This window comes from Haliotis cracherodii, unplaced genomic scaffold (genome assembly GCF_022045235.1).
Source record: "Haliotis cracherodii isolate W230 unplaced genomic scaffold, xgHalCrac1.p SCAF_10, whole genome shotgun sequence".
NCBI lineage: Eukaryota > Metazoa > Mollusca > Gastropoda > Lepetellida > Haliotidae > Haliotis > Haliotis cracherodii.
In genome coordinates, this window is record NW_027266265.1 from 5,373,688 (window position 1) to 5,495,905 (window position 122,218).

Here is a 122,218-nt window from a genome sequence, read left to right on the forward strand (position 1 = left end):
GTTTTGATAAATATGTTCTACCTATCATTGAATAGTACTATCAAGGCTAGTTCTAGGTAAATCCTGTATAAAGAGTTTAAAAATCTCCTGAAACCAGAAAAATACCTTTCCATTATTACTGAAATAAAGTATCGAAATGTTGTGATAAGGCTTAGAGCCGGGCTACTGAGACTTAAGGTAAACGAAGGTAGATGGGCCGATATTGATTTACGATTACGGCTTTGCCCCATGTGTGAATCAAGGATAGAGAATGAATATCATTTTACTCTAGAATGTGAACATTACAACGATATTAGACAACAGTTACTGTATTTACCAACAACTTTTTGTCATAATCCAAATATGCACAAATTTAAAACGCTGCTGCCATCCTCATGTAAACAATTACTTACGACACTATGTATTACAGCTATGAAAGAAGACGTAATGATGAAAAGCCTGTAAATCTGTCAATCTTTACCTGACATTAACTTTTTTTCATGTACCACACTATTTTAAATGTATGTATTGTATATGGGCCAGTGGCCTTAGCACAAATAAAAGACTTCCAATATTTTAATATATTTTTCAAACAAGTAAAGTTTGGTATTTAATATTGTAGTAAATGTATGGAATCAAGTCACAAAAACGCAACTGCAACAGAAAAGCATGCATTCCATGCAAAAGTTGACTTTTATGCAAGCCCCATGCATTTCAATAACCAGGAATGGGTATTAAAACATGTGCGTTAACGGGATTCCTTATGCATTGTTTACCATGTAACCACTCAGAAAAACAACAAATTACGTCCATCTGTTTTTGAATTTTTTGAATGCCGTTATGCTATACTTAGTTTTAAAACAATTCTGTCATGCTTTACTAGTTGTATTGTCGTCCTTTGGTGACAGGTTTTATGTCGACGCAATGTACAATTTTAATGAATCGCTCATTCATTGCCAATGTATATCGTTATTTAGCACATGCTATTTTTATGTTTTCATCATCGATATAGTCATTGTTTGACTCATAAATTTATTTTAATGTACTTCCATGGAAATATATTCCATATATCATATTTTATTCCACCCACATCCCATGATATGCTTCAGTCAATTAGTACCATTTGCATAAAAACCATGATGACAAAAAAAAGTTTGTGACTTTTGGCGTATGTTGCATAGTTAATACTTGCACGGGGATCAAATAGATATTCAACAACCTTTAATAATGAATTAAACAGAAGCGCGTAACTGGTATTACACTTAATTGTGAAAGCATTGAATCTATATGAATATATGAAATGACAAATGTATTAATATACTGAACCGCACAAGAAACGTCACCCCAAGTAACATTGCATGAAAGGTTGTCATTTAAATATCTGGGTAATTTTTGTCAAAATTTCTAAAATTGAACATTACCTTGTCCGGAAAAATGAAATTTAATGAATAAAAAACAAAGCAGATGACAATAAAACCGATCGCCCAAACGCATCACGGCAACAGCAATGGTAACCCGATGCACGTGAGTTCCGTGCAAATTGAAATGCACATGAGTTCCCCATTTCTTGCCCTATACACGTGGTTGACGTCGAAGGCGCCGATCCATCTCATCCCACATGTGCTCGATTGGTGAGAGATCAGTGGAGCGAGCCGGCCAGGGGATGACATTCACGTTGTTCTGTTGAAGAGAATCTTGAACAAGTCGAGCAATATGAGGCCGGGCGTTGTCATGTTGAAAGGTAATGCCTGGGCAATGACGACGCAAAAACGGTAGAACAACAGGGCCGATGATCTCGTCGCGGTAGCGCTGTCCATTGAGATTTCCCTCTACCACTATCAAACGGGTCCTCTTGCTGTAATCCCACCCCATACCATAACGCTGCCGCCCCCGAACCGATCTTCTTCCATGACACAATGATTGATGTAACGTTCACCTCGACGTTGGTACACTCGAATCCGTCCACCGCTGTGGCTGAGGTGAAAACGAGACTCGTCAGTGATAAGAACTTGTCCTCACTGCATGGCGGTCCAGCTTTGACGCTGTCTGCACAACTGTAGACGTCCTTGACAGTGGTTTCCTGTCAAAATGGGACGTCTGGCGGGTCTTCTGGCGACAATCCCTGTACATCTGAGGCGACGAGGTACGGTTTGAGAAGATATTCGTCGAAGGCCAGGGATGCTTCTCGCAGTCACTGTTGCTGACTGGAATCGATTTCGTATGTGTGTTGTTCGAATCCAGTTGTCTTGTCGATTATTGGTTACGCGTGGCCTGCCACTCCGAGGATGTTCTCTGACTGCATCCGTCTGTTGCCAACGTTGCCATAAACACCAAATGGTGTTTCTGTGGGCGTTAAATTGTCTTGCAACATCACGTTGACTAGATCCTGCTTCAAGCATACCAATGGCTTGCAGGCGCTCTTTTTGGGACATGCGTGGCATTTCGTAATGTTGAATAATTGACGTAATTTTGTTGTTTTTCTGAGTGGTTGTTGTCAGTGCGATGCTAAACAATGCATATGGAATCCCGTTAACGCACATGTTTTAATACCCATTCTTGGTTAGTGAAATGCATGGGGCTTGCATAAAAGTCAACTTTTGCATGGAATGCATGCTTTTCTGTTGCAGTTGCGTTTTTGTGACTTGATTCCATATATGTACTACAATATTGAAAACCAAACTTTACTTGTTTGAAAAATACACTAATTAAAATATTGGTGTCACAGGAACTTTTATTGTTGAGTATATCAAACATTAGAAACATTTGGAGAGCTGGAAAAATATTTAATAGAGCTGTTAAGTCATTTAAAAAAAAATTACACCTTGACGTATAACATGATGTATTTAAACAGTATATACAGCCAATTTTAAGTTTGGATCAGTAATTAAGTAGGATAGGCTGCTGCTTATCGCCAAAACAGTATGCAGAAAGTATGAGGTGAGTATTTTCGTCCTACACCGGCTATCACAACTTTTTTGTAGAAGGAAACAGACCGATATATGTTACCAGAGAACATATACCGATATTGATTCTTGTATTGCTTGCAATTAAAGAAATCATGTTTGTTTCGTTTATCTTCGTCATAAAACAATATATATATATATATATATAACTGGTCGTATGACTAAATAAAGACATTATGTTGAAGGAAATTTCTTCTCGATATTTCCTTCAATTTCTTCCGCCCTCTAATTGTTATGTGACCAGAGTACATAGACTCGGGACTCTCCTTTGTCACTTTAACACGACATAAATCTTTATGTTGTGATCTGTTGTTGTTGTGTTCTATTATTGTAAACAGATTACTTGTCACAACACTCCGAACTGAATGTGTCTAATCGTTGGATACCTGGGTCTAGATCGATCCATATGGTAGTGTACCAAAATACTACATTGTATTCACCACGGCTATGTCCTTACCTTAAAAGCTTTACTATCACGTCTAGCAAAATGAGAATGAGTCCTGTTCCATTTAGTTATCAAAGTTTCCCTTACATTTTAGATACTGCATGTGCCACACATTGTTCTGTTTATGTCATTTTGGATATATATTGCCTTCTCATATAAGCTATATGCTGTACTTGTATCCAATTTAGATCAACAATATCAAGAGAAGCAATATAAAATGTTACAACTTTCCCCCACAATGATGTTATCAAGCACAAAAGCAAACAAACGATGAATGAAAACCTATCTGCATGTACATAATAGTTTAGCAAGTCTAGACGTCTTCAGTTAAGTCATACAATCTCCTTGCTTCTGTCATACCTAAAAGAGATCTTCCATTTTACTTTCTTTTCAAAGACATTTCAATTCAAGTCGACGCCATGCATAGAAATTACTGTGCCTGAAAAACCAGGCAGATGTGGTGACCCATATGAGGCAACCATTGGCTGGCGTAACATGAAACGATGAACGTTCGCTCACATTTTGCCAGTATCTGACTATCTGGCCAAGGTCAAATATAGAATAAATGATATTTGGGGTAAGAGGCAGTGCCTTGCAACCAAGGTCGACAGTTTTGTTGCCAGTCCATAATGTTTGAGTTGATTTAATGAACTGCAAAATATTTATAAAACAGAAAATATAGCTACGGGTATCGAAGCTGGCTCAAGTTATGATGTTGTAACTCAAGCAGAAACCTAAATCCATGCATTTTTCAAAACCAAAAATGGGAAAGTTGGTGAAAACATTAATTCTGTTCTGAATTTGATCAATTCTGGATTGTTGGATCACCGAGCATTTGAATATAAGTGTCTTACATAACTACATACAGATCAGACCCGTGAAAATTCCGGGGTAGAATAGGTCTTCAAAAACCCATGCTTGCCGTAAAAGGTGACTATGCTTGTCGTAAAAGACGACTAACGGGATCGGGTGGTCAGGCTCGCTGACTTGGTTGATGCATGTCATCGATCCAAAGTGCGTGGATCGATGCTCATGATATTAATCACTGGATTGTCTGGTCCAGACTCGATTATTTACAGACCGCCGTCATATAGCTGGAATATTGCTGAGTGCGGCATTAAACAACAAACCAACTAACCAACCAACGAACCAACCAACGAACCAACCAACATACAGATCAGGAAAATAGAATGTACATTAGTGAAAACACCATAGTTATTAGTGTAGTCCTAATTTGTATCCATTTCATAAACACTTTGAATGTGATTAAGATGTGGGCTTTATTATCAATTCGATATTTCACATGTTCGTTTTGATAAACAGTGATCATCTTAAATCAGAAACAATGGTCCGTTTGGGCGCTGGGCAAGTTTGAGAAGTATCCATCAAAACGAAGAGCATTTAAACCTGCGCCTTCCAGCCAGTTGAATGGACATTGTTAAGTATGGTTACACCATTTGCCACCATCACAATTGCAAGGTTGCGAACGCACTTCCGCCACTACGGCAGCCGTTATCAACAGGTGCTGATGGAATTCTTTCTGGAAGCTGGAATTCGATATACTAGATACGCGTTATTAGTGCAAGGCCGTTGTTAACTTTTTTTACCCCCACCCTCCCCCACCCCTACCACCCCCGGCTGGCTGCGGCACTGTAGTGCTTATTAATAAGGATACGATTAAGATTCCGCAATGTGTGATTCTGCAAATATGTCCAAACTAAGAGCAAATGAAATGAGGCATATTAAATATATGTAAATGTTAATGAACATGCATCCACATTGCTATTAGTGATGTGTCGACAGTGAAATATAAGGTGCACACTCGAGAGTGTGAGTGTTGGCTTCATATCAGCTTAAACATCGACCAGTGATGATATAGGGGCATAATTCTAACCAATGGGAAGAATTACTACTTGTCTTGGTGTTTCAAAGTTAGTGTCAATCAGGCAATCTAGCAACTATTTATGTGTACCGGGATAGTACTCTTTTCAGTTTTCACTAGTTGGCCACATCCAATAGAAATTGTAATTAAACAAAATTTCCGAACCACCTATTCGAAAGAAAATGCAAAATTAAATACAGAAAATAATTTCACTTTGAAATTATTCTGAGAGATAGTTATGCAGATGGTGGTAAATCAAAATGCTTTAAATAAATTTCATACCTTGGAAAGTTTTGTATATTATGTCATCGGTTATCAGACAAGTCTTGTAACACATTCTGGTCTATTCAGAACAGCTGCCCTGTAACGACACAGACTATGCAACTTTATTTATTTTGTTGTTTACGAGAAACTTTTGAATAATGAACACTTTCATTGAATTGGCCGTGTCATTTATCAGTGATGGCAGCCACCAAGTCCACAGAGAGGGACGGTGTTCAACCCAATGACATCACAGAGTTGGTGAATGTCAATCCCACTGAGAACGACCATGATGAAATACCAGAGGATCACCATACAACACGTGGCCAGTGGTCGTCTCAAGTGGACTATCTTATGTCTATGATTGGCTACTGTGTGGGATTTGGTAATCTGTGGAGATTTCCGTACCTCTGCAACAGGAATGGTGGGGGTAAATATGCAGCGATATAGTTACAAAACCATTGTGTTTACCTGAGTGTTCGTTGAAATGGAGAGGATTACGGACAAATAGCTGCATTGTATTCAGAATCAGCAGAGCTATCATAGACTGGACTGATGGAAGCTAAATTCTAAATTAAGTCTTATAATGTAACGTCTCAATACCTTTGAAAAAACCCATTAAAGCATAAATGACATCTGTCAATTTCATAATGATTATGGCACTCTTGAGATCTTTCATCACTGCCTTAAATGCGTGTAAGAAAAAGCCTCCAAACAAAATGCCTAAAGAATATAGAAGTGATCTGTGAGAAATCCATGTATCTTGTGTCTCTGGTTTTTAACAGGTGCCTTCCTAATTCCATTCGTAATACTCCTCGTGTCAACAACATTGCCGTTGATATACCTGGAAGCATATCTGGGACAGTTCTCTGGAAAAGGAACCTTCAAGGTGTGGAATTTTTGTCCTCTCCTCAAAGGTAGGCCAATATTTTATTATCTTTGATTAAGGATTAGCATCCTTCAGTGATGATGACGATCAAACGAAAGTCTAGATTGTTAAATTTTGAATTGTTTTGATACTTTGGCAAAAGGATAAAAGGAATTCAGTTTGAAAAGTGTTACCCAAACGTATATACGTATATATATGGTGCATGTTGATGATAGCACCATATGTTTAGAAGGTACAAATAGCAAGCTGAGAGAGGAGAGAGGTGTTGGAATAGTGGTGATGGCGGTTTGCAGGTCCATAATGCAAGTGTTGCTGCCCTCTTGACATTGCCATACTACTGCGGGACTTGGGCGCTGTATCAGCGAACATACACTGTCAAGGCGATTACACATGCTGCAGGAATTCCATTCTTCTGATCCCAGCGCAGAATGACCTTGTCTCGTCAGCTTTGACGAACTTGATGTATGTCGTCTCGAACTGTGCGATAGTGGCAACAATGTGATTAGTAAACTGGACTGTTCAACAACGAGAAAAGGTTGAATTCGTACCATCCTGGCGGTCGTATGCGGGTGTATTGAGAGTTGAAGGATTGTTTGTTTTGATTGTTTGTTGTTTAACGCCGCACTCAGCAATATTCCAGCATTATGAAAGCGGTCTGAAAATATTCGAGTCAATCATTCAGACAATCCAGTGATTGATAACATGAGCATTGATCCACGCAATTGGGATACGATGACATGCATCAACCAAGTCAGCGAGCCTGACCACCTGACCCCGTTAGTCGCCTCTTAATACACGCATACTCACTCCTTACGGCAAGCATGGGTTGCTGAAGACCTATTCTACTCCGGGTCTTCACGGGTCCGTGAAGGATTGGGTCTAGTATGCGTCCAAGAGGTTATCCCTTTGGGGGGCAGTAGCGTCATGGTGTGGGGTGGAGTCTCATCATTTGAAGACATTAAACTAAGTTTAATACTGTCAATGCATTTATATGTATCCTCTTAACGATCAACAAGATTGACAGGCTTTCGGTTGACATCATATTACAATGACTGAATTAAGTTGACCCAACCTCATTATGCAGTTGTTGCGTATAGTACTGCCAGTGGATTTGTATATACTTTCATTGAAACTATTGACAGGTATTGGCATTGGGATCCTGATACAATTGGTTCTTTGCCTACCCTATTATCAAATCCTTCTGGCCTGGCCTATCTACTACATGGTGAGGTCCTGCTCCAGTGTCCTGCCCTGGACAACCTGTGGTAACTGGTGGAACACAGAGCTGTGTGTTGAGGACATCTCTGTTTTCAAGTCTTCTTTCACACACTCTTCTGGATTCAAGAACTCAACTGATGTGGGCAACAGTAATGGCACTGTCAATAACATTAAAGACTTATGGAGGAACAAGACTTTGGCTCACTCTGCTGTCGAGGAATTCTATCAGTAAGTGGCCAGTTGTGTACATGCTTCAGATTAATATGTTGGCCAGACCAGTGCCTCTTTTAATAATAAATATTCATCTCATTCAAAAGCATCGCACCACAAAATTTGAAGTGTATTTGCAAGTTCTTTCTCAATGTAGACATCTTAAATGGTACACTTTGTGTTGACACATCATCTGCCTGTAGGATTTGTAGCCAACGTAACTTGCCAGCCTTGTGGGTGCGTTTTTTTCAAGCCGTATGCATGCGAGAGGGTTTCTATAGAGAAACTTTTGTTTGATGACAGAAAGTTCATTCGTCTTCACTGCTATTAATTTTGCATGAAAGTTCTTCTAATTTGAAAGTCTGTCTTTGGAACATTTGTAACTGAAATGCCGGAGCACACTTTCACAGAAAATCAGAGATGGTAAACAAGACTGGCATGTCGTGTTCGGCTATTGCCACTGTATTTTACATTAATCCTACTGTAATCAGTCGAATCAATAGAAAACACACATGTGCACATGTGCGGGACTTGCCGACATCATGACGTCTACGGAAGACCGGTGCCAGAGAGGAGAGGGACCTTTTATGCCAGACAAAATGGCTGCCAACTCCAAATTGAACTGTTCGTCATCATCACTGGCATACCTACAACAGAGTGTCCCTTAGCACTATTAGACGTCGGGTTTATGCAGCAGGATTAAGGACCAGAAGACTATTAAGACGTCTTCTCCTCTCACCCTACTCAACGCGGGGTCGTTCAGCCTGATGTCAGGCTCGAGAACACTCGAACTTGACGTCATGGAGGAGATTCATTCGTCTGACGAGAGTCGTTTTTTGTTGCACCACACTGATTGGTAGGACTCGTGTCTGGAGGCAAAGAAAAGCATTTATCATCAGCGCAACATCCAGGAAACAGTGGGATCTGGTAGCTCAGTGATTGAACAGGGATTTTGCTCTTTTGATTGTAAACTTCATTGGGTGACAGTTGACTGACCATGTTCAGAACAACGCCACTGTAACTCTGCCTTGGCCTTCTCGAGGCCAAGACCTGAATCCAATCGAGCATCTATGGCATGATTTGGGGCCTATGGTTAGAACCAGGGGCCCTCCAGTACAGAACATCCAAGAATTGACACACGCATTGCATCAAGGATGGCATCACAACCCTCAGTTGTAATCGGGATTTTGAGCATGGGGAGCGTCTTGCGGTAGCTGCACCAGATACTGACTTTTAACTTTAACTGTGACATGGGTACAACGTCACTAATTAAGAAACGTACGTGTTGATCTGCCCATCTGATTTCTGACACTGACGATTCTTATTCTGCCTCCATTTGTTCCTGCTTGCGAATAAAATGTTCATATTTCCTATTATTCATAATATCTTATTTGACTTTCAGTAACAGCTTTTTTGCTTTTGTTTCGCTTTCCAGCTTCTCCTTACTCGTCTCTGTTCTGATTATCAAAATATACTTGGTGGTGCGATACTTTTTATTTTTGGTCAGTTTACCACATGTACAATACAGATGTACAGTTCTAGTTTGTATGGATATATAAACAAAGTATTTTCACTACATCACCACATGTTGCCAGAAGATGATAATATATATTCAACGACTGCACAGAATGTTTGTCTGTTTGCATTACAGTTTTGTCATTTCAGTTAATGTTATGTACATATGTCGGGGTTAGAATAAGACCCCAACAACCAGGTGGTCAGACTCGGTCACTTGACTGATTGGGTCATCATAACCTGACGATGTAGATCGTTGCTTATAATATCAATCACCTCATAGGTTGGTTTCTCTTAAAACCACAGAAGCACTTATCGTGTATATTGCAAGACACACGTAGACATAGTTAACCATTAAATCTTTACGTCACATAATTCAGTGTGAAACCAACAAACAAAAAAGTAATGGAATACAATCGACAATTGTGCTTAAAAATTAACTAGGTATACGTATCAATAAAAATTACGGTATGTAATTAGAGTGGCGCTGCACAATATAATGTCAGTACAATGGCAATGGTACGGTGGCCCATACCCGCCACTGGTGAGATCATTTTTCACTTTATGCCTCTATATTTTATCTCACCAGTGGAAGTATCTGGCGGCCGCCAGATAAAATATAGAGACACACCGTGAAAAATGATCTCACCAGTGGCGGGTATGGGCCACCGTACAATGGCAAATTCAATGGAAGCACAAAATACCATAGCAGTGGAATAGGCAAACAAGTCAGTGATAATAATATTAGCCTAGCAGCAACAGTGGGCAAGCTTCCAAAATAGGTCTTGGCTTGAATTCCAGGGTGAAAACAATTATCTTCAACCATCCGCTGGTCATGATGTGAGATGAAACCTCAGATGGTAGAGGCAGGCTCGTGTCCCCTCATATACGTAAAATACCTTCTAGAAGGTTCTGTACTGTGCTGGATTAGTCTTCCACATCACTGCTTACATTACATAGTACTGAATTCTTGACAACAAACCATTATTAAACCACAATGACCAGTGAAGATTCCCGGGGTAGAATAGGTCTTCAGCAACCCATAACTGCCGTAAAAGGCAACTATGCTTGTCGTAAAAGGCGACTAACGGGATCGGGTGGTCAGGCTCGCTGACTTGGTTGATACATGTCATCGATCCCAATTGCGTGTATCGATGCTCATGATATCAATCACTGGATTGTCTGGTCCAGATTCGATTATTTTACAGACCGCCGTCATATAGCCGGACTATTTCTGAGTGCGGTGTTAAACAACAAACAATGCAATGCACTTATACTGAATTTCATCAGAAACAATATGATACAATTACAACATCGTTAAACAGTACATGACACTGCCATACATGTATAATAATATTGTGTAACCTTCTCTTACTTGCATGTCAGTAACTTCCTATTTGGACAGTGCGTGTGTCCATAAAAGTGGTTACATTTAATGCATTAATAACTGCAAAAACTTGACAGTCCTAAATTTCATCTCTTGTTTTGTGAAAGATGCCACTATCATTTCCCCTCTGTTTCAGGTACAACGTCCTGAGAATTTCAGATGGAATACACGAAGTTGGCTCAATTCAGTGGCATATTCTTGGGTGTTTGTTTGCTTCGTACATTATTATTTTTCTCTGTCTTTGCCGTGGAGTAAAAGCTACAGGGAAGGTGAGGTTATGTGACACTCATGGTAACTCTTAAAAAAGGACAAACATTTCCTCGCCTCAGTGGATTTTAGTTAATGTGTGCATTTGTAGGTTTTCCAAATAACCTTAATCACTTTGTGATCGAAAACCAACAGTATCCCTGAATGGAAATCATACATTCACCCCATATCACCTCACCCTTTTGTTGAACATGAGGAAGGTTGCCTCCATTTTTGTCAGTGGGCCCAGCAATGATAAACGTTGGTGCAATCGATATCTATTTTTTGGAAAGACTACGGCAAACATTTGCACACTAAAGAACAAGAACAATTATATAACTTTGTCTGCATATTAACTCTTATCTTTTACAAGTAGTCTTTGTGTCTGCACAGTCACTCTTATCTTTTACAGGTGGTGCATGTGTATGCACAGTCACTCTTATCTTTTACAGGTAGTGTATGTGTCTGCACAGTCACTCTTATCCTTTACAGGTGGTGCATGTGTATGCACAGTCACACGTATCTTTTACAGGTAGTGCACGTGTCTACACAGTCACTGTTATCTTTTACAAGTAGTGTATGTGTATGCACAGTCACTCTTATCCTTTACAGGTGGTGCATGTGTATGCACAGTCACTCGTATCTTTTACAGGTAGTGTATGTGTCTGCACAGTCACTCTTATCTTTTACAAGTAGTGAATGTGTCTGCACAGTCATTCTTATCTTTTACAAGTAGTGAATGTGTATGCACAGTCATTCTTATCTTTTACAAGTAGTGTATGTGTCTGCACAGTCACTCTTATCTTTTACAAGTAGTGAATGTGTCTGCACAGTCACTCTTATCTTTTACAAGTAGTTCATGTGTCTGCACAGTCATTCTTATCTTTTACAGGTGGTGTATGTGTCTGCACAGTCAATCTTATCTTTTACAAGTAGTGAATGTGTCTGCACAGTCACTCTTATCTTTTACAAGTAGTGAATGTGTCTGCACAGTCATTCTTATCTTTTACAAGTAGTGAATTTGTCTGCAAAGTCATTCTTATCTTTCACAAGTAGTGAATGAGTCTGCACAGTCATTCTTATCTTTTACAAGTAGTGAATGTGTCTGCACAGTCATTCTGATCTTTTACAGGAAGTGTATGTGTCTGCACAGTCACTCTTATCTTTTACAAGTAGTGTATGTGTTTGCACAGTCATTCTTATCTTTTACAAGTGGTGAATGTGTCTGCACAGTCATTCTTATATTTTACAAGTAGTGTATGTGTCTGCACAGTCACTCTTATCTTTTACAAGTAGTGAATTTGTCTGCACAGTCATTCTTATCTTTTACAAGTAGTGAATGTGTCTGCACAGTCATTCTGATCTTTTACAGGTAGTGTATGTATCTGCACAGTCATTCTTATCTTTTACAAGTAGTGAATGTGTCTGCACAGTCATTCTTATATTTTACAAGTAGTGAATTTGTCTGCACAGTCACTCTTATCTTTTACAAGTAGTGAATGTGTCTGCACAGTCATTCTTATATTTTACAAGTAGTGAATGTGTCTGCACAGTCACTCTTATCTTTTACAAGTAGTGAATTTGTCTGCAAAGTCATTCTTATCTTTTACAAGTAGTTAATGTGTCTGCACAGTCATTCTTATCTTTTACAAGTAGTGTATGTGTCTGCACAGTCATTCTTATCTTTTACAAGTAGTGAATGTGTCTGCACAGTCACTGTTATCTTTTACAAGACGTGTATGTGTCTGCACAGTCATTCTTATCTTTTACAAGTAGTGAATGTGTCTGCACAGTCATTCTTATCTTTTACAAGTAGTGAATTTGTCTGCACAGTCATTCTTATCTTTTACAAGTAGTTAATGTGTCTGCACAGTCACTCTTATCTTTTACAAGTAGTCTTTGTGTCTGCACAGTCACTCTTATCTTTTACAGGTGGTGCATGTGTATGCACAGTCACTCTTATCTTTTACAGGTAGTGTATGTGTATGCACAGTCACTCTTATCCTTTACAGGTGGTGCATGTGTATGCACAGTCACTCGTATCTTGTACAGGTAGTGCACGTGTCTACACAGTCACTGTTATCTTTTACAAGTAGTGTATGTGTATGCACAGTCACTCTTATCCTTTACAGGTGGTGCATGTGTATGCACATTCACTCGTATCTTTTACAGGTAGTGCACGTGTCTACACAGTCACTGTTATCTTTTACAGGTAGTTCACGTGTCTGCACAGTCACTCTTATCTTTTACAGGTAGTGTATGTGTCTGCACAGTCACTCTTATCTTTTACAAGTAGTGAATGTGTCTGCACAGTCATTCTTATCTTTTACAAGTAGTGAATGTGTCTGCACAGTCATTCTTATCTTTTACAGGTAGTGTATGTGTCTGCACAGTCACTCTTATCTTTTACAAGTAGTGAATGTGTCTGCACAGTCATTCTTATCCTTTACAAGTGGTGAATGTGTCTGCACAGTCATTTTTATCTTTTACAGGTAGTTAATGTGTCTGCACAGTCACTCTTATCTTTTACAGGTAGTGAATGTGTCTGCACAGTCATTCTTATCTTTTACAGGTGGTGTATGTGTCTGCACAGTCACTCTTATCTTTTACAAGTAGTGAATGTGTCTGCACAGTCACTCTTATCTTTTACAAGTAGTGAATGTGTCTGCACAGTCATTCTTATCTTTTACAAGTAGTGAATTTGTCTGCACAGTCATTCTTATCTTTTACAAGTAGTGAATGTGTCTGCACAGTCATTCTTATCTTTTACAAGTAGTGTATGTGTCTGCACAGTCATTCTTATCTTTTACAGGTAGTTTATGTGTCTGCACAGTCACTCTTATCTTTTACAAGTAGTGTATGTGTCTGCACAGTCATTCTTATCTTTTACAAGTAGTGAATTTGTCTGCACAGTCATTCTTATCTTTTACAAGTAGTGAATTTGTCTGCACAGTCATTCTTATCTTTTACAAGTAGTGAATGTGTCTGCACAGTCATTCTTATCTTTTACAGGTGGTGTATGTGTCTGCACAGTCACTCTTATCTTTTACAAGTAGTGAATGTGTCTGCACAGTCACTCTTATCTTTTACAAGTAGTGAATGTGTCTGCACAGTCATTCTTATCTTTTACAAGTAGTGAATTTGTCTGCACAGTCATTCTTATCTTTTACAAGTAGTGAATGTGTCTGCACAGTCATTCTTATCTTTTACAAGTAGTGTATGTGTCTGCACAGTCATTCTTATCTTTTACAGGTAGTTTATGTGTCTGCACAGTCACTCTTATCTTTTACAAGTAGTGTATGTGTCTGCACAGTCATTCTTATCTTTTACAAGTAGTGAATGTGTCTGCACAGTCATGCTTATATTTTACAGGTAGTGTATGTGTCTGCACAGTCACTCTTATCTTTTACAAGTAGTGAATTTGTCTGCACAGTCATTCTTATCTTTTACAAATAGAGAAGGGGGGCTGCACAGTCATTCTTATCTTTTACAAGTAGTGAATGTGTCTGCACAGTCATTCTTATCTTTTACAAGTAGTGAATGTGTCTGCACAGTCACTCTTATCATTTACAAGTAGTGAATTTGTCTGCACAGTCATTCTTATCTTTTACAAGTAGTTAATGTGTCTGCACAGTCATTCTTATCTTTTACAAGTAGTGTATGTGTCTGCACAGTCATTCTTATCTTTTACAAGTAGTGTATGTGTCTGCACAGTCACTCTTATCTTTTACAAGTAGTGAATTTGTCTGCACAGTCATTCTTATCTTTTACAAGTAGTGAATGTGTCTGCACAGTCATTCTTATCTTTTACAAATAGAGAAGGGGGGCTGCACAGTCACTCTTATCATTTACAAGTAGTGAATTTGTCTGCACAGTCATTCTTATCTTTTACAAGTAGTGAAAGTGTCTGCACAGTCATTCTTATCTTTTACAAGTAGTGAATGTGTCTGCACAGTCATTCTTATATTTTACAAGTAGTGAATGTGTCTGCACAGTCACTCTTATCTTTTACAAGTAGTGAATGCGTCTGCACAGTCAATCTTATATTTTACAAGTAGTGAATGTGTCTGCACAGTCACTCTTATCTTTTACAAGTAGTGAATTTGTCTGCACAGTCATTCTTATCTTTTACAAGTAGTTAATGTGTCTGCACAGTCATTCTTATCTTTTACAAGTAGTGTATGTGTCTGCACAGTCATTCTTATCTTTTACAAGTAGTGAATGTGTATGCACAGTCACTCTTATCTTTTACAAGTAGTGAATGTGTCTGCACAGTCATTCTTATCTTTTACAAGTAGTGAATGTGTCTGCACAGTCACTCTTATCTTTTACAAGTAGTGAATTTGTCTGCACAGTCATTCTTATCTTTTACAAGTAGTTAATATGTCTGCACAGTCATTCTTATCTTTTACAAGTAGTGTATGTGTCTGCACAGTCATTCTTATCTTTTACAAGTAGTGAATGTGTCTGCACAGTCATTCTTATATTTTACAAGTAGTTAATGAGTCTGCACAGTCATTCTTATCCTTTACAAGTAGTGTATGTGTCTGCACAGTCATTCTTATCTTTTACAAGTAGTGAATGTGTCTGCACAGTCACTCTTATCTTTTACAAGTAGTGAATGTGTCTGCACAGTCATTCTTATCTTTTACAAGTAGTGAATGTGTCTGCACAGTCATTCTTATCTTTTACAAGTAGTGAATTTGTCTGCACAGTCATTCTTATCTTTTACAAGTTGTTAATGTGTCTGCACAGTCATTCTTATCTTTTACAATTAGTGTATGTGTCTGCACAGTCATTCTTATCTTTTACAAGTAGTGAATGTGTCTGCACAGTCATTCTTATCTTTTACAAGTAGTTAATGAGTCTGCACAGTCATTCTTATCCTTTACAAGTAGTGTATGTGTCTGCACAGTCATTCTTATCTTTTACAAGTAGTGAATGTGTCTGCACAGTCATTCTTATCTTTTACAAGTAGTGAATGTGTCTGCACAGTCACTCTTATCGTTTACAAGTAGTGAATTTGTCTGCACAGTCATTCTTATCTTTTACAAGTAGTGAATGTGTCTGCACAGTCATTCTTATCCTTTACAGGTAGTGTATGTGTCTGCACAGTCATTCTTATCTTTTACAAGTAGTGAATGTGTCTGCACAGTCATTCTTATCTTTTACAAGTAGTGAATTTGTCTGCACAGTCATTCTTATCTTTTACAAGTAGTTAATGTGTCTGCACAGTCATTCTTATCTTTTACAAGTAGTGTATGTGTCTGCACAGTCATTCTTATCTTTTACAAGTAGTGAATGTGTCTGCACAGTCACTCTTATCTTTTACAAGTAGTGAATGTGTCTGCACAGTCATTCTTATCTTTTACAAGTAGTGAATGTGTCTGCACAGTCATTCTTATCTTTTACAAGTAGTGTATGTGTCTGCACAGTCATTCTTATCTTTTACAAGTAGTGAATGTGTCTGCACAGTCATTCTTATCTTTTACAGGTAGTTAATGTGTCTGCACAGTCATTCTTATCCTTTACAAGTAGTGAATGTGTCTGCACAGTCATTCTTATCTTTTACAGGTAGTGTATGTGTCTGCACAGTCACTCTTATCTTTTAAAAGTAGTGAATTTGTCTGCACAGTCACTCTGATCTTTTACAGATAGTGTATGTGTCTGCACAGTCACTCTGATCTTTTACAGATAGTGTATGTGTCTGCACACTCACTCTTATCTTTTACAGATAGTGTATGTGACAGCATTGTTGCCCTACATTCTACTGACAGCAATCATCATCAGGGCAAGCATGTTACCTGGTGCTGTTGATGGCATGTTATATTACATGAGTCCCGATTTTAGCAAACTCCTTGAAATCCAGGTATGTATATCATGTTTGAGCTTACTGTTTGATTTGGCAATCTAGAAGTAGTCGAGTAAATGAGAAAACACAACTTTAGGGATAACTACATCTGGTTTATTGTATTTAGCCACGTTTCAATGTAGATTCTCACACTGTTATGAAGCTAGGGTAAACTGATCATGATAAATCAGTTATATGAACGTACCGCACAACGTGGACATGGGAGCTGATGGGAGCTGATGGTGATAGTTCAACAACTTGCACCTGCCAAGACTCATCATACTAGTACCCTAATCCCATCAAAGCTTACATCAATCTAGATTAATTATTCCCAACAAAACAGACGCAACAGAATTTCACCTAATATGGCACAAGAGGCAAAACCAAACTATTGTGATTTTGTAAATATCCTCAACACAGGTCTGGTTAGAAGCTTGCATCCAGGTGTTTTACAGTCTTGGCCCAGGCTGGGGTATAATCATGACAGCATCCAGCTACAACAAGTTTAATGAACCGACATTGAGGTAATGTATACACCAGAAAAAGCATATCCTGTATTCATAAGTATCTTTTCGTATTAAATACTGAAGCCGATTTCAATGACCTTAAGATATCGTTAGACCTGTGGAGATCCAGGGTAGAATAGGTCTTCAGCAACCCATGCTTGCTGTAAAAAGCGACTATGCTTTTAGTAAGAGGCGACTGACAGGATCGGGTGGTCAGGCTCGCTGACTTGGTTGATGCATGTCATCGAATCCCAATTGCGTGGATCGATGCTCATGATATCAATCACTGGATTATTTACAGACCGCCGTCATATAGCTGAAATATTTATGAGTGCGGCGTAAAACAACAAACAAACAATAAGATATCTTTATACAATGGAAATGACTAGTTTAATAGCCTTTCGATTTCTTTTGCTGCATCAGTTGACATGCGGTGTTTTAGGTGAAAAGAAGACGTCATACGCATCTTTCCCGTTGAAGAATGGTATTTTCGGACAGATGACAAGGGATGGGTTCACAATCTTTTTGTTTACTTAGTTGTATATATACTACTCAAAAGAAGTTAAAGAACACCCAATTCTTTCATATTACTATAGTTCATCTCACATGCCAAGACAGATTAACTATAGTAATATGAAAGAATCGGGTGTTCTTTGACTTCTTTTGAGTAGTATATTTAAAATCTAATTCTATTTCACAATATCTTTACTCCTATGCATAACACACGTTATTAATCTCGTTAATTATTCATACATCGTGTTATTTTGATTTATTCTGATCTATATTGAAATCATGTTGTATTTGGAGAACATACAATGGAAAAGCAAAGGACAAGCAAGTCTGACATTCGTTTCAAGTTTTGGTACAAAAGACAGACGTAATGGTGTCAGATCACATAATTATAGAGCGAACTGTCAGTTTAAGAGGTGAAGGTGGTTGTTACACTGGCATTGCAGAACTTTTACAAAGACATACAAAACGTCAAAGAGAGATAACCTTCGTAGTGAAAAACGTCAGTCTCCTCCGTAGCGAGCATGACCGCCTTGGGCTAACATCCAGGGGTACAACGTCGCCTCGTCAAGTTACCAAATGTCTGAAAGAATGCATTTGGCAGGTGGTTCCACTCCGATGCTTATCGCTGTTCCCATTCTGCAAGTGTGTTTTTTGTCCAATTTTATCATAAACATGTTCAGTTTGAGCCATATCCGGGGAGAGAGATGAATCTTGATGCTGATCTTAGCCAGATACGCCATACATTTATCTCACATATGGACGTCGACAGTGGAATTGGGCAGCATGTCGACGTCGTCGAATAGTGTCTGCTCCCTGAACTAAAGCTGCTTGTCTTCTTGGTGCTTGTGTTCTCTTCCTGAGTGACCATTATAGAGCTATATTGTGCCAGTGTTTTAAGTCAGGGTCGGCAAGAACGTGGTCCATCAGCAACATATCCTGTTTGCTGGTGATGTTGTGCAATCCTGAGATGACATCTTAATTGTCTCGCTACAGCAGTGTTATAATTACCGGCCAGCAACATTCCAAGGGCCCTTCCTATTTTGCACAGACGACAGTCTTTGCATCGTTGACTTCAAATGTAGACCTCCTAGTGTGAATATTGAACCGGTGTGTGACATCAACCTTTATAAACGATACCTTAGGAGTGAAAATGTATGCGCTTTTACCTCGGATAATGAAAACAGATGCAATGTTATGGTTTCGGTTCATTGTGGTTATCTTTATATTTGTGTGCATTGGCTCATATGTCATCATTTCAGTATTTTCCAATCACTATTTGGAATGGTTACACTTATAAAAAAAATAAAGGTGGAACTTGCGTTTCTTTGCTGTTTCGTATAAGCGTGGTCATATAGTTGTCAACTCTATTTTCAGGGACAGCATCATGTTATGCCTAACGTCAGAAGGCACAAGCATTTTTGCAGGATTTGTCACCTTCTCTGTCCTTGGCGTTATGGCCAAAAGATTCGGTGTCCCAATTTCGGAGGTTGTATCATCAGGTACAATCAGTTTTGGATAAACATGTCCATTGACTTGTTAAAACTATTTTAATATGCCTCGGGTTGTAAGCAAATACTGTAAGTAAGGAGCCATTTGATTTGAGTTGCGGGGGTGTCACTGGGATTTTATCGAAAACAATAATTGACCCTTTCAATTCTAGGAATTGTTTTAAAAAGAAATGGGGGACACGAGTGACCCAGTCGTCTATTCGCTGCGATTCGTTGTGCAGAGTTGCGTCGCATGGGCACGCCAGAAACCTATGATTGTGGGTTCGAATCCCGGTTCGCTCCGATTATGTTTAAAGGTTTGTCAGCACCATACCCGTGCTAGTGGGTTTCACCGAACTGTTAAACGTCTAAGACCTGCATCACTTCGAGCTTTCCTCCCACATTAAGCTGACACGCCGCGATATAACAGTAATACTGTTAAAAGCGGCGTTAAACCCAACTCACTCACTCACTCTCGAAAAAAATAATAATGCAGCTACACACTTTATGGGAGAATCATTTAGTTTTGTAATTGCAGCAAGTACTATTGATAATACTTCTGAGTCAAATCTCTTCTTTTAATATGTCAGTGTGGTATTTGAAACAGCACAATATTACTTGTTTGAAATGGTAATTGTACAGCATTAGTAATTCACCGTTTAACAATAATGTGTCATGTTGCAATATCTGAGCTGTTTCCCGTCGAGTACTGGCATTTGTTCTTCAAGTCGCAGTTGTACATTGTACACTTGTTACAATGACCAGCACCGACCTATTTGAATGGTGATTTAACACGATTTTATGTAACTATTAGTGACAAATTCGTATGATGTTTAAAGTAAAACTGAGAGAAAGGGCAAAATTAATGTCTTCCACGATCCAATCAAACACTCCTGTGGAGACCCTGGCTCCAAAAGGTACAGAGCACTCTACTGCTTGTCGTAAGAGGTATCAAAACTGGATTTAGTTGTAAGGCTTGTGTCCATGTTGCTTATAATATCAACCAATGGAAGTTACACTGCAATTAAACTTAATCAGCACTTGATTAATACATTTGAAAAGCGCTTCCGAAAAACCTTGAAAATGTGGAACTTTTTCAATGTTATCTCCATATTCCATGTCTGTTCCATCACATCAAATTGTATTCTTGCTTAAGGCCTCAGTAAAGCTTTAACATGTTTTAAAGTAGACATGTAGAAGGCGTTTCTAAATCTGACCCAACATGTTTTTCAGGTAAACAATTGGCTAGCCTTTGCATGTGTTTGTGATCCATGGACACATGTTCATGATATGGTCAGAAGCTTAGAAATGTCTCTGATTTTAGTAGGCATTCTTTAACAGAATTAATAGGGTTGTGACACGTGTAATTATATTTTGCCAACTCATTTCTTGGCGCAGGTCTTGATGGTAGTAGAAGATATAGAAAGTCATTTGAACAATATCTGAATGTGTACAGTAAAACTGAAATTTGGTTGTTCTGATTGATGTTTTATCTTACAGTGATAGGAAAGACACATTATCGTTTTGTTCATGCAGCATGGAGAAAACAATGTGGAAATAATATGCATGTAAATATATCTTCTTCTCTATCTATCTCTGTCTATCCTATATAGGTCCAGGACTATTGTTTGTTGCCTACCCAGAAGCCCTTTCCTACCTCCCACTGCCGCAGATGTGGTCGTTTCTCTTTTTTCTGATGCTACTAACTGTTGGTCTAGACTCCCAGGTGAGTAAGAAGTCGTATATGTCAGGACACTGTTGCACAATGAGTTCGACGCAGTTCCCTCATTTGACTTATACCACATATTTCACTGTTGCTTCAGGCGAGCACTGAGTTTGTTGCACCTGACATCGTCACTCTGTTACAGTGATTCATAGTCACAATTGTTCAATTGACTGCATTCAGCAGATATCGTGTCGCATTTAATTAATTTATGGTTTAATTACTGTAGCTAACAGTCCCACAATTGTATTAACATGAACATGAAATTCAAAGTACTGATTCTTGTACATTTTGGGGATGAGTCACGTCCGGGATTTGAAACCACTCTGTCCAATTTAGGCACCTAATCGCCAGCACACAATGTCAGCCATATAACCCACTCATCCACAGAGGCTTCCACAAAACTGAATGTCTGACAACTGGTAGTCTAGATCACGTACTTTGTGTACCCCTCTGACAACGTGGCTGCCGAATAGGTGCAGTGTGGGTTCGAATCCCGGACGTGACTCATCCCCAAAATGTACGAGAATCTGTACTTTATCTCAAACAGGGCATTTGTTATATATGAAATTTAAAAGTCATTGTTTTCATAACTGTCCACCTCATCTTGTCGGTGACCGTCATTTGTATTAATTGTTATTTCAGTTCTTATATGCGGAAATCGTGTCTACTGCTATGCTAGATCAATTTCCAAAGACGCTTGGGCCTAAAAGAGTATTTGTTACTTCAGCTATATGTTTGGTGGCATTTCTGCTTGGTATTATCATATGCACACAGGTAAATATTAAAAGTCAACGCCAGAGAATAATCAGTATCCATTATCCGCTGAAACAGATTCCATTTGGCAAAATAGCCGTGAACATAAATCGTGCCCTGTTGTCAGCAGCCGCCACGCCTACAATTTGCATAATAAACCAAGCATCTGTTTGTTGGCTGATGCCGCACAGCAGTCCTCCTGCCAAGCGACAGCGGTCTGTAAGCAAACAATGCAATCAAATGATGGACCAGAAACGTCAGTGAGACGATTGCGCATTTACTGATTTTGGAATGTTAATTTTGGATTACCGATTACATTTGCTGTGTACAAGTTCAGATAAAGGTTTAAGAAATGTTTCGTTTTGCAGCAAAGTAGAGGAGACGAGGAAGTAGAATGTCTTGTCCCAAACAGTTTGTCTGTTGTTGAAGCAGCATAATTGATAACAAATCACAGTTAGAAATGGGAGTTATCCCTGGAGAGTATTAATCAAACGTACATTGACTAAGGTTATCTGCTGACATGCTACATTACACGACTCGACTTTTTGTTGATTCTAAAAAGTCATCCGAAGGTGTGCATTTCACTTTGCTTTGCACAGTATTTCAATGTTATCACCTTTGCCAACACTATGTACTAGTCTGAGATCTTGCACATAACATGACTAAGAATTATTTTCTTGTGATAAAAGAATATTGTTAAATACTCAAGGCCCTGACAACATATCCATATACGAGTCGAGATTACACCGTAAGACTAAGTGATTTTATTGTAGATAAAAGTAATTAGAGACCACTGCGTGACTTCAGGTCTTGAATGTTTTAAGCCTGATTAAGCAAATTTTGACCGAGTGGCGTATGAAGAGCTTTTCGATCTTGGTAGAAAGGCCGCAAATGTTTTGAAATGTTGTCATTAAAAGACTGGAGCTTCTGGAATATTCATCAACTCAAAGGAAAAGTTGACAATTGGAACGTTGTTATTCATCTTGTCATACAGTCTTATGGAGAAATGATTGTCACTTTGACATAAAAAGTTGTTGAACACAAGCTATCCCTGCCCATACTTTCAGGGTGGTCCGTACATCATGCAACTCCTGGACTGGTACCTAGCGGCTCTTTCGGTGTTCCTCTTCTGTATTCTGGAGTGTGTGGCTGCTGTCTGGTTCTACGGTAAGGACTCGATGAATGCGCAAAACGTTTTACTAGTATGTAACTGTTATCGACATTGACAGCGTAGCATATATATATATGCTTGGTGATAAAAAAAACCTGACAGTAAATATTAGTTATCTGTTGCAACCGTAATATATTGATATGCCTACGTTAACATGCAATTTTATGCAAGTGCTTCTACAGCTTTTCAATTTGCGCATCTTAATGCATTCAGGTATCAAGCAGCTAAGTGATGATATCAACACGATGTCTGGACGTCATTTGCCTGTATTGCTGAAAGTTATGTTGGGATTCATCACTCCTGGAATACTTGTTGTGAGTGTAGCCTGTAGATGCACCAACAGTATGAACTGTGCAGACCATATGTCATATAAGATAACCTCGTAAAGCGATGGATGGACGAGAAGAACCTTGGTGCAGTGAAAGTGGTTTTGTGCGGCTTTTAGCAGTTTTTGCAAATATTTATTAAATTAAGTAAATTTAGTACTGTTCCTTCATACGAATAATACGAATTTCCTTTGCATGTAGATAGATATTTCCAAGTCTTTGAGTTATATATACTGACCTTTTCAAGTGCTTCGGGTTTTAATGTACCCAACTTGTTTCATGTTTTAATCATGAAAATAACCCTTTCAATAGGTTTATCATGCCCAAATTGCACCCCAAAATGGCCTCATATGTTTATGTGGCATGTAGAGTTCAAATGATATGCCGATCACAACTTTTCGTCGTAAACCCTATGCTGATCTTTGTTCTGAGGAGACGTGTTTGTATTGATGTGTTTTGTTTTCTTGACACAAATTGTGTTCCTAATGACGATTGTACAATACCAGTCCCCCACCTACGGGAAGTACACCTACCCTGGAGAGGCAACCGTGGTCGGCTGGGTGATTGCCTTGCTGCCAGTGATTCCTATTCCGATTATGATGATAATAGAACTGAGAAAACAGCGAGGATCAACTCTGCAACAGGTAAGGCAACAGATGGATGACAAGAACAGCTGTCAAGACGTCAAGGACAAGGTGACTGGTCATCTTCTGACTCGTTTGTGCTCCTCGCAGTACACGCTGTTTTAACCCTGGTGTATTGTATGGGTCATTAATATTATTTTTAGTATTATATATATTTGGTATTTGGTCGAAAATGATCATGTATGCACCATCTATTCCATGAGATCCTAAACTATACCTGTGCATCAACAAATACCCAATCACGTTTCCAATTGCTACAATATAGATACCTAAATATGGACCTGTACAAATAAATACTTTGGAAAAATGATGTAACTGCATAAAATGACCTACATTACCAATCAATTAATGAGTAAAGTGTATGCATGTAAATAAAAGCATCAACACTCTTTCCATGTCCATAAGAAATCTCTGTCAAAAAAAGAGCCGATTGTACGATTCCTACTATATCATGAGTGTGTGTTTATGAATCACCATACAATAGCGATGATGCCATGTGTTCGCGAAAAGGAGAGCGGATCTTGCCCTTCCTGTGGCACTCGTAACAAACACATGCAAAAGCAAGTCAACTGTTCACCTGAAATAGCATGGCAAAATGTGGTACAAGTCAAAATAGGAAATTGCATCGAACATCATTTTTGTCACTGATGCATCAAATTTGGTAATGTCCTCTGAACCAGCATGTTTTGAAAGCTTCTTCATAATTGTCTTTACCAAATAATTCACATTAGAAACACACAGGTATATGAATGAGTTTCATGTTGTTATTTTTGTCAATGAACCAGTCGATTCTCCTGTTTGAATATTTACACTCATTTCATTCTGTTCCAGAAACTGATGCTGTCTCTTCAGCCCAACATGGAATGGAGTCCAGCCAAAGTCTCCCTCGCATCGAAATATAGAGACAGTCTTATTCGTAACCGACGAACGTTTTCAGGAAATCTCAGCTACATTTTCAAATCTGAAACAAATAATACCAACTAGATGATGTTATTTCGCGTCGCAATGATGGTTTTTTGTTTGTTTTTTGTTTATTCTCCAGATACTTGCCACGGTTTTACAATTAACTCTTACAGACTCACATGACCAGAGGTATAGGGCTGGGTGTGATTATAACATTACTTAGAATAATAAGTAACAAAAAACAGTTAATTTATCAATTAATAAGTCTATTTTTTAAATAAAATTTAAATTCTCCTTACGTTTGCTTTGTCGCATTATTTGTATAATATCCTTGAGTTCTTTTACAAAAAATTACAGGCTTTTTGAAAGAAAAACTGCATTTTCATCTAATAAGTCTCTTTCAAATGTAACACCAGATTGTTTCCATTCACGATCATAAACACTTTTTGTATTGACAATTTTTCGAAATAATACCATTAAAAAGATCAACATCTTGACAATTTTATACTTCTTTCCAATATTCCAAGATTTTTCTATAAAATAATAGCAACTTCACCTTCAAACTCGAAATTGTGTACTTACAATGTAACAGAAATTTTAAAGAATCTAACTTATCAAAGTTCCCTTTCTCTTTCTTAAAATATCTAATCAGCAATACTGTCTTAACGGATGTATTCATCAATTCTAAATCCAAAGCTTTTATACCCCCTGTTTCATATGCCCCTAATAACTTTACTCGGTCAACTTTCTCAGTTTTACTTTTCCAAATAAATTTAAATAACTTCCTTTTCAACAATTTCAAATACGATATTTTGACAGATATAGCATCTATATATATATAGACATTCCTTCAGCTTTACTGATAAGAGATCCATCATATATCGTCAAATTCCTATTAAGCCACTGATCAAATCTTTTTTCATGATTTTCTAAGGTATGTTTGTCATAATTAAGATCATTCTGATCAACAATAATTCCTAAATATTTAATTATATCTTGATATTTTTTAATATTCAAAGGTGGACTAAAGTCCTTATTACAACAAGTAACAGACATATAAACAGATTTATAGAGATTTTACTTTAACCCGGTATAAAAAGTCTGGTTTTCATAAAGTTTTAGAGTACTAGAGTAGAGTCTAACCGACTTCTGGGATTTAACAGTTGCCACCGAATCATCCGCAAACAACACTCCTTTGACCCTTGAACAAGTAACTACTGCACAAAATAAATGTTATTGGAGACAAAGGGCATCCCTGCTTTGTCTTCTATCTACTATTTATGAAATTTCTGGTAGTTCGCCCATTAGTAATAACACGACAATTTGTATTTGTAAAGCAAAGTCTAACTAACTCTATAAACTGTATAGGAAAAAGGAACATCTCCAGGGTAGCATACAAAAAAAAAGTTCAATTGAGTCAAATGCTTTCTCAAAATCTAAATACATTACGTAGCTTTCTTCTTCGTAAAAAATCCATTTACAATCTTATAGTTTCATGTATAATTCTACCTTCCATGAATCCCTGATTGCGATTCATGTTCAAGCTCTTCTTGTAAGGTGTTTAACTCGAATTGTCAACAATTTGGCAAATATCTCATAATCTACATTTAATAGGTAATGTAATACGTCTGAAAGCTTGATACTAGGTCAGGATCCTTTCCTTTTGTCACCAAACTGTTACGATTCCACGCCTTTGGGACGGGGAGAGTTCGACAATTTCTAAAGCCATAAATTACCCTTTTACATAGTATTTCTTAATATCATTTCGGGATCGGGTGGTCGGGCTCGCTGACTTGGTTGACGCATGTCATCGTATTCCAATTGCGTGAATCGATGCTCATGATGTCCAGACTCGAATATTTACAGACCGCCGTCATATAGCCTGAATATTGCTGAGTGCGGCGTTAAACAACAAACAAATTATATCATTCCAGAAGTAGCGAAAAAACTCCACAGTCAGCCGATCACTGTCTGGTTCTTATTCAATCTCATTTGTTCGAGCGCTTTCTTCAATTCTTGTTCTGTAATCGCTGCTTCCAGTTTAGAAGTGTCAAAATCTATATCATCTATATTTGTTCAGATTGACACGAGAGAAGTGAATATCGCTTCTTTCGAAGCCTTGGAGTTTTAATATAAATGACTATATTATGTAAAAAGTAAATTGAGAATCCTATTTTCACTGGTCATCTTCTTTCCTCAGTTTCCTGATTATTTTGCTTCCCTGTCTTGACTTTTCTAGATTACAGAAATATTTATTATTCTTTTCTCCTAGTTCAGTCCAATTGAGTGAGCCTTGACCTTATTCTTGCGCCGTCCGCTCTATCCTTATATATGTCTTCTAACTCTTTCTTTAATTTATTGCTTTCATCCTCCTTATCTTTATGAAAAATATCAGTAAGTTGGTCCTCTGGAATTACAATTTTCTTTATTAATGTTCTTTCTTTCTGCAGACGTTTTTTTCTGTTTATCCGTGGAGTACTCTATAGTAATGTTCATGACACGGAACTTTATCCAATCCCATATCACAAGATCATTTGAGAGTTCACTTTTAATGTCACTTTGTAGAAACTGTTGACTCTTTTCCACATATTCAGAATCACAGGGAAGGCAATTGTTGAATTTCCAGAAAATTTTGTGTGTTTTCTGTTTACAGTCAATTCTATTTGAATCATCCTATGATCTGTTTTCAAACTTGTTATTATGTCAACAGACTTCACGATATTTATCAAACATCTTGAAATCAGGAAAAAGTCAATGCGAGACTGAGTACAGAGTGTAACTTCGTTTGTTTGGGTGCTCATATCTCCAAATATCAATCAAATCCTATGTCTGGATTAAATCATGTAATTTGGAGCTAATTCTTGTATTAACATTCTTGCCTAGTCTATCAAAAGGGGGATAAAGCATTGATTTAAATCACCACCTAAATCAATGTCTTCAATATTTGGAATAGAGACAAAATATTTATATATACTTGTGAAAGGTATTTCTCTCTGTGTGTACTCATTTTGGGCATATAAATTAGCTATTTGTTGTTTAACACCATTTTGATCTATCAACAAGTACAGAAAGCGTCCCTGTTCATCACTAGCTGCCTCTAGAATCTTAATAATCACTTAGTTTAGTTAACATTTTCGAGGCTTCTCTCTAAAATCAGTTACTGTCAAACCAAAACAGCCAATTACTATGAAAAACATTCACCTGGATACTAACAAAAAATACACTGATACACTAACAGTAACAGCGTTCAGATTGTTTTAATTTCACCAAAATTATTACGTTTAAAAAACACTGTAGAATTAAAGCATGATTGAAACACACTTTTCAAAGGTAAAATACTGAACGAAGCGTCAATACAATCCCTCAATCTCGCTTCATTGTTCATGTTGAGTCGATCCTCAGGAAACTGGATTCTTTTCCCCTACCTGATTGTCTTCGGTTATTACTGGTCGAAGTTTCATTTTTATTTCAAAGTCTTCTTTTATCAAATCATCTTTTACATATTTTGAGAGGTTTCTGTTCTTATTTTCTGTAAACACTCAACACGTTGTTACGATGCATTCTAAACAGAAACTTTGCGATGATGAGTCTTGATTAGTCCCTATGTGCTTGGCCGCGCAACCTATGGCTGATTTCAAGTGTTGGTTTGTCCCTTATTTCAAGGTCTTGTTCAATCAAGTTTTGGCTTTGCTGAAAACAAGATTGAATTACTCAAAACAAACCAACCAATGAAGTTTTGAATAATGACACTTGTGTCTTCATCTTTGTTTTCAGCAAAGCCAAGAAATATCAGGTTAAACTGCCTTGCGTTGGAGTACCTCTCGCTCGCCTTCACTCGTTTTTGTGCTGTCCTGTGCTGTCAAGATTGTCTAGCCGGCTCGAAGTAACCTTTGTTTTCAGTTCTGACATACTTGTATGAACGAATTCCAGCGAACGCTGTAGATTTTCAATTTCACCTGAAAGTTCTTTTTTGGACTGTAATATACCTTCATAAAGGTTTTGAAAGGTGTCATATCTTGCGTTTCACAGTCACCCATGTCAAGCTTTGCGGCCGTTTCGTTTTCGGCCATGTTAGATTTCACTGTGTCGATTGGGGCTGTTGTTAGGCTGAGCGCAGAATGACGATTACCTACACGATAGGCAGACTCTGCACCGAATGACGTCTACCTACTTGACCACGTGATACCACGTTATATTCTCTCTGTTGCTATTCAGATATGTGTGTGTGTGTGTGTGTGTGTGTGTGTGTGTGTGTGTGTGTGTGTGTGTGTGTGTGATATCTATGTTGTCAATTGCTGTACATATTGATGTATCTGGTCTACATGATCAGTTGTTTTACACCTTGATGTGAATGATCTGTATGGTCTCTTTGCTATTCATATTGCTGAAAGTGGTCTACATGGTCTGTTGCTATTTATATTAAAGTGTGTGATCTGTATGGTCGCTTGTATACATATTGATGTGTTTTGTCCAAATGGTCAGTTGATATGTAGATTGAGGCGTATGGTCTGTTGCTAGGCAGATTTGTGTGAATGGTCTATATGGTCTGTTGTTTTGCAGATTGAGGCGTATGGTCTATTGATAGGCAGATTTATGTGAATGGTCTGTTGCTAGGCAGATATATGTGAATGGTCTATATGGTCTGTTGTTATGCAGATTGATGCGTATGGTCTGTTGCTATGCCGCCAGTTGGACATGACCTTTTGAAATATTCAGGCAAAATGCAGTTTCAACTGATAACGACTTTCTAAACAAAGTCGGTCAGATTAAGAAGACAATGGCTCAGCTTGTGGTACAAAGCAGAACAGTTTATCTGTTTGTTAATACACATGACAAGATATTGATGAAGACCGTATATATTCTCTCCTTTAACGTATCAGCTTCAGGTCGACTAGATTATCTCCATCAGCGTATCAGCTTCAGGTCGAATAGATTATTTCTATCAGCGTATCAGCCTAGGGTCGAATTGATTATCTCCATCAACGTATCAGCCTCAGGTCGAATAGATTATCTCCATCAACCTATCAGCTTCAGATCGACCACATTATCTCCACCAACCTATCAGCTTCAGGTCGAAGACATTATCTCCATCAAACTATCAGCTTCAGGTCGACCACATTGTCTCCATCAAACTATCAGCTTCAGGTCGACCACATTATCTCCATCAACCTATCAGCTTCAGGTCGACTAGATTATCTCCACCAACCTATCAGCTTCAGGTCGACGACATTATCTCCATCAACTATCAGCTTCAGGTCGACTAGATTATCTCCATCAACGTATCAGCATCAGGTCGACTAGATTATCTCCATCAACCTATCAGTTTCAGGTCGACTAGATTATCTCCATCAAACTATCAGCTTCAGGTAGACTAGATTATTTCCATCAGCGTATCAACCTCAGGTCGAATAGATTATCTCCATCAACGTATCAGCTTCAGGACGAATAGATTATCTCCATCAATGTATCAGCCTCAGGTCGAATAGATCATCTCCATCAACCTATCAGCTTCAGGACGAATAGATTATTTCCATCAGCGTATCAGCTTCAGGTCGACAAGATTATCTCCATCAACGTATCAGCCTCAGGTCGAATAGATTTTCTCCATCAACCTATCAGCTTCAGATCGACCACATTATCTCCATCAACCTATCAGCTTCAGGTCGACCACATTATCACCATCAACCTATCAGCTTCAGGTCGACAAGATTATCTCCTCCAACCTATCAGCTTCAGGTCATCTATATTATCTCCATCAACGTATCAGCGTAAGGTCGACTAGATTATCTGCATCAAAGTATCAGCTTCTGAGTCGACCACATTATCTCCATCAAACTATCAACTTCAGGTCGACCACATTATCTCCATCAACCTATCAGCTTCAGGTCGACCACATTATCTCTATCAACCTATCAGCTTCAGGTCGACGACATTATCTCCACCAACCTATCAGCTTCAGGTCGACTAGATTATCTCCATCAACCTATCAGCTTCAGGTCGACGACATTATCTCCACCAACCTATCAGCTTCAGGTCGACGACATTATCTCCATCAACCGATCAGCTTCAGGTCGACTAGATTATCTCCACCAACCTATCAGCTTCAGGTCGACGACATTTTCTCCATCAACCTATCAGCGTCAGGTCGACTAGATTATCTCCATCAACCTATCAGCTCCAGGTCGATCACATTATCTCCGTCAACCTATCAGCTTCAGGTCGACTAGATTATCTCCATTAACCTATCAGTTTCAGGTCGACTAGATTATCTCCATCTACGCATCAGCGTCAGGTCGACTAGATTATCTCCATCAACGTATCAGCTCCAGATCGACAACATTATCTCCATCAACGTATCAGCTTCAGGTCGACTACATTATCTCCATCAACGTATCAGCGTCAGGTCGACTAGATTATCTCCATTAACGTTTTAACTTCAGATCGACCACATTATCTCCATCAATGTATCAGCTTCAGGTCGACTAGATTATCTCCGTCAACGTATCAGCTTCAGGTCGACTAGATTATCTCCATCAACGTATCAGCTTCAGGTCGACCACATTATCTCCATCAACCTATCAGCTTCAGGTCGTCCATGTTATCTCCATCAACATATCAGCATCAGGTCGACTAGATTATCTCCATCAACCTATCAGCATCAGGTCGACTGGATTATCTCCATCAATGTATCAGCGTCAGGTCGACTAGATTATCTCCATCAACGTATCAGCTTCAGGTCCAAAAGATTATCTGCATCATCCTATCAGCTTTCGTATCGTCCATATCATCTCAATCAACGTATCAACGTATCAACGTATTAGCTTCAGGTCGTCCATATTAGTATGTGTGTTGTCCTCATCTCTGTGTCCATGCTCAGAGAAGGATTTGTGTCGAAAATTAGAATTCTCTGTCCATACGGCTGTTGTAGTATTAGCATCAACAGACACCTTCCAGTTCTGTTATAAAGCGTCAACGCCATGGAATACCCAGTCTTTATTATGTGACGGAACAGACTCCATTGGGCGTAAAGGCAAAACAGCGGTAAAACGGTATAGCGTAAAGGGTCAGCATGTCCTGCCCAACCGGTAGCACCCGCCACTCGCATGATTTGCATACAAAAATATGTTGCCTGACACAACACAGCTTCCTCCTGCCATGCGCCGGCAGCATGTAAACAGACCAGACATCAAGTAAAGGACCAGAAATCCAGTCCAACGATACCGCATTTACTGATTTTATTGAAACTAAAACCGATATGTTAACGACCATAAGTACAATGGTGGCCAATGATTAACAACATGATAGTAACATGATAAAATCGTGATTCGAGGCACAATACCCAGCTCAGTCAGGTGAACACAGCTGAGAACAATGAGTTAGGGCCGACATGTTAACGATCATAAGTACGATGGTGGCCAATGATTAACAACATGATTAGTAACATGATACAATCGGGATTCGAACCACAACACCCAGCTCAGTCTAGTCACAGCAGAGAACAATGAGTTACGGCCCCGATATGCCAAACTTAATCCATTAACAAGGATTTGAGTCCCCCACACTCACGTTTAATATGGCTATTAATCAAGATGCTGAAGTATTGATATGCATCAGCACATGGTCTACGAGACGCACTGACAGTGTCCATGCCAACGCACATGTACTAGGCAAAGTTGTACACATGTACGTGTTTGTCCCGAACAGCAATATAGAAGTGTTCCTCGTCGGAACACAGACCAAAGCAGTTGTCTTTCGACTCGTCTGGCATAGCTGTTTTCATGACAACCTCCCCTTTCTCTGTCAGCTGAACCAGTGTATGAACTTTATCATCTACAAAGGAGATATGCCCGGAAGTGGTCACTGTCACACCCCCGGGCCTGTCTCTGCTTGTGGCCTCGGTGTGGGAATACACAAACACAACGGCTCCATAGGGAGTCATGCAGAACAGAGACTTGGATCCGGAATCCGACACAAGAATGTTGCCGTCTGTGGTTGAACACAGAAAGTCCGGTTCCTGGAGAAGGTCCTGACCTATGTCCTCAGCCTGAATTGACCTAAGCACGTGGCCATCAAGGTCCAGGATATCCACACACGATGAATAATCCGCACCAGCGACAAGCGTTGAAGAGTCCAAGGCAGTGAGACCCCAGTACATCACCCTCGTGTGTATAGTGGCCTGCTGGTCAAGCTCGGGGGACACCTTAAACACCACAATCGTCCTTGACCCAGGGACGGTCACCGCTAATTTGTTGCGTGTCACTTTGGCCAGTTGCCAAGGAAAACTGGTGAGCTTGAGAATGCTGTAACTGTCGCTGTCGTGTCGCGTAAAGAAGGACTTGACGCTGGAGTTGTTGTAGTCGGAGACAACTATTGTCCTGATGTCCGAGACAGTTAGCGTTGTGACATCAAAGGGGTCAGACGGGTTAGTGTCCTCTGGTGTGCTGATGTCCAGCGTCCTGTACGGCGTGAGAGAGACCATGTCTATGGTGTCAGCGCAACTACGTGTGGCGTTGAACGTGGCTCCCCGGGACTACAAATGTATGCTATCAGTGTCCCAGTGTGTTGACTGATAACGTTATGCAAGCTGAAAAGATAGTGTTTATATAACTGTTGTTTACTCCAGTTAAATGTTTACTGTTTGTCTAGACATATTTGTGTTTGGCTTCTGTTGGTGCTAATCATGATACAGTACACTAGAGCGGAAATGGCTCAATCTAAACTTGCTGGTTTATTACACTGACATTTGTCATCAGAGTGAGTGAGTGAGTTTGGTTTAACTCCGCTTTTAACAGTATTACAGTTATATCGCCGCGTGTCAGATAAATGTGGGAGGAAAGCCCGAAGTGATGCTGGTCTCAGACCTTTACCACTTCGAAGAAATTCACGAGCACAGGTATGGTGCTGACAAACCTAGAAACATAATCGGGCCGAACTGGATTCGGTTTCTGGTGTGCCCAAGGGACGCAACTCTGCATAGCGAATCGCGGCGCCTTAGACGACTGGACCACCCGTGCCCCATTGTGATCAGACGATTGTGTTCGTGCAAATCAGTACTTACCCCTGATCTATAGCTTTTGCTTTAAAGATGAGATGTCCAGATTCACAAGATGACTATTTTGTTTGACCGGCTCCGTGGTAGAGCGTCCGCCCGGAGAGCGGGAGGTCCGGGGTCTGATCCCCGGCCGCGTCATACCAAAAGACGTTAACAGATGGTACTTGTTGTTTACATGTCTGGCGCTCGGCATTAAGGGTCTTAAGCAAGGACTGGTCGGCTCGGAGTCAGTATACTTTGTCTGAGTGGGGCAGTCATGTTAAATTGCGGCATAGTATCTCAGTGGGCTGGCACTTTAAATCGGCATCAGTCAGGACTAGTACAAGCAGACACACACACACACACACACACACACACACACACACACACACACACACACACACAATAATCTTGGACGCGACGTTAAACCGCATTAACCTTCACCTATTTTGTTTGTTGTTTAACACTGCAACCAGCAATATGAAGGCGGTATGTAAATAAGTCGAGTCTGGGCCAGTGCTGAATCCAGTGCTGACGTTAGGAGCATCGATCTATGTTACGACGGAATGCAATGAAGCAAGTCACCAAGCTTGACGCCACGATCCACTTAATCGCCTCTAACGACCACCAAGGGTTGCTGGGAACATTCTTACCCGTACTCCATGTTACAAGCTGCACTGATATCGTCAATGACCGTCTTGTGTCACGTATCCCTGTGAGGATTCCTATGAATAATAGGTCTCAGATGCCTGTATTGTCGTGGGAGTTGTCTACACCGTATGGCCTGGCTGATTGCAGTGCCGTGCCCAGATGATGTTTATCGCTGATCATGCTGTCATACACGGGTTTGCCTGGCCCAGATAACTAACATACTGTCCCAATATCGCTCGGATATTGCAGGCGTCAGCCATCATTGACTCACTCACCGTTGTACACGATGTGCATGGCAGTCAGAAACAGTCACATGTTAATCAGTGTCAGATATGATCAGTAAGCTAACATGAAGTGTAGTTTTTTTTCTGGAGCGTAATGTATCTATTTAAAATACAGCACCGTTTATCTAAAATGAGTGTATGCCCATGCGCTTAAGCACATCGTTCAATGGAGAATGAGTGATGTTGTCTGCCTACATCGCCTGGCCCTGACACACCGGTGGTGGCCAGGGTGAACATCAAGCCATGATGTCATTACCGTTTGTTTAAGATGGATATACCTGGTAATTTACAGTCCTACATTGAGAGGTATTCCTGATAATGTACAACCCTACTAGTGTGGGGTATGCCTAGCAATATATATACAACACTACGTTGTGAGTTATTCCTACGTTGTGATGTGTTCCTAATGCTGTACAGTATCATGTTGTGAGGTATTCCTAGCGATGTACAACTCCACGTTGTGAGGTATTCCTAGCGATGTACAACTCCACGTTGTGAGGTATTCCTAGCGATGTACAACTCCACGTTGTGAGATATTCCTATCGATGTATATCTCCACGTTGTGAGGTATTTCTAGCGATGGACAACTCCACGTTGTGAGGTATTTCTAGCGATGGACAACTCCACGTTGTGAGGTATTCTTAGCGATGTACAACTCCACGTTGTGAGGTATTCTTAGCGATGTACAACTCCACGTTGTGAGGTATTCCTAGCAATGTACAACCCCACGTTGTGAGGTATTCCTAGCAATGTACAACACCACGTTGTGAGGTATTCCTAGCGATGTACAACTCCACGTTGTGAGGTATTCCTAGCGATGTACAACTCCACGTTGTGAGATATTCCTATCGATGTACATCTCCACGTTGTGAGGTATTCCTAGCGATGTACAACTCCACGTTGTGAGGTATTCCTAGCGATGTACATCTCCACGTTGTGAGGTATTCCTAGCGATGTACAACTCCACGTTGTGAGGTATTCCTAGCGATGTACATCTCCACGTTCTGAGGTATTTCTAGCGATGGACAACTCCACGTTGTGAGGTATTCCTAGCAATGTACAACACCACGTTGTGAGGTATTCCTAGCGATGTACAACTCCACGTTGTGAGGTATTCCTAGCGATGTACAACTCCACATTGTGAGATATTCCTAGCGATGTACAACTCCACGTTGTGAGATATTCCTATCGATGTACATCTCCACGTTGTGAGGTATTTCTAGCGATGGACAACTCCACGTTGTGAGGTATTCTTAGCGATGCACAACCCCACGTTGTGAGGTATTCATAGCGATGTACATCTCCACGTTGTGAGGTATTTCTAGCGATGGACAACTCCACGTTGTGAGGTATTCTTAGCGATGCACAAACCCACGTTGTGAGGTATTCATAGCGATGTACAACCCCACGTTGTGAGGTATTCATAGCGATGTACAACTCCACGTTGTGAGGTATTCTTAGTGATGTACAACTCCACGTTGTGAGGTATTCCTAGTGATGTACAACTCCACGTTGTGAGGTATCCCTAGCGATGTACAACTCCACATTGTGAGGTATTCCTTGCGATGTACGATCTTTCGTTGCGATAGCTAGATATTCTTAATTTCCCCCATAATATCAATATTACATTTATATGAAAAACATACATTTTAGAAAAGAGCATACATGTAACTATTTAGGTTTACATCATACAATAGTGTCCAAATGGAAAGGAAATACTGGTATACATGAACATTTTCGGAGAATACTCTCCCAACATCGAATTTAGGGGCTAATCATTAACATCAGGTTTGACCAGATATTATAATCTAAAACATCTATACAATTTTCAGGTATACTTCCAAGGAGGAAAGAAAAAATTCATCCTACATCCACATTTTAGCAAAATATCATCGTGAAGAACGTCACAAGTTCTTTTAAATAAAGAGTTTCTGTCTTCTAGTTTGCGCTGACATGACATAAAAAACATGTTTTATAATATCGTGAGCAACTGTCCCGCATAGACATTCCTCTCATTCTTTAGGCTGTTATATGGCAGACTGGGTGTATTTTATTGTTTGAAAGTGATTGTAACTGTGTCACATTGTTTCTGTTGACATTCGGTAGACGTTCATTACATTAATATTGTGTTTGGAGAGTGATCAGTCGTCAGAAAGTCACTATAATTAGATGTTAGTGTGGTGTGTAAACCTCCGGTTCGTCATACCGCGGATGGTGATAGTATGTTATAGAAACATACGGAAATTTCAGTAATGTTCTTGTGCTGCTAGTGTGGTGAGGATACTGTATAGAAACTTCCAGCACCTTGTTAGGCTGAATAATAGTGAGACAAGAGCGTGTTTATGTCTTTCTCACACATTTTGTCTCTCACGTATTTCATCGCTTTGGAACCAGCTTTCACGTGAGGATCGATCATCATCCCTGATTCCCTGCCTTATCCATCTTGGAAGCTTGACCACTGTCGCTGCTGGGTGAATATGTATCATTATCACTGACTTTTGCTATCACCACTGTATTTTCGTATTTGATACTGACCACTGCCATCATATTATTTATTGCCATTGAATATTGTGCAACCACTCTATTGTGTACTGCCATTGTAATTGCTATGCAGTAAATTGTATTGATTTGTAAACCTAGTATTTTTGTGTAATACATTTCTTTGAGTGTATACCACTTGTTGGTTGTTTGTTGGTTTCACACAAGATTCTTTTACGTACAAATTTCTGGGTTAATATAAAGTTTCAATTTGAAAATCGACACGTAACAAGGCATTGCACCTAACCTTATCATTCTGGCAATATAAGTGAAGTTGTGTGGTCCCTCTAGAGCAAGTGTCCATAATATGTGCTCTCGTCCCGATCTTATTGTTAAATATCTAGAGAGAGATCATCTTGTCTGTAGTACATTTACTTATTGCATGTTTCCCCATCAACGTAAAACAGCATATGTAATCATCACTTTCGTTCACCATAGTGTATTTAGAAACAATCCGCAACATGTTAAAAATTGGTGATTTCATATCTAACTCTTGAATACCAATGTTTCTTTACCCAAGACGGACTGGAAACATGTGTTTAAAACTGGATATTAAGTCAGCTTTACATAGTTCACAAGGATTAAAAGGATTGTCCGTCTATATAACCCTGTTGGGATGTTATCTCAATTGTATCTCTCACAGATAGGGGCTGTCGGGTAGCCTAGTTGTTAATGCGTTCGCTCGTCACGCCGAAGACCAGGGTTCGATTCCCGACATGGGTACAATGTGTGAAGCCCATTCCTGGTGTCCCCCGCCGTGATATTGCTGGAATATTGCTAAAAGCGGCGTTAAACCATACTCACTCACTCACTCACTCTCTCGCAGATACATTGGTGTACCCTTATCAAAGAGCTGGATTTTCTTGAAGAAAAAACACTGGACAATTTCAGGCATTTCATATTCTTTATGGGACAGTTTTCCCTATAGAGTACATCCGTTTTGACCAAAAGATAAGATCACTCAATTCAAAATACGAACAGCTGCCTGACGATTCAAATCGCTGAAGTAGAGACCAGAGTCATGGTTTATATTTATCAATTTGTGATGCTTTTTACAAACAATGTTTGTTCACTCCGCAGAATACTTTGTAGTACTGATAGAGACTTCAGCATAAACAGTAGCTTTACAGGACGATTAGTTTCTCTAAGATACAGGTGAACAGATATCCGTAGAAATGTACAGCCCTACATATAGAGGTATTTATAGCGGCATATTACTGCAGACGGAGAAGTTTGTTTGTTTGTTGTTTAACGCCGCACTCAGCATTATTCCAGCTCTATGACGGCGGTCTGTAAATAGTCGAGTGTGGACCAGATAATCAGGTGATTGACATCATGAACATCGATCTCGGCAATCGGGATACGATGACATGCAGCAACCAAGTCAGCGAGCCTGACCACCCAACCCTGTTAGTCGCCTCTTAAGACAAGCATAGTCGCCTGTTACGGCAAGCATGGGTTGCTGAAGATATATTCTACCCCTTAACCTTCACGGGTCACACGGTGAGGGAGAGGCATTCCTACGTTCAGTTAATCCTGACGATGTGCGTCCCTATGTGGAGAGACATTCATAGCGACGTACGCCGGTATGAGGCATTCCTAGCGATGTACAACCCTACGTTGAGCGGTATTCCAAGCGATGCAAGTCCAAAGCTATGAGATATTCTAAGCGATGTACAACCCAACATGATGGGTATCAAGCCTATTCCCCCACGGCCAATTTTGTACGTGTTTTCTATGCACCATGATACGTTAGCCGGAGTAATCATGATATTTTCATCTGTGTTCCATGGAATCCTGCCCTGCGTGTGTGTATGTATATCTAACTTGAGATAAGATGATATTTGACGGCTATCACGTAAGGATAGATACTTTATCTTGTTTCACCAGCTAATCTGCAGTTGAGTCGAGATCTCAGTGTACATAGGCCATAGGCAAGCCTTTTCAAGTGATTGGTGCATTTTAATCCTGGCCAAGACCAGTCCAGTGTTCGGTGTGACGTTAGTCGAGTTTAACATAAATATCCCAATCAGACACAGTATACTGACTCCGAGCCGACCAGTCCTCGTTTTAGCCCCTCCATGCCGAGCGCCAGACAGGGTAAGTATTAACAAGTATTAACGTCTTTCGGTATGACGCGGCCGGGAATCGAACCCCGGACCTTCCGCTCTACCACTAGACCACGGAGGCGGTCTGAAAACATAGTGACCAGTATCCGACGAAACGGTTTCTATTGGGCGTAAAAGAAAAATAGCTTTGAAAATAAAATGAACTGATCACTGAAAAATCAGGTGTTCGCGAAAATGGTAAGCATGTCCTGCCCCACCGGTAGCACCCGCCATTCACACAAAGAATGTATTTGTTGCCTGACGCCGCACAGCAGTACTCCTGCCATGCGAGGGCGTTCTCTCAGCATCAAGTGATGGACCAGAAATCAAGTCACATGATAGCGCATTTACTGATTTTGTTGAACGTAAAAACGGCATATTAGACATGTACAGTGCTTGGTGTATATACACATGGAAATTAGTTAAGCAACACCCGTATATTCTCAGACCGGGCAACTTTAATGAACAAGTGCAAGAAATATGTAAAGGATTTCCATACCTAATAATGTTTTAGTGACAAGAAAGGGTTGAGGAGGAACATAGCCAAGATTACCATGAATCAATGTGTTTTTTCAGATGTTTCAGATTTGGAAAATGACTTAATTTCATCCAAAAAAATTACGAATGTCCCTTTTGTTGCACAGACTAAACTGTCAGTACCATGCACACTTCTTGTTCACGAAATTGAAGTGAGTGAGTGAGTGAGTTGGGTGTAACGCCGCTTTTAACAGTATTCCAGTTATATCGTGAGTACTAGTGATGCAGGTCTCGGACGTTTACCACTTCGGTGAAATCCACGAGCACGGGTATGGTGATGACAAACCTAGAAACATAATTGGGGCGAACCGGGATTCGAACCAACAATCATAGATTTCTGGCGTGCCCAAGGGACGCAACTCTGCACAGCGAATCGCGGCGCCTTAGGCGATTGAAGAACAATGTCCATATATTGACTTTCCATCAGTATCTGGTGTAACCTCCCCGAACCCGAACAACTGCTTCAAGACGCCTCCTCATTCTTTGGATCAATCTCTGGATTTGATTCTGAGGAATTTTCCATGTGTATATATACCCTGGCCTAGACTAGTCATGTGCTTGGTTTCCTTAGGCGCTGGCCAAGGCTAGTAAAATGCTTGGTGTGTATAGGCCGTCCCGGAGAAGTACCACCCGACACTGACGTACAGACATGTATGACATCAAAGATTGTTTGCGGTCTTTCAGACTGGGTTTTACGTGTGCACATAGTTGATAGCATCCTTTGTATAAAAGGGTTGAACACAAAATCATATGTAAACATAATTATGTTAAAATTGTTTGGGTCAGAATATTCACGTTATCTATGAAATCATAACGGCGTGTGCCGAGAATAGAAGGATGCAACCTTGTTTCCACAGCAACCTTCTCAGATGAAACAGATTATCTTTAGAGAGGCAATTTGTAATAAATTGAATATAATTCACACAATGATTATAAAACTATTTATTAAATAAAAAATGGTTTAAATAAATATGAGTGAGTGATTGCGGTTAAAGGCCGCTAAAGAATTTAATTATATTATAAGCGTATGAGTGAGTGAGTGAGTGAGTGAGTGAGTTGGGTTTAACGCCGCTTTCAACCGTATTCCAGTTGTATCACGGCGTGTCAGCTTAATGTGGGAGGAAAGCCCGAAGTGATGCAGGTCTCAGACGTTTACCACTTCGGTGAAACCCACGAGCACGGGTATGGTGCTGACAAACCTAGAAACATAATCGGGGCGAACCGGAATTCGAACCCACAATCATAGGTTTCTGGCGTGTCGAAGGAACGCAACTCTGCACAGCTAATCGCGGGGCCTTAGACGACTGGGCCACCCGTGCCCCCTATAAGCGTATGAGCTTAATGTAGCAGAAACCTACAGGTGCAGCGGGCTTTATACCTTTCTTACTATGGTGACAGGCAGACAGCATGGAACCCACGTATTAAGTATTGAAGTCACGTTCAGACAACTGGGGACCCATGTGATAAGTAAAGATGACAAGCAGAAGCTAGGATATATCACGTGTTAAGTATTGATTACAGGCAGACAGGAACCCATGTGTTAAGTATTGACTACAGGCAGACAGATGGAAACCACGTGTTAAGTATTGATTACAAGCAGACAGGAACCCACGTGTTAAGTATTGATTACAGACACACAGCTGGGAACCCACGTCTAGGAACCCACGTGTTAAGTATTGATTACAGGCAGACAGGAGCCCACGTGTTAAGTATTGATTACAGGCAGGCAACTGGGAACCCACGTCGAGGAACCCATGTGTTAAGTATTGATTACAGGCAGGCAACTGGGAACCCACGTCGAGGAACCCATGTGTTAAGTATTGATTACAGGCAGACAGGAACCCACGTCGAGGAACCCATGTGTTAAGTATTGATTACAGGCAGGCAACTGGGAACCCACGTCAAGGAACCCATGTGTTAAGTATTGATTACAGGCAGACAGGAACCCACGTCGAGGAACCCACGTGTTAAGTATTGATTACAGGCAGGCAACTGGGAACCCACGTCGAGGAACCCACGTGTTAAGTATTGATTACAGGCAGGCAACTGGGAACCCACGTGTAGGAACCCACATATTAAGTATTGATTACAGGCAGGCAACTGGGAACCCACGTCGAGGAACCCACGTGTTAAGTATTGTTTACAGGCAGACAGGAACCCACGTCTAGGAACCCACGTGTTAAGTATTGATTACAGGCAGGCAACTGGGAACCCACGTCTAGGAACCCACGTGTTAAGTATTGATTACAGGCAGGCAACTGGGAACCCACGTCGAGGAACCCATGTGTTAAGTATTGTTTACAGGCACAGGAACCCACGTCGAGGAACCCACGTGTTAAGTATTGATTACAGGCAGGCAACTGGGAACCCACGTCGAGGAACCCATGTGTTAAGTATTGATTACAGGCAGACAGCTCGGAACCTACGTTTTGGAACCCACGTGTTAAGTATTGATTACAGGCAGACAGGAACCCACGTCGAGGAACCCAAGTGTTAAGTATTGATTACAGGCAGGCAACTGGGAACCCACGTCTAGGAACCCACGTGTTAAGTATTGATTACAGGCAGGCAACTGGGAACCCACGTCTAGGACCCCACGTGTTAAGTATTGATCACAGGCAGACAGGAACCCACGTCTAGGACCCCAAGTGTTAAGTATTGATTACAGGCAGACAAAAGCCCACGTGTTAAGTATTGATTACAGGCAGGCAACTGGGAACCCACGTCTAGGACCCCACGTGTTGAGTATTGATCACAGGCAGACAGGAACCCACGTCTAGGACCCCACGTGTTAAGTATTGATTACAGGCAGACAGGAACCCACGTGTAAAGTATTGATTACAGGCAGACATGAACCCACGTGTTAAGTATTGATCACAGGCAGACAGGAATCCACGTGTTAAGTATTGATTACAGGCAGACAGGAATCCACGTGTTAAGTATTGATTACAGGCAGACAGCTGGGAACCCACTCATGATGGCAATACCAGCTAGATGGCTCGCGATACCGCCGGACGCCAAACCGCTTGACGACTGTATAATATGCTATCGCGAAACCATTGCACATCTTTCTTTTGAACCAACTCTTCTCGCTACAAGCTCGGTACATTTGTCCATGAAACACTTGGTCACACATCTCCCTGCTAACTTTGTATCTGTACCCCTGAAATGAATTAACATATGAGTGAGAGAGTGAAAAGAGAGAGTGAAAAGGTATTTCAGTTATATCACGGAGTAAACCTTTTCCCGGAAGAGAATGTGAACGACGCCTTATAAAGTATAATATGAATAGAGTTTGTGTAAAAAAACGGTAAAGATTGTTTAATAGTACAAAATATAATCGTATTAAGTCGGTAAGTCTCACGTTAAGAGCGAAAACCTAAGAAATTACAAATGCGCATGTTCAAATGACTATTAGTTCTCTGGGATTTAGTTGACTGAGATAAGTTGAAGGAATATTACATTTGTATGTTTGTAAAAGATCTTATAATTAACAAATTAATGTAAGATTAAAAAATAACGTGTGTTGTGTACACAATTCCCCTCTTGCCCACACTGGATTGATCATGAATACACATCATAGGTCCTTCTTCCTTATTTTTGTTTAACACCACACTTAATATTTCAGCTATATGGCGGCGATCTGTAAATAATCGAGTCTGGATCAGACAATCCAGTGATTGACATCATGAGCAAGATCTAGGCAAATTGGATTACATCCAAGTACACTCGATCCAGTTAGTCCCCTCTTACGACAAGCATCAGTCACAGAAGGCCAGTTCTACCCCGGACCTTCATCGTCATATAGGTGGGATGTTGCTGAGTAGAAAATGATGTAATTTGAGTCTCCTCATCAAATACCGCCTCAATTAAGATAACCCCTTCAATGCAAATATGAAGTCAAAAGGAAGTATACCGATTTGTGTTTTACATGTAATTGAAAATTGAATTATATCTAACCATCCTACAACAGTTTGTACAAAGTGATTTGTGGCTGGGTCAGTTTGTGTAAAAAATAATTATTTCAATGAGGACTTGGGTAAGAAATGGATTTACAACCACTTGGCCCCTACCATGATTGAAATGTGGTAAACTTGTGCCGAAAAAATGATCAAATTTGTGTATTTTCACAGATAAGATATCTAAGCTACCCATCAGCAGTTGTATAACGCGAATTATTTTGTTTTTAATTTTCAAGAGTTTTAAATCACATTATGTTTGACAAAAAAGAATGTAGAATAATTATTGGAGTGTTGTCTAAGGGCCAGTACAGTTCATTTTTATACTTAAGGTATCTTCTAGTGAAAAACAAACTTACGATAAAATCAACCGAGAGGTGTAGTTTCTTTCCTCCTCGGTTTATTTCTTTTTGCACACAGTCATCATTTGAAAAAGAATAATTAAATGGTCACATTTGAATTGCTATTTCTTGATAAGATGTGATGTAATGCCCGAAACGTGAAATATATCATTTTTTGGGATGGATAATAAGCTAACATGGACAACACATACTGAGATCCTACTGTGAAAGAAACAAACTGTCACTCACGCATCTGTAGCACATGTCATGTCGATTGCAGGCTGGCGTGAACGTCGTCTTGAAGAAGAACGGAAGTTTGAACGGCGTGCTGCAACCATTGACGTCATACCTAGCGCACGTGTCACTTGACGTCACCGTCACTACCCATAACGCAACGCTCAGTCCTTGAATCAATTGCATATGTCCTGAAATGGTAGCAAAGAAAATTATACAAGATGTAATAGTTTACAGTTTCCGGACTAATGTCGGTTTTATAGTGCTAGCCCTCTGAGACACCATGCCGCAGTTTAACGTGGATATGTATCCTGACGCTGAGTAGGGTAACAACAAATTAAACAATAACCATTTTTCAACGTCTTTTGGTATGACGCTGCCGTGATTCGAACCACCGACCTTACGCTCTCCAATATGACATCAAAGTCTGGAGTCTTAGTGAACATGTGTAATCTGTAGAGGAATCTATAGGACAGTGAAAGCGATGAACATCCAACGTTAAACACACACATACACACGCACTCACACACGCACGCACGTACACGTACACACACACACACACACGCATGCAAGCACAGACACACACACACGCTCACACATAGACTTACACACGCACACACACACACAGACTTACACACGCACATGCAAACACGCACGCACGAACTCACACATGCACTCACGCACACACGCATGCGAGCACACAGACACACACACACGCTCACAGATACAGACTTACACACGCACACACGTCCATGCACGCACACAGACACAACACACGTACACACACTCTCACAAAGACTTACAAACACAAACACAGACACAAACACACACACACACTCACTCACACAGACACACACAGACAGACAGACAGACACACACATACACACACACACACACACCATGAAGATGCCGGATTCCAGATCCCCAGCACCCTATCGGCTCACCAATGTACAGGCCGCCGCCGAATACTGCTGTGTACGACGCCAAACAACAATCAAACACGGGTAAATGGTGAATGAGGAAACTACGCGGCTGTAACAGTGATGCAATAAACAGCCATGTCATTAAATAGATGTGAAACTACCGTTCACAACTGCCAAATGTCACATACAACCACTTACAAGCTGGATCGGGAAGTGGACACTGAAACTATCAGCTCACCAAGGCAGACATAGGAAGACATGTATTACACACAAATTACTCCATTTTTCTAACACTGCTATACTGACACGCGTTTAACGCTGATTCTAAGCTGTAAGAATAATGTCAGTCTCTGAATTAAATGTCACCGTATGATACTTAGCATAATAAGTGACTACACGGACACCACCACTACAAAGGACAAAGGGGAATTATGTTATTATTTTTGAATAATTGTTTTGAAATCCTATCTAGTCTTAAAGGCGGGCTGCGCTCCACGATCTCAAGCCTGATTGTCGTCTAAGTATGGGGATTGAAAAAGGGACCTGTGTCAAACAATGACATTGTCTCTGTGTTACGGGACTAATCGCAACTGCTAGATTGAGACATGTAACAAATAACGAAGGCTTTGACTGACTGTAATCAAACGTGCTAGGGCAGCCACTCGGCCACTTCATGGTATCCCTTTAAAACAGTTCCTATACAACACTTTATGGGTGTTATTATTTACAGACCGCCGTCATATAGCTGGAATATTGCTGAGCGCGGCGTTAAACAACAAACAAACAAGCATCCTTATGTTTGGTTATATTTGTTACAAGAAGTGTCAACAAACAGAGTAAATGACATATCCTGCAATCTATAAGCAAAAATGTATCGGGACGGGGCATACCTATAAACCCCGTTAGCTATCTCGGGCACTCTGCGGCCTCGCTTTACGGAAAACAGTTTGGTGCCTACGCCTGTATTTAACCTAAGCCACAGATTCATTTCCTGGGAAGAACATGAAAATCATGAAACGTACAGAGTACTCATTTGAATTAGTAACCATTACCCTCACCCCTTTAACATTTATGAATAAATGCTGACACTTATACAAACGTATTTATAACATATATTTAAACACGCTACAGCCCTACCCCGCATCCTGTGTCCGGCGTCGTCTCGCTGTGTACTTGGTCACGTGTCCTTTAGACCAGCGTCCATTCTCATGTCGATGTCAAAGTTGACACACGTCATTGTCTCTAGTTCCGCACAGCACGTGTACAAAAACACCTCTCAAGTTCAGCAGGTGACACGTGTACATTCGCCTGGTAGTGCAACATTGGTTGAGAGACGGGCCCAGGGATATCCGTTCCAGCGTAAACACGGAGCCTGGCGTTTGGGAAAGCGCATTACGTCCCGACTGTGAGAGAGGCACGATACTGACATGGTCTGTACAGTTACCTCCCCTGTCTGTCGACGTGTGTGTTCGGTTAGATAGCGGCAGTACCAATAGGATACCAGAGGAGTGGCAGTACCAATATGAGAAATACTAGAGGAGCGGCAGCACCAATATGAGAAATACCAGAGGAGTTGCAGTACCAATGTGAGAAATACTAGAGGAGTGGCAGTACCAGTGTTAGAAATACCAGAGGAGTGGCAGTACCAGTGTTAGAAATACCAGAGGAGTGGCAGTACCGATATGAGAAATACCAGAGGAGTGGCAGTACAAATATGAGAAATACCAGAGGAGTGGCAGTACAAATATGAGAAATACCAGAGGAGTGGCAGTAGAAATATAAGAAATACCAGAGGAACGGCAGCACCAGTATGAGATATGCTGAAGGAGTGGCAGTACAAGTGTGAGAAATACTGAAGGAGCGGCAGCACCAATGTGAGAAATACTGAAGGAGTAGCAGCACCAATGTGAGAAATACTGAAGGAGTAGCAGCCCCAATGTGAGAAATACCAGAGGAGTGGCAGTACCAATGTGAGAAATACTGAAGGAGTAGCAGCACCAATGTGAGAAATACTAAAGGAGTAGCAGCCCCAATGTGAGAAATACTGGAGTAGCAGCACCAATGTGAGAAATACTACAATAGAAAGTATGTTTCACTGAATGTATGATGTGCCCCATACCCCCGACACATGTCCTGTCAGTCTGTTGAGGGTCCGCAGGGAATTGTCACCTCAAAACGTTTGCAATAATGATGACCCTCTCTTGCCACAAACATCAAGGGTTGTCCTGACCTCGCGATGCATGGTTCAACAGACAACCTGTAGGCAAAAACAAGCTTGGCCCCCCGATGAAAACATGGTCAGTCAGGACGATATCACCACCGACAAGCGGCTGATGAACCGAAGTGCCAAGAAACGCATGATCGAATCCTTGTCAAGCAAGGGTGTCCCTGCATACCAAATAGCACAATTATCTTGACATTAAAATATCCAGCCCCTTAATTTGTGTTCACGAATCACTGAAGACCCGCATCAGCAAATATATATCCTACAAAAAATAAGGGAACTGATGAAATGATAGTATAGGTGTTATGTACATAAATGTTGGTAAAATTATTTTCGGGTTTGAAGATCAATATCGTGTGTGTCCACCATGTTGGGTGATACATGCACGATGCCTTGATGGCATACTGTTGTGTAACTTGCCTATGGGGGCGGTCGGGTAGCCTAGTGGTTAAAGCGTTCGCTCGTCACGCCGGGTTCGATTCCCGACATGGGTACAATGTGTGACGCCCATTTACAGTGTCCCCCGCCGTGATATTGCTGGAATAGTGCTAAAAGCGGCGTAAAACCATACTCACTCACTCACTCACTCACTTACTTGCCTATGGTTGCCCTTGGTATTGTCCGCCATTCTGCCTAAAGAGCTAGCCCAAGCGGGGCCACGTTGGCGGTGTGTGGGCCTCTGGTGTAAACTCTCCGCCCGAGAACATATACTTTATTGGGGACTATGTCTTCTATATGTTAGGGGACTAAGTGGGCGAGTCAAATGGCCGGATGTCTTCTCGGCGGAGATAACCGCTGTCCTGGCCTGGGCGAATAAAGTTCTGTTCTGAAAAGTGATTTGAGGTGAAATAGGGTTTAACAGTGTTAATACAGTTATACTACGACGTGCACACTAGATATTTATTAAATAATATCCATTTTCAATGCATTTTAACGTTTAGAACCTTCTTAAGCTGTCTTGTCATAGCCTTTGCCATGCGGTTTTTTTCGCGCATGCGTAGAACGGACAATTGTCTACCAGGGTAAAGAAACGTTCGACAGAAATATATCATGTCAGTTTCTTTGAAGACGTTTTTTAAGCGGACATGTCCAACAATCAAGTTTAAGATGTGAGCTTGTGTGGGGTACGTCTCAAATTCGGCGGTATTCCTTTTGAAACACCAATTCTACCCTCTATGGATATGTGGGATTCATCGATGGCATTCAGCTACTAACTGACTCGTACATAAGACGATGCATCAGGTAGTGTGTGTGTGTGTGTGTGTGTGTGTGTGTGTGTGTGTGTGTGTGTGTGTGTGTGTGTGTGTGTGTGTGTGTTTACGTGTGTGTGTGTGTGTGTGTTTGTGAGTGAGTGTGTGTGTGTACGTGTGTGAGTGTGTACGTGCGTGCGTGCGTGCGTGTGTGTGTGCGCTTGTGTGTACGTGTGTGTGTGTGTGTGTTTGTGGTAGGGGAACAATTAGTGAGTCATGATCAATATGTGTTGTTGAAAGTCGCATTCAGACATCCGTCACTTCTGTTTTCCTTCGAAATTTATAATTCAGCCATTTCTGGTGTCCCCCTCGATGATTGTGCTGGAATATTGCTCAGGCGACGTTAAACCAAACTCACTCACTCGTTTTGCGGCTAACGGACCAGCAGTGTGGACCCGGTCAGATTTTAAGTGCGCTTCATCTGTACGAGTAAGCTCCCTTGCGTCGCTCCTTTTCCGCCCTTCTCGTCCAATAGGAGAAAGTCGGTAAGCGACAATGTGTACTAAGCCACCTATAAGTTTGGGCAGTTTCGACTCATGCGGGACACTGAGCTCTATGCAAATGTGAAGGAATTCAACTCAACTAAATTTCAATAAACGGGGAAATAAACACTCGGACATTTAACTCTGTAATAGATAAACATATTACATTCAATCACATGCCATTCATAAGTTAACACTTAGACGTCTAACGTAGCTTACCCCCATTCAAGCCGACTGCTACAGGTACCAACTGTGTCCCATGGCAACGGCACTAAGCATTTATGCTATTTATAGCGCATTCTCCCAGAGTCACCTTGCAGCAAGGATAAGTTTAGGTATCAGCGTGAATTCTTCAGCCAGTTGGTTCCGCGCACATGTTTACGGTCAAGGTCGAAATTCTGTAGTCACTACACAGTGAGAAACCATGGTTGTACTAGCATACCTTATGTCACATGACAAAATGGAGGCTGTCTGTGTTTGACAGGTACGACTCATATCGTTATGGCACCGTCCTGCACGGGGAGTTTGAAGTGTGAAGATTAAAGGAGGTAGGTATTTGTGTTTCTATATAGACCTGTCAACGCTAGAATGTGACACGTGACACGTGACACTTTTTGAACATAGTACAGACTGTCCCCGCTTCAACAATCTGTCCCAAACTCGTAACACTACAGCAACGCGCCTTTTAACGGAGTACTATTTATCGACAACGAAAAGGTAACACTGTTCTTATAGTATTAATGCACAATTTTGAGGAGGTCATCGTTGACGTGGAAGATGTTTTACTCAACATTGTGGCAAGGTCATCGGAACCTTCCCCATACAAAGTATTATTAAGTTACATATGATTATATATTCGATTACATGAAGGTGAGCTGAATATCTATGGTCACTTATACTTTGGTTTTGGAACAGGTATGAGTGACCTACCTGTAGGTGAATATTTACCTATGAGAACTGTAACGCGCAGGTGTATATATCTGTGGTAGAGAACGGTATAACACGGCCGTTTACAGGTGTACATATCTGCAGTTGGGAACTGTATAACACGGCCGTTTACAGGTGTACATATCTGCAGCAGAGAACTGTATAATTTGGCTGTCTACAAGTGTATATATCTGCAGTTGAGAACTGTATAACACGGCCGTCTACAGGTGTATATATCTGCAGTTGAGAACGGTATATCTTGGCTGTCTACGGGTGTATATATCTGCAGTTGAGAACGGTATGACTTTGCTGTCTACAAGTGTATCTATCTGCAGCAGAGAACTGTATAACATGGCCGTCTACATGTCTTTATGTCTGCAGCAGAGAACTGTATAACACGGCCGTCTACATGTCTTTATATCTGCAGTTGAGAACTGTATAACTTGGCCGTCTACAAGTGTATATATCTGCAAGTGAGAACTGTATAACACGGCCGTCTACAGGTGTATATATCTGCAGTTGAGAACGGTATAACTTGGCTGTCTACAAGTGTATATATCTGCAGCAGAGAACTGTATAATTTGGCTGTCTACAAGTGTATATATCTGCAGTTGAAAACTGTATAACACGGCCGTCTACAGGTGTATATATCTGCAGTTGAGAACGGTATATCTTGGCTGTCTACAAGTGTATATATCTGCAGTTGAGAACGGTATAACTTGGCTGTCTACAAGTGTATCTATCTGCAGCAGAGAACTGTATAACATGGCCGTCTACATGTCTTTATGTCTGCAGCAGAGAACTGTATAACACGGCCGTCTACATGTCTTTATATCTGCAGTTGAGAACTGTATAACTTGGCCGTCTACAAGTGTATATATCTGCAGTTGAGAACGGTATAACTTGGCCGTCTACAAGTGTATATATCTGCAAGTGAGAACTGTATAACACGGCCGTCTACAGGTGTATATATCTGCAGTTGAGAACGGTATAACTTGGCTGTCTACAAGTGTATATATCTGCAGCTGAGAACGGTATAACTTGGCTGTCTACAAGTGTATATATCTGCAGTTGAGAACGGTATAACTTGGCTGTCTACAGGTGTATATATCTGTAGTTGAGAACGGTATAACACGGCCGTCTACTGGTGTATATATCTGCAGTTGAGAACGGTATAACACGGCCGTCTACAAGTGTATATATCTGCAGTTGAGAACGGTATAACACGGCCGTCTACTGGTGTATATATCTGCAGTTGAGAACGGTATAACTTGGCCGTCTACAGGTGTACATATCTGCAGCAGAGAACTGTATAACACGGCCGTCTACATGTCTTTATATCTGCAGTTGAGAACTGTATAACGTGGCTGTCTACAAGTGTATATATTTGCAGTTGAGAACTGTATAACACGGCCGTCTACTGGTGTATTTATCTGCAGTTGAGAACGGTATAACTTGGCTGTCTACAAGTGTATATATGTGCAGTTGAGAACAGTATAACACGGCCGTCTGCAGGTGTATATATTTTCAGTTGAGAACTGTATAACTTGGCTGTCTACAAGTGTATATATCTGCAGTTGAGAACGGTATAACTTGGCTGTCTACAGGTGTATACTAGTATATCTGCAGTTGAGAACGGTATTACTTGGCTGTCTACAAGTATATATTTCTGCAGTGGAGAACGGTATATTTTGGCTGTCTACAGGTGTATATATATCTGCAGTTGAAAACGGTATAACACGGATGTCTGCAGGGGTATATACTAGTAGCTACAGGTGAGTGTTATAACACGCCAGTCTACAAGTGTTCATATCTACAGGTGTGTTTTAACATGCCAGTCTACAGGTGTATATATATCTACAGGTGAGGGTTATAACACGGCCGTCTACAGGTGTATTTATCTACAGGTGAGTGTTATAACATGCCAGTCTACAGGTGCATTTATCTACAAGTGAGTGTTATAACACGCCAGTCTTCGGGTGTATTTATCTACAGGTGACTGTTAACACACCAGTCTACGTGTTTATCTATCTACAGGAGAGTGTTATAACTCGCTAGTCTACAGGTGTATATATCTACAAGTGAGTCTTATAACATGCCAGTCTACAGGTGTATTTATCTACAGGTGAGTGTTATAACACGCCAGTCTAAGGTGTATATATCTACAGATGAGTGTTATAACACGCCAGTCTACAGGTATATATATCTACAGGTGAGTGTTATAACACGCTAGTCTACATACTGGCATGTGAATCATTCTAATATATATCATGTTTCTCATCACGTCAACTGTACATGCATTTTTACCAAGGTCACAGCGACTGGACCTGTTGTTTATCTACAAGTGAGTCTTATAACACGCCAGTCGTCAGGTGTAGTTATCTACAGGTTTATAACACGCCGCTCTAAGGTGTATACATCTACAGGTGAATATTATAACACGCCAGTATACAGGTATATATATCTACGGGTGAGTGTTATAACACGCTAGTCTACATACTGGCATGTGAATCATTCTCATACTATATCATGTTTCTCATCACGTCAACTGTATATGCATTGTTACCAAGGTTACTTAGTTTTTCCCGCACAGCGACTGGACTTATTTTATCAAAGTCAGGTGCTGTGTGTGAGGCGTGTTAACGACAACAAGCACTACTGGCCCACACAGCTGTGCTTATCAATGACCTTGTCGTGATCATCAGGGACCACTTATCCTTGGTGGTAGTTGATATACTCTGCCTCCTGTTGCAGATGTTGATATGATGGTATTTGTGCACAGGTGCACATGGTACTTTCAGCTATGTCTTCCTTCATTAATGATAAATACACACGTCCGTTGATACACACGTCCGTTAATACACACGTCCGTTAGCACATAATGTTTCAGTTTTACGTATTTCTGTTGTACAGTTTACATACATTCAGTGAAACATACTTTCTGTTCTACATACATTCAGTGAAACATACCCTCTGTTGTACATACATTCAGTGAAACATACAACCCATTGTACATACATTCAGTGAAACATACTTTCTGTTCTACATATATTCAGTGAAACATACCCTCTGTTGTACATACATTCAGTGAAACATACCCTCTGTTGTACATACATTCAGTGAAACATACAACCCATTGTACATACATTCAGTGAAACATACCCTCTGTTGTACATACATTCAGTGAAACATACCCTCTGTTTTACATACATTCAGTGAAACATACAACCCATTGTACATACATTCAGTGAAACATACTTTCTGTTCTACATATATTCAGTGAAACATACCCTCTGTTGTACATACATTCAGTGAAACATACAACCCATTGTACATACATTCAGTGAAACATTCTTTCTGTTCTACATATATTCAGTGAAACATACCCTCTGTTGTACATACATTCAGTGAAACATACTTTCTGTTGTACATACATTCAGTGAAACATACCCTCTGTTGTACATACATTCAGTGAAACATACTTTCTGTTGTACATATATTCAGTGAAACATACCCTCTGTTGTACATACATTCAGTGAAACACACAATCTATTGTACATACATTCAGTGAAACATACTTTCTGTTGTACATACATTCAGTGAAACATACTTTGTGTTGTACATACATTCAGTGAAACATACCTTCTATTGTACATACATTCAGTGAAACATTCTTTCTATTGTACATACATTCAGTGAAACATACTTTCTATTGTACATACATTCAGTGAAACATACTTTCTGTTCTACATACATTCAGTGAAACATACTTTCTGTTGTACATACATTCAGTGAAACATACCTTCTATTGTACATACATTCACTGAAACATACTTTCTGTTGTACATACATTCAGTGAAACATACCTTATATTGTACATACATTCAGTGAAACATACCCTCTGTTGTACATACATTCAGTGAAACATACAACCCATTGTACATACATTCAGTGAAACATACCCTCTCTTGTACATACATTCAGTGAAACATGCCTTATATTGTACATACATTCAGTGAAACATACTTTCTGTTGTACATACATTCAGTGAAACATACCTTCTATTGTACATACATTCAGTGAAACATACTTTCTGTTGTACATACATTCAGTGAAACATACTTTCTGTTCTACATACATTCACTGAAACATACTTTCTGTTGTACATACATTCAGTGAAACATACCTTATATTGTACATACATTCACTGGAACATACCTTCTATTGTACATACATTCAGTGAAACATACCTTCTATTGTACATACATTCAGTGAAACATACTTTCTGTTGTACATACATTCAGTGAAACATACTTTCTGTTGTACATACATTCAGTGAAACATACCTTCTATTGTACATACATTCACTGGAACATACCTTCTATTGTACATACATTCAGTGAAACATACCTTCTATTGTACATACATTCAGTGAAACATGCCCTCTGTTAACGAAATGGCGTACAGTCTAATTATGGAAATGATTAAGGGAAACACTGGATGAGGTAGACGGCAACTTAGTTGTAAGAGTAAAAGACATTTTACATCCTTTTGATACATATTTACATATTAATATTTACGTTGTGAACACAAGCCTTGGTGAACTACAAGTACCACGATAGAGAGTCAGGATTGTACCTGTGACGGTCTGATCGACCCCACCTGCCTCCACGTACCTCATCGTGTTCTTGATGATTTAGTAGCAGATGACTTACACGTAGATGATGCAAGAAACTGAAACTGAAAACACCGAAATAAACATATCGCTGGCCAGTCAAATGTGCATTCACACTGTCGTGTATGATACCGCCCTACATCATGACACTGCCGCGCCCATTTTGATCATGGTCATAAATTGTTACCCTGGCATACCGCTCGCCGCTACGTCGCCAACATCGTTTTCTGCCAATCTTTTTCACCTATGGTAAGGTGTTAGGATCACACCCGCTACAGAAAAACTTGATTTTAGGCGGGCTACATAGAGCCGGTTTTTTAACGTTAGATGCTGAAATCCGCCTTCCTGTTAATGTACGGAATTCTCTATTGATAACAGGAGACGATTTGAATCTATTGCGTAGTGCAATTAATGGAATGAGACGATCTTGTTTAGGTGTCGTTTTTTAGGCCTCCCACTCCTACGTCTCATGTACACCTTACCCGTTTGACGGTACTTGTCTCACAGTTAAGAAATTATACTTTCGGATTTGCTAAACATTCTGGCAACTTGGGAGATGGACGTCCCTCCTCCGTACCCACAATTCCCCATTTTGCCTTTTCATTGAGGTACTGTCCTGTATGCAGGTTTAAGCATGTGTTCTTGGCTCAAATGAATTAGTGATTATAAGTTCCCCAAAAGGCGCACACACTTTGGCTTCTGTGTGCATCACGTGCTGTTGAATGTTACGTTACTATGCGACGCCTTGGTATTGTAAATGTTCAACCCAACGATAACTGTGTTCAAATTAGCACTTCCCTTATTTTTGTCCACAGTATATATAGGTCATATTTTGTCAAGCTCGGGCCTGGCAGGTCAAATGATACCGTCAGCCACAAATACATGTAATACAGTCCCCATCCTCCACATCCTCGCATTCTCGTGATGTTGTTTTGACAAGAGAGACATCATCAACTATAATACATGCTTGTTTGCCGGTCCGACACACGGCGGTTCATTCCCCATTCACATAAACAATATGCCACTTCCTCTACCAGCAAGAATTCAAAATGTGCAAAGCGGCGTGGCATAATTCTGGATTCTGAATCCGAATAAATAACTACATGTTGCTTCATATTCTATATACTTCCACCATCCAGTTGCGGCTCAATGGTAAAGTTTTGGAACATTAACAACGTTTTCAACATTGAGCCGCCGTAACGTTACGTTAACACGTGATCCACGTCATTTGACGTTCTCGCCCTCACCGATGTTGACTTATAAAGTTGCTAATTTGCATTTGTTAAAAGTTGATGAATTAAACGCAACCACACGTATCTTACTATTTGCATGTTGTAAAAGGAAAAGTAATACAGATATACTAAATTTTAATGGAAATTTTACGCGGTCCGATGTGTCATTTTTACTGTTGCGAAGGGATACATTTCTTTGGGTTACAGCCGTAAGAAATTTCGATGCTGGCTAGGGATCAGATCTAGCAGTAATCTTTGCAGTAAACCCCCGACCTTTCGCTCTCCCGGCGGACATTCTGCCACTAGACCACGGAGGCGGTCGTATACGTCTGAGGCCTGTTTTTCTTCCATGTTTAACTGACACGCCGTGATCTCACTCACTCACTCACTCACTCACTCAACCACCAACCCACCCACCCACTCACTCACTCACTCACTCAAACACCCACCCGCCCACTCACTCACTCACTCACTCACTCATGGGGAATCCCCGAGTTGAACATTTCTTTGCTGTCCCCCCTGCTTACAACAATATAGGACAATAAATAACATTAAAATTTTCTTTTTCCACACAAGGTTTCATTCAAACACTTATTTACATACTTGTAATCACATTCACCCCCCCCCCCCCCCCCCCCGGACGTCACACGGACATGGATCTATATACGTGGCCCCGTTCAATCCTCACTTCCAAGTCGAATAAAAATGCAACATACCTGTGGGATCTATCGCGCACTCAAACACACTTAATTCTGTTCGATTCTGTGGAAATTCCCTGTTTTGTGATATCCACTGTCATTTTAAGCAAAACAAATTTACTGAAAACGGCCTCTGACAATTAGGAACATCGTAAGTCTCGCTATGTTTGACACATTACTTTACCATTTACAGCGTTATTGAGCGCATGTTTTCTAATCCAAATATCGGAGAATTGATTTTCAAAAATAGCATATTAGTGTTCACGGGTATCTACTCAATTCACCAATGATCATTCTGAAATGGCGCCGATAAACCTAAAATCATTTAGAATGTTTGGGAAAATACATAAACACAAACGCCAAAGTGTACTTTCCGCCATAGTGGACAACGTTTACAAAATCACGTTTCACGTATATCTATGCCGGATATGAGACCACTATTAGATCAAATATTTTTTTAAACTCAGCTGCGATACATGCATCCTGTACTCCTCATACATTTTAGAATCAAATGATGCCACCTATACAAACTGTCTAGGTGAACTCAAGCGAAATATATCAGGTGTGAAAACGAACGCTGTGCTCGGAAAACAGTACTTGTTCGAAATGTAAACAAAGGAAAATTCAGATTTTACACTGCGTAGCATTTTCTCCAGTTTTGAGATTAACATTCATCTATTTGTTGCATATTATGGCTAAATATTTTTAGAAGATGCATGGGAAGAGAACTGTAGCTAGAATTAGAAAATTAGATATAGACACATTACAATAATTTGGTAAATTCAACAGAAATCGTCAAAGTTTCCGTCCTGCGTGACGCCATGACTGACGCAATAACACCAAAGCGACAACGGTATTTATCGTCATTTCTGACTCTTTCTCTTGGTTACACTGAAAAACATATACAATACAAATTAATAAATACAATGAAAAACAATACAACGATTTCAGAATGTTTCTGATTACTTACATGGCTCATTTATGTTTGTACGAACCGTGAATCTCCTCGTAAAATCCCGAATACGGATGTCAGTAGACGCGCCATTTTGTAAAAGTCGATCACTGTCAACGTCAACATCTAACGTCAACATATGTTTACATATTTGGCGATTTCTTTAAGGTGAATGTCGGTGAAAAAAGAAAGTATTTTATGTAAAATTAATAAATGTTTGTTATTGATGGAATTGGAACTACTTTGTCTTGGGTAAGTGTGAAGATTATTCTCGCAAATGGGTCACTGCAATCAATGTAACCGGTAATATGCGTAAAATGTGCGTCACAGTAAAATTGCCAAAATACTTCTTAATACGTATTTATCAAAAATGAATTTCACATTGTGTTGGTTTATTGGAGTATGAACGCTTGGAACTGTGCAAGTTATAATTAATAAATATATAGTTATATAATATAATAATTGTGTGTGAACGCCGGAGCGTGCACGGTTCAAAGCGTTCATACTACATTACACCACCGCAGTATGAAATACATTTCTGAAATAAACTCCAGCTACAAAGTACGTGTGACTGCAATCCTGCTAAACAACCCAACTTCATGTCGGCGGTCTTTCGGAACAACAGTTCAATTCAAGAGTTCAAGAAATACGTCAGTCAGTAGTTGTATTCAGCAGCAAATGAGTCGTCTCATACGATATGACCTTTCCTTTCGGATACTTCTTGGTGAGATTTACAGCAATAGTTGTTCAAGTTAGTACGTTGTGACTAAGCGCAGCTGTTCGACTGTTTGAGCTCACCATATGTATACAGAATTCAATGATGATTCATAGAACCCTGTAAGAAGAACAGAAATAAATGTATGCAGGCCTCAGGCTGACGAACACGCTGTATGCAACCTACGCTATACACTAACGCAGGCAATGGTATTGAAACGAAATAAGGTTTCTCTTATATGGTGGAATACTATAGGCTTCGTCACTTGAAATAGAATCACGAAATATCGCGATGAACAATTAACGAAGCGTATGAATTTCTTTCTTTCAGTTCGTACTTGTAACATACGTACGTTGAATAAGCGTATAAACCACTAAAATTTAGTGCAACGTTTAGATGTTTAAAATGATCAATCCGTTGTAAATCATTTCCATCGGAATGGTGAAACTTATACTGCTAAATGTGTTATTAATATTGTGGTAACGTATGTTGTCAAGAATGTTGTGAGATACACTATCATAATGCATTTGTCTATAGTTAGGCTACTCACCATGGATAAAGGTAATAAACCCTCATGAGAACACATGGGAGGCAAATCAATAATTGTCTGTAAGCATAAAATGAAACATGAATAAAACATAAATCTGTATTTCGGTACAATGGCTACAATGTCATCTAAAACACGTTATCAAATCTGTTGTCATGGTATTTCTTCTTTCTGGACTTGGTCATGCCTGTTTCTTGGAGTTGAAAAATCATACTTTCAGCGTAGACTTGCTCATGCTTCAATATACTCAGGAACTTGTAGAGATTCGGGTGGGGGTAACCTATGTGGGTATTCCGCGGGTGGTACCATCTTTCCACATGGTGGGTCGTTCTTGGTCCGGTGGTGTTGAAATGGTAGAAGCATGCCCTGGGGGAAAGGACCGTCCACCCACTGCTCAGGGGAAGATGGGAGTGGTGGCAGAGCCTGGGCTCTCTCCTTGTAGAGAGCTGACTTGGCAGAATGGAACCGGCGGATTGTACTTGCGTGTTGCCGCTGTCCATACTTGGTTCCGCAAATGTGCCTAATAATGTAACCTAGTGGCAAAACACATTAGATGTTCATAAATTTACTATTCTTTTATTTTAGTACAGCTTTATTGCCAATAATAATTAAACATAAATAAACGTATAGTGATTAAGGTGGTGTCGCCATATTCGAAAAAACACACAGTTTCATAATTTTTAATAAAACATCATCCTTACCAGAAACCTCTTCCTGATATTCTTGCAACTGGAATCAGTTCTCTAGCACGCTTCCTCAAGTTGTAAAAGAAGACCCTAATGTCTACTTTTGACTGGTCTGCTTGGTGGTTGTGGAGTTTCTTAAACTTAACTGGAGTGTCATTCTTCGTGGGCAGAGTAGCTGGACACCCAGTGGTATGATGTGGACATTTCCAGTATGTCGCGTCCTTGAGGCTGTTGCATACTGATAGTCAGTATGAACCAATGTTCTATCACACTCAGTGTGAGGACAAAAGTACACATGAACTCGAGCGTTTGCCTTAATGGTTATGACCTACACATGGTTACTTGATCTTAATATACCTAGCTATGATTCTTTGCTCACTTCAACAGATACAGTTGTTTAACGAAATATGCACTAGCGAGTGAGTGAGTGAGTGAGTATGGTTTTACGCCGCTTTTAGCAATATTCCAGCAATATCACGGCGGGGGACACTAGAAACGGGTTCACACATTGTACCCATAACGGGAATCGAACCCGAGTCTTCGGCGTGACGAGCGAACACTTTAACCACTAGGCTACCCGACCGCCCCGAAATATGCACTAACTACACAACTTGTTTGGTAATCCAATCTCTTCTAGGTGGTAGGTGTTCGCTCAACATCCAACTGTCATATGCTAACTTCAGCTTCAAAGCTCTTGAGCTAACTAGCATTCACCTGTCAGGAACCGACTATAATCCCCAGCCCTAATCCCCTTAAACCTCCCGAATTTCTTTGAGCCAACAGGGAAAACCCCGCTGGAGGGTGTACGCGCAGGAAGTCAAAATCTGTTGCTTAGTGCGTGCGAATCAAGGGCAGATAAGTTTGTAGCCGCTCGTAGTCACCTGACTGCCGATCCTTGTTACCACGTGATCAAAACTCGATGCTTTTTATCGCTGGTAAAATGGATATTTCTTGAAAAGCGCGCTTTGCAATGTTTGTCATAACTATAAATAGTTTTCCTTATCACCTGATTGGCTTATTTGGCTTCGTATAGCCACACCTCCAGCTGTCGACATTAATTATTCACGGCGATATTTCGTATTCTGTTATAGTGCTATATGTAGTGCGCTATAGTGCGAATATATAGACGATTCAAAACCATCAACCATTTCAGTTACATACGATCACATCATGAATATTCACGCCTCGTTTAATAGCAACATGTCACCGAGTCAATAGCGATATAAATAGGCAGTTTATATTGCGCATATTTCCACATCACTCAGGGGCATGCTAAAATCGCTATTATTACCCTGGTCACTGGATCAGTGTACTCTCAAAAATCATTCTGAACTCCTTGGGGAGCATACAACCCAAACTACCTGTTAGGCGCTAGAGGGTTAACCACGGGCACCCATTAAGAGTTGGGTGAACAGAGGCACATTTTGAACAAACACCAACAATGACAATACACTTATACAAATGTGAGGTATTCAGCCTGGGTGTGCGACGAGACTGACAACCACCATGACCACTACATATAATAGGGCTTTACACATAACCAACGTGCGAAGTCGAACGGTCTCACGTACGAAGCTTTAACAACTAAGCTTCCCCACCGGCCCAAATATGGTATGAGCAGTGAATGAAAATAGTTTCCATACCCATGAGTGAATTACACTGTACACCACTGCTCTGTGTATTGCAGACTTTCGAGGGTCGGGTTAGTGAGTGAAATGTGTTTTAGGCCGCGTTAAACTGTATTTCCGAATCATGTGACAGCTTAGTGAGTGAGTGAGTTGGGTTTATCGCCGCCTTTAACAGTATTCTAGTTATATCACGGCGTGTCAGCTTAATGTGGGAGGAAAGCCCGAATTGATGCAGGTCTCAGACGTTTACCGCTTTGGTGAAACCCACAAGCACGGTATGGTGCTGACAAACCAAGAAACATAATTGGGGCGAACAGGGATTCGAACCCACAATCAAATGTCTCTGGCGTGCCCAAGGGACGCAACTCTTCACAGCGAATCGCGGCGCCTTAGACGACTGGGCCACCCGTGCCCCCTGTGACAGCTTTATGTTGGTTGAAGCCTGAACTGAACGCTTCACTGAACCAAATCATGAGTAGAGTGTGTTTTGGAATTTGCTGGTGTTGACTGTCTTTATAGCATCAGTCACATCTGTATCAGCACCAGTACATACATATATTCACAAACACAGGTGTGACTAAAATAAATAATTACTTCTTAACTCAATTTGCATTTATTTATAACCAGGCTCATTTACAGTTGCTGTAGTCAACGATGAAGGTGACAGTTGTAGGGGCTGGCGTTGTTGGCCTCTCCACCGCCATCAACATACTGGAGACTGTCCCTGCCGTTGACCTCACCGTCATCGCCGAAAAGTTTGACGACGATACCACCAGCAGTGGGGCTGGAGGTCACTTCCGACCAAACATCAACCACATCGATGGCGTACCAAAGGCTAAACTCAAGTACGTGTTGGCTGATGAGAATACTGATATTAATTACAATCGATATTTATCATTTAGCATCTCATACATTAAAGCAATGGTGATTAATTATAGTATTCACATAAGATTATAATGTACATATTTGGTGAGAGTGATGATGATAATAAATAGGAATATTAAACATATTTGACAAAATGAAATAACAGTCCATATTCAACACAAATGTACAGGAATTAAACATGTGTCAGCCATCGCTTTATCAGTCTGGCCATGTTGGTAGTACTCAAGTGTGTTGTGGGTGTAGCAATACAGGTCACCTCCGAGCTGTGTGCTGGGTGTACATGTATAGGTCACCTCCGAGCTGTGTGTTGTGTGTACATGTATAGGTCACCTCCGAGCTGTGTGTTGTGTGTGTACATGTATAGGTCACCTCCGAGCTGTGTGTTGTGTGCGTACTTGTATAGGTCACCTCCGAGCTATGTGTTGTGTGTGTACTTGTATAGGTCACCTCCGAGCTGTGTGTTGTGTGTGTCCATGTATAGGTCACCTCCGAGCTGTGTGCTAGGTGTACATGTATAGGTCACCTCCGAGCTGTGTGTTGTGTGTGTACTTGTATAGGTCACCTCCGAGCTGTGTGTTGTGTGTGTACATGTATAGGTCACCTCCGAGCTATGTGTTGTGTGTGTACTTGTATAGGTCACCTCCGAGCTATGTGTTGTGTGTGTACATGTATAGGTCACCTCCGAGCTATGTGTTGTGTGTGTACTTGTATAGGTCACCTCCGAGCTGTGTGTTGTGGATGTACATGTATAGGTCACCTCCCAGCTGTGTGCTGGGTGTACTTGTATAGGTCACCTCCGAGCTGTGTGCTGGGTGTACTTGTATAGGTCACCTCCGAGCTATGTGCTGGGTGTACATGTATAGGTCACCTCCGAGCTATGTGTTGTGTGTGTACATATAGGTCACCTCCGAGCTGTGTGTTGTGTGCGTACTTGTATAGGTCACCTCCGAGCTGTGTGTTGTGTGTGTACATATAGGTCACCTCCGAGCTGTGTGTTGTGTGCGTACTTGTATAGGTCACCTCCGAGCTGTGTGTTGTGTGTGTACTTGTATAGGTCACCTCCGAGCTGTGTGTTGTGTGTGTACATGTATAGGTCACCTCCCAGCTGTGTGTTGGGTGTGTACTTGTATAGGTCACCTCCGAGCTGTGTGTTGTGTGTGTACATGTATAGGTCACCTCCGAGCTGTGTGTTGTGTGTGTACATGTATAGGTCACCTCCCAGCTGTGTGTTGGGTGTGTACTTGTATAGGTCACCTCCGAGCTATGTGTTGTGTGTGTACTTGTATAGGTCACCTCCGAGCTGTGTGTTGTGTGTGTACATGTATAGATCACCTCCGAGCTATGTGTTGTGTGTGTACATGTATAGGTCACCTCCGAGCTGTGTGTTGTGGATGTACATGTATAGATCACCTCCGAGCTGTGTGCTGGGTGTGTACATGTATAGGTCACCTCCGAGCTATGTGTTGTGTGTGTCCATGTATAGGTCACCTGCGAGCTGTGTGTTGTGGATGTACATGTATAGGTCACCTCCGAGCTGTGTGCTGGGTGTGTACATGTATAGGTCACCTCCGAGCTGTGTGTTGTGTGTGTACATGTATAGGTCACCTCCGAGCTGTGTGTTGTGTGTGTACTTGTATAGGTCACCTCCGAGCTATGTGTTGTGTGTGTACACGTATAGGTCACCTCCGAGCTATGTGTTGTGTGCGTACTTGTATAGGTCACCTCCGAGCTGTGTGTTGTGTGTGTACATGTATAGGTCACCTCCGAGCTGTGTGTTGGGTGTGTACTTGTATAGGTCACCTCCGAGCTGTGTGTTGGGTGTGTACTTGTATAGGTCACCTCCGAGCTGAGTGTTGTGGGTGTACTTGTATAGGTCACCTCCTAGCTGAGTGTTGTGGGTGTACTTGTATAGGTCACCTCCGAGCTGTGTGTTGTGTGCGTACTTGTATAGGTCACCTCCGAGCTGTGTGTTGTGTGCGTACTTGTATAGGTCACCTCCGAGCTGTGTGCTGGGTGTACTTGTATAGGTCACCTCCGAGCTGTGTGTTGTGTGCGTACTTGTATAGGTCACCTCCGAGCTGTGTGTTGTGTGTGTACATGTATAGGTCACCTCCGAGCTGTGTGTTGGGTGTGTACTTGTATAGGTCACCTCCGAGCTGTGTGTTGGGTGTGTACTTGTATAGGTCACCTCCGAGCTGAGTGTTGTGGGTGTACTTGTATAGGTCACCTCCTAGCTGAGTGTTGTGGGTGTACTTGTATAGGTCACCTCCGAGCTGTGTGTTGTGTGCGTACTTGTATAGGTCACCTCCGAGCTGTGTGTTGTGTGCGTACTTGTATAGGTCACCTCCGAGCTGTGTGCTGGGTGTACTTGTATAGGTCACCTCCGAGTTGTGTGTTGTGGGTGTACACGTAGAGATCACCTCCGAGCTGTGTGTTGTGTGCGTACTTGTATAGGTCACCTCCGAGCTATGTGTTGTGGGTGTACATGTATAGGTCACCTCCGAGCTGTGTGTTGTGTGTGTACTTGTATAGGTCACCTCCGAGTTGTGTGTTGTGGGTGTACACGTAGAGATCACCTCCGAGCTGTGTGTTGTGTGTGTACACGTAGAGATCACCTCCGAGTTGTGTGTTGTGTGTGCACACGTAGAGATCAACTCCGAGTTGTGTGTTGTGTGTGTACACGTTGAGATCACCTCCGAGCTGTGTGTTGTGTGTGCACACGTAGAGATCAACTCCGAGTTGTGTGTTGTGTGTGTACATGTAGAGATCACCTCCGAGTTGTGTGTTGTGTGTGCACACGTAGAGATCAACTCTGAGTTGTGTGTTGTGGGTGTACACGTAGAGATCACCTCCGAGTTGTGTGTTGTGTGTGTACACGTAGAGATCAACTCCGAGTTGTGTGTTGTGTGTGTACATGTAGAGATCACCTCCGAGCTGTGTGTTGTGTGTGTACACGTAGAGATCACCTTCGGTCTGGTGTATTGTGTTTGTTGACATGGTTTGGTGTATTGTGTGTTTGTTGTTATGGTCTTGTGTATTGTGCATGTTTGTAGACATGGTCTGGTGTATTGTCGTTTGTTGACATGGCCTGGTGTATTGTGTGTTTGTTGACATGGTCTGGTGTATTGTTTGTAGACATGGTCTGATGTATTGTGTGGTTTTGACACGGTCTGATGTATTGTGTGTTTGTTGACATGGTCTGGTGTAGTGTGTTTGTAGTCATTGTCTAGTGTATTGTGTGTTTCTTGACATTGTCTGTTGTATTGTTTGTAGACGCTGGGCAATGGACTCCAGAGACCATTTCTTCTCACTGGCTGCGTCAGGGGCGTCAGGGGAGTCCGGTACCCGCTTCGTCTCCGGCTACCTTCTTCTGGACACACCCGAAGTGCGACTTTGAGATCAGAATGTAGCAAAAGTGTAACAAAAGTGACGGGCAATAGAAAGTATACACCCATGTTTGTAGGTGGCTAAATCATGAGACAAACAAGACATAGTTATTCGATGGCGATGCATCGATACGGGTATCACATTTGTGATTTGGACCTAACGGTGTAGTGGTTCGGCGACTGTTTTCAGCCAAGTAACGTTTTGATAACCTTTGTAGGTTTCATGTGAATCCAATTTTCAAGAGGGTTTCTTTCTTTTTCCCAGCAGGTTAAGTATACGTAATTTACAGGCGTGATCACGTTTGTGATTTCTGAAGTTTTAATTCCTTGTAACCGGGGTCCTTTTTCTTGGTCTTCGCAATCAGGAGACACCACAGCAGGAATACTACAACTTGGTTCAAAGTTGAGATGAGTTGTATTCAAACGGTTTTAATATAGTAAAACAGATACCACACAAACGTGCTGGCAGCAATCTGAGTTACCTAGGAGCGCAAGTGTCCCCGCATGACGATTTTCCACCTCGTTTTATCCTTCAAACTTTTCTGCGTCATTCTAATGATAAATTAATATGATGTCACGAGGTTGACCAGCACGTGAGTCCGTTCTGGTTCTCATGCTTTAAAACTATTTATCATTATGTAGTTAAACAGCTTCTTAGTGACTTATCCGAGGTTTTGACCTCGTACTCTAAGGTTAATCCCATCTATTAAGTCCTTGATATATTTTCTAACTTACAACTACGGGGGTCGGACTGGTTCCCTCCTTGTACATTTCGTTAATCGTTAATCTTATCTAATATATTCTCTTAAATCACCTTGGCTGTTTCGTGACAACCCTAGCTCTCTACTTGACTCCGAGATTTCATATTCCTCCCCGTACCATTCACGACCATGTTTACATTCACGACCTTGTTTACATTCACGACCATGTTTACATTCACGACCATTTTTACATTCACGACCATGTTTAAATTCACGACCATGTTTACATTAACGTCCATGTTTACATTCACGACCATGTTTACATTCACGACCATGTTTTCATTCACGACCATGTTTACATTCACGACCATGTTTACATTCACGACCATGTTTACATTCACATCCATGTTTACATTCACGACCCTGTTTACATTAACAACCATGTTTACATTCACGACCTTGTTTACATTCACGACCATGTTTACATTCACGACCATGTTTACATTCACATACATGTTTACATTCACGACCCTGTTAACATCATTCACATCCATGTTTACATTCACGACCATGTTAACATCATTCACGACCATGTTTACATTCGCGACCATGTTTTCATTAACGAACATGTTTACATTCACGACCTTGTTTACATTCACGACCATGTTTACATTCACGACCATGTTTACATTCACGACCATGTTTACATTCACGACCATGTTTAAATTCACGACCATGTTTACATTCACGACCATGTTAACATTCACGACCTTGTTTACATTCACGACCATGTTTACATTCACGACCATGTTTACATTAACGACCATGTTTACATTCACGACCATGTTTACATTCACGACCTTGTTTACATTCACGACCATGTTTACATTCACGACCATGTTTACATTCACGACCTTTTTTACATTCACGACCTTGTTTAAATTCACGACCATGTTTACATTAACGTCCATGTTTACATTCACGACCATGTTTACATTAACGACCATGTTTACATTCACGACCATGTTTACATTCACGACCATGTTTACATTCACGACCATGTTTACATTCACATCCATGTTTACATTCACGACCATGTTTACATTCACGACCATGTTTACATTCACATCCATGTTTACATTCACGACCATGTTTTCATTCACGACCATGTTTACATTCACGACCATGTTTACATTCACGACCATGTTTACATTCACATCCATGTTTACATTCACGACCATGTTAACATCATTCACATCCATGTTTACAATCACGACCATGTTAACATCATTCACGACCATGTTTACATTCACGACCATGTTTACATTAACGAACATGTTTACATTCACGACCATGTTTACATTCACGATGCATATGTCCAGTTCCCCGTTGTCACACTCCAGTACCTGTTGCGTGTTTCAGGAGGGGGTTCTGGAGGATATAGTGCTGCACTTTCGACGACTCTCCCAGCAGGAAATGTCTAGCTTAAAGTTCAATCAACGGTAATATAGATTGATTGCATGTGCAGGTACAAAAACCCGTGTTTTAATACAAGAGCTTATCAACATGTCCATCTGTTGAAACTTTTGGCATTCACTCAGACAATTGTGCATGTATCTGTATTAAAATTGAAACGCGACCCTGTGGAATGTGGAATAAGATATCATATTGTTTTCCGCTTAGAATGATTAAAGCTATAGTGTCTCATGTTCACTGAAATCCAATCCAATTTTAAACATGTCCATGGCGGCCATATTGAAAATATATTTTTAGTTCTTTAAGCAGCCATTTCTACATGTATCATTATACAATTTGATATACAACAAGTGTGTACAATGCGGAATAACATACAACACGTTTGTAGTATAAACTGTCGGGCAAAAGAAAGTATACACTCGTAAATTTGATTTTATCCTAAAAATTATAAACGTTATCCAAACGTTAGTAGGCTGAAAAAGTCGCCGGAACACGGCAAACTTCAGCTTCAAAACACAAGTATGATACGAGTATCAAATACATCATCGAATGACAGGTTCCTGTGTGTATACTTTCTTTTGACCGGCAGTTTATTTTAATTTCTAAACGACCTGTGACCTTCACCAATCCATTTTAATGTTAATGCATTGTCTACATCTTCTTTGAAACTACAAGGCTTGTGGAGCTGAACCTTGTTTTAATTGAAATATTGAACTATGGTGTTTCTAAGATGTGTTCACAGGATTCCAATCTGATTTAATAAATGGCCCGACGGCCGCCATGTTGAAATTGTAATCTCTGCCCATTACTCATTCATTCATTCATTTATCATTTTTAAATTGAATTTACATTGAAATTGATATTGCGATACAGCAAGTACGTGGTATGCAGAAAAACATTTAATGTTTGTGTTGGCATATTTAGATTTAGTTCAGTCTTTCATGATTAACACTCACTCAGGCCCATTTTTCTAGGGTTTGTCGCATTTTTAATTTAACATCCCCCTGCAACTACAAGGAACTATGGTGTCCAGGGAATTATGTACCTATTTTTAGCATGTCCACCATTATGTCTTCATAATTCAAGCGATTTTCAGATATTTGTGGATAACATTTTAGATGATTTAACACGAGGAGTTGTAGTTTCACCTGGTTGACGTACGAGTACATCACAGTCGCGGTTGACCCAGTCGTTTCAGGAACCACGATGAGTTAGGCGTTCTAGGATGCCATAGTCCTGGGTTCGAGTTCCAGTTCTTCCTGATTATGACTCTTGATTGTTCAGCGTGATCGTTGGTTTTGCTAAAGTGATAATCGTCTTAATTAAGCACCAATTCACCCATATTAACATGACACGTCGTTATATAACTGAAATATTGTTAAAAGCAGCTATATACCAATTCATTCATTTACTCACATAATTATACGCCATATAACTATTATAGATGCTTTAATGAGAGCGGGTGAGTGAATGAGTTGGATTTAACGCGGCTTTTAACATAATTCCAGTTATATCACGGCGTGTCAGCTTAACTTGGGCGTAAAGCCCGAAGAGATACAGGTCTCAGACGTTTACCACTTTAGAGAAACCCACAAGCATTGGTATGGCGCTGACAAACCTAGAAACATAATCGAAGTGACCCGGGTCTCGCACCCACAATCATAGGTTTCTGGCGTGCCAAAGGGACGCAACTCTGCAGATCGAATTGCGGCGCCGTAGACAACTATTCGAACCGTGCGCCAGGTGCTTGTAGTGAGTGAGTGAGTATGGTTTTACGCCGCTTTTAGCAATATTCCAGCAATATCATGGCGGGGGACACCAGATATGGGCTTCACACATTGTACCCATGTCGGAAATCGAACCCGGGTCTTCGGCGTGACGAGCGAACGCTTTTACCACTCGGTTACCCGACCGCCCCTCCAGGTCCCTGTAAAGACAACCTGGCAGTTTAAAGTAGACATCAATGAATATCATTACCATTGTAGTTATGTTATTTAGTCTTGAAAGAATAATGATGGTAATATTGTTGTTTCAGTTACGGCTATGTTTATACGACTGTCATCACAGAAATGAAAAAGTACCTCAAGTGGCTTGCCGCAAGGTAAATTATGAAAACTTACTTCATGTCTTTATTTCTCCAAAGAAGCCACCACAGGCGGTACAAGAGCAAATAACAAAGTAGAACATTATTATTCATTTGCATGAAATAAAAGTGAGTGAGTGAGTTGGGTTTAACCTCGCTTTAAACAGTTTTCCAGTTATATCGCCGCGTGTCAGCTTAATGTGGGAGGAAAGCCCGAAGTGATGCAGGTCTCAGACGTTTACTATTTCGGTGAAACCCACGAGCACCGGTTTGGGGCTGACAAACCTAGAAACATAATCGGGGCGAACAGGGATTCGAACCCACAATCAAATGTCTCTGGCGTGCCCAAGGGACGCAACTCTGCACAGCGAATCGCTCATGACATAAGAATGGCAACTATAATTTGTGAGTTTGTAACTTATTGAATATTTTGCTGACACATTTTGAAAAAGACATTTTCATTCTTTAAGAATTGTAAGTACAAAATAGGCGTTTATATGTTTGGCAATTTTAAATACTTTTGTGGTATATACAATAATTTATAATAATGGAATGCTTCGCAGCGAAACGTATTACGAAACTCGTCCGCAACGGCGGGAGAGTCACGTAAAATACACAATCTGTTTTCTCTGGCACTGCCAGTCAAGCGACCTGTCTAAACTGGGAGGTTATGGTTTGTTGTGATATTTTATTAAACAAAGAATTAGATGTGAGCCTGCATCCTTTGTGTGGAAGGGATCAAGACTTCAGTACCACTCACCTTTAGGTTTCACAAAAATATATCTTAAAATTACCCATAATGATGTGATAATTATCCAATATATACTCTTAAAAAAAATAAAGAAACGCAAAACCAGATTTGTGTGACGTAGGAAAATAGATTAATACGAGGAACCGTACAAGGTATTGAGCCAAAAAGTTGTGGAGAGACCAGTTACCGGTACATAGGAAAAGTCCAAGAAGAAGGTCAGCTATCATCAATAACGCGTATTTGTCCCCCGTTGAAATCGATAGCGGCCTGACATCTTCTGCCCATAGAAGAGACGAGTATGCGAATCACATCCTGGGGGATGGTAGCCCACTCTGCCTGCAACGCAAAAGCCAACTGTTGCAACGTCCGGGGTCCGTCTATCCAATTCATCCCACAGGTACTCTATCGGGTTCAAATCCGGGGATCTGGAGGGCCAGAGGAGAAGAACAACCTTGTTGTTGTGTAGACATGCTCTTGTAATCCGTGCTGTATGCGGTCGAGCGTTGTCCTGCTGGAATACACCCCAGCCGTTGGCTGCAACTGGGAGGACGATTGGTAGGAGATTTTTGTTGATGTATCATTGAGCCGTAAGACTGGCCTTGATATGGATCAACCCTGGATATGGATCAAACCTGTCCTAACTTGATGAGAGATAGCCGCACACATCATAACGCTGCCCCCACCAAACCTGTCCACTTCCTGTACGCAGTTTCCGGCATAACGTTCTCTCCGACGACTGTAGGCACGTGCTCTTCCATCCCCTCGACGGAGGAGGAGAAATCTTAATTCGTCGCTGAACCAGACATCTCTCCATCTCAGTTGAAGCCATACCCTGTGTTGACGACACCGATGCAATCGGTCTTTGCTCTTAAACAGTTTCGTGCGGTCTGGTCGGGGATTCTACGCAGTCCGGGTATTTGGGATGCGGTTGAGGTGGCTGTTGTCGTTCTTTCACGTAGGTGGCGCATTCGGATGTAGCGATCTTGGGCGGTGGTGGTTACTCTTCGTCGTGTTGACCCATGCTGTTGAAATCGATCCCATAGCTTTGGGATGGTGCTGGGCGCTAGATTGATAAACCCTGGCTACAGCTGATCGGGATTCCCCTGCCTGCAAGCGGCCTATGACGTTGTTTCTTTGCATTTCTGTTAACCTTGGCATGTTGTTGAACTGTCACTGTTCGATTAACGCAGATGCCAGGCAATAAAAAACCCTGCAGTTTAATACCGTTCATAGTGCTATTAAGGCGCTAGGTGCGTTTTCCCGAATCGTACGTGTCCCCCGACTAATGGTTTGCAAGTCCTTGTTGTGATCATTTTGATCCAGACAATTTGTCACTGACACAATAACACATTAAACCTCTTTATTTTGCACCTCTTGGTCCGCTAATTTTGCTTTTATGGTAAAAAATATCCGTATTGCGTTGCTTTTTTTAAGAGTATATGCACATATACAATTTGTTATTCTCTATGCTGAGATGTCAGTTGAAGCGATATGGCGTCGTATATGCTTACCCTCTTTGCAAACGCCTGGTGTCATAACTAATTTTTAGTGACCCATTCATATAATTTCCACGCTATTTTGCATTTTACGCCAAATGGAATCTTTTTCGGAGGATTACTGGTTATTTTCCGGTGTTGACGTTATATGTTTAAGTTAATATATACGTTTTTCATCGTTTGTTGTCTTGAATTGTCTGTGAGCGAATTACACAATAACCTTCTCGAAACTCACAGGGACGGACTATCTGTCCCTCCAAATGAAGCGTGCAAGTCTTACACCAAAGGTTCACGGCCTACATATCCCTGGGACCAGATCGGTGGTGTAATGGTAGAGCGTTCGCCCGGAGAGCGGAAGGTCCTTGGTTCCATACCAAAAGACGTTATAAGATTACATTAAGGGGCTAAAACAAGGACTGGTCGGCTCGGAATCTATACTGTGTCTGAATTGGGTATTTATTTTAAACTGCGGCATGGTATCTCAGTGGGCTAGCACTGTAAAATCGGCATTAGTCCGGACTATTCCAAGAACACATACACACGCACGCACGCACGCACGCACGCACGCACGCACACACCTGCATGAACGTTGCTATATAAATGTTATAATCTTGGGCGCGACGCTAAAGCCATTTTAACTCAACTTAGGAGCGGTAGGGTGGCCTAGCGGTTAAAGCGTTCGCTCGTCACGCCGAAGACCCGGGTTCGATTCCCGACATGGGTACAATGTGTGAAGCCCATTTCTGGTGTCCCCCCCTCCGCTGGAATATTGCTAAAAGCGGCGTAAAACCATACTCATTCTCTCACTCAACTCACCTTACATATTCCTTGAGAGATAATACGTAGGTCCTCGTAACTCGTTGGCTATTCTCTAAATAATCATCAATACTTTTAAACTTTGTTGTTGTTTACATTTGGTATTTACTGTATTCCATAAATTTGAAATAATTCAGATCACCATGATGCTGTTTTCGTCTTATATTCTAGGATTGTTGATAAAGGAGGAAAAATACAGAGACGAAAACTTTCTTCCCTGCAAGAAGTAAGAAACTTTGTACTTATTATTCCAACTTGACAAAGGCATTGTTTTATCAAAGGAACCTATATTGATGCATCAATATATTAGCGTTATGTCCCTCAGTTGTCAGGATCTGCTTTTCGTGGGAGTCCAAGATTTCCCCGGATTATGACCCTGGTCTTGCTCCACTACCCGCGGCTTTACCTTCGTATACCTGTAATATAACCACCTTATTAGCTTTGGCACCCTGTGTTATAATTGTAATACTTCTACCGCACTAACTTTGACACCCTGTGTTATATTTATAACTGTAATATTTCTACCTCACTAGCTTTGACACCCTGTGTTATAACTGTAATATTTCTACCTCACTAACTTTGACACACCCTGTTATACCTGTACTATTTCTACCCCACTAACTTTGACACCCTGTGTTATAACTGTAATAATTCTACCTCACTAACTTTGACACACCCTGTTACAACTGTAATATTTCTACCCCACTAACTTTGACACCGTGTGTTATAACTGTAATATTTCTACCTCACTAACTTTGACACCCTGTGTTATAACTGTAATATTTCTACCTCACTAACTTCGACACCGTGTGTTATAACTGTAATATTTCTACCCCACTAACTTTGACATCTTGTGTTATAACTGTAATATTTCTACCCCAATAACTTTGACATCTTGTGTTATAACTGTAATATTTCTACCTCACCAACTTTGACACCCTGTGTTATAACTGTAATATTCTTCCCGCCTAACTTTGACACGCTATGTTATAACTATAATATTTTTACCCCACTAACTTTGCCACCCTTTGTTATAACTGTAATATTTCTACCACATTAACTTTGACATCCTGTGTTATAACTGTAATATTTCTACCTCACTAACTTTGACACACCCTGTTATACCTGTAATATTTCTACTCCACTAACTTTGACACTCTGTGTTATAACTGTAATATTTCTACCTCACTGACCTTGACACCGTGTGTTATAACTGTAATATTTCTACCTCACTAACTTTGACAGACCATGTTACAACTGTAATATTTCTACCTCACCAACTTTGACATTCTGTGTTGTAACTGTAATATTTCTACCTCACCAACTTTGACATCTTGTGTTGTAACTGTAATATTTCTACCTCACCAACTTTGACATCCTGTGTTGTAACTGTAATATTTCTACCCCATTACCTTTGACACACCATGTGACAACTGTAATATTTCTACCTCACTAACTTTGACACGGTATTATAACTGTAAAACGACTTCATTCACCGAGTGATACGCTGTGCATACATATGGTCGACCGTTGTGGGTCACGTTCAACTATAAATGAGAATATATGCCACAAATAGGATAAATTGCATTGTAATATGTGTATGAGATTTCTGAAAATATCACATTTGCGGCAAATTGATTCAGAAATACAGATGCATTTGACACGTACCGCCGTAAATACCAGTACGTTAAGCTTGGACAGTTGTATGCTGAGGACATAAACCTCCAGTTTCAGGTGATATATGATACAGTCATACGAATAATTAATTCACCGTTATAGGATGGGCTGTACAGCCTGTACGGACTGTACAACTGAATTACTTGCGCTTTTCCAATAGGTATGCATATAAGATGTACTGACCTTAATGTTTGACGAGCCGACAGTTACACCCAAACCCACATAACTTGACCTGCTATCCAGAAGCGAATCCAGTATTTTTATAATTGTAAAAAATATGTGTATGTATGTGTGTGTATATGAGTGTGTATGTGTGTATACGTGTGTGTATGTGTGTTATAGTGTGTGCATGTGTGCGCGCGTACATTCGTGTTTGTGTGTGGGTGTATATGTGGGTGTGAGAGGGAGGAGGTGTGTGTGTGTGTGTGTGTGTGTTCTACTTTGTTCCGATATTCCAATGTGTTGCTGTGTGATCAAAGTGTTGCTGTGTGTTCAATGTGTTGCTGTGTGATCAAAGTGTTGCTGTATGATCAAAGTGTTGCTGTGTGATCAATGTGTTGCTGTGTGATCAATGTGTTGCTGTGTGATCAAAGTGTTGCTGTGTGATCAATGTGTTGCTGTGTGATCAAAGTGTTGCTGTGTGATCAATGTGTTGGTGTGTGATCAATGTGTTGCTGTGTGATCAATGTGTTGCTGCTGTGTGATCAATGTGTTGCTGTGTGATCAATGTGTTGCTGTGTGATCAATGTGTTGCTGTGTGATCAATGTGTTGCTGTGTGATCAATGTGTTGCTGTGTGATCAAAGTGTTGCTGTATGATCAAAGTGTTGCTGTGTGATCAATATGTTGCTGTGTGATCAATGTGTTGCTGTGTGATCAAAGTGTTGCTGTGTGATCAATGTGTTGCTGTGTGATCAATGTGTTGCTGTGTGATCAAAGTGTTGCTGTGTGATCAATGTGTTGCTGTGTGATCAAAGTGTTGCTGTGTGATCAATGTGTTGCTGTGTGATCAATGTGTTGCTGTGTGATCAATGTGTTGCTGCGTGATCAAAGTGTTGCTGTATGATCAAAGTGTTGCTGTGTGATCAATGTGTTGCTGTGTGATCAATGTGTTGCTGTGTGATCAATGTGTTGCTGTGTGATCAGTGTGTTGCTGTGTGTGATCAAAGTGTTGCTGTATGATCAAAGTGTTGCTGTGTGATCAATGTGTTGCTGTGTGATCAATGTGTTGCTGTGTGATCAAAGTGTTGCTGTGTGATCAATGTGTTGCTGTGTGATCAAAGTGTTGCTGTGTGATCAATGTGTTGCTGTGTGATCAATGTGTTGCTGTGTGATCAAAGTGTTGCTGTGTGATCAATGTGTTGCTGTGTGATCAAAGTGTTGCTGTGTGATCAAAGTGTTGCTGTGTGATCAATGTGTTGCTGTGTGTGATCAAAGTGTTGCTGTGTGACAATAACCAACACAAACAAATGTAAAATAGATTCTAATAAATATTTACAAATTGTTACAATTTCTCGCTGCATGTTTTGAATAAACATATCGTTTACATAAGTAAATAACACTGGCATTACATCCATCTAATAAACATTCATCACGATAAACTGTCGCATATTTGGTTAGATATACCAACCGTACAACTACATTGATTTAACTGTAAAGTACATATTGTAAGTAACTGTAGGAATACATGAATACTTACAACAGTTACATGATACACAGGATAAATCATACATGTAATGCATGTGTTATTATCTTACACTCCAGATTGGCAACACTCCACTTTTTTTGCCCATGACACATGTGCAAGTGGATAAATAAACATATTTTCAAGCGAACTGTGAGTTCATCTACAGCTTAAAATAACAACTGGGGTTACTGACAACTGCGATATCTGACAACTGGCGTACCTGAGAACTGCGGTTTCTAACAACTGTGGTATCTGAAAGCTGCGATATCAGACAACTGCTGTATCTGACAATTGGGGTATCTGACAATTGGGGTATCTGACAACTGCTGTATATGGCAACTGGGGTACCTGACAACCAAGAAACCATTCCTATTTTCCTATATGTGTTCAATATGTTGCTGTGCCTTCAATGTGTCGCTATGTCTTAAATGTGTCGCTATGTCTTCAATGTGTCAGTATGTCTTCAATGTGTCGCTATGTCTTGAGTGTGTCGCTATGTGTTCAATGTGTCGCTTTGTCTTCAATGTGTCGCTATGTCTTAAATGTGTCGCTATGTCTTCAATGTGTCAGTATGTCTTCAATGTGTCGGTATGTCTTGAGTGTGTCGCTATGTCTTCAGTGTGTCGCTATGTCTTCAATGTGTCGCTATGTCTTCAATGTGTCGCTATGTCTTCAATGTGTCGCTATGTCTTCAATGTGTCGCTGTGTCTTCAATGTGTCGCTATGTCTTCAATGTGTCGCTATGTCTTCAATGTGTCGCTATGTCTTCAATGTGTCGCTATGTCTTCAATGTGTCGCTATGTCTTCAATGTGTCGCTATGTCTTCAATGTGTCGCCATGTCTTCAATGTGCTACAATGCATTCAATGTATGTCGAGGTTTGTTGTATATTTCAGTTGTGTGGGGTCTGTGACGTCGTGATTAATTGCTGTGGTCTCGGTGCCAGGCAACTGGTTGGTGACACTAACATCCGGGCAGTCAGGGGCCAACTGGTGAAGGTTGTACATCTCGTGGTTCAGACATAATCCCATGCATATCTCACCTCTGTCTCCTGAATGAGTTGACATACTCTTGAAACAGGAGAATTTTTGAAACAGTGAATTATTTTCATTTGTTGTCAGTTTGTGTCCTCGTTTATTTGGCTATCTGTCAGTACATGAACAACATTTCTGTATCGTGTGACCTAGTGGTCTTTCAACAAACGCTTGTGTTGTGAAATCACAATAAGCTGTACGGTTGAATTCTTTCAGGACGTTGTCCATACCTTCAGCCCAGCTTAGGGGCGGTCGGATAGCCTAGTGGTGAAAGCGTTGGCTCGTCACGCCGAAGACCTGGGTTCGAGTCCCGACATGGGTACAATGTGTGAAGCCCATTTATGGTGTCCCCCGCCGTGATATTGCTGGAATATTGCTAAAAGCGGCGTAAAACCATACTCACTCACTCACTCAGCGCAGCTTGTACGGTCCAGGGGCCACTTGCACAAAGCGATCTTAGCGCTAAGTCTATCGTAAGCCTATGTTAGAGTATGGGAGTTACAATTATCTCAGCGCTAAGATAGCTTTGTGCAGGTGGGCCCAGATCCCAGGTCCATTCATGAAGGGCTGAAGTAATGTAGCTGCAATATTGGTGACTTGCATAAATACCACACTCACTCACTAACTCACTAACTCAAAATGGGTCACGAGCGATGCACTACAGTTACAGCTGATCGTGTCCCTTACCAGGTTCGAGCCCCCTGGGTCAACATGTTCTACACATCAGAGACGAGGGATGGAGTGAGCACGTACGTCTACCCACAGTGAGTATGCTACTGACACGTACTTCTACCTACAATATGTTACTGACACGTAAGTCTACCCACCATGAGTTTTACTGACACGTACGCCTACCCATCATGAGTTTTACTCACACGTACGCCTACCCATCATGAGTTTTACTCACACGTACGCCTACCCATCATGAGTTTTACTCACACGTACGCCTACCCACAATGAGTTTTACTGACACGTACGCCTACCCATCATGAGTTTTACTGACACGTACGCCTACCCATCATGAGTTTTACTGGCACGTACGTCTACCCACAATGAGTTTTACTGACACGTACGCCTACCCATCATGAGTTTTACTGACACGTACGCCTACCCATCATGAGTTTTACTGGCACGTACGTCTACCCATCATGAGTTTTACTGACACGTACGCCTACCCATCATGAGTTTTACTGACACGTATGCCTACCCATCATGAGTTTTACTGGCACGTACGTCTACCCACCATGAGTTTCACTGACACGTACGTCTAGCCCTTGTTACTGACATATGCGTCTACCCACAGTGTAAGTGACACGTACGTCTACCCATAGTGTTACTGACACGAACGTCTACCCATAGTGTTACTGACACGTACGTCTACCCACAGTGTTACTGACATATACGTCTACTCACAGTGTTACTGACACGTACGTCTACCCACAGTGTTACTGACACGTACGTCTACCCACAGTGTTACTGACACGTACGTCTACCCACAGTGTTACTGACACATACGTCTACTCACATTGTTACTGACACGTACGTCTACACACAGTGTTACTGACACATACGTCTACCCACAGTGTTACTGACACATACGTCTACTCACATTGTTACTGACACGTACGTCTACACACATTGTTACTGACACGTACGTCTACACACAGAATGCTACTGACACATACATCTACCCACAGAATGCTACTGACACGTATGTCTACCCACAGCGTTACTGACACGTACATGTTACATGTACTTTGGGGGCAATGAAACATGTTACATGTACTTTGGGGGCCATGAAACATGTTACATGTACTTCCGGGGCCATGAAACATGTTACATGTACTTTGGGGGCAATGAAAACATGTTACATGTACTTTGGGGGCCATGAAAAGATGCTACATGTACTTTGGGGGCCATGAAAACATGTTACATGTACTTTGGGGGCCATGAAAAGATGCTACATGTACTTTGGGGGCAATGAAAACATGTTACATGTACTTTGGGGGCCATGAAACATGTTACATGTACTTCCGGGGCCATGAAACATGTTACATGTACTTTAGGGGCAATGAAACATGTTACATGTACTTTGGGGGCAATGAAACATGTTACATGTACTTTGGGGGCCATGAAACATGTTACATGTACTTTGGGGCCATGAAAACATGTTACATGTACTTTGGGGGCAATGAAAACATGTTACATGTACTTTGGGGGCAATGAAAACATGTTACATGTACTTTGGGGGCAATGAAACATGTTACATGTACTTTGGGGGCAATGAAACATGTTACATGTACTTTGGGGGCCATGAAACATGTTACATGTACTTTGGGGCCATGAAAACATGTTACATGTACTTTGGGGGCAATGAAAACATGTTACATGTACTTTGGGGGCAATGAAAACATGTTACATGTACTTTGGGGGCCATGAAAAGATGCTACATGTACTTTGGGGGCCATGAAAACATGTTACATGTACTTTGGGGGCCATGAAAAGATGCTACATGTACTTCCGGGGCCATGAAAACATGTTACATGTACTTTGGGGGCCATGAAACATGTTACATGTACTTCTGGGGCCATGAAACATGTTACATGTACTTTGGGGGCAATGAAACATGTTACATGTACTTTGGGGGCCATGAAACATGTTACATGTACTTTGGGGGCCATGAAACATGTTACATGTACTTTGGGGCCATGAAAACATGTTACATGTACTTTGGGGGCAATGAAAACATGTTACATGTACTTTGGGGGCAATGAAAACATGTTACATGTACTTTGGGGGCCATGAAAACATGTAACATGTACTTCCGGGGCCATGAAAACATGTTACATGTACTTTGGGGGCCATGAAAACATGTTACATGTACTTTGGGGGCAATGAAAACATGTTACATGTACTTTGGGGGCAATGAAAACATGTTACATGTACTTTGGGGGCCATGAAAACATGTAACATGTACTTCCGGGGCCATGAAAACATGTTACATGTACTTTGGGGGCCATGAAAACATGTTACATGTACTTCCGGGGCCATGAAAACATGCTAAGAAAACGGAATAAGTGTCGGCGAAATGTATGATACAGGCCTTGGGTGTTATTCTTTTGCTGTTGCGTGTTGTGAATGTGGCGAGTCATCCTCCTCTGGTAAAAGAGAGATAACTCTTTATTTACTTCCTGTAGGACACCCCCTAAAATATGATTGCAGCTCTAATATCGTTAACCTTGGTGGGAGCAGACAAGTTGGAAACACGAGTCTAGAACCAGATCTCCATCTTGCCGAAGACATCATTAGGCGAACAAAACATCTCGTACCTGCCTTGCAGGTAAGCGATTAGACATTGAAGGGAGGCAACTCTGTTGCTACTATTGACACATTCTAAATCCGTTTGTGTGGAAGCCTCAGTGGCTGAGTGGGTGAGGTCAACTGTATGTGCTGGCGATTAAGTGCCTTACTCTCGGAGTATTGATTCCAATCCCGGATGCGACTCCTACCATTTAAGTACCAGACTTGTATTTTACTAAGACCACATTTGTATACGGATTGTCTATTCATTACTGAAGCTACTGTTACTGTCCCTGTTTGTGCTGATACTACTGGTAGTAACTTTGTTCTGCATCCAACAATCAGTGCTGCTATATTACTAATTCTTCTTCCATTGTTAACGACAATGTTTTTTCAAACATTTCATCAAATGCATATTTTCGTATTTGTTTTCTAGTTCGCAACAGGTTAATCTTTGTATAATTATGTAAGAGGTTTTTGTTTCAGGGTGCAACTGTCGTGGAGCACTGGGTTGGTCTTCGTCCCACACGGACTCCGATACGGATTGAACAGGAAGTACTCCATGGAAATGGTGCAGACATAATGGTACGTAGCTCACCTTCCTCGCTTGTCCATCCGATCAGGTCGCAAACATTTTCTTTTCTGATATATAACCTCCGAAACCAGATGAGGACCAGTTGCATGGAAGATTGAAGATTTAAGTTCCGCGTCTACATCACTAAGATTAAAATTATGTCCGTCCTTATATTAACCACTTCCACATTGCCACATGGTGTTACCATAATTTGGGCACCGCCTCCGTGGTCTAGTGGTAGAGCGTCCGTCCGGAGAGCGGAAGTTTCGGGGCTCGAACCCCGGCCGCGTCTTACAAAAAGACGTTAAAAGATAGTCCGTGTTGTTACCCTGTCTGGCGCTCGGCATTAAGAGGCTAAAACAAGGACTGGTCGGCTCGGAGTCAGTATACTGTGTCTGAGTGGGGTATTCATGTTAAACTGCGGCATGGCTTCTCAGTGAGCTAGCACTATAAACCGGCATCAGTCCGGACTAGTACAAGCAGCCACACATACACACACGTACATGCACGTCGCTATATAAGTGCAATACTCTTGGACGCGACGTTAAACCGAATTTCACCTCACCTAACCTCATCGGTCGGGATTAACTACAATAATGACTTATGGAGGGATTAACTACTATAATGCCGTATGGAGGGATTAACTACTATGATGCCGTATGGAGGGATTAACCCCTTGAAACGTTCCATTGAGAAAAGATTCATTCGTCCACTGATTTCCGATTCCGGGCAAGACAACTGTTATATATCATACGATTGCAGGTGGTACATAACTACGGCCATGGTGCCCAGGGAATCACGCTCAGCTGGGGCACCGCCCTGGAGGCCACGGAGATCGTGAGAAGATGGGCACAATCCCGCCGTCAGTGTAAACTCTGAACGAACAATCAATCCAGTATATCGTCAACAACTTGCCAACATAATCATGTTCTTGTTTAATTCATGTTTTTTTGACCATCAGCATACGTATCTTTGACAAGTATTGATTTGCATTGAGTATATCCGTCGAAGCTTCTTGCACTGAAACATTGTCTCTATGCGCTCAGTGATTGAATTGTAAGGCTTAGAATTAATTAATAATAAGACTTCTTGCGTGCGTTTGTGGACTGTTTCAAACGCACCAGTACATCGCATTTGTTTTGTCGCTGTTTTTGCAACTGTTGTGTCTGTGTTTCTGTGTGAATGTTGGGCAGTAGTATACATTTTTGGCATTTAAGGAATACCTATCATTTCAAAATTAAATATTATCCATACATTTTGCAAATGTGAAACATTGGGTGCAGCTCGGTATACATATTTGTTCTTCAAGTAATCCTATTAGGAATGTTCTGAGATATACCATATACTGATAACTGTGAATGAACTGGATAAATGAACTGATAATTTCAACAAAACTACTTGCATTGACTTCAAGTGAAAACCAAACTTTTATCTTTCATATTTCAAGATATAATATTTGTATTCAATACAAGCGACAAAACCCTTTCCTAATGCACAATAATATCTGTTTTTTCATGAATTAGGTGCCGATATTTGATATTCTAGGGGCGGGGGTAGGCCAGCGATTCTGTATTCAGGCCAGGTTGTTTTTTAATAATGTGTTTGCTTTAATTAAGACGATGAGCCAAACTACAAAATACATTTCAAACATGTATGATGCATAATTGTTATTTTCAATAATTTTCGGAGACAATTTTTTTTTCGATAAACGATCATATATACGGAGGCCAATAAAACAAAACAAAACATGAAGCTGTTTTGTAGTGAAAATCCGTAAAAAAATATTTTTTAATTAATATATTTTGCCTGACCATGGGATTTTGTAATACCGTGTAGTCTCTGCCATGACCACTGAAAAACAATATTTCTTTCCATGACACCTGACAATCATCTTGAAATTGTCCGCCTTTTTGCAATTATTTTTCATAATCATACCTTGATAAGGACTCGGTTCAAGGCATACATGACCCACCAGCGCGCACCCTGACGTTCTCTATGTCATGTTGTATTTACTCTTTGTTTCATCTACGTCATATCCATGTTATATATCACATATCTGTTGAAGGATATTTTATGTATTTAAGTTAACGGACACCGGTGTTAACTGGCATTGGATTATATATCAAGGTATACTTAATCCTCGAGGATTTGGAGGATATTGATATCATAATTGTTTATGCAATAAACGTTTCATATATATATTACAATACCTTCGTGTAATATTTGCCGGATTATATATCTCCAACATTGCTGGTACGGTGCTTGGAATTCACTCTCCTCCGTGATCGATATGTTTGTATTGTCTTCGGCAACCCATGCTTGACGTAAAAGGCGACTGTGCCTGTCGTAAGAGGCGACTAACGGGATCGGGTGATCAGGCTCGTCATCGTATCCCAGTTGCGTGGATCGATGCTCAGACTGGATTGTCTGGTCCAGACTCGATTATTTACAGACTGCCGTCACATAGCTAGAACATTGCTGAGTACCACGTTAAACAACAAACAAATAAATATGTTGTTATTACAAGTTATTTAACCATTATGATAACGTTACACTATTGTTGTTGCAGTTGATTCTGAGCCGGGAGTTCACAAACTATTTTCAACGTGCATTTTAACAAGTCCTGAAAACCAGGTTATTCCAACTCCAAAAATATAACTTTGACGTTTGTAATGCTTGTATTTTAAATAGATGTTATTCCATCTTCACTGTATGTTGTACGAAGATGTATAGATGTATTCTCAAGTCACAAGTACATGCTAACGTTTCGAAAAGTTCATACAGATTCAACAAAATATATTTTTCTGTTAGGAGATAGAACAATTATCTAAAATATTTACAGAAATCTTGAGTTCCAGATTGTCCCAAACACCATTTCAAGTTTGGAACCATACTTTAGATATATATTTGTTGTCTGTATGTCGCAAAACTTGCAAGAAAGGAGAAATATTGCTTTTCTATTTTCAAATGTATCTTTATTGATAAATATTTGAGCAAAATAAACATCAACAACTTCATTTAGTGCTGAGCAAAATAAGCTTTGTGGATTGTCCTGTGATTTCAGATCAAAAGGATTATAGTATAATGTTATACTGCTTATTATCTTAGCACCATTCCAGCAAACAGTATCAAATGAATGTCATTAACAGAGCCCCATTCCCGGGACCGACTACAACTTAATGTCATTATCTTAGCACCGGGACCGACTATAGCTAAATGTCATTATCTTACCACTGGGACAGACTATAGCTAAATGTCCTAATCTTAGCACCATTCCCAGGACCGACTATAGCTAAATTTCATTATCTTAGCACCATTCAAGGAACCGGCTTCAACTAAATGTCATTATCTTACCACCATTCCAGGAACCAGTTACAACTAAATGTCATTCTCTTAGCACCATTCCAGGAACCAGTTAAAACTAAATTTCATTTTCTCAGCACCATTCCCTGGACTGACTATAGCTAAATGTCTTTAGCATAGCACCATTCCAGGAACCAGTTACAATTAAATGTCAATATCTTAGCACCATTCCAGGAACCAGTTGCAACTAAATGTCAATACTTAGCACCATTCCAGAAACCAGTTACAACTAAATGTCAATATCTTAGCACCATTCCAGGAACCAGTTGCAACTAAATGTCAATACTTAGCACCATTCCAGGAACCAGTTACAACTTAATGTCAATATCTTAGCACCATTCCAGCAACCAGTTACAACTTAATGTCAATATCTTAGCACCATTCTAGGAACCAGTTATAACTGAATGTCAATATCTTAGCACCATTCCAGCAACCAGTTACAACTAAATGTCAATATCTTAGCACCATTCCAGCAACCAGTTACAACTAAATGTCAATATCTTAGCACCATTCCAGCAACCAGTTACAACTTAATGTCAATATCTTAGCACCATTCCAGGAACCAGTTACAACTAAATGTCAATATCTTAGCACCATTCCAGGAACCAGTTAGAACTTAATGTCAATATCTTAGCACCATTCCAGCAACCAGTTACAACTAAATGTCAATATCTTAGCACCATTCCAGGAACCAGTTACAACTAAATGTCAATATCTTAGCACCATTCCAGCAACCAGTTACAACTAAATGTCAATATCTTAGCACCATTCCAGGAACCAGTTACAACTAAATGTCAATATCTTAGCACCATTCCAGGAACCAGTTACAACTAAATGTCAATATCTTAGCACCATTCCAGCAACCAGTTACAACTAAATGTCAATATCTTAGCACCATTCCAGGAACCAGTTACCACTAACGGACACATTGTGGACGGATGGAGAAGGGCTCAGTGAAGGAAGTTTTATATGTCAAACTGTACAGGTCATCTGTAAACTGTACATCATCTGTACCAAGGTCTGTTGATGAGGAGGGAGTATGATAATTTACATGCAGAAGATTGATTCTCAGATGCTCCGGACGGTTGGTTGTTTGACAATCCAATCTTTTTTTAAATTTGGAATAACTGGTGTCGCTTAAAAACACCCTAGCAATCCACAGTAGTGTCGTATGTCAATGACATTAAGACACATCCTCAACGATGTTGCTGACAGTCATGGTATATCCTAATACTGAATATTGAAGGAGCAAACAGATGTATGAGAAATGTGTTAACAGAATCTGCACTTGATACTGAATCCCCAAGTGACAAGTCAGGGAATGAAAGGGATGGATAAGCTACCCCGGAACAAGATAAAAAACAACAACAAAACACCAGTGTCTTTTAGTTGATCTCGAGAAATACTGGTGAAAGTCACATTGAAATGAAGAAGCTTACTACAAAACTTGATGATTTCAAAATAGTAATTAATTAACAAGAGACAGTTTTCCAATCTCGATCTTTGTAAGACTGAATTTAACCGCTGAAAAAGTGTTCATCAGACCGATCAAGGAATTTGTGTCACAAATTAAGAACAGATTGGATGATATTATAAAATACCTGCACGTTTTGGTCACATTTGGAGGAAGTTACGTACTGATACGAAGGACAGAATACGAACAATTATTATGAAGGAAGACTGTGCACACTGAAAAAATACTGATGTATTAGTTTGTGCTTCTAGCACTGTTCTAAGTACCATATCTCCAAAAGAAAATTATAGTGGTGTTTCACAACCATACTCTTCTATCTCCAAAACGAACTTGAAAGTGTCTGTATTCAGATAGAAATGCTCAATTCCAACAAGAAATAGCTGAACACTTTCCTCATTTGACTATTTTACAATTGTACATTTTCAGTGATAGTAAATGAAGAGTAATATCGTTGCAAACTATCAAAATATACTGACATTTTGCATCACTTATTATCCATCTTTTCAATTTGAAAATGTTCTATCTCCCGATCACGTGATAAAAGGAATTATTTTCATCGGATACGCAATTGGAACAACCTGGAACTTAGATTTAGTTTTAGATTTGGAGATAACACAACGCTGTTAAGATTAAATCTAATTTCTCTTCACAATAATGACTTGAAACTTCATCAGGACATAGAACAAAGTCTCCTGAGTGATTCAAAACCTTAACTCAATTGTGACCAAAAGTGGAGATAGAACAAGCTGGGTCCCAGGGCACGAAGTAAAACTACTTTGCCAAATTATAGAGAAAAAGTATATCCCAGAGGAAATAGAAACCGCGCTCCATACAAAGTGGTGTAAATGCTATGTGACTGAAAATAACAACACAATCAATGGTTTGTCATCACAATTTCATTGACAAAAACCCATACCTTGTAACAGGAGACCTACACTGAAGATAGGGTTGTGTACCAACTCAATTAACAATGTCAATGGAATTGATACCAAACTGCCACATTAACAGCGTGGACAATTTCAGAATTAGTAATATTGCAGCACTGATGGTTGGAAGCAGAACAAAGTTACTACCAGTAGTATCATTCCAACAGTGACAGTTACGGTAGCTTCAGTAATGAAGAGACACTGCCTTTAAAAAAGTGGTCAAATATGACACACGTTACTTTTGGGTTTAAACTTTCTTAGTAAAGTACAAGTCTAGTACTTTAGTACTTTAATGGTAGGAGTCGCAACAGAGTTGCCTCTTTTCCATGTCTAATCGCTTACCTGCAATTCAGGTTCGGGTTGTTATGTTCGCCTAATGATGTCTTCGGCAAGATGGAGATCTGGTTCTAAACTCGTGTTTCCAACTTGTCTGCTCCCGCCAAGGTTCACGATATTAGAGCTGCAACCATATTTTAGGGGGTGTCCTACAGGAAGTAAATAAAGAGTTTTCCTCTCTTTTACCACGGGAGGATGACTCGCCACATTCAAAACACGCAACAGCAAAATACTAACAGCTTAGGCCTGTATCATACATTTCGCCGACACTTATTCCATTTTTCGTAACATGTTTTCATTGCCCCCAAAGTACATGTAACATGTTTTCATTGCCCCCAAAGTACATGTAACATGTTTTCATTGCCCCAAAGTACATGTAACATGTTTTCATGGCCCCCAAAGTACATGTAACATGTTTTCATGGCCCCCAAAGTACATGTAACATGTTTTCATGGCCCCGGAAGTACATGTAACATGATTTCATTGCCCCCAAAGTACATGTAACATGTTTTCATTGCCCCCAAAGTACATGTAACATGTTTTCATTGCCCCCAAAGTACATGTAACATGTTTTCATTGCCCCCAAAGTACATGTAACATGTTTTCATTGCCCCAAAGTACATGTAACATGTTTTCATGGCCCCCAAAGTACATGTAACATGTTTTCATGGCCCCCAAAGTACATGTAACATGTTTTCATGGCCCCGGAAGTACATGTAACATGATTTCATTGCCCCCAAAGTACATGTAACATGTTTTCATTGCCCCCAAAGTACATGTAACATGTTTTCATTGCCCCCAAAGTACATGTAACATGTTTTCATTGCCCCCAAAGTACATGTAACATGTTTTCATTGCCCCCAAAGTACATGTAACATGTTTTCATGGCCCCCCAAGTACATGTAACATGTTTTCATTGCCCCCCAAGTACGTGTAACATGTTTTCATTGCCCCCAAAGTACATGTAACATGTTTTCATGGCCCCCAGAGTACATGTAACAGGTTTTCTTTGCCCCCAAAGTACATGTAACATGTTTTCATGGCCCCCAAAGTACATGTAACATGTCTTCATGGCCCCCAAAGTACATGTAACATGTTTTCATGGCCCCCAAAGTACATGTAACACGTTTTCCTAACTCCCCTCCCTGTAATAAATGACCAATCCCAAAATAATGGACCTACCCGTGAAGATCCGGGATAGAATAGGTTTTCAGCAACCCATGCTTGCCATAAAAGGCGACTATGCTGATCGTAAAAGGCACTGGATTGTCTGGTCCAGACTCCATTATTTAGAGACCGCCGTCAAAAAGCTGGAATATTGCTGAGTGCGGCGTTACAACAAACCAACCAATATTTACACCTACACCAATCAACCCCACTGTGGAATACGTACGTGTCAATACCACTGTGGGTAGACGTACAGATGTCCCTGTCTAAGATGTCATCTTGATGTTATACCACAGATGTCCCTGTCTTAGATGTCATCTTGATGTTATACCACAGGTGTTTCTGTCTAAGATGTCATCATGATGTTATACCACAGGTGTCCCTGTCTAAGATGTCGTCATGATGTTATACCACAAACGTCCCTGTCTAAGATGTCATCTTGGTGTTATACCACAGGTGTCCCTGTCTAAGATGGCATCATGATGTTATACCACAGATGTCCCTGTCTAAGATGTCATCATGATGTTATACCACAGATGTCTCTGTCTAAGATTTCATCATGATCTTATACCACAGATGTCCCTGTCTACGATGTCATCATGATGTTATACCACAGATGTCCCTGTCTAAGATGTCATCTTGATGTTATACCACAGGCGTCCCTGTCTAAGATGTCATCATAATGTTATACCACAGGTGTCCCTGTCTAAGATGTCATCATTATGTTATACCATAGGTGTCCCTGTCTACGATGTCATCTTGATGTTATACCACAGGCGTCCCTGTCTAAGATGTCATCATGATGTTATACCATAGGTGTCCCTGTCTACGATGTCATCATGATGTTATACCACAGGTGTCCCTGTCTAAGGTCCCATCACACTGTCGCGACTATACAATATACAGCTTGTGAATACTCCCGAGATTGTTCTTGTTTTGATGTCAGCGGGTTGCCAACGACGGATACTGTTAAATATTCAACACACCCTCCAACAGCTAGCCTCAAGAGTACCTGACTTTGACGTCAGGCGGCTTTTGCTTTGTTCCTCTGAGAAGGGCAAAGAGGTCCTCATCGATCAGGTGATTTCATTCCAAACTGCAAAATACAACCAGTAACCAAGGCACATACTCTAAACAGACATCATGGTGTTATTTGTTCTTAAGATTTATCTCATGATGGTGGAATATTTCCATGTGATATGTGGTAAGTAGTTCCTTGATGATCATGATGATTTGTATAGTGGGATTTTATAATTTGCATTGACGAGTTTGCTTTTCTGTTTGCATTTTGTGTATAACGTTAAACAGCATATTCGGCCGTGATTTTTATCATTGTGCCGTCACAATGCAATCCCTCTGTAGTTTTGTTTTCGTGCGTATACTTGTGCGCATGATCTAGGGCTATGACGGCTGCATAAATATCATTTTATCAAATACTATCGAATATGTCAATCATATAAAATTGATCTCTGACTGAGTATTCCTGAATAGCAGGGAGTTTGACAATCACCATGACATATTATCCATTATCATCATCCTTGTTGTAACGCATAAACGCCTTGTTCGGGTTTTGTTCAACGTGTGTATAAACAGTGACTCTGAAACATCGAATATCTAGTGGTGAACGGGATTTTGGTTGAGACAACCATGCTTTGAGTCAGCGCTTTCAATTCTTATGAACCCACATAAGAGCTATCAAACTATGGACCAGATACACACCTTACATAGAAACACACAAATTACAAACACAGACACAATCTCCATAAAGTTTGCATCATAAGAACCCGTCACAATTGTAATGAATATTCATATCTCCTTGTCTTTTAGACGTAAAACGCTGTCGTTTTAATATTGGCTAAAACTGTGCACAATCGCCAGAGACTGAAGGGGTGGTGTAAATCCTGCTGGGTCCATGTTGGTAGCAAATGCATTGTAAGTCTCCCAGCACGAGGATCTAGCTTGAGTGACTGGCGATCTATAGCTGATGGATAAATTGATCCGTCACGTTAAGTCTTCACTCACTCACTCACTCACTCACTCACTCACTCACTCACTCACTCACTCAATGGAACCAAACACAGTATCATGCCGATAGTTGATAATAGCAGATAATCGAGATGGATTATTCTCAGGTGTTGGCGTTTTATATTGTTAAACGTGAGGAAATATTATTCAATTTTACGCGTAATTTCTGGAACAGATAAATTATTCCACGAAAATCCACACACACAACGCTGTAACTTTGAAGATTATCATGGCTATCTTTATAACCCCACTCCCAAAATTTCCAATGCAATAATAATTTAAATACAAACAAATATTTCCTTTGAAAATATACTTTTCTCTGCCAGTGTATAACAAACTAGTCGGGAAAAGCCGTTCGTGTACAGCTTACAGTGTCTATAGTCTTTTCACATCACAATCACCTGACCCGTGAAGAGCCGGGATAGAATAGGTCTTCAGCAAGCACAGGCGACAATGCTTGTCATAAGAAGCGACTAACGGGATCGGGTGGTCAAGCTCACTGACTTGGTTGATACATGTCATCGTATCCCAATTTCGTGGATCGATGCTCATGATGTCAATCACTGTATTGCCTGGTCCAGGCTCGAATATTTACAGACCGCCGTCATAAAGCTTGAATATTGCTGAGTGCGGCGTTAAACAACAAACAAACAAATAAACAAACACAATCACCTCCCACAAACAGCCTTTGATTTTTTGCTGTACTCCAAAAATATAGTTCACTTATCGTAATTACACGAATTCCTAGTTTGCGGGGAAGAGGATAGGTTGACGTGCATCATCACGCTTATCTTGTGTGTAAATGTTCTCTGCGATCTGTCAGCTTGTGGCGGAACGTGGACGACATTCCGAGGCTCCATGACGTCACCTGGGTACCCCAGTGTCTACTCCAGCGGCTCGACGTGCTGGTACCACGTGACGCCGCCCTCTACCGGACAGAAGATTCAGCTTAAGTACGACCACATGGCGATCTCCTACTATGATCGCTTGGAGGTAACTAGACGTGTGGTCTATTGTCATGTTTTTAGACTTGTTTTATTTGTTCCATTTTAAAGGCGTTGGTCGGGGTACTTTGTGATTGGTCCGGTTCCGATGGGTTAGAGTTGGTTGGGATAAAGTAGTGTCGGGTGGGGTTGTCTGTGATGGGGGCCGGTTGCAGTAGGTTAGGGTTGGTTGGGTGAGTGAGTGAGTGAGTGAGTGAGTGAGTGAGTTGAGTTTAACGCCACTTTTAACAGTATTCCAGTTATATCGGTTGTGGTATGCTAGGGTTCGTTGAGATCAGGTGTTGTGGGGTGGGGTTGTCTGTGATAAGGTCGGTTGCGGTATGCTAGGGTTGGTTGGGATCATGTGTTGTGGGGTGGGGTTGTCTGTGATGGGGCTGGTTCCGATGGGTTAGGGTTGGTTGGGATAAGGTATTGTAGGTAAGAGATCGGACGCAGTTGGTCAAATTCTACAAGGTAAAGTTTTTCCGAGTGATATTTTACATACAGACATCTCTATTCGGATAAAAATATATCCGTGTCATGATAATGTATTGTCAACAAACCTAGTCGACGATGTGTTCACCTGCGAACTTTGTGCCCTGTGTAACACGTTCTGTGCAATGAAACTTGCAATGCTGTTTACGACGATGACTCTGTGTGGTCGCCTGACTGTTTCTGGTCGTCATTGATGTCGGCTTTATATCAAAAGCAAGGGTGGCCAAGCTGTTTCGTTCCTTGGACTTGCCAGAAACATATGATTGTGGGTTCAAATCCCAGGCTCGAGCTAGTTATATTTTGATGTTTGACAGGACCAGAACTGGGTTGTCTTGATTGGCAAAATCAAAACACAAGGATTAAGGTTTCATAATTTATCGTTATCGTTCAATAACGGTCACATCTTTCCTCCCACATCGAGCTTGACACTGCGTGATATAACTAAAATACTGTTCAAAGCAATTTCTCGTACTTTCAGGTGAAGAATTCCTCGCAAGACGTGGTGTCGCGACAGAGCGGAACTCGAAGCTACAGCGTTGTCCCTGCGTCGACCAGTTACGTGGCCAGCCTGACCAGAGGTAGCCAATATGTACACTATGGGTTCAAGGCGTCATGGGTCGGTGAGTCAAGACACAGCTGTCTGTACCTTGGCCTCAGCTGCAATGGTATCACTCGTTGTGGGTTCGAATCGATTTATTCCTATAATAATACCCCCTGACCTTTTCGCGAACACCTGGTATCGTCTCTATTTGATAGTGATTCATAAACACATACTTACGATCTGGTCGGGATCGTACAATGGCGTCAGAATACAGCAGAAGAATATGGAGAAGTTTATTTTTTTAAAGAGCCAAGCGTCGTGTATTCATTGCGATTTACAGACATGTAGCATGGGGTACAACAGCCGGCCGTATACGCTTTTTGAGAAATACATACCTAAAAATCCAGCACAGTAAAAATGTTGAAATATGCACATGCCGCTGTTGGGCAAATAAAGATTACTACAAATTCTAATCAAAAAAATTCAAAAAGAACATATTTCAGCTAAATTACTACACATAGTGGTCAATGAACAGCTGGGAGATCATATAGTCTCATTCGTGACCAACTCGTATTATTCAGGGATCAGCCGAACAGCGAATCGTGCCCCCTCATTCGTGACCAACTCGTATTATTCCGTCACCAGCCGAACAGCGACTCGTGCCCCCTCATTCGCGGCCAACTCGTATTATTCCGGGACCAGCTGAACAGCGACTCTTGCCCCCTCATTCATGACCAACTCGTATTATTCCGGGACCAGCCGAACAGCGACTCTTGCCCCCTCATTCGTGACCAACTCGTATCATTCCGGGATCAGCCGAACAGCGACTCGTGCCCTCATTCATGACCAACTCGTATTATTCCGGGATCAGCCGAACAGCGACTCGTGCCCCCTCATTCGCGGCCAACTCGTATTATTCCGGGACCAGCTGAACAGCGACTCTTGCCCCCTCATTCATGACCAACTCGTATTATTCCGGGACCAGCCGAACAGCGACTCGTGCCCCCTCATTCGTGACCAACTCGTATCATTCCGGGATCAGCCGAACAATGACTCGTGCCCTCATTCGCGGCCAACTCGTATTATTCCGGGACCAGCTGAACAGCGACTCTTGCCCCCTCATTCATGACCAACTCGTATTATTCCGGGACCAGCCGAACAGCGACTCGTGCCCCCTCATTCGTGACCAACTCGTATCATTCCGGGACCAACTCGTATCATTCCGGGACCAGCCAAACAGCGACTCGTGCTCCCTCATTCGTGACCAACTCGTATCATTCCGGGACCAGCCAAACAGCGACTCGTGTCCCCTCATTCGTGACCAACTCGTACTATTCCGGGACCAGCCGAACAGCGATTCGTGTCCCCTCATTCGTGACCAACTCATATTATTCCGGGACCAGCCGAACAGCGACTCGTGCCTCCTCATTCGTGACCAACTCGTATTATTCCGGGACCAGCCGAACAGCGACTCGTGCCCCCTCATTCGTGACCAACTTGTATCATTCCGGGATGAGCCGAACAGCGACTCGTACCCCCTCATTCGTGACCAACTCGTATTTTTCCGGGACCAGCCGAACAGCTACTCGTGCCTCCTCATTCGTGACCAACTCGTATTATTCCGGGACCAGCCGAACTGACTCGTGCCTCTTCATTCGTGACCAACTCGTATTTTTCCGGGACCAGCCGAACAGCGACTCGTGCCCCCTCATTCGTGACCAACTCGTATTTTTCCGGGACCAGCCGAACAGCGACTCTTGCCCCCTCATTCATGACCAACTCGTATTATTCCGGGACCAGCCGAACAGCGACTCGTGCCTCCTCATTCGTGACCAACTCGTATCATTCCGGGATCAGCCGAACAGTGACTCGTGCCCTCATTCGCGGCCAACTCGTATTATTCCGGGATCAGCCGAACAGCGCCTCGTGCCCCCTCATTCGCGGCCAACTCGTATTATTCCGGGACCAGCTGAACAGCGACTCTTGCCCCCTCATTCATGACCAACTCGTATTATTCCGGGACCAGCCGAACAGCGACTCGTGCCCCCTCATTCGTGACCAACTCGTATCATTCCGGGACCAACTCGTATCATTCCGGGACCAGCCAAACAGCGACTCGTGCTCCCTCATTCGTGACCAACTCGTATCATTCCGGGACCAGCCAAACAGCGACTCGTGTCCCCTCATTCGTGACCAACTCGTATTATTCCGGGACCAGCCGAACAGCGACTCGTGCCTCCTCATTCGTGACCAACTCGTATTATTCCGGGACCAGCCAAACAGCGACTCGTGCCCCCTCATTCGTGACCAACTCGTATCATTCCGGGACCAACTCGTATCATTCCGGGACCAGCCAAACAGCGACTCGTGCTCCCTCATTCGTGACCAACTCGTATCATTCCGGGACCAGCCAAACAGCGACTCGTGTCCCCTCATTCGTGACCAACTCGTATTATTCCGGGACCAGCCAAACAGCGACTCGTGTCCCCTCATTCGTGACCAACTCGTATTATTCCGGGACCAGCCGAACAGCGACTCGTGCCCCCTCATTCATGACCAACTCGTATTTTTCCGCGACCAGCCGAACAGCGACTCGTGTCCCCTCATTCGTGACCAACTCGTATCATTCCGGGACCAGCCGAACAGCGACTCGTGCCCCCTCATTCATGACCAACTCGTATTTTTCCGCGACCAGCCGAACAGCGACTCGTGCCCCCTCATTCGTGACCAACTCGTATTATTCCGGGACCAGCTGAACAGCGACTCTTGCCCCCTCATTCATGACCAACTCGTATCATTCCGGGATCAGCCGAACAATGACTCGTGCCCTCATTGCGGCCAACTCGTATTATTCCGGGATCAGCCGAACAGCGACTCGTGCCCCCTCATTCGCGGCCAACTCGTATTATTCCGGGACCAGCTGAACAGCGACTCTTGCCCCCTCATTCATGACCAACTCGTATTATTCCGGGACCAGCCGAACAGCGACTCGTGCCCCCTCATTCGTGACCAACTCGTATCATTCCGGGATCAGCCAAACAGCGACTCGTGCTCCCTCATTCGTGACCAACTCGTATCATTCCGGGACCAGCCAAACAGCGACTCGTGTCCCCTCATTCGTGACCAACTCGTATCATTCCGGGACCAGCCGAACAGCGATTCGTGCCCCCTCATTCGTGACCAACTCATATTATTGCAGGACCAGCCGAACAGCGACTCGTGCCTCCTCATTCGTGACCAACTCGTATTATTCCGGGACCAGCCGAACAGCGACTCGTGCCCCCTCATTCGTGACCAACTCGTATCATTCCGGGATGAGCCGAACAGCGACTCGTACCCCCTCATTCGTGACCAACTCGTATTTTTCCGGGACCAGCCGAACAGCTACTCGTGCCCCCTCATTCGTGACCAACTCGTATTTTTCCGCGACCAGCCGAACAGCGACTCGTGCCTCCTCATTCGTGACCAACTCGTATCATTCCGGGACCAACTCGTATCATTCTGGGACCAGCCGAACAGCGACTCGTGCCCCCTCATTCGTGACCAACTCGTATTATTCCGGGGCCAGCCGAATAGCCATTCGTGCTCCTCTCGTGGCCATTTTTGCGACTGGGCACACGGGGCATAGCAAAATAAAATGTCAACTCGGTTCCCCATGTATCGTATATATTCCACATGCTATGGAAAACACATCGAAACTTACAGTATCATACAGTAGGATTGAACACATTTAACAGTATCTTGGGTATATTTTTAAAGGCAAGACATGTGTAAAATCAAACATTATTCCTGAGTGATTCTGTGACCGAAGTACTTAAAGGCCTTCTGATTGGTTTGTCGTAATTTTCGCACATAACATTCATCGATTTAGGGTACGAGTCCTCTTGCAGGTTACGGAAAGGGGCGAGTAGTGACGAATGATACAGTCTGTGTACTGTGTCGTGACGAGATACAAAAAAGGCTGCCTACAGGTACTTCCAGAATAATTATTAATCTTCTATTGTTTTTGCACAGAGTGTGGTGGGGACTGGACGAGCGACTCTGGTAGTTTTAGCTCACCTTACTACCCCGCCAACTACCACAAAAGGGCTCATTGCATCTACACGATCAACCCGAGCAGCGGCAGCGCAATCCTCCTGACTATCAACACCCTCAACTTAGCTGACAACGACGTCCTACAGGTAAATGTCGACACCCTCAACTTTGCTGACAAAGACGTCCTTCAGGTAAATGTCGACACCCTCAACTTTGCTGACAAAGACGTCCTGCAGGTAAAGGTAGACACCCTCAACTTAGCCGACAACGACGTCCTACAGGTAAAAGTAGACACCCTTAACTTAGCCGACAACGACGTCCTACAGGTAAATGTCGACACTCTCAACTTTGCTGACAAAGACGTCCTACAGGTAAAGGTAGACACCCTTAACTTAGCCGACAAAGACGTCCTACAGGTAAATGTAGACACCCTCAACATAGCTGACAACGACGTCCTACAGGTAAATACCGACAGCCTCAACTTTGCTGACAAAGACGTCTTACAGATAAATGTCGACACCCTCAACTTTGCTGACAAAGACGTCCTACAGGTAAATGTTGACACCCTCAACTTAGCTGACAACGACGTCCTACAGGTAAATGTAGACACCTTCAACATAGCTGACAACGACGTCCTACAGGTAAAGGTAGACACCCTCAACTTAGCCGACAACGACGTCCTACAGGTAAAAGTAGACACCCTTAACTTAGCCGACAACGACGTCCTACAGGTAAATGTCGACACTCTCAACTTTGCTGACAAAGACGTCCTACAGGTAAATGTTGACACCCTCAACTTAGCTGACAACGACGTCCTACAGGTAAATGTAGACACCTTCAACATAGCTGACAACGACGTCCTACAGGTAAAGGTCGACACCCTCAACTTAGCCGACAACGACGTCCTACAGAAAAAAGGGGGCACCCTCAACTTAGCTGACAACGACGTCCTACAGGTAAATGTCGACACTCTCAACTTAGCCGACAACGACGTCCTACAGGTAAATGTCGACACGCTCAACTTAGCCGACGACATCCTACAGGTTAGTTTATTTGTTGTTTAACGCCGCACTCAGCAATATTCCAGTATATGTCGGCGGTCTGTAAATAATCGAGTATGGAACAGACAATACAGTAAATGACATCAGGATCATCGATACGATACGACTCGAAGTCTATTTCTTCAGCGCCATTTCCGTCTACGTAGTCGCTCATAGCGTCTCACACAGGGTCATAGACACATCTAAAGAGATAAGTCTTTAGTTTTGTCTTGAAAGCTTCCAGAGTTGGAGATTGCCAAATTTCCACTGGAAGGGAATTCCAGAGCACAGTTGCAGTGTGAGCAAAAGTTCTGTTGCCGAATGCTTTGAGTGAGACCATGGGGACACTGAACTGGAGTTAATGTGCTGATCTGAGATCTCGTGCTGGCTGATGTAGGGTAAGAAGTTCACTCAGATAGGAAGGTGCTGTACTATAGTAGCACTGGTATGCAATGCACACGACTTTGTATTCAATCCTAGATCTTATTGAAAGCCAGTGTAATGATTTTGATAAAGGAGTGACATGTGCACGCTTATTTCGTCTACATATCAATCTGGCAGCAGCATTCTGCACACGTTGCAATTTGCTACATAGATCCTGTTTGATATTAATAAGCAGACTGTTAGCTTAGTCCAACCTGGATAGGATAAGTGATCTCACGGGCTGATGTGCCGCATCGTATGTCAACATGGGTCTTATCTGACTGATATTTCGAATGTGGAAGTAGCAACTTTTGCAGATATTGTTTACTTGACAATCCATGGTCAGGTTTTGGTCAGTGATGACTCCGAGGTCCTTGACAGTCAAAGAAAAGGGGATATCAACTCCATCAACAGTCAAGAATGATTCGGACATTGATGCAACAGATCGCCTACTCCCAATGAGTATGACCTCGGTCTTATCAGGGTTGTGCTTCAGACGATTCTGTGTCATCCATGTCTGGATCGCAGATGTGCACATTCGCAATTCTGCTATCAGCTGTGCTGAGTCCCCAGGTGTGAAGACTTTCATGAGCTGATTATCATCAGCATAACCATGACGACTAGTGTAAAAAGTGTCTGTAACTTTGCCTAACTGAGATATATAAATCACAAACAACAGAGGTCCCAATACAGAACCCTGGGAGACTCCATAACAAAGGATTGAATCTTCAGATGACACGTCATCAATCGAAACAGCCTGCTTTCTGTTACACACGTATGATGTAAACCAACACGTGCAACATCTGTTATACCAAGATTAGACTCAAGACGACGTAGTAGCCTGCTATGGTCTATGGTGTCAAATGCCGCTGATAAATCAAGAAGGTCAAGAAGTCCTACCTTGCCCTTATCAGCAGCTGCCAAAGACAAGTTTCTGTTGAGTGAGCTGGCCTGTAAGCCGATTGGAACTTATCATATAAGCCATACTGTTCCATATAATCTGTAAGCCTGACTTTCACAGCTTTTTCCAGGATTTTGGACATGAACGACAAATTACTCACATGTCTATAGTTCAAGAGAAGGTTAGGGTCCAAAGTCTTCTTCTTCAAGAGTGGGCGAACTAGGGCCCTTCTATATCGTTCGGGTACCTCTCCAGACTCCAGACTGAGGTACACAATCCTAGTTATTATTGGAAGTAAGATATCGATGTAATCCAAAACGAATTTGGTAGGGACAGGATCAACTCCTTGACAGTATGTTGACTTTGAAGATTGGATGATCTTTAATGCCTCAGCTTCACTGTATCCTTCCAGTTGACTGAGGCCGTGAGGCAATTGGTTGCTCAAGGAAACGGATTCATCGTCATCATCATCTGCCATGTCGTCCAGATAGGATCGAATGTCCTCAATCTTCTTAACAAAGAAGTCGTTGAAACTACTTACTAGACTTACTGTGCTATTGTCTCTGCCCAACAATGAGAACATAAAGTCATATAGAGCCTTATTTGACTTAGCGGACTCTACCCTTTCAAGGCAGTATTCAGACTTGAGCTTCCGTAACAGTTCGGATACAGAATTGCATTTAGCTCTGAAGATCTGTCTATCTATCTCGAGCCTCGTTATCCGCCATTTCCTCTCAGCTTTCCTCCGTGCATTTTTGGCTAGGGTGATCTCCTCTGAATACCATGGCGCTACTTTACGACAAGCATGGGTTGCTGAAGACCTATTCTACCCCGGATCTTAACGGGTCTCCCACAGGTAAATGAATTGACTGATTTGATTCCTCTGTATATGTGTGTAATAGCATATGTGCCAGCATTTGCTTACCTTTCTGACTTGCCTTGCCTTTGCATGTGTTTGTGACGGGTGCCACCGGTGGGACAGGATACGCTCACCTTTTCGCGAACACCTACCTATTTGATAGTGATTCATTAACACATGCTCATGGTATCCTACAATAGAGATGTTGTGTTGCTTGTATTTGAAATAAAACATATTACTATGTCTCGAACCCAGCTTGATGTTTCTTTCGACCTTCCCCCAGTGACCCATAGAGTCAGTGATTCAGGGGCAAACTGTGCCGCTGGTCAGAGTTTAATTACTTTTTTCAGGTGACAGATGGTGCTGGAAACTCTCTGGCCAACCTGACAGCAAGTGCAGCGTTCTATCGCTTCGGACCCTCCTCCTCCTTCACGGCAGAATTCCAGGCGGATAATGGCGCCACCAGCACCGGGTTCCATGCAACATGGCAAAGTAAGATCCATAGAGGATATTGGACGTTTATAGACAAACAAAAATCTTCTCTCATCGACATGATAAAGTTTATACCATCCCGAGTGGAGTTTGAGAATCAGATCACTTGAAATACACGATTTAACCGAAAAAACTTTGGTGCCAATGGCAACTGACATTTATGATTACATAGAAACCACGAGTGTCATTGCGCCAGACTAAAAGTAGTTCGGGCAAAAGTGTTATTATAGTCGCGTGCAAATATATAATCTTTGTTAATATTTCATGCCTAACTACATGATAATCAGTTTCACCATTCTTGCATACCTGGACCTTGGTGGTAGTTAATAACTACATGCATCACTGTTGTCATGTTCCAGCCACGGCCCCTGTTGTCAACAACTATGACCTTGCTCTCCACACTACTGGCTGCGCAGTGGCCAGGACATTCTACGAAGTCTCCTCGGTTGGTCTGACGGGACACTCGGTTTCCATTCGGAAGACGTCGGCAAGCGCCGAGTGTCTGTACGCCTGTCTCCTGTCAACTGACTGTTCTCACTATACCTCCACGGGGGATATCTGTACCCACCTCACACCAGGGAGCAACGGGCAACCTCTCCCGCCTACAGTTATGAAAAAGGTGTGAAGTGCATATGCCTAGAACGTAATTACACACCACCCATACTTTCCTGACTGAGACCCGGTTGAAAATGCGTCCGAGTATCTAATGATGTCTACTCATGAATAAACAGGTTTGAATTGAAACAATGATATTTACTCTAAATTGGTGGCATTTTGAAGAAAGACGTTATATTCGTCAAAAACAAAGTGGAAGTTACTATTCACACCAGTCTGTATCAACGGGGGTTGGCGGGGTAGTCTTGTGGTTAAAGCGTTCGATCGTCATGCCGAAAACCCAGGTTCGATTCCCTACAGGGTACAATGTGTGAAGCTCATTTCTGGTGTCACCGGCCGCGATATTTCTGGAATACTGCTAAAAGCGTAAAACCATACTCACTCATTCACACCCCTTCTCAACGGACTTTTAAACCAACATCAGCAGATGCAAGAAACGTCCACGTACAATAAACGTAGCTACAGTTCTCGTCAATACCTGGTGTAAGCCACCCTGCATACGAACGTCTGCCGCCAGATGCCTCCTCATTCCATGAATCAGACGTTGCACTTGACGTTGAGGTATCCTAGTCCATTCCATCTATGGAAAGTAAAGTAGCTAGTTCACGTTGACTGGTGGGTCTCTCTGTCGAGCCTAAAATGTCCAACGTATGCTCTACTGGATTAAGATCTCGACTTCTTACAGGCGAAGGAAGTGTCCAATGGCATTCTGACGTAAGCATTCCAGAACAGGACGTGTTCTGTGAGGTCTAGCATTATCATCCATGACAGTTTTTTGGACAAAAGGGGGGTAAGTGGTATCTCCGGGATGTCATGCCGATATGGAGGTCCGTTCAGATTACCCAACACAGTGATCAGGTCAAGCTTACAATTGAATGAAACACATATCCATGCCATTACCGACCCCCCACCAAATGGAAGGGTCTCGTGTGCAGCTATGGCTGTATTTGCCTGCCTCCAAACACACACATGTACGGCTGTTTACCATGTGTAACAGAAACCGACTTTCATGATGCAACTTTCTCTCCGCCATGATGCAACATTCAGGTTTATACGTTGATTAGACAACACCAAACGAACATTATAGTTAACAAGGCACGTTGGATTGGTCTTCTGGCTTTGTATCCAGATGTTTCTGACAATTTCTGTTAGTTCTGATTGAATCGCTCTGTCTGGTAGCCAATCTGCCTTTAAAATCGAACTGTTTTCAATGGAAATCGCCGAACGAGCCTTGATAATGAAGCATCTTCTCTCCTAGATGTCTTGGATGTCTCATTTTCAAAACATATCATTCTGCGTCATTTTCATTCGATACTTTATTATTTTCCGGGTGTACATATATATTATATCAGAAGCAGGGATGTTAACAAATGATCCGTGAGAAAGCAAATATCATGTTTTATTGTATTGTTTTCGTGACATCTCAACCAGCTGTGAGCAGATATTAACACTTGACATCCTGCTGAAATCTAAATGCCTACATGGATTTATAACATCTATGAATCTCCGATCAAATCTTAGAAAATATAGCTTATAAAGATATAGCTCGCTTGTACATGTAGTTCACGAAGTGACCGTACTTTCAGACTTAGATCCTAACAGCAGTTTAAGTCTGATGTGACTGTACTTTCAGACTTAGATCCGAACAGCAGTTTTAGCCTGATGTGACCGTACTTTAAGACTTAGATCCGAGAAGCAGCTTTAGGCTGATGTGACTGACTTTCAGACATAGATCCGAACAGCAGTTTTAGGCTAATGTGACCGTACTTTCAGACTTAGATCCGAGAAACAGCGTTTGGCCGGTGTGACTGACTTTCAGACTTAGATCCGAGAAGCAGCGTTTGGCCGATGTTACCGTAATTTCAGACTTAGATCCGAGAAGCAGCTTTGGGCTAATGTGACGGTACTTTCAGACTTAGATCCGAACAGCAGTTTTAGCCTGATGTGACCGTACTTTAAGACTTAGATCCGAGAAGCAGCTTTGGGCTGATGTGACTAACTTTCAGACTTAGATCCGAACAGCAGTTTTAGGCTAATGTGACCGTACATTCAGACTTAGATCCGAGAAGCAGCGTGTGGCCGATGTGACTGACATTCAGACTTAGATCCGAGAAGCAGCGTTTGGCCGATGTTACCGTAATTTCAGACTTAGATCCGAGAAGTAGCTTTGGGCTGATGTGACCGTACTTTCAGACTTAGATCCGAACAGCAGTTTTAGCCTGATGTGACCGTACTTTAAGACTTAGATCCGAGAAGCAGCTTTAGGCTGATGTGACTGACTTTCAGACTTAGATCCGAACAGCAGTTTTAGGCTAATGTGACCGTACTTTCAGACTTAGATCCGAGAAGCAGCGTTTGGCCGGTGTGACTGACTTTCAGACATGGATCCGAGATGCAGCGTTTGGCCGATGTGACCGTACTTTCAGACTTAGATCCTAACAGCAGTTTAAGTCTGATGTGACTGTACTTTCAGACTTAGATCCGAACAGCAGTTTTAGGCTAATGTGACCGTACTTTCAGACTTAGATCCGAGAAGCAGCGTTTGGCCGGTGTGACTGACTTTCAGACTTAGATCCGAGAAGCAGCGTTTGGCCGATGTTGCCGTAATTTCAGACTTAGATCCGAGAAGCAGCTTTGGGCTAATGTGACGGTACTTTCAGACTTAGATCCGAACAGCAGTTTTAGCCTGATGTGACCGTACTTTAAGACTTAGATCCGAGAAGCAGCTTTAGGCTGATGTGACTGACTTTCAGACTTAGATCCGAGATGCAGTTTTAGGCTAATGTGACCGTACTTTCAGACTTAGATCCGAGAAGCAGCGTTTGGCCGGTGTGACTGACTTTCAGACTTAGATCCGAGATGCAGCGTTTGGCCGATGTGACCGTACTTTCAGACTTAGATCCGAGAAGCAGCTTTGGGTTTATGTGACGGTACTTTCAGACTTAGATCCGAACAGCAGTTTTAGCCTGATGTGACCGTACTTTCAGACTTAGATCCGAGAAGCAGCTTTGGGCTGATGTGACTGACTTTCAGACATAGATCCGAACAGCAGTTTTAGGCTAATGTGACCGTACTTTCAGACTTAGATCCGAGAAGCAGCGTTTGGCCGATGTGACCGTACTTTCAGACTTAGATCCGAGAAGCAGCTTTGGGCTGATGCGACGGTACTTTCAGACTTAGATCCGAGAAGCAGCTTTGGGCTGATGTGACCGTACTTTCAGACTTAGATCCGAGAAGCAGCTTTGGGCTGATGTGACCGTACTTTCAGACTTAGATCCGAGAAGCAGCTTTGGGCTAATGTGACCGTACTTTCAGACTTAGATCCGAGAAGCAGCTTTGGGCTGATGTGACGGTGCAACAAGGCCGTATCAGTGTAATCAGTACACAGCTCGCAGCCATTTGGCAAACGTGACGTATTAGATCTGGAGATATATTTGTGTGGCAGGATAATGTATTCCCGATGTGTATTCCCGATGGTAATACTGCACTCGATTCAGACATTTTTTGTATTCTCAGAGTACAGAGTTGCATAACCGTATCACAATGCCCATGAATACTGTTTACTGTCTTTATTGTTAGTTGACATTTTTGTTACCGTGTCGTAAGTCGTGGCATTATTCAAGAACGTGCACTGAGGCATGGACCTCGCCTGAAGTGCATAAACCTCTGTGGGTTTTCAGAATACCAAATGAAAAACAACAACGTTTAACTAGAGCCTTTTCATTGTTTGAAATACTAGTACTAACAGTATATAGATGACATTCACAATCTAACAAAGATCCAATCCAGGATTCAGAGGGAACAACTCTGAACTCATTAAATATGTTGAAAAAACCCACATTATCTCAAAATAATAACAATAACGCAACAAAGAAAAGCCACAACTACTTATGCTGTACCCGTCCTTTCATATTCTTTTGGTGTTGTTGTATTGACTTCCTCACACAAAGATTCATCTCAGACAATAGATCCCGCCCTTCCCTCAAGCGCTTATATTTACCAATCATTATGGGAGGGCGTGGTTTGATTGACGTTGGGGATCTTCATGATAGAATTATTTTGTGCACTTTTGCACACATTTATTTGTCTGATGATCCTCTTGGGAAGCATGTCAAGACTCATGATGAAAACAAGGCATTCCACAGTTTTCGTAAACGAACCAATGACATGTGGGACATAATCTCAACGTCAGTGATGATTTTGTTGATGGTTCTGTACAGAAATGTGTATCAACCAAGCGAAGTGCCATATCGAATCGGCCCAGGCTCGGAGAGGCTATCTGAACGACCACTGCATCGAATTTATGTGCAGTGTGTTGAGAAGCCCAGTAACCCTGCAGAGTACTTCGCTTGGATGGGGTCGGCTGGCCTGAAAAGTGAAACAGAAGGCTTTCTTTTTGCTACTCAGGACCAGTCACTTCCCACTCGAAACCGTCTATGAGTGATTTTGCATTAAAATATAAATATGAAATGTAAATTATATAAGGAAATTAATGCGACTGTCCAACACATTGTCACTGGATGCCCAGCTTTGGCACAAACACAGTATGGGTTTGACTAGGCAGCACCTCCTGGGAGAAGTCCCATTCGCTGTCGGGGCTGCGTGTAAAGTGGGCAAGGGCCCTTGGCTGATGATGAGCCGAACCAGCCTGACTGTGCCAGGATCATCCAAACACTCTTTGCTGCATGTTTTTTATTGTATATGTACATACTACTACTACTACTACTACTACTACTACTACTACTACTACTACTACTGACAATGATTAATTAATTGGTTTTGCAAACTCATTCGCCTTTTTTTGATATTTCGTCGAAAAGAACCCAAAGTCTAATGCCTATAATCAAGGGTAAAAAAATGAATATTTACATTAGGCAGGTTTAGGTTGTCTCAGCTTTTTCTCCAGGGGTTAAGGGCCTAATTTCTTGGAAGCAAAAAAAACAACGTATTCAAGGTGAAATTTAAAAATAAAGACTTGAAACTCGCCATGACTCAACCCCAAAAGGCTACGTGAATCTGAGAAAGTGTTATCCCAAAGATGGAATTTGTTACATTTGACCACTTTCTAAATGGCATTGTTTGTAAATCACAAAATTAAAATCAAACCCATCAAGTCCAGCATATGATTTTCAATGCTCCCAAAAAGGAAACCGTAGCTGGTTCCGCCACTGGCGAGCATAAGAAAACTTCATGTAACGGCAGCAAATATTAATCTTGATATAATTGCATTGTACCGAATACTGCCTATACCTTCAACCAGAAGTAGATTTCACACTTTTAAAAAATCCGATACAAACCAGGTAATCATTCACCAAGAATACACTCTTCTAAAAAGGAAACGCACAGTCCGTTTGACACCAAATGAGAACGATGAATTGCAAAATAACTCGAAATCCAGAAAAGTGTATGAAACATCAATACGGTTCTTGACCATGAATACCCTGTCCCAACAAAATCTGAATTTTGTTTAATTTAAGACCCATGACGGATGAAGTTCTTTAAGAAACTATCATGTAATTTTGTATAGAAATGTGTACATGACACGTAGGGGGGGGGGGGGGGGGGGAGGACAAACCGTGAAAGGCACAGCGCAAGCACGCATGCGCTATTTCAACAGGACATCGCTCCACCTTGCCTCCACATCAACGCCTTGCCTTGGTCTGCCGAGATCTCCAGATCTCAACCCAATCTAACGCCCCTGGGATCACACCGCAGACACTCCCACAACTGTCCAACGCATTACAAGCAGAATGGCGCAGAATTCCGCAGTCAGTGCCGAGGAGATGCAGAGTCGTGATTGCTGCCCGGGGCGGTCACACGAGATACTGAGTTCAGCACAACCTTGTGGCCTTATGTAACATGACAATGAACAGTTTTCAATGCTTTTGTACATCGACAACATGTGACTATCGACCTCCAAAATTTCATATTTGTATGTATTAAATTAAATGTAATTTTTTTATTGACTTTGTTAGGTACAATAAATTTACTAAGAATCTTCCTGTGCGTTTCTTTTTTTAAGAGTGTATGTCCAGTTAAGACCAAAGTACGATTCTCACCGCTCCATCTTCACTGGTGGATCCAAGGGTGGTGGCAAAGTGGGATCATTGGATGAATAATTATTTCTTCCAGATTTCCAGGCAATGGTTCTTAAAGTTGGATCATTGAATGAAAAATTATTTCTTCCAGATTTCCAGACAATAGTTCTATATTAACTGCTGAAGCCAAGGCTATTCAACCAGCATTGGAATATATTCAGAAACAAAAGGCATGTACAGACTTCATCATTTGCTTTGACACTTTATCATGTCCACTCAAATCATCCACTAATTCTTGATATTTTAGAATTATACAGTACTCTTGCCCACTGGCCCATACGACATCGTTCTGTTGATTACCAAGTCATGTTGGTATTGCTTGTAACACATGAGCTGATGCTGCAGCTAAAGCAGATCTTGATAAACCAGTCTCTTACCTTTCTCTTCCCTACAGTGATTTTAAACCATGCATCAAGGAATATGTGCGAGGTTTGCGAGGTTTGATGAAGAAAAGATCGGACACCCAAGTAGGTATAAATAAACATGAATTTAAGCCCAAATTAGGCTACACCTACTTGGGTTGTTATTGTAGATGTGACGAAGTCATTCTCAGACGATGTCACATTGGACTCACACGTCTTACACTCGAATATATATTGAAGGGTGAAGATCCTCCATTCTGTGTCCCTTGTGATGAAAGGTTCACTGTCAAGCATATCTTGCTATATTTAAATGTGTAGGCTTTTCTATCTCGAGGAATAATTTTTATCATTCAACTTCATTAAAGGATATTTTTACTAATGTCACCTTTCGTTTAATTCTTGCCTTTTCAAGAGAAGCAGAATTATTTGATAAATTTTGAATTATTTTAGATATACTGTAATAACGGATCAACGGATGTTACTGAATACAGTGCCTCTCAGGGGGTTAAAGTAGTGTAAAATTATTGGCCCCCAACAGTGGCACGATTGTACTTCCATACATTTCTTGATTGTAGTTTGTTTTTAATATTGGTTAGCATTGCCTACAACTACTGTTGACCGAGGTGATGGCATAAATCCTGCTGGGAATCATGCAGGAATTAAAAGCACTGTAAGTCCCCATGATCCCCAGTTAGTTGGGCTTTCTTTGTGGTCTATAACCTGATTTTAATTTATATTAACTAACTGACTGAACAATTCTTTGTTTTAATATTGATCAGGATTGTTTTATATCTAAACTGTGATATATTTGATATATTACATCAAACCATGTATTACTTCTTTCTAGATCTACCACATTTACCTAACTTGAGTACCTTTTAATGTATGCCTTACATATGCTTCCCCTTTAAACACTTTCTATCTATATTGTTGATTAGATTTTGCATGTCTGAATGTCAGTGTGTATGTCAGTGTATTTGATTTAATTCATGAACATGTCATTTTTTCTCTGTGCTTATACGATGTAACCCAAATTTCCATAGGGATAAGATAATGTTTTCATATTCTTATCTTTTCTGAACAAAGTATCATATCAAGGTTAGATCTGTGTCAAAACAGTGCCATTGAATATGGAAAAGTCAAACAAATAGACTAGAAAGTGAAATAAATACTGCATTACATTAATCTGCATTTCAAGAAAATTTAGCAATAATTCACGGAATAACTTTGACCTTGGTGAGATCTTTTTGCATTTTCGAACAGTTGGCGAACAAGTGATTTCCTTTATAAAGTATGTTTTGAATGTAGTGACGTTTCGATGTACTCATACCGTTATCAAGCTAGAGTGACTACACCCAACTGAGGAGAGGTATTTATGCAGAATATGTTGAGATTAGCAGCAGATTAACATTAACGACTACAGGTAATGGATTACAAGTAACACAGATAATTGGATTAAGCCAGATGTACAATACGAATAACAAATAGGACACGTCCGGTTAATAGGGCCAGATGTACAGCAAGTAAAGGATAAATATAATTCACAAGTTGTGACAAGCTTGTTGGATACTAAATAAAAAAAGCTCTGTTGCTCGATTAGATGAGCTGGATTAGCTTCTTTAATAATTCTAAATGTCAAAGATGGACAAAGAACAACCTAATGTAAACAGCTGTATAATTTTAAAAACGTATAATTAAGATAAATAAGCGTGCTTTTACAGATTTGAGCGATTTGTTTTGTACCTTGGCCTTTGTGGCACTGATGCTAATCTTATTCAGTCGTCACATATTCAATGTATTCAATCGTATTTGCAAGTATATTATATCCCTTATGGTGGGAGTTTGCTCGGATCCTCACAGACATTGTGGTGTTTTAATTTAACAGTGCACATTCCATTTATAGGTTTTGTACTGCCCCTTACTCTGGACCATGCCGTAGGATAACAGCTCATGCTTCACATAGCAGTATACTTCAGTATGAAGGCCACAGGCCCAAGTACAATACAGAAACATGTATTATATACAAAGTGGTGGTACAATATCAGGTACAGAGTGCAATAAAAGTACAAATATGCATTATAATAATGAAGAATGTAAAGATATGGCTTCTTTGATGTATTTAGCACATAATGACAAGGTTTCAATGTTAGTTTGTTGTAAAGTTCTGAGGGAGTACTCATGTTGTAAGTTATTGTTGGGAAAAACGTATGTCTTAAAATATTATAAGTTGGGCATACTAACAAAAAATGTAACTCATCTTCCATATTAGTTTTACAAAAAGGACAAAATCCAATGTTTCTAGGTACACACTCCCGTCTACCTATATTTTTCATTATGTGTAATTCTGCAATTCTTAATAATGTTAAAAATCTCCTTTGGTCCGTTTGGTGTATATGAAGCAAATACGGCTCAGTTGCGGAAGTTGACTTTATACGGAATAAAAATATAAATTTGAATGCTCATTGAACTTTAAAAAAAGAGATTGAACACAACAGTCTTTAACTCTTTGTTGAAATTCTAAAAGAAATAAATCAATATTACCGACACTTTGATCATTCGATACATAATTAACACCATATGAATAAAGCAATATCTTATCATTTGAGGCCCATGTAAATCTGCCTTGCTCGTCCAGTCTTCTCAACATGTCATAACATTGCTTCGGAAATCTAGTATCCGGCATACATACAATTTTGCACCAATATTTAAAGGGCAAGTTCACACGGAAATGAACCATTTTTTCTTGTACTTTTTCCATATTAAAAGTGTTAACATAGAAGTGTCATAGACAAAAATATTAAAACATCATATTTAATTAACATATTTATTGCACTAAAACGATTTATATTTTTCACATTTACCAAGTATTCTATTTCCATAACAAAAACACCATGGCATATGCCCCTTGCAATATGACGTCAGTGGTGCCAATTGATAAACATTATGACGTCATCATCCTTTGTTATTAGAGCCGCTTCACGTGGTGTAGGTACAGTTTTGTGATTCTAGCATCTCAGATGCCAGCCAGAATTGTGTTATGCTGAGTCACCACTGCGCCGGAGTGTGTCGTAGACCATGTTGTTTTACCGCAAACTGGTCCTTGATATCTTTTGTGTTGAGAATAGACAGGGACCCAGTTGAATTGACACCAATTACGTCATAATCTAAGGGGGATAACTCAGGCCTATTTCGCTCGTAAAACGAAGGCCTCATAACGGCATATCACTTTTACACTATTGTGAGCTTCCTACTTTCACTGTGAAAAAAAAATGAGTGTATATTTTCAAACACAGATACTAACTAATTCTAAAATTGCGTTTTGTTTAGAAAAAGAAAGAAAGTGATTTTTGCGTGTACACTTCCCCTTAAAGGCATCTATTAAATGAATCAGAATATATATTACACCGATCACACTCGCTTAAAACAGCTGCAGTAGTAGAAGATTTGCCAACACCTAGAACATATGTACAACATATAATATGAAACTGTTCCAATGCCTCTCATTTATGCCAACCCCATACCTCGGATGAATACAACAGAATGGGTTTTATTTCCGAATCAAACATTTTAAAGAGAGTGAGTGAGTGAGTTTCGTTTTACGCCGCTTTTAGCAATATTCCAGCAATATCACGGCAGGGGACACCAGAAAATTCATTTTAAAGAGAACGGTGGGAGCAAGAGTTTTTAGTTACGACCGCTTCGACAACGAAGTGTTTTATGGGGAAAAGGGCTTTACTCGCTTTATTAATATGTGGTTGTACTGATTTGAACCACGACAGCCTGTTTGAAAATATTATACCGAAGTAACTATTGTAGGCTGAGGTTTTCAGTGCAATATTATTGTACATCCATTTTTCAGTATTCTTAAGGGTACCATCGTTGCGGAACACAAGTATTTCAATATTCTTGAGATTAACTTTCAAGCCCAACTTTGAACAAAATTTCCATAATATATGCATTTTCTTTTGCAAATCAATAACAATGTCGGAAAACATACACAAATCATCTGCATACAGTAATAAAAGCAAACCTAAAAAGCCTGCACCAACAAAAATACCTCTCCCGCCATGCTGCTGTAATTCATCTTCAAGTTTGGTTATAAACATACTAAATAGAAGTGGACTCAGAACACAACCTTGACAAACACCACTTAAACAATCAAACTATTCGAAAATGCTACCATTTGATGTTTTACCAGCTGCTGTTGTCTTAGAATGCATATCAAGAATTAAATTCATCATTTTGCCTTTAATATCTTCTTGAACTAACACATACCATAAAAGATATCCATTGATAAAATCAAAAGCTTTATGGAAGTCTACGAACAAACAATAACATCTACCCCTGGATTTGGATAAATACTTCTGAATTAGTGATTGTAGTGTAAAAATATTATCAGCTGAAGAGCAGTCAGTACGAAATCCAGCTTGACACTCAGGGTTTTTAAGACACAAATCTACGAAACTTCTAAGTTTGTTATTTAAAACACAGGTGAATATTTTACCGCAAATATCCATTAAAGAAATTCCTCTGTAGTTATTAACATCATTTGTATTGCCTTTCATATGAAGTTGGAAAATTATGCTTTTAGACAAATGCAATGGGAAATCACCAGATTAAAATCCTATTAAAAAGAACATCTGAGGATGGTAGTAGCACATCACCTCCATGTTTTCACATTTCAGGAGGAATTCCATCTGGCCCAGCGGCTTTCCCATAATTTAAAGATGACAGTGCTTTAGTGAGTGAGTGAGTATGGTTTTACGCCGCTTTTAGCAATATTCCAGCAATATCACGGCGGGGGACACCAGAAATGGGCTTCACACAGTTGTACCCTTGTTGGGAATCGAACCCGGGTCTTCGGCGTGACGAGCGAACGCTTTAACCACTAGGCTACCGGACCGCCCCGACAGTGCTTTAACTATTTCTTCTCTTGATATCCCTCTATTTAGAGTATTATTAGTATTATCATCAATATGAACAGGTATATCTTGGGAAAGGTAAAAGAGACAAAATCATCATCTTGTATATTATCATGAATATTCAAAATACTTATAAAATAGTCAATCCACCGAGAACTGCTTACACATGAAGCTGGGGAATAAGACGTGTCTATTAAGGATTTTACACCAGACCACAATTGTTTTAAATTTCCCTCATTAACTGTATCAAGTAGATTTATAGCTAAAGACTCACGGTAATATTCACATTTCTTGCTACAAAGTTCTCTGTATTTCGTTATAGCCTGTTGCATATAGTTAATGTTAATTCTGGTTAAACAAGAAAGTGGTAGGGGATCAGATTTAGAGCGTGTATGATCATGAGCATTAAAAGTATCAATAAAATCAAATAACTTTGTTGAGCACATTATATAGTCAACAAGACTTGCACTGTTAGAGGTAAAGCAGTTAAAACTACCACTTGGGTCATCTGGGAAACGACCACTTAGCGTATGTATTCCATATGTACAACATAGATTAATAAGTTCTTTTTCAAAATCGTTAAAGTCTTTATCTCTTGAAAGCCTGGGTATATGAAAGGAATCTTTGACCTATTTCATATAATTAAGAATCTGAATGGAAATATCACTATCATCATCATCATAAAGTATATAATCCGTTAATGATCTTGTTCTAGCATTGAAATCGACTGCTAGTATAATGTAAACATCACAGAACAGCGTCAGTATTTTAAGAAGACATGACTCGACATAGTCAATACCCTTAATATCACGCGTGTCAGACTTAACTGAAGACAATCAAGTTTGGACATAAGCAAATCCAAGCCAAATGTCTTTTTTTCAAATCCGAAAAAGTCTAAGCTAACATAAATGCTATCACTGAAGAAAAATATAACATATTTTACTCCCTGTTTAAACACATTTCTGATCAACAGTGCGACTCCACCTCTATTGAGTAATCAGGAAAACACTTTCTCAATGTTATCTTTTGATCAATTACTCCATATTTTAAATTTTAAATATCAAACGAATCATAAAATTAATTAAATTCTCTATTTGGAATTTTGTTACTTAGGCCGTGTACATTCCATGTCATGAGAGTTATGACATGACTGTCCTCAGCACCTCCGACCCAGCCTTATTCCTATCTGCGACTTGAGTAATTAGGTTGAACCACTAACTGTGAGACATTCTCATGCATTTCTCGTGCACCTCGAGATCCCTCATATATACGAGCGCGTTTTGGTGAGTTCAACTACAAAGTTGTTTTCAAGATCAAATGACAGGACTGCACCATTATCAAAAACATGTTTATCAAAACGCAAACGGCATCTCTCTCCCCCAGCGCTGGCTTTTTCCATTACTGATAAGAGCCTTTCACGTTTATTCCTTACAGTTAAAGAAAAATCCTCCGACATACTAAGGCTACTACCTTTAAGGAGTTTACCGTTACGCAGAACAGGTTCCTTTGGTCCATAATCTCTAAATTTAACTATTATTGATTTGCAATTATTTGTGCGATAACATCTTTCAATATTCCTATCAGAATCGTCCATTTTCATAATGTCCTTTGTGATGTCACGAACACTGTTTTCACAGTCTTCCTAGATTTCTTTCTGTTCAGGTTTTGGAACTCCACAAAACAGTAAAATTGTTCCGATGTCTTTGGTTTTCAGGGGAGTCCACTTTAATCGTAAGGGATGTAAGGTCATTTCTCAAAGAACGATTTTTCTGACAAGGTGCACTCTGACGTTAGATCAGTTACATGAGTATTTCAGGACTCGATAGACAGGGACATTGTCGTCAGCTTCGATGACAAGCCTGATAACTGTCAACTTTTGAAGAAACATCTTTAATTTCAGCAAGCAATTTTCCAAATTCAGAATTTCCTTCCTCGGTTAAAGTCAGCTTCAAATGTTTTGATGCAGAAGTGTCACGCGTGTCTGGCCCCGGGTTGGATTCGACGTCTGAACGTCTGTATGTCTCTTGTAGGTGACACAGTTTGACATGTTGGGGTTTTTGTATCGTGATTTGATATTTCTTCAGCTACAGCTACAAAACCAAATATTGAAGTTATTATCTGATGATGCAGTTATTACGTAATAGTGATGCAGTTATTATCTGATGATGCAGTTATTACGTGATAGTGATGTAGTTGTTATCTGATGCTGCAGTTTTTACCTGATAGTGATGAAGTTGTTACCTGATAGTGATGCAGTTATTACCTGATAGTAATGCAGTTATTACCTGATAGTGATGCAGTTATTATCTGATGATGCAGTTATTTCGTGATAGTGATGTAGTTGTTATCTGATGATGCAGTTATTACGTGATAGTGATGTAGTTGTTACCTGATAGTGATGTAGTTTTTACCTGATAATGATGTAGTGGTAATCCAGACTAACACTGAAAATGTTTTTTTATTATAAAATGTCGAAAACATCTTAAGTTATGATTTACACGGCGGTTAATTGAAGTCACTTTTTTTCTAAACAATTAAAAATAATGGCTAAGTTTAGCTGAATGTTATTCATGGATCAGAGAGTGTTTGCGTTTTGAAAATGTATCTGAGGTTTTCTGAGAAGGTACGTCTGTTGTGAAGAATGCCTTCTCTGTGTCTTGCTGTAAGCGAATCGTCCGCTGGACGCCACTGAGCGTTTGGTCGAAGGGACAACGTCAGTCTCTAGAATAGGATGATGCAAAAAACCATTAGTTGGTGATAATTCGAAAGAGATAATAACTAATAAGTCATTTACTACCTCGGAGCCTCGACACCCTTTATCGGTAGTGGAGTTAAGACAGTAAAGTATGCAATACTTCAATAGTGTCAATGAGAGGAAATCGTTGACCTGGAAATAATCCTAATTAATACTTACCCAACCGAGACATTAACAATGACTATCAAATGAAAGTTAATTTCCTGATCGTTAACCTCAGTATTCATATTGTTTGATGGCCGTCTTGAAGCCCCTTTGTCAAAACATATGAGATGTACCAGGCTGCTCCATAACACTTTCAAAAACATAATCAAATACATGTGACTCGGTATTATAAGCATACATAGCATAGACAACGGACCCTATCATCTGTGATAAAGTTACATTTCAATTCTTGTAGTGTCAGGACGTGTGTGTTTCCCACCTGCTTAAATGGACCCTGCTGTTTCCTCAAAGCTTTTATCATGAAAATGATGGTAGGAGCCACAGGCATCAAGGCAATCATCCACCCAATCGCGGTAGCCTCTACAGGGTAGGTGTACTTCCCGTAGGTGGGAGAATAGTACTGGGCAATCGTCGCGATGAACACAACCTATGTGTTAAGGATTGAAAGCAGAACTATATGATATGATCGACGTTTCATATATCGTGTTCTGAATATTGTCACAACCTGGAGGAACTAAAAGCACAATTCTCAGTTAAAGGGAAATAGATTCGACTCTGTAGCCTGTACCAAAAAATCGCTTTAATCAAAACTTATTATGTTTCTCAGTTAATTAAATGCGGCGTAAACATTTTCATAATCATAAGAAAATTCGGCCAATCTCTGTCCACTGTACGACTCCGACTATATTATATGCATGTATTTATTAATCATTTGCGATTAGTGACATGTGCGACAAGGTGAATGTGTCCCGCCCCACCGGTGGCATCCATCACACATACATGTATATGTTAAAACTACCCGCCTTACTGAACTTAAGAGTTTCCTACTGCATCAAAATTACCCCACAAAGGTAATTGAAGATAGCATACAGAAGGCGCTAGGTATTGAGCAACTACAACTGAGAGAAAAGTCTGAAGAAAACAATATGGGAAATAAGTAAACTCTAGTATCTACCTGCAACCCTAATCATGACAAAACATTATCCATGGTTCAACCATACCTGCCTATTTTGAATCAAAGTATTAAAATGGAGAAGATACAAATGGAAGAGCAAAAAATACAAAATTATCAACAGCCAAAGACAACCCAAAAATCGAAGAAAGATTTTGACAAGATCTAAATTTGATTCTGTTGTCATCACTCCACAGGTTTCTAAGTGCGGTGACAAACGTTGACTTACTTGCAGCAATATAATTGAAGGCTGTCCAGTCCAAATTACAAAGGACACTAAATTTACTGTAAAACAAAATAGACACTAGAAATGTTATTTACTTGATTGTTTGAAGTGGATGCAATGAAAAGTACATCGGAAAGACAGAAGTTAAATTAAAAAGAAGAATGAATCTTCACCGTTCACAAATAAAGCAGCCACACAACCGATCGATTCCACTCAGTGAACATTTAGAAGCATGTGGAAACGGCAACCTTTTAGTTTTCCCGCTACATAAGGTAAATTTTGATCATGAACCTACACTGTTTCAAAAAGAGCAACATTTCTGTCATAAATATGCGTAAAGGCGTAATCTATTTGTCCATTGTCACCTTGGTACTGTGACGTCATAATTCTCCTACATGTTATGACGTTAATGTTAATTAATACTATATATATATATATATATATACTACGAAAGTCCAAAGATGAGCTGTATAATTTATTCCTGGGAACAGGACTGGGAACATATGGCAGAAGTCCAAATAGGGATTTCATCAGACATCTTTGTCACTGATGCCTCAAAGTTGGTAATATCTACCTCCACATATCTACCATGTACAATTTACTAACTGACTGTCATGATAAATATGTATGCATGTGTGTAGAATTTACAGAGCATAATATTTTCTCAATCTCCAAAAGATCCTCGAAATTGAAAAGTTGTCAGTTACAAAGACACAAGAGCGAATAGCTGCATTGTTTTTGAAGATACATGACACTCACTCATTTAACTATAACTTGCTATCAGTATCAAATGTGGTGACACAATGATAGTGTGTTCTGTAAAAGTTAAAATGATAACGTTCTTTCATAAGGAATCTGACAAAACTGCACCTACGCACGATCAAATCTGAAGTTTAGTTGTTTCAGAGCAATGTTACAAAGGCACCAACTCACCAAAATGGATGTTTCAGAAAAATATAGCGGGTTTGTTCATCCTACTTATATTGAGTTGCAAAGCTGTTAGGGACATCACTGCTAGTAATGCCACCTACAATAATTAAGGAGAATCAGCTTATGTTTCCTCGTATTTGAGTTTTGTTTACGATGTGATGGTTTTATAAATATATATTTTTTCTAATAATATATTGCCTCACCTGGGAGTCTAATCCTACAGTCAGTAACATCAGGAAAAATAGAAACGACCACATCTGTGGAAGCGGGAGTTGTGAGAGAGCTTCTGGGTAGGCAACGAATCCTAATCCTGGTCCTTTGCAAATGAAATGTTCATACTCGTCAGTCACTGGTACAATTTTATCCACACGAAATTGTTTAGTATGCTTAATTATTACAACTGAGACCCTACAAGAAATTATGTACATTTCGAGTTAGAAAATGCAGATTGAGATTCACCTGTAACGCGTTTTAAGAATCTCACTTGATGACACAACTTCAGATATTGAGACGCCGACTCTTTCAGCCATAACACCCAGGATGGCAAACGTGACAAATCCAGCGAATATGCTTGTTCCTTCTGAGACAGTGCATAAGATAATAGAGTCCCTGAATAGTAAGAGTAGATGCTTAGTTTTGAATGAATATGGTAACACATACATGTACACTGTAGCTGATGTGATATGGTTCTATGCATTATCAAAGCATGATGTAAATGCCAATGGTAGAATATATGATAGCTACGCGACAAATTGCAAACAAACAATGAAGGACGATGCGTGGCTTATTAAAGCATTGTTCTATCATGACGTCATTTCTGGAGATTCTAACATGTGCTCACAACTTGATGACGTCATATATTGGACGACGTTATGTTTGAGAGGTACACTACAACGCAAAAGTCTTTTATTTTATTTCGCAATATTTCCTCATAGTGTTTGTAAAACTTGTGGGTAGCTACCCGTGGACAAGTGTTTCCCCATAGATAAATGCAGTGGATAAACGACTGCATCCACAAGTGGGAGAGATATGGCAATCAGTATTTGGAGAAAAGGTACTGCCATGTTACCAAGTTTATTGAGATATCATATCCCTCCGCTATGCATAGTTACCTCTATCGGATAATGGGTTGTGTTTCATTTGGTTATAAAAGTAACTAATTTTGTAATGTGAAGTTTACAAGATATACGGATTTTCCATAGGACGAGAGGTGGGTCACATGACGTTTTTCACGTGACTGTATTCTTGAAATGACGTAAACACTGACTACTTCCACATTCCTGAGGAAAACCCTGGGAATTCCCTGGTACGAATTCATACAGAAGCGTTGTTTCTCATCATTTAGACCCTTTAATTTTGAACGTAGCGTCTTAGCATCCTCTGGGATAAGTCATAGAGTTTGGTTGCATGCCCGTTCAAGGATACCCTCGCTACAACCCATCCTAGAGAAAAAAAACCCCCAAAATCCAAAGTATCGTCGTGACAATCTACAGCAATCTATGAATTTACCTTCGTATCTATTTGACACATCTTTACAATCACCTTTCAATGATCGGCCAATTGATCAGTGATGACAAAGGCTTGAAATCGCCACAGGTTAATAAACAACTTCGGAAATATCTCCCGTCACGTATATCGTGTCGGCCATTTTGACGTCTTGTACTTGATGTAAATGTATTACGACGCTCTGTCATTGTGATTGACTTACTGAGGTAGTTCTTAACTGACCTCCTCATCTAATGAGGATACTTTTTGGAATACATTTCTTGTAAACAAACTAAAACAGATGTTCCTCGCTTTTGGGGGAACTATTTTTATTCCGGAATGGCCTATTAAAGCTAATAGTAAGTCAAGGCACCATGCGTGTATATGATCTGTTATTATATGTGTTTAACAAATACGGCCTTGGGCGTTAATAAAATACACTGACGCAAGTATATTCTAATCAAATCAATTGGATAATTGTATATGCTTTACTTTACATATTACATGAGATCATGACACAAAATTTGGACAGTTGCAGTAACACACTACGGTGATCGCATTAAACACCAGTTATATCACGGTGTATCAGACTGATGTGGGATAAAAATCCGAAGTGGTTCAGGCCATCCAACGGGTGTTCGCGAAAAGGTCAGCGTATCCTGCCACATAGGTGGCACCCGTCACAAACACATGCAAGGACAAGTCAATTGGTCACCTGAACAAAGCACGGAAACCCAAAATGATGCCCGTTCTCACTATTACCGAGCATGTAAATTATATTGTCCGTCAAAAACATGGACAAGTATAAACAATATGTTCCTACAGGTAATACATGTCATACATTTGACAAAATTGATTGACACAGAGCATTATTGTTAATCACATCGTATAGACTCGGCATGCAGATGAACTCATCACCCATCCCATTATTGATAATCCTTCTTGAAGAGCTATGAAATCAGAAGCTGCTATAGCGCATTTTTACAATTTATCTTTTAATTGGCATGTTAGACTTCTATTTCATAACTTAATTTTATTTGCACGGATCACTATGGAATCTTGGAAGGGACATTGTCGCGTTGTCGTATTGTCACATTGACGTCCTTACAAAAACAAGCAAAACGTGTCAAAATTAACCAAAGCGCGACAGTTCGACAAAGCGACATGTTGGCCTTTTGTCGCATTGTCGCGTTGTCGCGTTGTCGCATTGTCGCTCTTCGAATAATCTTTTTCTATATTTTGCAAACGGGCTACAATGCCGTTTTCAATGTTAAAATATGTCTCGTTGTCGCATTGTCGCCCCATCACTAATGTGTATTAAAGGCGTAAAGTTCAGTTAATGTTACAGTTAGGGAGCGGTAACCAAGTTATATCTGTCGTAGAAGTTCAACCTGATACATGTACGTCTTGAATTGAAAACGCAAGTCCGTCCGCGAGACCATAATGTTTCATGGTGAGCTCTTCTCTAGAAGTGCTTAGTGTTCAACTCCTAGTTCCAAACACGTTGTACCTCATCAACAATCCACATTCCTCTAGCGCAGAGATCGTCCGGAAGATCTTACTCTTGACCGTAGAAGACAACTGACGAGTGCACGCCTGACCTGTGACCTCATTTACCTCCCATGAGGTGTTTGCCGAAGGGAGAGGGTTAGGAAATGTGTGCTCCAGCCCAGCGCGGAGCTCGCGACACACTGTATACTGCATGTTGTATACAGTATATTGCAGTTGATATACTGCATACTGCATGTGATACTGATTTGCGGAAAAGCTGCAACTTTCAAGATTCAAGATTCAATTTGCATTTATTTCATGTTCAACAGACCGCCGTCATATATCAAAGTACAAAGTCACACATGTTCCTTGTTCGTGCATTAAAATCACCAAACACAGTTACATAATCACTAACTGAAAGGTAATTCAACATATAATTTCCCACAAACATTCAAAGACAGTCATGTAAGAGTGGCAGATGCACAGTGATCGTCGCCATCGTCATCGTCATCGTCACCACCACCATCATCATCATCGTCATCATCATGTCTATTATTATTGTGATATGATACAATATCGTCAGAAACATTTTGGGGAACATTGCCATCATTTAGAACATTCTCTGAGTTATCACCAAACACCATCGTCTTTGTATTAACAGTTACATCACTAATAATTTTATCACGAACGTTTATGTTGTTTGTATTATCAGCTACAGTTTCAACAATATTGTCAGAATCAACACGATCATTACAAGCATCGCTGTCTAAATTTGTAAATACTTTATCACCATGAAAAACATGTTCATTGTCAATATTGATAACATCAGTACCAATTGTTTTAACACAGTTGTTTTGAATATCTTCATTGTTCATACATGAACCTCTACATTACAATCAATTTCAGCTTTGTCATTATTTATAACTATGTCAACAGCACCATAATTCCAAACATTTTCAGATTCATGCAAACGAACAATTGAGCTTATCGAGTTTAGGCCAAGCGACGAAGCAAGACCGTTCGGGGATATCACTGCAAAGATGTACTGTAAAAGTTAATATTTAATTTGTATCCCGTTAGTGAGTGAGAGAGTTAATATTTAACGTCACATTAATCATACATATATTTAGACTAAAAATGGACAGAAAAATAATTACAATATCACAGATTAATATTTAAAGCCAGCAGTAAAAACATAAAAAGATATCAATATATCTAACAATACTAAATATAAAAGGGCAAAAGATCGCCAGCAACTGAAGGTAGATCAACATACTAGGACCATGGGGACTTACAGTACCTTTGCTACATGAATGGACCTCGGTGAGATTTTTACCATCCCTCCAGTAGCTGGCGATTGTACGCAGAGACAATTAAAATTGCACATATTCTACGTTAAAAATAGTAGTAGGCAGAAATGTTCTTCGAATGCTCACTGAGCGGAATCTAATTTCTGTCGTACCCCTTGACGATAATGCTATTTTTACCTTCACAAGTAAATGTAAAACTATAAGAAGTATGATAGATTATGTGTTCATTAATCTCCAACATGTTTGTAACGTTGTTGGTTATATTTTAGATACTGGAGTTCAATACAGGAAGGAATTTGTAATCTGTTTTCCAAATATTTCAAGGATTTATCAATGCAAAATCATTATATCAATTTTGACACAGATTTTACTGATTATGTGAATATTCGCATGGAACAGATTGAAAATGATTCGTATTCGTGACCAAGGGAACAGTGACGTTAGTTCAACGTTGATTTGTCCTTTCACATCTGATGAGTTATTGAC

The 122,218-nt window shown here is 40.8% G+C and overlaps 4 protein-coding genes across 5 annotated transcripts; 3 read left to right on the forward strand and 1 right to left on the reverse strand.

The window, feature by feature from the left end:
• The first annotated feature begins 5,851 nt into the window (after window positions 1-5,851).
• On the forward strand, window positions 5,852-24,956 carry LOC139445629 (sodium- and chloride-dependent glycine transporter 1-like). Its single transcript, XM_071226804.1, has 13 exons — window positions 5,852-5,960; window positions 6,316-6,447; window positions 7,562-7,865; window positions 10,886-11,018; window positions 16,730-16,864; window positions 17,267-17,370; window positions 19,240-19,364; window positions 20,966-21,078; window positions 21,721-21,852; window positions 22,899-22,998; window positions 23,216-23,317; window positions 23,803-23,972; window positions 24,804-24,956. The coding sequence occupies exons 1-13, from the start codon at window positions 5,885-5,887 to the stop codon at window positions 24,954-24,956; spliced, it is 1,779 nt and encodes a 592-aa protein (XP_071082905.1). The 5' UTR covers window positions 5,852-5,884.
• A 7,145-nt stretch (window positions 24,957-32,101) lies between these two features.
• On the reverse strand, window positions 32,102-33,445 carry LOC139445619 (uncharacterized). Its single transcript, XM_071226792.1, has one exon. It carries the CDS (start codon window positions 33,352-33,354, stop codon window positions 32,539-32,541), a length of 816 nt encoding a protein of 271 aa, XP_071082893.1. The 5' UTR covers window positions 33,355-33,445; the 3' UTR covers window positions 32,102-32,538.
• Window positions 33,446-49,814: 16,369 nt separating this feature from the next.
• On the forward strand, window positions 49,815-83,493 carry LOC139445635 (D-aspartate oxidase-like). 2 transcript variants are annotated; one of them, XM_071226817.1, is made up of 11 exons: window positions 49,815-49,985; window positions 62,137-62,342; window positions 65,656-65,767; window positions 67,892-67,971; window positions 69,981-70,046; window positions 73,263-73,317; window positions 77,350-77,451; window positions 78,178-78,251; window positions 80,710-80,827; window positions 81,274-81,372; window positions 82,124-83,493. In XM_071226817.1, exons 2-11 carry the CDS (start codon window positions 62,152-62,154, stop codon window positions 82,238-82,240), a joined length of 1,014 nt encoding a protein of 337 aa, XP_071082918.1. In that variant the 5' UTR covers window positions 49,815-49,985; window positions 62,137-62,151; the 3' UTR covers window positions 82,241-83,493. The 2 variants fall into 2 exon arrangements, with proteins under 2 accessions (XP_071082918.1, XP_071082927.1); XM_071226826.1 differs by having other exon boundaries at window positions 49,970-49,985; window positions 62,125-62,342.
• Window positions 83,494-89,660: 6,167 nt separating this feature from the next.
• On the forward strand, window positions 89,661-101,101 carry LOC139445646 (dorsal-ventral patterning tolloid-like protein 1). Its single transcript, XM_071226838.1, has 6 exons — window positions 89,661-89,831; window positions 91,476-91,645; window positions 92,609-92,750; window positions 96,686-96,852; window positions 100,280-100,421; window positions 100,781-101,101. Exons 1-6 carry the CDS (start codon window positions 89,771-89,773, stop codon window positions 101,044-101,046), a joined length of 948 nt encoding a protein of 315 aa, XP_071082939.1. The 5' UTR covers window positions 89,661-89,770; the 3' UTR covers window positions 101,047-101,101.
• The last annotated feature ends 21,117 nt before the right edge of the window (window positions 101,102-122,218 follow it).

Coding starts and splice junctions, on each gene's coding strand:
- LOC139445646 (XM_071226838.1), top strand. CDS start 89,771: ATGGTGTTATTTGTTCTTAAGATTTATCTCATGATGGTGGAATATTTC. Junction 89,832..91,475: donor ATATTTCCATGTGATATGTG/GTAAGTAGTTCC, acceptor GCGATCTGTCAG/CTTGTGGCGGAACGTGGACG. Junction 96,853..100,279: donor CTGACAACGACGTCCTACAG/GTAAATGTCGAC, acceptor TACTTTTTTCAG/GTGACAGATGGTGCTGGAAA.
- LOC139445635 (XM_071226817.1), top strand. CDS start 62,152: ATGAAGGTGACAGTTGTAGGGGCTGGCGTTGTTGGCCTCTCCACCGCC. Junction 70,047..73,262: donor CTCAAGTGGCTTGCCGCAAG/GTAAATTATGAA, acceptor CTTATATTCTAG/GATTGTTGATAAAGGAGGAA. Junction 80,828..81,273: donor ATCTCGTACCTGCCTTGCAG/GTAAGCGATTAG, acceptor TTTTTGTTTCAG/GGTGCAACTGTCGTGGAGCA.
- LOC139445629 (XM_071226804.1), top strand. CDS start 5,885: ATGTCTATGATTGGCTACTGTGTGGGATTTGGTAATCTGTGGAGATTT. Junction 17,371..19,239: donor TTTAATGAACCGACATTGAG/GTAATGTATACA, acceptor CTCTATTTTCAG/GGACAGCATCATGTTATGCC. Junction 21,079..21,720: donor CTGTTGGTCTAGACTCCCAG/GTGAGTAAGAAG, acceptor TTGTTATTTCAG/TTCTTATATGCGGAAATCGT.
- LOC139445619 (XM_071226792.1), bottom strand. CDS start 33,354: ATGGTCTCTCTCACGCCGTACAGGACGCTGGACATCAGCACACCAGAG.